At 38.6% G+C, this 116,892-nt stretch overlaps 3 protein-coding genes and 1 non-coding gene across 8 annotated transcripts in view; 2 read left to right on the top strand and 2 right to left on the bottom strand.

Moving 5' to 3' along the window:
- Positions 1-24,072: 24,072 nt before the first annotated feature.
- On the top strand, positions 24,073-24,176 carry LOC118017454. Its single transcript, XR_004681157.1, has one exon. It is a non-coding gene; the product is annotated as a U6 spliceosomal RNA (small nuclear RNA).
- A 933-nt stretch (positions 24,177-25,109) lies between these two features.
- LNP1 (leukemia NUP98 fusion partner 1) lies at positions 25,110-52,299 on the bottom strand. Of its 2 annotated transcripts, XM_035015236.1 has the most exons (5): positions 51,967-52,297; positions 48,604-48,842; positions 32,443-32,637; positions 29,889-30,119; positions 25,110-25,614 (listed from the first exon to the last, which is right to left on the bottom strand). In XM_035015236.1, exons 3-5 carry the CDS (start codon positions 32,602-32,604, stop codon positions 25,465-25,467), a joined length of 543 nt encoding a protein of 180 aa, XP_034871127.1. In that variant the 5' UTR covers positions 32,605-32,637; positions 48,604-48,842; positions 51,967-52,297; the 3' UTR covers positions 25,110-25,464. The 2 variants fall into 2 exon arrangements, with proteins under 2 accessions (XP_034871127.1, XP_034871129.1); XM_035015238.1 differs by lacking the exon at positions 48,604-48,842 and having other exon boundaries at positions 51,967-52,299.
- Positions 52,300-52,477: 178 nt separating this feature from the next.
- On the top strand, positions 52,478-90,616 carry TOMM70 (translocase of outer mitochondrial membrane 70). The gene is made up of 12 exons (XM_035015235.1): positions 52,478-52,977; positions 67,520-67,693; positions 69,929-70,055; positions 71,641-71,750; positions 75,228-75,376; positions 77,061-77,268; positions 79,847-79,981; positions 81,396-81,503; positions 82,366-82,482; positions 85,503-85,600; positions 86,165-86,287; positions 88,515-90,616. Exons 1-12 carry the CDS (start codon positions 52,651-52,653, stop codon positions 88,666-88,668), a joined length of 1,830 nt encoding a protein of 609 aa, XP_034871126.1. The 5' UTR covers positions 52,478-52,650; the 3' UTR covers positions 88,669-90,616.
- A 21,259-nt stretch (positions 90,617-111,875) lies between these two features.
- The window catches only part of NIT2 (nitrilase family member 2), a 17,425-nt gene continuing 12,408 nt past the window's right edge, over positions 111,876-116,892 (bottom strand). For 2 of the 4 annotated variants that reach the window (XM_035015232.1, XM_035015231.1), the window contains 3 exons: positions 115,860-115,958; positions 113,730-113,785; positions 111,876-113,359 (listed from right to left, as the gene is read on the bottom strand). In XM_035015232.1, the coding sequence (XP_034871123.1) occupies positions 113,268-113,359; positions 113,730-113,785; positions 115,860-115,958 (247 nt within the window). In that variant the 3' untranslated portion in view covers positions 111,876-113,267. The other 2 variants (XM_035015234.1, XM_035015233.1) reach the window with 2 other exon arrangements.

The following is a 116,892-nucleotide window of genomic DNA, read 5'->3' as shown; positions in this document are numbered from 1 at the left end:
CCGTTGGGCTGGTTTGTTTAAACACGATGATTGCAGTCTGTTCTTGGGATGAAATTAAGGCACGCCAGAGTTGGCTTAAAGCCCCCGCATTTCCGAGGGGAAGAGACTGGGGCCCCGGGATGCCCACGCCCCCAAAAGGCGTTCAGGCCACGCCTGAGGACTTCACTCTTGCCGCTTTCTCTGGGGAGCAAATAATAAAAATCAAGATCCTGTTTCTCGGGGACAGTATTCTTTTGCTGGGGGAAAAAATTAATGAATCCTTTATTGAAGTCATTATTAACCGGGGAGGTGGCTGTTTCTGCGGAGAAGCCCAGTGTTGGTTACAGGAGTGCTTTGGAAGACTTGGTGGGCTTAGAATTTTTTGATGGGTGTTGGTAGTTGTAGAAAAATGGGAAATATTGCTTTATTCTGTGAGAATTTAGACAGAACTGCACCAAACGAGACTTTGATCCTGGGGAAATCATTGAGGGGTTGACTGGTTGGTTGATTAGCTGGGGTGGGAAGGAGTGGTCTGCAAATCGATTGCAATTATAATGTAACGATATGGTAGAAATGTGACTTCACTAAAATATTAAGATGCCATGAGCAACACTCATTTGGGCCACACACCATGAAATATTCCAGGTCTTGTACTAAATAAACCGTTTTACCCACATTATTATATAATTCTTACAACCATCTTATGAAGTCGATATTATAATTATCTCCATTTTCAGATGAGGCTACCAAGATGGAGAGAAGCCTATTCTGGCATGCTACCAAGGTCTCCAAATTACATTTGTGGTACCTCATCATGGGTACTTACCATCATGATCTTACCTGCCATTTGCCAGGAGGGGATGGGTCAGAATTTATTGAGTGCATGCCTTTACCTTCTGATGTCCAAAGCTTTCACTACACAGATGATGTCCTCATGGTTATTGTATTTGTTACCTATTGCTACATAACAGATTACCACAAATTTAGTAGCCTGAAATACCACACATTTATTATTGCACAGTTTCTAAGGGTCAGGAGCTCAGGCATGGTTTTAATTGGATCTTCTGCTTAGAGTCCCACAAGGTTGCAATCAAGATGTCTGACAGGCTGCATTTTCATCTGAAGGTTCAACTGGAAAAGAATCTGCTTCTGAGCTCCCTTAGGCTGTTAGCAGCATTCATTTCTTTGCAGTTATAGGGCTGAGTTCCCAGTTTCTTTCTGGATGTCAGCTAGCAGCTGCAGTTCCTAAAAGCCAGGAGGTGAAGGTCATGGGGGGCCACCTTAGAGTCTGTCTGATACAGTGGCTATCAGACACCTTAGTCAAGGTAGCCCTGATTACAATGTAATCACACCTCCACAGATCATCCAAAAATTTAGGATCCTGTTCACCAAGTAAAAAAAATATGTGAGTAGATTATCAATATTCAATCCTTCTGGGAGTCATGGAAGCCCACAAAGGAGAGGTGGCCAATGTAATTAATCATGAGTTTGGCTTTCTGGAGCATTTGTAATCTGATGATGGTGCACCTTTTATCTAAAAAGCTACTCAACAGTGGGCTGATGGTCAAGGTATATATGATCAACCTTCCACACTCATTACCACTGACGAGCATCTGATATTATTAACCACTGGAACAGTTTCCTCAAAAATCTACTAAAAAAAAAAAAAAGATTCCTGGGGAATTCTACTTGTAAGAAAGTGGAGTAGACATAATTTTCCCTATTTCCCCTGCTAGTACAACTAAAAATCCTGACTTAATATCAGGAATACTCTGTTTTATTGTGCTTTGCTTTGCTGTGCTTCTCAGATATTGTATTTTTTTCCAATTGAAGTTGTGGCAACCCTGTGTGGAACAAGTCTAGTGGTGCCATTTTTTTCCAAACAGCATTTGCTCACTCTGTGTCTCCATGTCACATTTTGGTCATTCTCACAATATTTCAAACTTTTTTGTTATTATTATATTTGCTATGGTGATCTGTGATCAGTGATTATGACTTGCTGAAAGCTCAGATGATAGCATTTTTTAGCAACAAAGAACTTTTTAATTAAGGTATGTACATCATTTTTTAGACATAATGTTATTGCACACTTAATAGACTATAGTACAGTGTAAATATAACTTTTATGTGCACTGGGAAACCAAAAAATTCATTTGACTCACTTCATTGCAATATTCACTTTATTGCAGTGGTCTGGAACCGAACCAGAAATATCTCCAAGGTATGCTTGTATATATAAGCATAGGAAGACTGTGAAATGTTGCAAGAAGAAGGTAGACGAGCTAATAATCTAGGGACCCAAGGAATGACATGATGGTGAGTTCCTTGGGTTTTCTTTTTGTCTCATTGGCCCAGACTTGGAAAACAACAGACAAATTTCCCTCATAAACATAGTTACAAAAATCTTTAACAAAATATTAGCAAATAGAATGCAACAATATATAAAAATAACTAATTGTACACCATGACCAAGTGGGCTTTTTCCCAAGGATGGAAGGTTTGTTTAATATTCAATCAGGGTAATCCATAATATTAACAGCCTAAAGAAGAAAAATCACACAGACTATCAGTCAATACAGAACAAACATGTCACAAAATTCAGTACCATAAAAATGTTCAGAAAAAGAGAAATAGAGGGGAATGTCCACAATTTGTCCCACAAAAAACCTATAGCTAATACTACACTTAATGTAAAAGACTAGATGTTTTTCACATATATGTTGTGACTTTATTTCTATAACATCCTCTGCAATGACAAAATTATAGAAAGGGGGAACAGCTTCATGACTGCCAGGGGTTAACCTTCATGATTGGGAGGTTGGGGTGGGAAGGGAAATGAGCATGACTATTAAAAGGCAACCTGAGGGATCCTGCAGTGATGGGTATGTTCTGTAACCTGACTGTATCCATGGCATATTGTGCTATAATTTTGCAAAATGTTACCATTGAGGAAAACTGCAAATGGTATGTGAAATTTCTCTGTATTTCTTACAACTGTGTGTGCATCTACAATTATCAAAAAATAAAAAGCTTAATTAAAAAAATATTTTTGACTTTATCTCCCTCACCTCTTCCTGGTCAACCTAGTAAAGCAGTTTGGTCACTGAGCAAAAATGCAGCTCTCTCCAGAAAGGGATAATATCCTCTGGGCCAATTCCTGGGTCATGTTCTGGATGGAAGGGGTGGAAGGAGACACGGAAGTCTTTTGAAAATTCAGAAGTCTGCCCTGGCCATTCTTGGGCATGATGTTTCATTCTTTCCCCTAATGGCAATACTAGGCCATCTAGGTTAGTACACCTTCCAGGTGCAGGCTGGCCAAAAGAGGGCCTAGAGGATTCAAATTTCATTCTGGTTCAGCCGCCTGCCTTCTCTTGTTGGATTGATATGGTCCTAGATCATAAGGATAATGAACACTTGGTTGAGTACATTGCTCACTGAGCCTCCCATGCAGGCCCAACTGGAGGACATAAGGGATCTCTCTGTAAGTTTTATTAAGATGTGTTTGTCCTTCGTGCACCTGACCCTCAGACAAAAGATGTGGGAGTGAAGAGGGTATGATTAGGAAAGAGGTGAGGTTATAGCTGCTGGAAGGGACACACTGATTTTGTAGAGACAAAGGGACAGCAAACCTAAGGAAGGACACCATAAACCCTGGGACATAGGGAGGAGTGCATGGGAACATCAATCATACATTATCTTTCAGAACTGCCCCTGGGAGCTTTCTCCGCAAGGAAAATGCCATGATGCAACTCTCCCAAACTGTTGCAAGCATCTTAGATGACACAGTGGGTATGTCATTCCCTGTCAGACAGCTCTGACCACAGTTTAATAGCCGTTCCCCTTAACTTTACTATAAAGTCTATTGAAACAAGGGGTGACTCCAGGTCCTATACATTCCCTGACAACACCTGTCAACACTTCTGAATATTTTCTTCACTCCCATTCTCAGTCCTCCCATAAGCTAGTGACATAGACAAACAGGACAGATTGGATGATTACCCTCAGGTAGTCTTTCCAAAAACAGAGACTAGCTTCAACTATCCCTAAGGCTTACCACCTAGCCAGGAGGCCACATTGGAGGCACTGTCAGTCTATACCCCCTATCCCACACTGATGCATACTCACCTGAGTTGATACTTCCCAGCAATTATCAACAACTCTGGTCTTTCCAGGGACATCACGTGCATCCCCAACAGTGTATTTCTTGAAGTGAAGGCCAGGCACTAACTTACCTCCCTCCCCAAAACACAGTGCGTTGCACCTTAGCAATTGTCACAAGAGACCTATAAGTGTTTAAACAAACCACCAGCAGATCATGTAACTCTCAGACCAAAGAGAAGATCTCTCAAAACTGAGACTATCCTGGGGCGCCTGGGTGGCTCAGTCGTTAGGCGTCTGCCTTCGGCTCAAGTCATGGTCCCAGGGTCCTGGGATCGAGCCCTGCATTGGGCTCCCTGCTCCACGGGAAGCCTGCTTCTCCCTCTCCCACTTCCCCTGTTTGTGTTCCCTCTCTTGCACTGTGTCTCTCTCTGTCAAATAAATAAATAAAATCTTTAAAAATAAAAAAACTGAGACTATCCTTAGTTACTTGAAGACGCTTCCCAGAGGGGTAAAAGACATTACTTATGTGGAACTTGCTGGAATCTTCTACTACAATGGGAGTCATCCAATTAGAAAAAAACAGTCCAAAATTTACCTAGCTGAAGTGATCTTGTTCATCAAAGGCATTCAGGTCAGGATGATAGACTATCTCTATGGGCCAAGGCAGTCCATACAATCATAAATATATCCTTGGAGTCTCACTTCTTGGTCAGGGCTCTGGTTTTAGCACAGGAGACATATCAAGGCTACTTATTCAGTTTCTTTTGCAGGTCTGCTCAGTTTTCTACCAAATCTTGGGCTTGATTTTCATCACCGTATATTGATCCCTGCAAGTGATGCCGGTCTTTTCGAGTACTGCCTTTGAGGCCTCCCTGCTTTTACAGCCTAGATCACATTTATAGTCGGTTTAACTGAACCTGTCATTCTCTTCTTTGAGGCTTTCGAGGCAACTAACAAGAGCCTGTCAACTCCATAATTCATATAATCTAATCTCATACTGTTCAAGTGCTGACCCTATGGTATAATCTGGTGTTTCCTCTTCCATTTATACTTCATCCCAATGCATGGAAAGTAAGAATCTGAGTAACTGTGAGCTAGACCAGGCCAGAGGTTATCCCTGCCCCTTCTCCACAGCAATGGGATGCTCACTGTCACCTCACCAGTAAGTGATCCAGTTCTAGAGACCCATCCTAATTATCAGGGTGCCAGTACTATTTCCAGTAACATGTCTTAGTTTGGGTCTCCCCCCCCCAAAAAAAAATCAGAACCTGGGATAAGAATTTGGATGCAGGTAGGTTACTTGCTATGTGATCTCAGGAAGCAGGAGCAAGGGAGAAGAGAGAACAGGACAAAGAAGGAGGAAGAGCCATTAATAGGGTTTGTTATCAAGGTCACTACTGTGGCTAATAGAGATTAGCGCAAGAACCACCTGAGAATCCTACAGAATGCTTCTCCTAATTGTCCTCCTGAAGGATAGGAGCCTGGAGCATTTATTCACCAGTTCCTGTTCTCCACTGGTTGAGGGTTAACCCTGAAGGTATTAATTCTTCTGCTTTTCCAGACAGTACTTGCTCTCTTCTGTCCTCAGATAAGTCTGAGACCAAAAGCGAAAAGATCCACATTCAGTGCTTGATGTGAGATGTTCACCTGAGGTAGGATTGTGCTCACAAGGAATTACCTGCTACAATTGCCTCAGAAATCTGAAGTGGCCTCAAGGGATGTGACTTGAGGCACCGGAGGCATCAGCTAGGACTACCAAGTTAATAGAACAGGGAAATGGAAGAGTAGAAAATACTAAATTTTTTAACAGTCAGTAAAGAAAAGAGGGCATAGAACAGGTGGGATGGATAGAAAGCACATAGCAATATGGTAGGTTTCCATTAAGTATGGAATATATCAGTAATTACATTGCATGTAAATAAACCAAACAAAATACGTATTGTCAGAGTAGACAACACACACACACACACCACACACACACAACTATGTGCTATTTACCAAAAAAAGTATCTAAAATAAATGTGGACACTAACCAAAAGAAAGCTAGTACAATTATATTAATAACCAAACAAGATAGACTTTACTGTCAAAAACATTAAAAATAATAGAGATATTTCATAATGATAAAAGATTCAATGCACCAGGAAGATATAACCATTCTATCATATACACCCAATAACACAGCTTCAAACTACACAAAGGAAAAATTGGCAGAACTATAGACTAGATGGACAAATCCACAATCATATGGGATATTTTAATAACTTCTCTCTGTGACTTATAAAACAAATAGACAAAACAAAATTCTAAAAGTGCATAAATTTTAAACATACAATTAACAATTTGACATTTATAGAATACATCGAACCATATCAAACATCTGCATAATACATATTATTTTCAAACACACATGAATCATTTATGAACGTTGATTGCAACCTAGTCCGTGAAATAAGAATCAACAAATTACAAAGATATTGAAATCATACAAGTTACATTTTCTGACCACAATGAAATAAATCTAGAAATCAGTAGCTAAAAGTAAATATAATATATCCATGATTTGGAAAATTTGAAAAATATACTTCAGCTGAAAATGCAATCACAATGGGAACAAGAAAATGTTTCAGCTGAATGATAGCATATCAAAACTTTTGGAATGTAGGGAAGTTGAAAATTGAGAGTATTAAATACATATTGGAAAATATTAGAATGGCTGGAAAATCAATGATTGAAGCATCTACCTCAAGAATATAGCAAAAGGGGGCACCTGGGTGGCTCAGTTGGTTAAGCGACTGCCTTCGGCTCAGGTCATGATCCTGGAGTCCCGGGATCGAGTCCCGCATCGGGCTCCCTGCTCGGCAGGGAGTCTGCTTCGTCCTCTGACCCTATCCCCTCTCATGTGTTCTCTCTCTCAAATAAAATCTTTAAAAAAAAAAAAAAAAAAGAATATAGCAAAAGAAGAACAAATTAAACCCAAAGAAAGTAGGAAAAGGGAAACAATAAAAGCAGAAATATAGAGATTAAACAATGAACAGGGAGTCTGCTTGAAAATTCTCTCCCTCTACCCCTCCCCGCCCTCTTTCTCTAAAATAAATAAATAAGTCTTTAAAAAGAAAAATGAAATAAATGCCAAAAGTTCAGAAATAGCGAAAGTAAAACCAATGAATCACTGAAGTAGTAATTAGTAAAAGCTTATTGTGCACACACCAAAAAGATAATTTGCAAAACAGGACAGTCAACCTAAAACATGGAATGAAGCTCAGGGGCATGCATATTGTTAATACGGCAGCTTATATAGTGAGAAAGCAGTGACTGCTTATTCTTCATAGTGATTGGCTACCTTACAATTTTCCTATCTGATAGGGAATTGGTCAATGGTTGCCTCATACCAACCTTCGGAAACAGTTTAAGTTTTGCATGTTTTCAGAGGCGTAAGCAAGAAATGACTCCGGTAAAGTTGGTCTTACAGAAGAAGCTAAATTAATCTTTGTATGACTAAACTGGTTTTGTCTGCTCAGGGGATTTTCAAGGCTGGTCTCTGTTTGTTTTTGATTTTAACAATGTATATATAATGATATGAAAAGATGTTCACAATACATTGTTAAATAAGAAAAACAGTAGAATATCAGTTAAGTGTGTTTATAAATGTATAAAAATGTTATGTCAGGAGATTGGTACTAGGTATGACTTTTACTCTCTACTGTATGTAATGTTGTTTAGATTTATTTTTACAGTGACTATTCTTATATTATGTATTTTCAACTTTTAATTTTTAAATAATTTCAAAATTACAGAAAGATATCAAGATCAGTACAAAGAACTCCTGTACATCCTTTATGCAGATTCTCCAATTATTAACATTTTACTACCAAATTTGAGCTCACTCACTGTCTCTATCTCATATATATGAACATAAATATATATATTTTTTTCCTGAACCATTTGAGTAAGCTGACATAATGTTCCATTACCCATTGATACTTCAATGTATATTTCCTTAAAACAAAGTCACTCTCCTGTGTAATCTCAGTACAACCATCGAAATCAGAAAATTAACACAAATACAACGTTACCATCTAATCCAAATATTCAAGTTTCAACAACTCTTCCAATAATGGATCCTATAGGTCAGGATCCAATACAAGATTTTGTGTGCATTTGTCACATTTCTTTGTTCTCCTTCCATCTTAAACAGTCCTTCGGTGTTTCCTTGTCTTTTATTACCTAGGTTTTTTTTTTTTTTTGAAGAGTATAGGTCAGTTACTTTGTAGGATCTCTTCCATTTGGAATTTGCCTGATGTCTCCTTATGATTTATGCATTTTCAGCAGCAATACCACAGAAGTATTATGCCTTTTCTCAGTTCATCAAATGAGGAGGCACACGATGTTGATTTGTCTTATTACTGGTGATGTTAATTTTATCCCTTGGTAAGATGATGTCTGCCAGGTTTTCTACTATAAAGTTAATTATACATACATATTTATATACTATATAAATATATAGTATATATATAGTACTTATATACTTATATATATATATAAGTACTTATATAGTACTTAATACATATATAGTACTTCTTATGTAAGTAATAAGTACTTTGGGGGAAAATACTTTGAAGCTATGTCTACATTTATTAGTCAGCATTCTACTATAAAATAAGCTTTTCCTTCTTTTCCATTTGTTTGCCTATTTATTTAATCTGTATCGGTATATAATGGGTAATATTGTAATTTTTTTTTTATTTTGAGTCTTAAATTGGCCCAGACTTGGCAAGTAAAAGTCCCTTCAGTGTGACTCATGTGTTCTTCTGACACGTACTCATCAGTGTTTGTGCATTTCTTCACTTTCTGATACATGATGTTCCCAGATCAACTGGTATTTTTGTCTTTTTTAACTCTGGAGTCAACTATTTCTCTAAGTATCTCTGGTTCCCTGTAGTGGAAAATGGTATTTAGAAACAAAGAAAGGAGCTAGATGTGCTCACAGCTATTGTGTCATTGCTTCTAGGCCCTCTTAGTGGAGTATGTATGTGTGTGGACATCTGTGTAAAAATATCATCATTATATATGGTAATATTTTCTATTATCATATTTATGGTATTATTTAATCAATGTTAATTTCCTGATTTTAACGGTTATGCTATGATTATGTAGAGGAATGTTATCCTTTTTTATTTTTTAATTTTTTTAAGATTTTTTTTATTTATTTGAGAGAGAGAGAGAGAACACACAGGGAGAGTGAGAGGGAGAAGCAGGCTCCCCACAGAACAGAGAGCCTGATGCGGAGCTCGATCCCAGGACCCGGGATCATGACCTGAGCCGAAGGCAGACGCTTAACCGACTGAGCCACCCAGGCGCTCCAATGTTATCCTTTTTTTAAAATACACATTGAATTATCCAGAGGTAATAGGTCATCATGTCTGTCATTGCTCTCAAATGGTTCCAAAAATAATAGCAACATGTGAATTATATATAGAGAGAAATTTATGTATATATATATGTGTGTGTACATATATGCATTTATCCATATATATATGCACATGTATATACACACAGAGAGACATACATACCTATTTGTTTCAGTTTCAGTCCAACACCACAGGGCTTATTTAACACCCTCTCCCACTTTCCATATTTGAACCTCATTCCTCTGACAGTGAGACAGCTGGTTCTCATGAACCTCAATATTACTCATTGACTCAATCCTCCTGAATGTAACTAATCTTCCAGCTGCACCAGCAGAGTCCTTAGTCCTAAGACATGCCAAGCAGTACACATACACGCCCTACACACACCTATTCATGGACGTGAGCCAAGTACCATAGGTCTAACCCTTAGCCCTGAGGAAGGGAGAAAGAAAGAGGAGAAAGGGGAGAGGAGGAGGAGAAGACTACCAAACAGCCTTTTGACTAAATTATTTACCTGTTATGGAAGGAGAAGAAAAAGGAGGGAAGGGAGGGAAGGAAGGAAGGAAGGAAGGAAGGGAGGGGAAAAGGGAGGAAGGGAGGAAGGAAGAAATAGAACCACTTGTTATATAATTTCATAAAAATTTTAAGGTTTCTTCCTAACATAAACATGAAAAAAAAATGCCTGGAAAAGACTGGAAAATGTTGCTAAAATATTAATCACACTTATGTCTAGGTAGTTGGGTTTTGAGTCATTTTATCTGCTTGTTTGTCTTCCAGTTTTTCAATAATCAACATGTAGTATATTATACTTTTAAAAGTATTTTTAAAGATATACTTTTTAAAGATATACTTTTAAGTATTTTTAAAGATTTTATCCATTTATTTGACACAGAGAGACACAGCGAGAGAGGGAACACAAGCTGGGGGAGTGGGAGAGGGAGAAGCAGGCCTCCCGCGGAGCAGGGAGCCCAATGCGGCTCGATCCCAGGACCCTGGGATTATGACCTGAGCTGAAGGCAGATGCTCAATGACTGAGCCACCCAGACACCCCAAAATTGGTGTTTTAAAATAAAATAATGGAATAGATCAATGGAACAAAACAGAAAGCCAGGAACTAGTTTCATATGTATATGCTTAACTGATGTTTGACAAAGATGCAAAGAAAATTCAATGGAGAAAGGATAGAGTTTTTTCAACAAATCATTGGAACAATGGGTATTCATGTGCAAAAAAAGAAAAATTTTTCCAAAACCTATTTCTGTCCATACTTTGCAGTATGTACAAAAATTAACTCAAAACTGATTGTAAATTAAATGTAAAACCTAAAACTATATAACTTCTAGAATTCATAGGAGAAAATCTTTTGTGATTTACCTTGGGTTAGGTAAAGATCTCTTAAATATACTAAAAGCACAACCCATATAAAAAAATTAAGAATTTGGACTATGTTAAAATTAAGAACTTCTCTTTGAAAACACTATTAAAAGAATGAAAAGACAAGCCATCTATTGGGAGAAGATATTTGCAAATCACATATTTGCAAATCATATCCAGAATATGTAAGAAACACTTAAAACTCAAAACAATTTTTTAAACCACCCAGATTTTTTAATGGGCAAGATATCTGAGCAGAATTTATATTAAAAAAAATTCTGATGGCAAATAAGCACCTGAAAAGATGTTCAATATCATTCATTAGTCATTTGAGAAATAGAAAACTAGCACCACAGTGACATACCATTACATACCTGTTAGTATAAGAGCATTCCAACTGGTCTTGAGGGTTAACCTGCTTCAAGCTTATGCACTCTTTTGCTTGCTGACCCAAACCCCAGGGTTTGTAGCAGAACTAACCTACTTCCCTTGACATCTTGCAGACTGCTGGCCTTAGGAACAAAGGACCAGACTTTCTGGAAGGTAAGGCCTGACCGCACTCAAAGACTGCCACCACTGACCATGATATCCTCAATAAGAGATTCTGGGTTCGGGGTGGGGGAGTCCAGACTGCCTTGCCAGGGCATGGCTTGTTGGACTACAGGGATAGCCTTTATTGAGAGACACCTGGGAGTTTTGGTTACTGGCAGAGGGGAGGAATCTGAAAGGACAAATCATCAACTGCTCAGCACCAGCTTCTCCTGCATGTAGCCCTGTCCGCATTTCCCATGCTTCCCTCCTTGAGAAGTCTCCTGCTCCACCTACACAGAGGAGATGGTCTTTGGGATGTTAGTCCACCACCTTCCTAGGTTGCCAGCTCCCTGATTAAAGCAACCTTCCCTTTCTCACCAACATTCATCTCTCCAGTGTTGCCTTTCAAGTAGCGAGCAGCAGAACCTGACTTCAGAACATGAGTTCAGAAGGGGTCCTCTACCCGGTAACATTAGAATGGCTAAAATGAAGAAGATTGGCCCCATCAGGTATTGGTAAGGATGTGGAGCAACTAGAATTCCCATGTACAGCTAGGGGGGATGTAAAATAGTCCAACCACTTTGGAAAACAGTTTGACAGGTTCTTAAGAAGTTAAACTACACTTACCCTGTGGCCCAGTAATTCCACCCCTAAAAAAATGAAAGCATATGTCCACAGAAAGACTGGTACACAAATATATAACAAACTTATTTGTAATAGTAAAAAATTAGATACAACCCAAATGTCCATCAACACGCTAAATGGATAGGGGCACCTGGGTGGCTCAGTCGGTTAAGCACCCAAGTCTTGGTATTGGCTCATGTCATGATCTCAGGGCTGTGAGATGGAACCCTGCCTCGGGCTCATGCTCAGCATGGAGTCTGCTTGGTCTTCTCTCTCTCCCTCTCCCTGTGCCCCTCCATTCTCTCTCTCTCTAAAATAAAATAAATGAATCTTTAAAAAAAAGTAAACGGATAAACAGATTGTGGTACCTCCATATAATGAAATACTACTCAGCAATAATCAACTTGGATGAATCTCAGAATAATTGGGCAGAGTGAAAGAAGTCAGACAAAAAACTTCATTCTGTATAATTCCACTTATATAAATTTCTAGAAAATGCAAGTTAATCTTTAGTGACAGAAAGTAAATAGATATGGGGCAAGGTGGGAGGGTTATGGGGGAAAAAAAAGGGAGAACTTACAAAAGGGCACAAGTGTGTACATGTGTCAATATTTATCAAATTGGTAAATTTTATGTATATTTAACAATAAAAAAGAGAAAAGTATTAAATTGTACAGTTTAAATAAAAACAGTTTACTGTATGCCAGTTATACCTTGATAAGGCTATCTTAAAATGGTATTTTTAAATAAAATAATTCTGTACAAAATATCATTATGCAAAATTATTTTATCCCACAATTATTATTTTTTAAGAATAAATTCTTATAAGGAAATTTAGTAGGGTCAAATAGTAATGATATTTTTAATGTTCTTGAGACACAAATTACTTTCAGGAAAGGTTAAACAGTTGTTACTTTTAATATCACATCTTGGGCACCTGGGTGGCTCACTTGGTTAAAGCGACTGCCTGCGGCTCAGGTCATGATCCTGGAGTCCCGGGATCGAGTCCCGCATCGGGCTCCCTGCTCGGCAGAGAGCCTGCTTCTCAACTCTGATCCTCCCCCCCTCATGTGCTCTCTCTCTCTCATTCTCTCTTTCAAATAAATAAATAAAATCTTTAAATAATAACAATAATAATATCACATCTCACCCTCCCCAAGCTCTGAGAATTAACTTTTTAAAACATTTGCAAATTTGATAGTTAAATGACCTCTTGTTTTCATTTACATTTTTATTACTATGGATGCCACATTTTAAACAGAAAATTGACAAACTAGAGAGGTTCAAGAGAAGGCACTCAGGATGAGGGGGCTGTGGAAGTCAGGTTTTCTGTGAGGGATGATGTGTGGCACAGGAATGTTTACCCGAGGGAACCCCAAAGGACCAGAGGGGCAAAGAAAGGCATGAGCTCCCCTCCGTCTCAGACCTGTAGTGGTAGCTTTCAGGAAAAGAACTAGACCCATGATGGAGGGTACTAGAGGAAAAGAAAAAGATCAAGTCCTGTGTGGCCAGAGCTCTTCCCAAAGGGAGATTGTAGGTTGGGATGAGAAAGAACTTTTTCTTTTTCTTTTCCTTTTTTTTTTTTTTGTGGGGAGAAGACGGTGGCTGGTAACAACAATGGAACTCTGTGAGCTTTAACACAAAGAAACAGGCTGCCTTCCCAGCTCTGGCAGTCATGGAGAAAATCCTGGAACACACCTGGCAGGCCCATTGCAACGGGGGTTCTTGACTCAAGTAGGAACTTGGATGAGACAGATCAGACGATCTTTATTTTTTCTCCGCTTTTACTGAGATGTAAGCAGCATACGTCACTGGATAAGTTTCAGATGTACAGCATAAAGGTTTGACTTGCATATATTGCAAAATGATTACCACAAAAAGTTTAGGAAATATCCACTGTCTCATGTAGATACAATTAAAAAGAAATGGGAAAAAAATTTTTTTTCTCCTTGTAAGGAGTACTTTTAGGATTTACTCCCTTAGCAGCTTTCATATATATCATGCAGCAGTGGTAACTATAATCATCATGTTGTGCATTACATCCCTAGTACTTATTTGTCATCTGATCTTTAAAAGTCCTCTGATTTTGTTTCTCTCATTCCTCCTCCTCTGTTTTGTTTTGTTTTTTCCTATTTGCTTCTGCACTTCCCTGGAAATAGTGACTTGTCATTATCTTACTATGTTTGCAAATTGAGGGATGAGAAATAAAGCCACTTGTTTATAAGAACATAGTGAGAAGGCTTTAAATACATATGAACTCATCACAGGTGATGGATGTATTTCAGTGATGAGAAGAGAGATTCCTGAGAAAGTATTTGGCTGGTTCCATAATCATATTAAAATGGCTCAGGACCAGCACAACATTATTACCTCTTAATGAATGGCTAACCAGTGCCCATCCCAAACAGAAAATCCAAACAAATAGACACAATAGTCATTATGAAGACTTCATTAGTTTGCACTTATCCCTCCACCAAAACACTCGAAGGCAATTTACACAATAGCAATGAAAATATGTGCTGAGAAGTTAGATGTATCATGCACTGAGGAAGGAGGAAGTGGGAGGGAAGGAGATAAGAGTTTGAGACAATGCCTTCTTCATTAAAGTCTGAAAGCAGCTGGATGGGGGTTTGATACCATGCTAAAAGGTTTTGATTTAATTCTGTAAACAATGAGGAGCCTGCCAAGGTCTTCGAGCTAGAGACTGACAAGATCATCTGTTTTTTTGAGAGTTATCTCTGAGGAAGTGATGTGTTGATTTTTGTTTACTATCTGTCTTCCTCACTGGAATGTGAGCTCCTGTAAAACAGGGTGTTCTATGTTTTGCTCACTGGTGTATCCCCAGCACAGCACCCGCAGTCAAAATTTTTTTTGTTGAATGAACAAATGAATCCTGGCAATTAGTAGGCAAGGGAGAGACTCAGAGATCATGAGCCAGGGCAAGGTGCGATTACGCTTTTGGGGTTTAAGCCACTCAAGAGCGGCCGGACAAAATGCATGCATAAGCTGGGGGACAGAGGCCGGGTAAAATAGAGGGGTTTCACAGTTTTCTACAGCTTTTTGTTTGGTTGGGTGTTTATTGAAATACAGTTGACTTATAACATTATGTTAGTTTCAAGTGTGCATCATAATGATTCAGTATCTGTATATATTGGGAAATGATCACCATAATGTCTCATTAACATCCATCACCATACATAGTTACAATTTTTTTTCTTATGATGAGAACTTTTAAGATCTATTCTTTAGCAACTTCCAAATATGCAATACAATATTGCTGACTATAGTCACTATGCTATATCTTATATGCCCACTTATTTATTTTATAATTGGCAGTTTGTACCTTTTGACTACCCTCACCCATTTTGCCCCTCCCACCCCCCACCTCTAGCAACTACCAATCTGGTCTTTGTATGATGAGTTCAGGGGCTTTGGGGGAGTTTTTTTGTTTTTTAAGATTCCATATATAAATGAGATCATATGGTTTTTGTCTTTCTCTGTCTGACTTATTTCATTTAGCATAACCCCTCAAGACCCACTCATGTTGTCACAAATGGCAAGATTTCCCTCTTTTTATGGCTAAATAATACTCCATTGTAGCTAGCTAGCTAGCTAGATATCTAGATATCACATCTGTTTTATCCATTCATTCATCCATTGGTGGACGCGGGTTGCTTCTACGTCTTGGCTGTTGCAAAATAATGTTTCAATAAACATGGGGGAGGAGACATCTTTTCAAGTTAGTGTTTTCATTTCCTTCGGATAAATACCCAGAAGTGGGACTGCTGGGTCATATAGTAGTCCTGTTTTTCATTTTTTAAGTCATCTCCATACTGTTTTCCATAGTGGCTGCACCAATTTGCATTTCCATCAGCAATGCACAAGGGTTCCCATTCACTATTGTTTTTTGCCTCACACCCCATATGTGCAGATGGGGCAGAACTGTGCTCAACCAATTAATGTGGTAACTGGCTGCAAAGCTATAGCGGAAATTCAGCTCAAACAGAAATATATAATCCAAGGTTAAAGTAGGATGTTTAAAACTCCAAAGACAGAGAAAATTAGAATTTACAGTCGCCCCCCCCTTTACCAGTTTAAAAGTTCCCATTGTACCAAATGCAAATCACCTGCACAGTATCTTAAGCCCTCTTTTTCCTTTTGTGCCCCATAGATATAACCAATGTGTCACCTTCCTTCATGTACATGTACCTTTAGATATATTCTAAATCATAAAAATTACCCACTATTTATTTTGGCTAGTCTAACCTCCAAGAGTTTTGATAAGAAATGCTACAGTTCTCTCTATTTGAAAGTAAGGGTCGTGGTTTTGTCATCAGTCAGACACAGGCTTCTCCGTGTCTCGCATCACTTGTCCAAATGTCAGCTCAAGTCTGCCCCCTAGAGCAGAGTAGACCAGAGTGCCCTGACAGTGATGCTGAACGGTATTAAGTTCCCAGTTCTGACCCTAGGCTTTCCCAGAGTACGGCCATTTTCTATTTTATATGCTTCTGCACTATTTGAAAGCATGTCAGATATTACTTTTATAAGTAAAAAAAAGTTTCCATTTTAGGGAGGAAATATGAGCCCCAAGAGAGTAATATATGACAGTGTCTTGCCTAAAATGAGCAGAAGTCATTCAAGTTTTCGGGCCCTGGTTGTTTAAAATCACACCCTCAAACTGTATACATGTATAGCTGCTACTATGTTATAGGCACCTGCTGGATTTTGGGAACGCAAAGAAGATGGAGACATGGGTCCTGTCACTAAGAGACTAAGAGTTTACAGTGTAATGGAAGGACAGACATGGAATGAAGCCATTACATTGTATGATAAAACCTACCTGAATTATACTCTACACAGAGGAGAATATGAATGGACAGAAGCATTTTTATTTGGAAAGGGTAGAAGGAAAGAAGGAAGGAAAGAAGGGAGAAAGGAAGGAAGGAGAGAGAGATATAATAAACTTTGAAATGTTGTAACTAGTATTAGGCCAGTTAACCCAAAATCACACTGTGGATTAATTGAATGTTAATATTTCCTCAACTGAGGGGCGCCTGGGTGGCTCAGTCGTTAAGCGTCTGCCTTCGGCTCAGGTCATGATCCCAGGGTCCTGGGATCGAGCCCCACATCGGGCTCCCTGCTCTGCGGGAAGCCTGCTTCTCCCTCTCCCACTCCCCCTGCTTGTTTTCCCCTCTCTCTCTGTGTGTCTCTCTCTGTCAAATAAATAAAGTAAAATCTTTAAAAAAAAAATTTCATGGGGCGCCTGGGTGGCTCAGTTGGTTAAAAAAAAAAATTTCCTCAACCGAGTAGAACTTAAAAGCAAAGTTCAAGTAATACAAAAGGAAGCTTGAGAGTTAGTCTGAGTATAGGTCAGTAGAAATATGAGACATATAATATATGTAAGTTTAAATTTCCCAGTAGCCACATTAAAAACAGGAAAAACCAGATGAAGCTAATTTTAATAATATATTTTATTTAACCAAATAGATCCAAAATATTATCATTTTTGTTGGAATGAAGATGAGTTAGAAAGGGCCCGAAATAGGGTAGTGGCAATGAGAATGAAGAGAATTGGGTAAAGCCAAGTGATATTTAGGGGCAAAATACGGAGAAGTTGATGATTATTTGGTTGGAGAAGGAGAAGTGCAACATGGCTTCAAACCCAGCCGGGTTCTCAAGTGACAACTGGTAAATGATGCTACCGTTCACCGACCCAGAGAACACAGGAGGAGGGGCAGATTGCGGGCAGACAGTGCAGGAAATCGTAGTTTACTTTTAAAAAGATGACTTTGAGATGCCTGTGAAATTTGCAACTACTTCTAAGTCCAAGAGCCAGCTGTATACGTGAGCGTGGTGATCTGGGGAGAGGTCTGCGCCACAGGATAGATTTGGGGATCTTCCACTTGTACGTAGTTGATGCCATGGGAATGTTTGAAATTCCCATGGCAGGAGGGGAATAAGGAGTGAGAGAAGTGCCCAGGTAGAGCACAGAGGAAAATCATCATTCAAAGGATAAGGATCCCTCACCAAAGACCAACCAAGAGTGATCAGAGGTCCCAGGAAATGCAAAAGAATATAGGTCACAAGAACCAAAGAAAAAGTTTCAAAAGGGACAGAGTGGACAGTGGTGTCAGATGCTGCCAGAAAGTAAGCAAATAAGTCAGCAGAGGGTTATCTTCATAGAAGTTGACAGTAGGGAGGTCATGGGTGACTTTCATGAAAACATTTTCTATAGAGGGTAGACTGCCTCTATCTACCCTGTGCCACAGCCTGAAGACTGAGAAGGAAACGTAGGCAACTCCACAAGTTTTCGATGAAAGGGAAGATAGCTAAAATGGTAACTATTGGATATCAAGAAGGATACCTATTGGTATATTATGAGAGAAGGTTTTTAAGACAGAAGGAACTTCAGCATGTTTAAAAGCTGTTGGAAAGAAACAATTAAAATTATGCACTCGACTTACTGATTTGAAAAGATGTTAATGTTATATTGGTAACTGAAATGAGCTCATGTCTGAAAAAAAGTTTTCTATGTATGTGTGTGTGTGTACACACAGATAATACTCTAGACAGAAAAACGCCAAAGTATTAACCATATTTATCACTGAGCAGGTAGAATAAAAGGTTTTAATTTTTGGGATGCCTGGGTGGCTCAGTCATTAAGCGTCTGCCTTCAGCTCAGGTCATGATCTCAGGGTCCTGGGATCGAGTTCCGCATCGGGCTCCCTGCTCAGCAGGGAGCCTGCTTCTCCTTCTGCCCCTCCCCCTGCTCATGCTCTCTCCCTCTCTTACTCTTTCTCTCTCAAATAAATAAATAAAATCTTTTAATAAAAAGGTTTTAATTTTTATTATTTTCCTTTATCTGTATTTTTTATTATAGGAAGTGTCTTTTTAGGATATAAAAAAAGGCAATAAGCTGACAACTTCCTTTTCAGAGTGCCCCCTTTTCCACGTGCTATGGTCCTGAAAATGTGCTGAAAATAGACTTCCTTCCAGTTTGATGAAATATACTATAAAATCACCTATCATGTTTTTTACAAGTATTGCTATCCTTGAGTCTAGGGAGGGGAAGAACCTTGCCAGGCAACCTGGGTCAGCCAGCCAGCCACTCCATCCAGGTGTCTCCTCTTCCCATGGATGGGCCACCTCTCCCCAGACCTTTCTATATTCTATGAGCAGACCATCCCCAAATCTGAAACTTGGTTGTCAAGACTGAAAAGTATATGAAGCAAGGATAGGGAAACAACTGTTTTCTTCATAACTACAACAGAATGCAGACCTTGATGGCAGGTCAGGCCCCTCCTCCCCCTCAGTGGTGGCAAATAACAGTCAAACAGCACCAGGTAATAGCTTGACATCATCTTTTACACATGTGAAAAAGGATCATACTGCATTCAAAGACCACATGAATGTGCCAATCCAAAATGGATCAAGGTACAAGTTGTATGAAAATTGAGAATTGTCACTCAACATCACTCACTATCAGGGAAATGCAAATCAAAACCACAATGAAAGTGGTCCACTTTCTTACATCATACACAGAAATAAATTCAAAAGGGATGAAAGACCTAAATGTGAGACAGGAAACCATCAAAATTCTAGAAGGGAACACAGACAGGAACCTCTTTGACATTAGTTATAGCAACTTCTTACTAGACACTTCTCTGGAGGCAAGGGAAACAAAAGCAAAAATAAACTATTGGGACTTCATCAAGATAAAAGCTTCTGCATGGTGAAGGAAACAATCAACAACACTAAAAGGCAAACTTCAGAATGGGAGAAGATATTTGGAAATGACATATCTGATAAAGGGTCAGTATCAAAAATCTTTATAGAACTTATCAAACTCAACACCCAAAAAACAAATAATCCAGTTAAGAAATGTGCAGAAGACACAAAGAGACATTTTTCCAAAGAAGACATACAGACGGCTAACAGACACATGGAAAGATGCTCAACATCACTCATCATCAGGGAAATACAAATCAAAACTACAATGAGATATTACCTCACACCTGTCAGAATGGCTAAAATTAACAACACAGGAAACAACAGGTGTTGGCGAAGATGCAGAGAAAGGGGCACCCTCCTACACTGTTGGTGGAAATGCAAACTGATGCAGCCACTCTGGAAAACAGTATGGAAGTTCCTCATAATGTTAAAAATAGAACTACCCCGTGACCCAGCAATTGCACTACTAGGTATTTACCCAAAAGACACAAAAATACTGATTCAAAGAAACACATGCACCCCGATGTTTATAGCAGCATTATCAACAATAGCCAATTATGGGAAGAGCCCATGCCCATTGACTGACAAATGGACACAGAAGATATGGCAAATTATATATATATATATATGAATATTACTCGGCCATCAAAAAAATGAAATCTGCCATTTGCAATGATGTGGATGGAGCCAGAGTGTATTATGCTAAGCAAAATAAGTCAGTCAGACAAAGACAAATACCATATGATTTCACTCATATGTGGAATTTAAGAAACAAAATAGATGAACATAGGGGGGATAAAAAAGGAGAGAGGCAAATCATAAAACAGATTCTTAACTATAGAGAACAAACTGAGGGTTGCTGGTGGGAAGGTGGGCAGGGGAATGGGTTAAATAGGTGATGGATATTAAGGAGGGCACTTGTGATGAGCACTGGCTGTCATATGTAAGTGATGAATCACTAAGTTCTACTTCTGAAACTAATATTATACCATATGTTAACTGGAATTTAAATAAAATCTTTAAACAAAAAATAAAGCCACAATGAGATGCTCACACCTGTCACCATGGCTAAAATCAAAAACAAAAGAAGCAAATGTTGGTGAGTATGTGGAGAAAAAGAAACCCTCATGCACTGTTGGTGGGACTGCAAACTGGTGCAGCCACTGTGGAAAAGAGTATGAGTGATGGGGGGGTGGGAGGTATGGGGTGGCTGGGTGATAGACATTGGGGAGGGTATGTGCTATGGTGAGCTCTGGGAATTGTGTAAGACTATTGAATCACAGACCTGTACCTCTGAAACAAATAATACATTATATGTTAAAAAAAAAAAAAAAAGAAGAAGAAGATAACATGAAGGGAAGAATGAAGGGGGGGAAATTGGAGGGGGAGATGAACCATGAGAGACTATGGACTCTGAAAAACAAACTGAGGGTTCCAGAGGGGAGGGGGGTGGAGGGATGGGTTAGCCTGGTGATGGGTATTAAAGAGGGCACGTACTGCATGGAGCACTGGGTGTTATACGCAAACAATGAATCATGGAACACTACATCAAGAACTAATGATGTAATGCATGGTGATTAACATAACATAATAAAAAAAAAGGAAAAAAAATTAAAAGTAAAACTACCATATGATCCAGTAATTGCACTACTGGGTATTTACCAAAGAATATGAAAACGCTAATTCAAAAGGGTATATGCACCTCTATGTTTATTGCAGGATCACTTACAATAGCCAAAGTATGGAAACAGCTCAACAGTCCATTGATAGATGAATGGATAAAGAAGATGTGGTATATATATACAATTTCTATACAGCCATAGAAAAGAATGAAATCTTGCCATTTGCAACAACATGGTTGGAGCTAGAGAGTATAATGCTAAGCAAAATAAGCCAGTCAGAGAAAGACAAAGACCATATGATTTCACTCATATGTGGAATTTAAGAAACAAAACAAAGGGAAAAAAAAGAAAAACTAAAAAATAGACTCTTAACTGAAGAGAATAGATGATTACCAGGGGGACAGAGGGGAATGGGTGAAATAGGGGAAGGGGATTAAAGTGAACACTTATCTTGATGAACACTGAGTAATGTACAGAATTGTTGAATCACTATATTGTACACCTGAAACTAATTTAACACTGTATATTAACTATACTGGAATTAAGATAAAATTTTTAAAAAGAAAATTGAAAAAATACAAACCAAAGATAATTGCTACTTTACTTTTCTGTTTTCCTCTTCTTTTTTTTTTCTTTTTCCTTTTCCTTCTTTTTATTGTCTATGACAAAGTTACTTTGTGCCTTACATAAGCAACCAGTTGTAGTATTATGACTAGTTTGGGGAGATATTCTTTACAAAATGGAGACCCTGGCTGCCCTTGGGTATTTGAAGAGCCAAGACAGAGACAAAGAATAAATAGAGAAAATGGGCAGGGGACCTGAATAGACATTTTTCCAAAGAAGACATGCAGATAGCCAACAGACACATGAAAATATATTCAACGTCACTAATCATCAGGGAAATAGAAATCAGACCACAATGAGATACCACCTCGTACCTGTCAGAATGGCTATTATCAAAAAGACAAAAAATGACAAGTGTTGGTGAGGATGTGGAGAAAAGAGAACAATTGTGCACTGTTGGTGGGAATGTAAATTGGTACAGCCACTATAGAAAACAGTGTGGCAGTTCCTCAAAGAATTAAAAACAGAACTACCATATGATCCAGCTGGGCATCTATATGAAGAAAACAGAAACACCAATTCAAAAAAAAATACATACCCCTGTGTTCATCACAGCATTATTTACAATAGTCAAGATACAGAACAAACTAAGTGTTCACCAATGGATAAATGTGTAAAGATGTGGTGTATATATACAACGGAATGTTAGTCAGCCACAAAAATATGAAATCTTGCCACTTGCAACAATATGAATGGATCTTGAGGGCATTATGCTAAGTGAATAATAAGTGAAACAGAGAAAAACAAATACTGTATGATTTCACTTATATGTAAACTCTAAAAAACAAAACAAATGAACAAATAGAACAAAACTCGTAGATACAAGGAACAGATTGGTTGTTGCCTGAGAGGAGGGGGGATAAAGGAGTGAGTGAAATGAGTGAAGGGGATCAAGAGGTACAAACTCCTAGTCATAAAATAAAAATTCATAGGAATGTCATGTATAGCATGGTGACTATCGTCACATATTGTGTTTCATATTTGAAAGTTGCTAAAAGAGTAGATCTTAAAAGTTCTCATCATATGTGTCTGCGAGAAAAACTTTCTCAAACATACTAATTTTGTCTTAAGCTAATTTCAAAAAAGGATCCATACTGGGGTGCATGGGTGGCTCTGTCAGTTAAGTGTCCGACTCTCAATCTCAGCTCAGGTCTTGAGCTCAGGTCTTGATCTCAGGGTCGTGAGTTCAAGCCCCACATTGGGCTCCATGCTGGGCATAGAGTCTACTTAAAAAAAAATTTGAAAAGGATCCATACTAAGAAGGGAGGACTTGTATGAATTGTGGAAGTAGTTAAGAAATGCCATGCTTCAGAGCATTCAGGGGAGTAAAGAAGAACTGATAGTTGGTGGTGATGGTTCCATGGGTGTATACATATGTCCAGACTCATCAAATTGTGTACATTAAATCTGTGTAGTTTTGGGATATCAATGATACCACAATAAAGCTGGTATGGGGTTGGGGGTTTTTTTGTTTGTTTTTTATTTTATTTTATTTATTTATTTGAGAGAGAGAGTGAGCGAGAGAGAAAGAGAGCACAAGCCAGGGGAGAGGCAGAGGGAGAGGAAGAAGCAGGCTCCCCACTGAGCAGGGAGCTCGACGTGGGGCTCGATCCCAGGACCCCGAGATCATGACCTGAGCCGGAGGCAGATGCTTAACGACTGAGCCACCCAGGCACGCCCAAAGCTGGGTTTTTTAAAGGAAAAAAAATGTTCTCATCATAAGAAAAAAAGATGTTATAACTATGTATGATGATGGATGTTAATGAGACTTACTGTGGTGATCATTTCACAAAGTATACAAAAATCAAATCATTATGTTGTACACCTGAAACTAATAGAATATTAAATGTCAATTATACTTCAATATAAAAAAATATAGGGGGAGTTGTAGTATCTTTTCTTCTAGGGAAGAAAAACAGTGATAGCATATGGCTTCAATGTGTTAATTAACCCAATTGTGGTAATCATTTTACAGAACATACATATGTCAAATCATCATGTTTGTACAATTTAAAACATATAATTTTATTTGTCAATTATATCTCAATAAAGCTGAAAATTAAGAAAAAAAAGAAGTACTCACTTCAGCAACACATACACTAAAATTGGAAGGATACAGAGATTAGCATGGCCTCTGCATAAGGATGACACATGAATTCATGAACCATTCCACATTTTTTAAATAAGTCATGGGATATAAGGTAAGCATGGTGACTATAGCTAGTAATAGTGTATATTTGCAGGTTGCTAAGAGAGTAGATTTTAAAAGTTCTTATCACAAGAAAAAAATTTTGTGACTATGTGTGACAATGGATGCTAACTAGACTTATTGTGGTGATAATATCACAATATATTAAAAATATCAAATCATTGGGCGCCTGGGTGGCTCAGTTGGTTAAGCGACTGCCTTCGGCTCAGGTCATGATCCTGGAGTCCCGGGATCGAGTCCCGCATCGGGCTCCCTGCTCAGCAGGGAGTCTGCTTCTCCCTCTCCCGCTCCCCCCTCTTGTGCTCTCTATCTCATTCTCTCAAATAAATAAATAAAATCTTAAAAAAAAAATCAAATCATTATGTTGTACACCTGAGACTAATATGACGTTATATGTCAGTTATGTCTCAATACAAAATAAAAATAAACAAGTAAGAATATGGTCTCATAAAGTTAAAACCCAGAGCATAAAGCTGACATCAGAAAAATCAGTCTCCACCCGTGTAAAAGTCATTATTATAAGCTCCTCCCAGCTCCTGCTTTTCTCATTCACATCCACTCATTCCATGCACATCACACACACAAACACCAACTTAGGAGCCAGAGCTAAAGAGAAATGAAGGTCCTGCCTCAGGTTAGGACCATGAGTCAGAATGAACTGGGCTCTGGCCCTAACTCTGCCACCTCACCGATGAGTTCCCGGACGTGCCTAAATTTCCATTTCCTCAGCTAGCAAGTGAAAAGAATAGGTCCCACCTTAGAGTAGTGAGGATTATTTTGGGTAAGGCATTGAAGAACTCAGCATAGTACCTGGCATGTTAATTACCAGTTCTCATTAAATGACGGCCGTTAGACATACTTACATAATTAGTTCTGAAAAAGAAGTAAACTTAGAGTCACATCAATGACTTTTATTTAAAATTATTTGCAAGGTTGATGCGGAAGAAGAGTTAGCGAAGATGGGTGGGTGGCTCTTTAAATACCTTTCTTTACATTTTTAAGAACAACTTATTCTATTAAAATACCTTTCATTCTCCTTAGTCCCATAAAAGGACAACAGAGCAGATCACACTCTCAACTAAGACATCAGAAGCAGTCAGAGTCGGGTATGAGTCATGTGGGGGAGCAGCGGCCCTGACCGCCCCCTGCAGTCACTCAGCCTCTGCGGGCACTCCTTCACAGCTACCACCACCTGGCCTGGCGTACTGGGGCCCGAAAACCACAGTGGCATCCGGAGACATGATGTGGAAACAAAATACTATTTGGGATCTTTTTCAAGCAAGGGGGGCATGTATGCTTCTCCATGTTCTTCCTTCTTAGGGTTCCTTCTTTCCTCCACTTTCTTTCGAGATTTCATCTCCATCCTCAGGCATTCCCTTTTGCTTCTCTCCTTTCTGCTCTCAGGTCCCTGAAAGAGAAAGTTCAGAAAAAGGGTAGAAATGTGCTGACAGCTGACAACGAGCCACATTTCTCCTAACTCTTGGAAATGAACAAAGCCCTGGTCATTTAGTAGACTTCCACATCTTAGCTTCTCATAATAAATTAGCAGAAGCCCAAGGGTGTTGCTAAAGGTTTCAGTCATAAATAAAAGGAATGGGGCTTCGGTGTCAGCTGATGATCTATGGAGGAAACTCAACCTGTACACAACTCTGAGCTATAGAGGGATGTGTTTCACATTACAATATAATTAACAGTCTCCTGGTGCTTTCCGAAAAGGAATACGGCAGGTGAATCATACACGGAATGATTCTAACCTCCCAGTGTCTACTTCTTTAAATTACATTAACAGTAGGGTTTGTGTTAAGTTCTAATGTGAGGACTATGTAGAGAATGAAGTGTTAAGGATATGACATCCAGGCACATTAACATTCCCCAGCTGGTTGCCCAGGAGTCCACCCACATTCACTGATTTATTGAACACATACTACTGTTCTAAGATCAGGAGATACAGCACTAACTAAAGAAACCCTACTTCTTCGATATTACCCCTAGGTACAGCATGACAATCAATAAGCCTAAAAAGAAACAAGAAGATCACAGATAGTGATAATTGCAATGATAATGAGCAAACAGGGTGACATGATAAGGAAGTATGGGGTGGGAAGGGGGAAGGCTTCTTCGTTTCCATGGTCAAGGAGCGTCTTTCGAAGGAATTACTGACTAAAGAATGGCATTGATAAATGTGGCGATGGCATCTACCTATACTTCTATTTTTAAAAATAAATAACATCATGACTCTCCCCCTCCTCCACGTGAACTGGAAACGCTGGGGAACACCCAAAGGTCTATCAAGTGAATATGCACTGTGATGAGTACCAATCAGATGAGCAAGATCATGACTCAACCCTGCAGGCTGAGTTATGAGGGTGTCTGATTACTGCGGTGATGTCAGCTACTCTTCAATGCTAAATAGTTTTTATACCTAGATTATTTCATTTCTATCTATATTGGTCCAGTGGCCAAAGTCACAAAGCGAAACAAATGATGAAGTTGAGATATAGGTTAAGAGAAACTTAAAAATTGTACTAGTTCTGTAAATGTGCCCCCAGATTATTTTCATTAGACCTAGCAGTTGTATTAGATCCATCAGCCTGATCAAAGTTCATATATAGCAGTCATGAATATCTCCAGTACTTATAAGAGCAGTATAAAAAAGAGAAAATACAGTGATGATTATTTTTAAAATAAAGCAATGGCTTTTCCCTTATTGAGAATAAAGACTATCTGAGAAATGCTTGTAAATAATGAGCTGAAATCTTTTTTCTTGTATCATTATTTAGAAACAAAATGTAAAAATTATCAAAATAAGACAATTGAGGTTTTCAATACCAAAATGAAAGAATTTAATATTGTTGGTTGTGATCAGGTCACAAAATTAGTTTCCTGATCTCTTTTTTTTAAGATTTTTATTTATTTATTTATTTATTTATTTATTTATTTATTTATTTATTTGACAGAGAGAGAGGGAACACAAGCGGGGGGTGGGGGCGGTGGGAGAGGGAGAAGCAGGCCCCCCCCACTGAGCAGGACCTTGGGATCATAACCCAACCTTGGGATCATGACCCAAGCTGAAGGCAGACACCTAACGACTGAGCCACCAGGTGCCCCAATTTCTTGATCTTTTTGATGCTGAAGGACATAAAATTTTAATCTACACATTACTCTACATTTGGCCCCCAGCCAAAATATAAATCAGTTTTAGATTTGCTGATAAACTACACTTTTTAGTGTAGTTTGCTTTAGAAAAGTATGTCAATTGTTAAATAAGAACACGTTTTAAACTATATGTATGTTCTAAATTTTTAATTTTACGTAAGGATAAACTTTATAAAATACTCTTTAAAATTGATACAAAATAAAATATTTAATAAAAGTATTTATCCTATATGTTTATATATGTAATATGAAAAAAAATTAAATGATTTTGTAAATTCCTAGCAGGTTTCTAGGTATTATATGGAACTGTGAAAAGAGTTCTTGGGTCAAAAAGTTGAAAATGTTGTCTTAATTGCCTTGGTACTCAAAAGGAAGAGCTTGGGAAATGAAATATTAGCTAACATGTGATATTTTAGGGATAATGTGATAAGTATCTCTTTAAATAAGAGAACTGATTTCATGTTTACACACTGTTAGGGCTTATAATATTAGCGAATGGTATCGTGTAAGCAGTTACATAAGATGTGTTGCTATATATATACTTTTTTTCTGAGGACATCAGAATCACCAAAGAATAGTTCAGATTAAAATGTTTTTGAAAATACACTTATACTGTAACTCGCTCTAGAAAAAACTTAAGGCAGATATGTCTCCTGAATTAATATAATTAATGACTTAAACATGTAATTCTAAAACAGGAATTCTGGCACTCCTGTTATATTCCTGCTGAAAGCTCAGAGTCTAAATCTAGTCATGAGGAAATATCAGATAAACCTAAACTAGGCATCACTCTAAAAGATAGCTGGCCTGTATTCTTCAGATGTCAGTGTCATGAAAGACAAGGAAAGACTAAGGAACTGTTCCAGAATAAAATCAATCAGAGGGATGTGAAAATTGGTTGCAACACATGATCTGGAATTTCACAATAGAGAATATTTTTGAGACAACTGGCAAAATATGAACAAGATCAATAAATTAGATATAAAAGTATTGTATTAGTTTTAATTTCCTGAGTTTAATTATTATACTGTGTCTCTGTAACAGAATGTTCTCCTGTCCTTGTTTGGGGGCTTGGAAGCGAGAGAGGACATGAGTAAATATAACACATTAACTTTTGGAGGGAATCTAAATGAAGAATGGATTTTTTTGTACTACTCTTGCAATACCGTTTTAAGTCTGAAACCATTTTTTTAAAACAATATAAAGAAAAGACAAAACAGGAACTCTTAATAAGATTTAGATATGGTAACATATCGTACGTCACTAGTTTTTGATGTAGTGTTCAACAATTCATCAGTTGCGTATAACACCCAGTGCCCTATTCCTCTTATGATCAGGTGGAGAGAGCAGCCTGCTGAAGGGGAATCATACACAGGGTCTCTCTCTGATAAAAGTGAGGTGTCACCTACGAGGCAAAGATGCATGATGACAGCACCAACAGCCATCACTGCTAAGCAGAAAGCACTGTTCAGACGGACAAAGAGGTAGGAAGCAGCCACACATCTTCCTCTCTACATTCACAGAGCGTAGCTCAAGAACCAGGTGGCAACACTCCTGGTCACTTATTTGTTCTGCCTACTACATGGCAGAGACATATCAGTATTCCTGTTTTGCAAAATAAAACCAAAACCAAAAAAAAAAAAAAAAAAAGTTACTTTGCTCAAGGCCACTCAATGAACATGTTGCAGAGTTCAAAAACTATCCCCAAATTAATTGATCCTCTAGTGTATGACTTTAGGTATCAAGTTTGGCATCACCAATGGAGTTTCTATTCTTCACCCATTTCATGTCTATCTCTCCTTTGTGCTTTATTTAGACTCCCACAGGTCACTGGGAATGCCTGGACAGCTCCTACTCCTGGAATCTTACTAGTGTTTAGAGAATTCCTTCTGCATACTTTTTAGAAGTATAGGCGAGGGTGCCTGGGTGGCTCAGTCAGTTAAGCGTTCTGCCTTCAGCTCAGGTCATGATCCCAGGGTCCTGGGATGGATCCCTGCATCAGGCTCCCTGCTCAACGGGAAGCCTGCTTCTCCCTCTCCCTTTGCGCCTCCCTGGCTTGTGCTCTCTCTTGCTCACTCTCTCTCTCTCAAATAAATAAATAAAATCTTAAAAAAAAAAAATAGAAGTACAGGGAAACACACCACCATCATACACTGTTTGCTACTGGATTAAATATGAAAGGACAGGAACAGTTGGGGTAGTTTTTCCATTCTTTAAAGAGTGAAAGAAGAACAAGTCACAATTATTTATAAGATTGACAAAAAGAGTCTCAAAGAACCAGAGGACCTTGGTAACAAAAACATTCCACCTATGGTCCTCCAGGAATTCTTCCTATACCAGGTGTCTCCAGTAAAAATAATAAAAAAAAATATACATCTGGGCTATCTAAAACTGTCATTTTTCAAAGACCTCATCATTAGGCTGTAAATGAAGAAATTAGATTTGTTCTCCTCAAACTTGGGGAGAACGAACCCTTTGGGTTTCCTTTTCTAAAGTGGTTAAATATTCAATAACTCTGTTACATACCAAAGAGACAGAGCATTTGGTTCTAAAGCACAGTTGCTGTTCAAAGGACTCTGAAAATGCTTGAATTTTGGAATGGGAGCTTCCTTTTGATTCCAGTGGCTCCTTGAATGACTCACCCACTGAGCATTTTCTGAAATCCAGCATGTGGGTATGGCATCGAAATCCTTGGTCCTCATGAGAATGCCTTCTGGGATGGCTGACAGACGATGTGATTCTGGGAAGCACAGGAAACTGGGAATACAGAATAAAAATTTTTGCAGGCGCCTGGGCGGCTCAGTTGTTACACGTCTGCCTTCGGCTCAGGTCATGGTCCCAGGGTCTTGGGATCGAGCCCCGCATCGGGCTCCCTGCTCCGCAGGGAGCCTGCTTCTCCCTCTCCCACTCCCCCTGCTTATGTTCCCTCTCTCGCTGTGTCTCTCTCTGTCAAATAAATAAATAAAATCTTTAAAAAACAAACAAACCAGAAACCACATTCAAATGGGAAAGGAAGGGAAAGCTCTTCTCTTCCTAAGCATGTAATATGGACGGATATAGGTTATTAATAGGTTATGAGAGGGAAGAGCCTTAGATAGGAGCAGTGGGGAGAGAGAAAAAGAGACAAGGCTAAGAGTAAGCTTTTCTTTTTAAGTTATTGATTGAGCTCAAAGCAAAACACACACACACAAAATGAAAACCTAATTGTTCTCTGATCTCTAAAGTAAGAAAAATCTGAGCACATTTTAGAGTTAGAAAAGTTAACTATCCAACACAAGCTCTTGTCATAAATATATGGCGTTCTGTGACTGGAACTGGACATTCAGACCCCTGACTATTTCCCAGGATCTGCCCACGTCACCCTGGGTCCCCTGCTCTGTGTTCTGCCCTTGCACTCTCTACCCTATTTGGTCAGGTGCTCATTTTTATTCCATGCTTTGTCTCCTTAAATAAACACATACTTTCTGTATATAGTCTGATAATTTTGGAATTCACTGTTGACTTAGAGAATCTAAACAGGTTAATTCAGGCAAATGTCTGAAGCTAGTATGAGCAGGAAGAGATATACGGACGCTGTTTACAAATGCCCCATATAACAAATTCTGCTTAGTCCTAATAGTTTCAGGCAAACAACATTGCAACCTAAAACTGGATTCCCTAGTGGATTATCTCAGTTTTAAAGGTCTAATAGATGCTAAAATTTATTCAACAAAACTGTATTTTGTAAGTCATTTGTTTTTATTTCATATTTTGTTTTCATATTTTCAACAGTACTAAAGGGCCGTTGAGATAAATAGCAAATCACAGTTTTTCTCTTTGTTTCTTCTTGGTTCTAGCTATCTGGAAACTGGAAACTAATTGTACTTCGGGTTCACACATTGTGAATACCTCACTTGAAGTGGAACATAAGAGATTAAAATGAGAGTGTGATAAACAGGTGTTTATTTGTAACAGAATCATGGACAGTTAGAGCTAGAAGAGTTCCCAGAGATCATCCTGTCCAGCCTCTCTTCTTTTTTACATAAGGAACCTGAAGCTCAAAGAGCTGTTGAAACTTGCCCTTTGTCCCTGAGTATGCATTTGGTAAGAAATCTACTTTCAAATATTTGTGTCTTAAAGAGGTCTTATTCCTCAAATTTGCTGGTCATGGGGAGTAAAAGAGATTGCCATACCCACCGTAATATCCCTCATAGGCATTATGCATCTGGGAACTCTGAGGCTAAAACTGAAATAAAATAACATTGCCCCAAAACGTACATGATTCTGGGGTTGACAGAAGCAAGTTGGGGAGGTATTCTCTATAGCTAGAATCCTAAGTGACCTGCAAAAAAGAAAAGCTATATTCTTGCTGTGTAACTGTGAAGCAGAGGATGCAGGTCTCTGCTGCAGAGTCTTCTAGCCGTGCAGTTGAGTGGAGAGAACCACTGCCTGCACCTGCCACTGAGTCCTCACCCGGTCAGGCCCACCCGTTCTGCTATCAGGAGCTTTCTCCTGCTTTCATCTTGCTCCCTAGACACTGGGTGCTCTGCTGCCCTACGGAAAAGTAGTGCTGAGGGCAGAAAAATTTGGGTTCCCTCTCCCCTTGGGAAACCAAAGGGGAACCAGAAGAAAACGTGTATCAAATTTATCAAAGGTAGTGATTTATGATGTGGAATCCCCAATTCTTTAGAGGTCATCAAATCACGGAGCTATTTTCAGTATTTCAAAAAGAGTAGTGGAAATCACACATTGATCCATGCCTGATGCTACACAGACTAATTTATAACATCAAGTTTCTTTCCTTTGGCTGGAATCATATTAACCCTCAGGAGGATTGTCTCAGGTTTATCAGGAGCTCTGAATAGTAGTTAAAGATATCTTAGGCTACTAAAAATGAAGAAATCTTCACCTAATAAACGAAAATCAGGTCCCCTAGAGGACAAGATAAAATAATAAAAGGGACTTTTGTGGGTATAAAAGGTTTAGAAGTACTGATTTTTAACCAGAGAAGATTTTATACCAAAGGCCTCTTCAAAAATTATCTAATAGAAATTCCCCTCCCCTAGTCCAGCTCTCCCCTGGTTCTCTGATCATAACTCACTGGGCAGAGCAGGGAGGTTTTCCTGTAAGTGGCATCTTGTGATCCGTGGCGGTCCCGGAGTCCTCTCTCATTCTCTTCTGTCCAGCTGTGACCCCAGAAGCTGCTCATCCATTTGGCGAAAGACACATCATCATCATCATCATCATCATCTTTGTGCTCCATGCGTAGGTGATTCAAATTCTCGAAGGCCTGTCCCTAAATTTGAGAGAGAGAAATATCATCCAACAGGGCTGACCTGATGAAACCCAGGATCTCCCCCAAAAGACAAAATGAAACTGGTATTTTCAAATGCTCTCCGATAATGGGATCCTTAAGGGAGAAAGATTTACTAAACAACCATGTCATCATCAGGCAGCCTCGGGGAGTGTCTATTTATAAATTGTGCAGCCCACATTCCCTCCCCTCCCCCTGTCTTTTTAAAATTGAGGCTTTTTAATCCTTCCATTGCTGGGGCTTGTGTCTCCAAGCCTAAGGGTGGGAAGCACAGTCCACTGCCTGGTTTTCCCTGTGCTCTGCTGCTGATACATGAGATGGCAATTCCAGCTGTCAATGAGGATGGAGCATGACCCTTATAATATGCCTGTCAGCTCCAGGCTAGCTCTGAAATGGGGCCACTTACAAGGACAGACTGACTACAGCCTGCAAGATGGCCAGCTATTGGCATGCTATATCTACTGCCAGATACACTCCTAATAAATAAAATTGATACTGATACAAAAATCCAGCTCCTGGGTTTAAGGGAACAGGTTTTGTTATTGATGTATTATTTATATCTGTATAAATCATACATGTATATTGTACAAACCTTAAGTGTATAGTTTGATGAATTTTTACATACATGTACCCGCACATAACCACACCATAAAACATTTTCAGCACCCCAGCTGGCTCCCTTTTTCCTTCTTCCAATCCATCCTCCCATCCACTATCGCTACAGATTAATTTTGCCTGTTTTTGAACTTTCTTTCAATGGAATTATACAGAATGTATTATTTTGTGTCATTCAACATTATGTTGGTAAGATTTATCCATATTTTTGTGCTAATGGTAGTTCATGCTTTATAGTAGTACACTGTATGAATATCCCACATTTAAAAAAATCCCTCTCTCGCTGTCTCTCTCTCTGTTGGAAAATAAATGAAATCTTAAAATAAATAAATAAATAAATAAGATAAATTCAGTCTACTACTGGTGGTCATTTGGGACTATCATTTGCTCTGTTTCCAGGTGAGGTGTTATAAATAGAACTTCTGTGAACATGATAGTCCTTGTTTTTTAGTAGGCCTTTTTTTTTGAGATAACAGGACTAATAAATTTATTAAGCCCCTCCTTTGTGCCAGCTATGAAGTCAAATATTTTACGTATGCTATTTTCATTATAACAACACTGTGACTGGGAGATTTGTCTCACATTTTATAGATAAGGACATTGAGATTCAAAAGATCATCACTTGCCTGAGGTGAAATTACTACTAAGCAGCACAGCCAAGTCTGAAGCAAGGAGTAGAATAATGAAGTCCAGACTCTTCCACCATTCCACCAGTATTCCAAGAAACCTTTGATAAAGCTTGCATTCTTAGAGTTATTCCTGACTGTTTTCTATATGAAAACTCTTCCTTGAGCTACAAAAAGACAGGCTTAATAATTGTGACCAGTGTTCCTAGAGCATGGCACCACAATTTCTAAGTTACTAAGGAAAAGTAACCAAAGCATAAAATAGCTTGCAACATTTTTATTTCTTGTTTTAAATAGTGAGAGATGCAGGCTTGTTACTTTGTAATACTTTTATTACAGAATGCAGAAAGCCTGCTTCTCAATGACCCAGATGAGAAAGGAAAAGTTATAACTATAACCATATGCCACCACTATTGATTGTCTCTGTTATTAAAGAAAGAAAGGTAACCTCTCTTGGGGAAGCAGGACCAGGTATGTCCACAAAACTTAACTACAGATAAACCTCTTCTTTTCTATTCCTCTTAAAACAGAAATGTCTTTTCTTCCAATTTCAGAAACAAAAATAAATAAATCTATGATCAGGGGATGGAAAAACCAGAACAGGTCATACCTAATTATTGCTTAGAAGTATTTTGAAGAAAAGAAATACGACTTTATTTTAAAACTTCTTTGAGGGGCGCCTGGGTGGCTCAGTCATTAAGCGTCTGCCTTCAGCTCAGGTCATGATCCCAGGGTCCTGGGATTGAGCCCCGCATCGGACTCTCTGCTCAGTGGGGATCCTGCTTCTCCCTCTTCCACTCCCCCTTCCTGTGTTCCCTCTCTCTCTGTCTCTCTCTATCAAATAAATAAATAAAATCTTTAAAAAAATTTAAAAATTAAAAAAATAAAACCTCTTTGAGTGACACCTATCTCTTGAAATTCTGAACCCTTCTTTTAAGGCCTTATAGACAGAAGCAATTTAAATACTGGAAAATGTGTATATATAAATATGGATATTTATTATGAGGAATTGGCTCATGTAATTATAGAGACTGATAAACTTCACAATCTGCCATCTGCAAGCTAGAGACCCAGAAAAGCCAGTGGTGTAATTTAGTCCAAGTGTAAAGGCCTGATAACCAGGGGAGCCAATGGTGTAAATCCCAGTCCAAGGGCAGAAAAAGTTGAGATGAGATATTCCAGCTTATGAAGTGAGGAGAAAAAAAGAGCAAATTCCTCCTTCTGTCTTTTGTTCTATTTAGACCCTCAACTGATTGGATGAGGCCTGCCACACTGGGGAAGACAATCTACTTTATTGAGTCCATAATTTCAAATGCTAATTTCATCTAGAAGACACATCCAGAAATAGTGTTTAATCTGGGCACTCCATAAAACTGACATGTAAAAATTAACCATCACAGGCACTAATCCCATTCATGAAGGCTCCACCCTCTCATCTCTTTACCACCCAAAGTTTCTACCTCCAAACCATCATATTGGGGATTAGGCTTCAACATATGAATTTTGTAGAATCACAACATCCAGTCCATAGCAAGGTACCACATAAACAGCACCCAGTAAAAACCGGAGGCACTAAGTCTCTAATGAGCATGCAGACAACATTTCACACATGTTGCCAAAACTCATTACTGGAAGAATTAAGCACATCCTATAAGACTTCAATGGGCAAAGAAAAAATAACAAAAGGAACCTTTTGGAAGCTTGTGCCTGGCTTTCTTCAGACTTTACCCAATATGCCTTTCCCCTTTTTGGATTTTGCTCTGTATCCTTTCAGTGTAATAAATCTTATCCATAACTATAACTATATGATGTGGATTCTTTTAGCAAATCCTTAAACTGGGGGTGACAGTTGGTGTCGGAAGTGGGATTTATTAACAACAACCCTGACTCATTGAAATATAGCTAAAACAGGGCTTGGAGAAAGGAAGTATGAAGGGGATATAATTATGAACCTTCACATCCCATGGCTACCTAGTCATCTGTGGTATGAAACAGCAGCTGAGATGATGTCTGTTTTGGAAGGTGAAGGTTACCTATGGAATTTGAAAATGCTAGGTCCAACCCTGGAAGAATTGGATCCATTGGTCACTTTTGGCCGTGGTAGCTAAGGTGAAGGAATTAAAAAGTACAGTCTGGGTGATGTCTTTAGGTTTTGTTCTCCCCCTCAGGTGGGAAGAGAAAGGGTCCAAACACTCCCAAAAAACATTTCAGGTGAGCCAAAATGTTGTATGTTTGTATTGCTCACTCCTCCAAGTGGGAGGAAATAAGATTAAGTCAATTCCAAGGCTGGCACAAACTTTAGACAAATCAGAAAAAAAGAAGGGGGGAAAAAACACTCTACCGATTGGTGCAGCAGCCTGCTGCATTCCAGCTGGGATCTCTCAATAGTGCTAATTTTAATCCTGGAAGTGTTGAATTTACTGCTAAGGTTTGAGTAAACTTGCAAAAAAAAAAAAAAAAAGTGAGAGAGAGAGGGAGAGACTTTCTAAAATGGCTTTTTATTTTGTAGCTATTGCTTCTGAGTATATGATTTTAAAAAACAGTGTAAAGTATCATATGTCTGTAATTTCATAAATGCTAAAGGGATTATTCCAATCTGGGAAAGCTGCCCAATAAAAGGTGTTAGTAGAACAGGACTTCTTCCTTGGATGGATTAAAATTTAAAATCTTTGAACATCTGAGTATTGAAATCTTCATAACTGATTATTGTTCCCATGATTTTTGCCTGTTGGAGCCTATGAGAAAAGGCAGACAACATAAAAGGAGAAATAATCTTTTTGAGTTTTAAAAAGCAGTTTTTAGTTTGGTAATAAGTTTCTGTAAAATCAGATGTCTGACTCTTAGAGGCTGATGATTTTCTAGACTAATTGTGCATATATTTGAGCAGGTCAATTTGGATTCTAAGACTGACAAGATGAGAAGGGCTTAGAAGAACTTGGAACTCCACTGTCTGACCCTGTAGTCTTTCATCTTTGCTGCTGCCAAAGAAGAAAAGTCACTGGCTTTTTTGGAATCCTGAATTCAGAGAACCTAATTGCCTGGATCTGATGGTAGGCTGAAACCTAATAACATCTGTAACAGACTATTTCAATCTTGGACAACAGACATAGACTCAATGAACAGAACTGAGACGCTGGGACTACTACAGACTTAAGACACCCTTCCGTGGGGCCATAAGCTATAAAAACATCATGGATGCTGGCTGGACCACATGGCTCACCTGCGGACGCCCACAGAAAAGGGCTCATTCTCTGATGAGACCATCTGAAACCAAGCTGCAGGTGGCTGTATATTTCTAATGAGGGACTAACTGCATTTGAGATGAATGATCACAAGGAACCTAACCTGTGATTCCTGTTGCAAGCTGTAAGATGGAAGAGAGCACAGCATGGAGAGTAGGACCTCTCCACCCACTCCCAACAGAGGGGACTCTCAACTCCTGCTCAGGAATGTCTCACTGCTATTGACTTATGTCTGACTTTCAACATTATTTGAAATTTGCAATAATAGACTGATAGCCTGATTCAGCTTTACTCATCTTTCTCCTAAGTTAGGCAGTTTGATTATTAAATATAGCTATTCCCAAAGACAGAGTGTTCTTTTTCAGGCTTCCTACTGAATAAATGATCAGGGTGAAAAGGATGGGGGGTTATGTAAACATGTTCTGAAAACTTTTGAAAATTCAGGATTTTGTCCTAACCAGTTCCTGATCATGCTGTGTCTTTCTGGTTAAGTTACAGTAACAGTGTTTTTCTATGTAAATTCTTCTGTCCCTCTGTTACAAATTTCTTAAATCATCACTGATTAAGTGGAGCACAGGATGTCAGATAGTGAACTGTGGCTCAACAACAGATACAAGAAGAACTAAAATAGAGAAGTTTATTACTTACAAGTCCTGGAGGAAGTGCCTGGCACACCTTGAGGGGCCACGTGGGGAGGTCAAGGCAGAGTGCAGAGAGAGGCAGACGCTGGGGCACGTTTTTATTAGAGTCTGCAGGTGGAGTGCTTTGGGGTTCCCAGGGCTAAGGTTAGATTGGTCAATTGAAACCAAAAGGGCAGGGTTTGATAAGCCACAGTGGAGTCTTATCTAAGGAGCCGCATGGGGAGAATGCAGTGGGGGCAGGGGAGATGGTTGATCACAAGAGCTGTTGGGGAAGTGATAGCAGGAACTTACATGTGCTTGTGACTCTGCGGACTGCTATCTAGGGCATGTGCTTAGGTGAGGGGACTAGTGTCAGTTTCAGGGCATTGTTTAGCCAAACAAAATGAGGTCAAGGCAGCAATACCATGCAGTAACTTAGCTAAATTCTCGACACCCTCTTTGCACCCAACCCCTTTTGATGGAAGATGAGAATAAAAAATGATTGGGGAAAAAATGTAAAGTAATGATCATTAAATGAGACACACTGATTTTGTAATAACATAGAAAAAAACAAAAAACAGAAGCTCAGCACCTGGGAGATGCAGGGAAAGATGCGTTAATGATCTCTGTTTCTCATAACTGCTCTGTTTTTCAGAACTGCTCCTGAATGCCAATGTTGGCTTCCCAGGATGCTGTGAGGTCTTGAATTCGAACCAACTACTGAGCCTATGATCACACCTGACAGCACTGACCGTGGGACAGCAATGGTAGGCCCAGTTCCCATGTTCCTATGAAGAACTCTAGATGTTGTCCACATTCATGAGGCAAATGAACTGATGCCAAAGACAAGCAAAATTGCTGAAACAGTCTTCTGGAAGTCCCTCTAAAACTAAGGGCTCAACTGGACAGAGAACCCTAGGGCAGAAGGACCCACAGTGGGAAGGCACACTGGGGGCCCTGTTAACCTCTAATGCCTAACTAATGTACGTTTTCATTGGGTGACCTGCCATTTGCAAGCTTTTTGTTTCCAAGGGTACTCTCTGGGATTATGCTTCTTGAATGTGTACCTTGACTTTCATGGCTTGCTTCAGTCCTGAAAGGCATGCACGTCAGCTTCAACTTACTAGCCAGAGTCCCACTGTGCTTGAATGGATGGTTCAGGCCAGGTAAAAAGGTTAATGCAAAAACTTCGGAAGAAAGCCACCAGGTTTTCTAAGATTGACCTTTCATGTTGACGGAATTTGTTTTAATTGGCTAAATCCAAGACCCTAGAGGGCATAAGGGAGGCAGTCCTGGCAAGACGTTTTCACCCTGCCACAGGGGGTCCTACTGACAATAATTTTGTCTAAAAAAGCCTTGGCCAAATGGGGTGGACTTTGTAGAAAGGAGTTAACATAGCAGCCTGAGATGACATAGCCTGAGAAAAGCTTTCTTGCTTGACCCTTAGCTGGCATCTGGGAACTTGACTGGTAAACAGTTCCTACAGTAATATAAAACTTACCCTAACTGATGAGTGGCCTAAACTGCTTATACAACCAATGGTTTATGCTGAACAACTGCATTTTTTTCTGGAAGTCCAGAATTTTTTGTACAGGCTAGGCAGTGTGTGCCTGCATGACCAGCTTCCAATAAAAGCCTTGGGCTCTGAGTCCCCAGTGAATTTCCCTGGTAAATAACATTTCTCATCACTGGACGAGTTAAGGATGTTTTATGTGGCTCCATTGGGAAAGGACTCTTGGAAGCTTGAGACAGTTTTCACTTTGCTGATTTTAATTTGTGTCCTTTCAATACAATAAATCTTAGCTATGAGTATAACTACATGCTGAGCCCCGTGAGTCCTGTGAGTCACTGAACCTAGGGCTGGTCTTTGGGACCCCCAATACAGGAAGGAAAGGGAACTCTTCATATCTTTGGCCAAAAATTCTCCCAAAACAACAAGATATAAAGGTACCCCCAAAAGAAAAAGAATTTGGTCTACAGTATATAAAATCAATCCACCTCCATTTTTCTCCTAGTTAAGCCCATTTCCTTCAATGTATGGGAAAGATGGCTCCCTGCTTTGCCTGGACTAAGGTTCTTACAGCAAACCTGGAGCAGCAAAGCAGCAGCTGCAGGTACCAGCTCTTGGCAACTGGAGGAAAACTCTCTTCCAGCCTGTTTTGGGAGCCCTCGCACAAGAGGAGGCCATAAGCCCCCCACCCCCACCCCCGGGAGCCTGGCCGCAGCTCTCCCTGGCAGGTGTTTGGACACCTGCCCTGAGGAGATGCTGCAGGGCGCGGGACCAAAGGGAGCTGCCCTTTTGACCCTGCTCTAATGCTCTGCCTTGCCAAGCCCATGCTGTGTACTCCAAAGTGTCAAGTGGCTGAGACAGCTGTAGTTTTCTAGAGAGCTTGTGTGTGCATTTTCTTACCATGCTCAATGTGAAAGAAATTACCTTCTCTTAGATGGTAGGAAGCTTGTGGTGCGCGTGTTCTCATAAAGCAGTCAGACATCATGGGTGCCCAGGTAATCAGTGAAAATAATCCTTGGGCTGTGTACCAATGAAGTGGCTTTTCAATGTCCTAGTTCACATTTGCTGCTTCAGAAGACTGTGATCATGGGGGGGTGGGGGGGTGGAAATGATTTTCTCTTTATTTCATTCTCTCTTTCATTTAATTAACTCCCTTTATTTGTTTCAATGCATTCCTTTTACTTAGTTCATTCTCCATAGCCCCTATTTCCACAATAATTTATTTTTTTTAGTTCATTAATTTTTCTTGCCAGTTAAAGGGAAGAATTATTCCCCACACTATTTTCGAGCTTGCCTGAGCCACTCTCATTTCAGAAAAGAAATGCTATGTACAGGAGAACTAAACTGCTACATCTTTAAATATTTATATAGAGTCAAAATACATCAGTGGTTTTTACACAGTTTTTACCTGCCAGAAAGCAGTGCTTGAATACTTGAAACTGTGTACTGTTACATTTAATGTCCTGATTGTCAGAATGTTCTTTTACAGGTAATATGCTAAAACCCAGTCATCCATTTCCATGATTGTTACCAAGTTACACTGTAAAGTTTGCCATTCTGTTGCTTGGTGATTAACCAAGTATCTGAAAGTATGTATTACTTGAGGGTACTTCATCATCATTTCTTATTCTAAAAAGTTATGCAGCTTATATTATGAAAACTATTTTTTAAATATACTATGTTGATGTAAAAAATATCTGAGGGGGTAAAAACGTGTGTTTTCAGAGGTCTGCCTACAAGAATATTGGTTATATAAATATCTAGTTACTTTGGCAGTAAGCATCAACAAGTTCTGCAGGATTTGGGCTAATGGAGGCTTTACAATAGTCAAAGTTGTTAGATGTTGGAATAGGTTTTTGTAAGACAATATATCATCTCTTCCACAAGAGACCTCGAAGCACAGTATTGATTCTCATCTACCAGAGATGGAATCTGTGCAGCTTTGCCTCCAGTAGTGCTATTAATTGCATGGCCTCTCAAGGTCTTGTTGATCCCTGGGCAGCTATTATTCCAAAACAGACTGAACACGCTATTTGTTAAAACTTACTGCTCTGTAAAAAAAACTTTGCCAGTTTAGCTCATTAGTGTGTTAGATTTCAGAAAAGGCTTCTTCCCAGCTATTAACTACAATTTCAGAGAATCTAAGGGTAATGTCTCAGCACTTTTTTTTTAGTCTGAGTCTACAAGCCTCCCCATAGAAGTGCCCCAGAAAAGAACTGAGGGAATTAAAGAATCCCATGAGTCTCACTTCTAAGAGGGGCAAAATTTTGCAATGTAGAATAACAGAGTGGATCACCAAACATTTAAAGGAAACTGTGACAAAATATTTGTGACATTTAGAAAAAGAAATTGGAAAGGTTAAAGTTTGAGTCAATAAACAATGAGTAGGGATGCCTGGGTGGCTTAGTTGGTTGAGCGTCAGACTCTTGATTTCAGCTCAGCTCATGATCTCAGGGTTGTGAGATAACCACCCCGTGCCCCACGTGCCCCACCCCAGGTCCAGCTCTGCACTCAGCAGGGAGTCTGCTTGAGATGCTTTCTCTCCCTCTCCCTCAACCCCTTTCCCCTCCCCTCTCTCTCTCAAACAAATAAATCTTTAAAAAAAATAAACAATGGGTAATCTTCAGGATATTATAAATAAAAACTTTAACAAAGCTCCAGAACAATCTTTTCTGAGGATCAAATGCCATATACTCTTAGTATGAATATGGTCTTTCTGGAAAGAAATACAGCAAGATGAATTAAGAAGATTTGTTTTAAATATTCACGTTCTTTGACCCAGAAATTTCTCTTCTTAGTATTATAAGTATATAATCAGAGGTATGCAGGGTTATTTGTTCATCATAACATTGTTAAAAATAGCAAAAATGTGGGGTGCCTGGGTGGCTCAGTTAGGTGTCCCACTCTTTTTTTTTTTTTAAGATTTTTTATTTTTTATTAGAGAGAGAGAGTACAAGCAGGGTGAGTGGCAGGTAGAGGGAGAGGGAGAAGCAGGCTCCCCGCGGAGCAGGGAGCCCGACGTGGGGCTCGATCCAGGACCCTGGAATCATGACCTGGGCCGAAGGCAGCCGCTTAACCAACTGAGCCACCCAGGCGCCTCTAGGTGTCCCACTCTTGATTTCAGCTCAGGTCATGATCTCGGGGCTGTGGTATTAAGTCCCCCATCAGGCTCTATGCTCAGCATGGAGTCTGGAGTCGGCTTCTCCCTCTCCCTCTCTCTCTGCTCCTCCCCCCACATGCACACACTCTCTCCCAAATAAATAAATAAATAAAATCTTTTAATAAAATAAAATAGCAAAAATGTGGAAACATCTTAAAGGCACAATTGGAGACCATGCTAATAAATTATGGCATATTCATACAACAGTATTCTATGCAATCATAGAAAACCAAGGGATTTAATGACACAGGGAACTTCTCAAAATAAAATATTTGGTGACAAAATCAAAATATAATAAATTGTGATAGTTAATTTTATTTGTCAAATTGACTGGGCTATGGTGCCTAGCTATTTGGTCAAACACTATTCTGAATTTCCATGAGAGTGTTTTTGGATGAGATTTACATTTTTATATGCAAACAATGAATCATGGAACATTACATCAAAAACTATGATATACTGTATGGTGACTAATATAATAAAAAAAGATTTACATTTTTTAAAAGTATAAATGGTTATTTATTTATTTATGGCAAATAAAATTTAAAATTTTTTTTTAATTTGAGTATAGTTGACTCACAATGGTACATTAGTTTCTGGCATACAACATAGTGATTTAACGTCTCTATATGTTATGCAATGCTCACCACAAGTGTAGCTACCATCTGTCACCATACAATGCTATTACAATACCATTGACTATATTCCCTATATTATACCTCTTATTCCCATGACTTGTTCATTCCATAACTGGAAGCCTGTATCTCCCACTCCCCATCATCAATTTTGCCCATCCCTTTGGCAACCATCAGTCTGGTCTCTTTTCTTATAGGTCTGAGTCTGCTTTTTGTTTGTTTATTCATTTAGTTGGTAGATTCCACATATAAGTGAAATCATGTGGTATTTGTCTTTCTCAGTCTGACTTATTTCACTTAGCATAATACCCTCTAGGTCCATTCATGTTATCACAAATGACAAGATCTCTGGATGAGATTTATATTTCAATTAGTGGATTTTGAGTAAAGCAGATTGTACTCCATAATGTGGGTGGGCCTCATTTAACCAAATAGCCTGAATAGAAAATAAGATTGACCTACCCCAAGCAAGAGGGAATTCTAACAATAGACTGCCTTTGGACTTCCAAGTGTAATATTGCTTCCCCTGGGTCTCCAGCCTGCTGGCCCACCCTGCAGATTTTGGACTTATCAGCCTCCATAATCATGTGAGCCAATTGCTTAAAATAAATCTCCCCCTCTCTCTCACTACATGACACACACCTACATACACACAAACACACACACACACCCCCTTCTGGTTTTGTTTCTCTGGAGAACCCTAATAGATACAGTTTATTAGTATGATCTCAAATGTCAACTACGAATCATGGGATTTCAGATAATTTTGTTTTGTTCTTTATGCTTTTTTTCTATATTCTGTAAGTGATCATGTATCACTTTTGTAATCATGAAAAGATGTTATTTTAAAATGACTCCTGTATGACATGCTTAATGGTGAAAGGCTGAAAGTTTTCCCCCTGAGATCAGGAAAAAGGCAAGAATGCCCACTCTCACCACCTTGATTCAACACAGTGCTAGAAGTTCTAGCCAGTGCAATAAGGGAAGAAAATTAGAGGGGGGTGAGGGAAGGCATACAAATTTTAAAGAAAGAAATAAGATTGTCTGTATTTGCAGATAATGATTATCTCTATATAAAACCCCAAGGGATTTACAAAAACACTCTGAGAACCTCTAAGTGAGTTTCAGCAATGTCCCAAGATACGGGCTCAATACAAAGAAAAATTAATTGCATTTCTACATACTAAAAATGAACATGTGGAAATCAAAATTAAAATCACAATATCATTTATAATTGCCCCCCCAAAGAAAGTGAAATCTAAGAAAACATGTACAGAATCTGTATTCTGAAAATGACAAAAACCTGATGAAAGAAATCAAAGAAGACTAAAGAAATGGAAAGGCTTACTCATGAATTAAAAGATTCCATAGAGTAAAGATGTCAATTCTCCCCCTACTGACCTCTAGGTTTAATACAAATTCCTATCCAGGTGTTTGTAGACATACAAACTTATTCTAAAGTTTATAGAAATTCTAAAGGACACGAAACAGTCAAAAACAATTCTGAAAATGAAGAGTAAAGTGGGAGAACCATGCTATTGAATGTTAAGGCTTACAGTATAGCTACAATAATAGAGACAGTGTGGTGTTGATAGAGATACACATAGACCATTGGACCAGAATAGAGAATCCAGGAACAGATACAGATATATATATCTGAACTAAATGTTGAAAAAGTGCAAAAACAATTCAATGGACTAAGGAAAAACCTATTCAACAAATGGTGCTGGAACAATTGGACATTCACAGTTTTAAAAATGAATCTTCTAGCAGCCATCCAGAGGGGTGTGTGCACCTGCATTCACCCTGTTTTTTAAAAAAAAGTTAAACATGAATCTTGACCTATGTCTCCCACCCTACACAAAAAAATTAACTCACAGTGGATCACAGACTTAAACATAAATTGTGAAGCTATAAAGCTTTTAGGGAAAAAATGAAGAAAATGTTTGAGATCAAGAACTAGGCAAAGAGGGGTGCCCGGCTGGCTCAGTTGGTGGAGACTGTGACTCTTGATCACAGGATTGTGAGTTCAAGCCCCATACTGGGTGTAGAGATTACTTAAAAATAAAATCTTAAAAATTTTTTTAAAAAGGAAACAAAGCAAAGAGTTCTTAGATTTCACACTAGATGTATAATGCATAAAAGGAAAAACTAATTAACTAGATCTCATCATTTTCAAATCTTTTGCTCTGTAAATGACCCTGTTAAGAAAATGAAAAGACAAGCTGAAGACTGGGAGAAAATATTTGCATTTGCAAACATATCCAACTAGTTTCTAGAATATATAAATAGCTTCCAAAATTTGACATTAAAAGAACAAACAATCCAATTAGGAAATGAGCAAAAGACATTAAAGACATTTCATTGAAAAAGATAGATAGCAAATAAGCACATCAAAAGATGTCAACATCATTACCCCTCAGGTCAATGAAAATTAAAACCAAAATCAGAGGGGCGCCTGGGTGGCTCAGTTGGTTAAGCGACTGCCTTCGGCTCAGGTCATGATCCTGGAGTCCCTGGATCGAGTCCCACATCGGGCTCCCTGCTCAGCAAGGAGCTTGCTTCTCCCTCTGACCCTCCCCCCTCTCATGTGCTCTCTCTCTCTCATTCTCTCTGTCTCAAATAAATAAATAAAATCTTTAAAAAAAAACCAAAAAACCAAAATCAGATATCACTATAAGTACCTATCAGAATGGATAAAACTTTAAAAAATAGTGTCAATACCAAATGCTGGAGAAGAAGCAGAGAAGTTAAATCCTTCTTATGGTGCTGATGGGACTTAAAAATGGTACAGTCACTTTGGAAAATAGTTTACCAGTTTGTTTTAAAACTAAAAATGCAACTACTATATGATCCAGCAATTGCACTCTTGGGTATTTACCCTAGAGAAATTAAAACCTATGTTCATGCAAAAACTGACACATGAATGTACAGATTTGATATACACAACAATTTAGATTGCCCTTAAGAGAATTATGCTGAGTGAAAAAGTTCAGTCTCGAGAGAATACATACTATATAATTTTTTTATATAGCATACTTGAAATAACACAGTCACAGAGAAGAAGAACAGATTAGTGATTGCCAAGGGTTAAGGATTTGGAGCAGGGGGGTTTTGGCTATAAAAGTTCAGCATGAGGGAGCCTTGTGCTGATGGAACAGTTCTATATTTTGATTGCAGTGGTAGTTACATGAAATGTGTTAAAACTGCCCAGAACTGTAACTCATACATACAAGGAGTGTGTGTATAGCTGGTGAAATCTGAATAAATTTTTTGGATTGTATCAATGTCAATTTTCTGGTTTTAATATTGTCCTATAGTTATGCAAGTTGTTAATATTGGAAAAAGTGGCATAAAAGGTACATGGGACCTCCATGTGCAACTTCCTGTGAAACCATAATTATGTCATAATAAAGGTAAAAAGAAAAATGCCTAGTAACAAGAAAAAGAAACTTCTCTAAATGAGTAGATACAAGATCAAAATGCTATTGAGCTAGAGGTATTCTGGGAAAATAATAATGAAGACAGCATAGCTTTTCAACCTCTCTGAATCCCCACATAAAAACCAATAGAGCAATTGGAAAGGAAAATATCCATGGCCAACCCTACAGCAAATACTGGTGACAAGATGTACTCCACTCCCAAGTGGACAGTGTGGGGTCAAACCACCAACAGCTAAGACCTGGGATAGTTGTCCATGAAGGAGGAAAAGAAAGCAACAAGGCAACTGCCAGACCTGAGAACAGGAGAACAACAAAATAGCCAATAGTTTGGAAAACATAAGGGACCAATTTGAGAACAGCATTAATCTTTTATCCAGCAACATTGCTAAATTATTAATTCTAGTAAATTATACTTTTTTTTGATTTTCTATGGAGACAACCATATTGTCTATAAATAATGAAAAGTTACTTCTTTCTTTCCAATCTCCTTTTATTTCCTTTTCTTGTCTTATTATTTTGGCTAATATTTTCAGTACCATGTAATAGAACCTGGAATCCCCAACTGGTTCTTGACTTCAAAGAGAAAAGTACTAACATTTCACTATGAGGTATGATCATTTATTTAGACTTCCAGGTGATCTTTATCAAGGTTCTATAATAAAAATGTTTTTCTATGTCACAGGCAAATATGGCAAGATTGTAACATTGGTTAAATCTTAGTGGAAGATGGTGGTAGATTTAAAAGAATTGCAACTTTTTTGCTACTTCTCCCATTGAGAGTTGGAGTCTAATTCACCTCCCCATGAATCTGTGCTGGCCTTAGTAACATGCCTGGTCCACAGAAGGTGGCAGAGTGATGTTTTAGAAAGTTATGCAGCTTCTGCCTAGGGCTCCTGGGACATTCTCTGTAAGAACCCTTAGCTGCCACATGCCATGCTGGAAAGGCCACAAGAAGGTGCCCCCCCCCCCCCACATAGTCTAAAATCACTCCAGTCTTCGAGCCATTTGCACCAAGGTGTGAGACACTGAGTGAAGCTGTCTTGAGCCCTCCAGACTAGTCCATCTGCCAGAAGAATAAACTCTTGACACCAAGAGAAGAGTCAATCAAGCCTTGCCCAAATTCCTGAGCAACAAAACTTTAAGATGTAATAAAATTGTTGTTTTAAGCCACTGCCACTTGGGATAGTTTGTTAAGCAGCAATAGATAACCAGAACCTAGGCACAGAAACTATTTTTTTATGGTTTTACATATTTTCATAATTTAACAAAATGAAGTCTCCTCCTCATTGTTGGATTTGAGGCTAGTTTTCACTGGTTTGGAAAAACAACAAAAGGTAAAGATAGGGAAGAAGAGCCGAGAGGACTTCAGGTTCAGTGCTAGATCAATGCTAAGATCAAGTCTGCATAACCAAGGCTACTAGTCTAATAGAAATGAATTTGACAATGGTACCCTTTATTGGTGGATACTCCACTGCAGGCCCATCACTTAGTGATGGACCAGTATCTTCATGCTATTCAGAAAATGGAGCACTTTTCTCCAGGCAGACACAGCTGGATACCAGACTGTGAGGAAAAAAGTGCAGGCCAGACCTCAGCCCCCACTTGCTCTAGCATCCTTGTGCAGGGCACAATTCACGTAATCTATATGTAATATCTTTAGAAGTATAAGCAAGGCAACATTTCTACATTTGCAAATGACACAAATTCTCGTGGGTGGTGATGAACTAAGTTGACGAGGATTGATGAGATAGATCTTACAAATCGGTGAGTGGGTGGAAAGGTGACAAATGAGTGCATAAAATACATGTATGCGCCATCAGTCACAGCTAAGGAGAGGGAGCTAGGGTGACTGTAGATTGTTCCCTGAAGATAAATGCAGAGGCTCCTTCTGACAGCAAAAAGAACAGCCACTTGATTGAATCATCAAGCGACATTCCCCCTGAGAAACAAAGAAGTATCACCCACTCAACTGATGCTTTGATGGAAGTTGAATAAGGCAGAAACCATCAGGAGAAAAACTGGGGAAAAATTAACAGCACGAGGGCTCAGAGGAAACTCAGACTTCTATAGATCATAAGTGGGGTATGAAGGACAAACCAATCAGATCCCAATGGAAGCAGCTACAGCAGTGCAGATGGTAACTGACGACAGCATGCTTGGGACTGGAAACCAGTAGACAGGATGATGGTGGTAATGGAAGCAGACTATTCCTGGTGATGGCAGCAGTGGCAGCAATTGAGTTGGTTTCTTAGCTGATACCAGTGGTTGGACAGCAATGGAGGCTCCAGATCATTCATGTTGGCAACAGTAATGGAAATGAAGCAGCAGTCAGGGAACTGTTCAACAAACACTTCATCAACTCTTTATTCAGCACTGACCACATTTCAGGTATTATGTCGCACGGATAAATAATTATTGTGTGCCCAGCCATGTAATAGATGCAGGAGCACAAAGACAACTAGAACATGATTCTCACCCCTCAAGGACTCAGAACTGAGTATGGGTGGCACACGAGAACAAATAATTGTGGCAATGTGGGAGTTGTGAGGAAAAAAATTATACTGTTGTATAGGTCCAATGCAAAAAGAAAAAACATAGTCCTTTGCTCTGACATATAGTTTTATTGGAGACACTATGTTAGGCACCATAAAAGATAAAAAGATAAGTATCAGACATAGCTTCTGATTTGGGATGCTTACAGTATAACAGATGAGGCAGGACAAGTATAATTCTATAAAACAAGGTAAAAAGGGCTATGTCTATTTAAATGAAAATGAAAAATTGAGTCACACTAGCTATATCTCCAAGTGCTCAGTAGCCATATGTGGCTATTAGACATCAATAGATACAAATCATATTGGATGTCACAGATATAAAACACTTCCAACATCACAGAAAGTTCTATTGGACAGCATTTATCTAGAAATTGGTCAGAGAGTAGAACCAGAAGAATTTAGTCTCCTGAAAGCCAGGGAAAACAACGTTTCAAGAAGGGAATAACCAATGGTATCATGTGCTTCAGTAAAAGCATAGAAACCAGATTATAAGAGATTTTGGGTGAAATGGATGATAAATAAATAGAGATAACAAGCATAAACAATTCTTTCCAGTCATTTTGCAGTGAAAAAAATAGAGAATGGAAACCTAAGGAAAAGTTGAGAGAGAATCCAAATGTGTATGTATGTGCTTAATATGTCTGTGGATTCACTGGAAGGCTTGAACACCAATCAAGCAGCTATCTACCAACTCTACCAATAAGAAAGCCTTTCATGTAGCAATAACAATTGAGGGGATATAATCATACAATTTTAAAGCTAGGAGGAGACTTAGAAATCATCTAATCCACTGGTCACATTGGTGCCCACAGTCACACACATAGCTCCTTAGTATTAGAATCTAGAATAACAACTCAGGTCTCAGGCGCCTGGGTGGCTCAGTAGTTAAGCATCGCCTTCAGCTCAGGTCATGATCCCAGGGTCCTGGGATCGAGCCCCGCATCGCATTGGGCTCCCTGCTCAGCAGGAAGCCTCCTTCTCCCTCTCCCACTCCCCCTGCTTGTGTTCCCTCTCTCACTGTCTCTGTCAAATAAATAAATAAAATCTTAAAAAAAAAAAAAAAAAGAACTCAGGTCTCCCGCATCCCAGTCCATTAGCTGTTCTACCTCATTTCAACTGACCAGATAGACCAGAGAAGAGGTGAAGAAATCTATTGAGTTCCATTAATCTAGCAGGAAAAAGAAAATCTCTATGTTCACATATACAAAATTTCAGTTTTCTTAGAGACAATTTTACTTCTCTCCTTTAAAATTCAGAAAAACAGAAAACTAAGCAGTGAATGTCTGCTATTTTGTAACAAACAATATACTAAAAAGAAATTAAATGTTATCTAATTAAATCTTTCACATATAGATGTGAGAGGTATGTTTTCACTATTTCAGAGCTCAGAAATTTATGCATCAGGTCAATAAAGTCATACAACTAATGACATTCTTACTCAGTTCTACACTATAATCAATTAGGAAATGATGGACAAAATGGGAGAAAAGAGATGAATAGGCTAGAGAATGAAAATGGTCTGTTCAACAAATAACAAAAGTAACAAGAACAAATTCATTTACTGATGCCGATCTTAAAAATAAAACCAATAAAAGCAGGCTTTTAGACAAATATTAATTAAACAAAGTGTTTCAAGAAATTCTAACACTGATCACCTTTGAAGAGGGGAACTGGGTGACTTTTCACAGTAACTCCTTCATAACTTTTGGATTGCAACCATAACAATGTTACCTATTCCAGTAATTAAGTTAAAAAAAAAACTTCAAAGGACTTAGTTCCTACCAATAGTAATTACTGGCATTCTACAATCCCCCGAGGCTGCAGAAAAATGGATATTTCAGTAAAGAAAAATCCTAACTCTGTTCTGAAATGGCAGGGGAGAAATTGGATTAAGGGCCAGAAGACTTTCCTCTGGGGGGAATCAGGAAGGAAGAAAAGATGATTGCCTGCAACAATAACTATTTGATCAACTCAATTCTATTGCTATTATTTTTAGCTCATCTTTTTAGTCTTTTGCTGAGGAACCCTATTACCTGAAAGCAATTTACTAATAGGAACCCACATGAAGCAGGAGAAAAGCAACGATCCTGAAATCTTTGAATTAGTCCATTCTAATTTAATCCGTCTATTTTTGTGCCACTTAATAAATTATCTTTCAATCTTTATGTAGCTCTACTGTGATGTTGAAAATTCTTTGTGCCCAAAAGCAAAATGACCCTTTGTAAATTTTTAATATAAGGGGCTGCAGACCAGTATACTTGAAATGGGAGCCACAGTTCTGGATTCATTCTCTATTAATACTTGTCTTTTCTTACTGAAAATACTATGAATTCCAGCAATTCCTTGCAAAGGACACTCTTGTATTTTAAAATGTCTGGTGCAGAGCATGGGGAAAGGAATTGACAAAGCTATTCAATATATGAAAGCTATGAATTGAAATTTCGGTTTGGGAATGAAGCAAGAAGGCTGAGACAGCTAGTGCAAAACTCCAAGGCAGTAGGCGGATCAGAGCACTGCGGAGGGCGCGGGTGCTCCAGGGATCGCGACGTGGGCTGGGATGTCAGGAGAAATCCAGCACAAGGCACGGATACGTATAGGAAAGCTGCAAGCAGGTGGGAACTCTGGGTCTTCCATTTCTACCCACTCAGTTAAAGAACTTCATTAACAACACACAGACGTCATCGCTTTCGTAACTGGTGCAGACGGTGAACCGCAGGGACTCCGTTCAAGCCGTTTTGGCGGAAGCCAATTTAGATTTGCCCGTTTCCACCCAGTCTGATTTCTGCTATCTGCTGTTGCCCCCAGTAATCTCAAATTCCTTCAAACTAAAATCCGGCCACGGTAGAAATAAGAGAGTTGGTGATACAACAGGCTAGCTCTAGCTTTGAGTTCTTCCTTCACACACCTTTAACAGTCCTTCTAATCCGTTGGTTTCCCGGACGTCCAAACGGATAACCAAACTACCGTCCCCAAAGGTCTAAGAAGCACCTACGTGGCGGTAATAGGAAAACGGAGCCCAAATTCCACCAATAAACCGGGCTACTCAGGCTACGCCCCGCCCACCACTCCTGCCAACCAATAACATTCACAACTCTTCCACCGCTCCCGCCCGTTCCTAGGACCACTGCAGAGCCTCCGCCGTTCGCCTGCGCAGCATAGATACGCTGTATAAGCGTCCCTCCTCCACTTCCCCAAATAAGAGGGCCCTCTGACGGCGGAGGGAACGACACTAGCTACCAAGGCCCTAGAAGCTAGTCTGACAAACAGCAGCGGCGCAAAACGATAGAGAAAGGGCCACTCACAACGCCCCCACTCCCGCCCTGTTCCCCCTGACCCGGAAGTAATTTCCCTTCTTTTCTCCGCCCCCTCCCTCCCCATGGTTGAGAAGGGAGGAAAAGGACGGCCGGGTCTGGCCCGGCATGCCTTAGGCTTCCGGTGACCTCTGGCCCTTTTCTGTCGTCCGCTCTCGCTTCCCAGCGTGCTCGCTCGCCCACTGCCTTCTTTCCCTCCCTCCGGTCTTCCTTCGCACGCTACCTGGTGACTGAAGCGCCCGCGACCAGCAGGGAGGCGGTGGCGGAGGACACTTGTCATGGCCGCCTCTAAGCCTGTGGAGGCGGCGGTGGTCGCGGCGGCTGCGCCCAGCTCCGGGAGTGGGGTGGGCGGCAGCGGCGCGACTGCGGGCCCCGGCACTGGGGGCCTACCGCGATGGCAGCTGGCGCTGGCAGTCGGGGCGCCCCTTCTGCTGGGCGCAGGTGCCATGTACCTGTGGAGCCGGCAGAGGCGGCGCCGGGAGGCTGGGGGCCGAGGCGACGCCGGCGGTTTAAAGCGCAACAGCGAACGGAAGACCCCAGAGGGCAGGGCCAGTCCGGCCCCGGGCAGCGGACATCCCGATGGCCCCGGTGCTCACCTGGAAATGGTGAGAAGCAGCCCTGGGCTATGAGGGTGGAACCCAGCGGGTGCAGCCTTTCCTTGACTAGCTGTGCGGGTCAGGGGGCTTCCCATCAGACGGAAGCTGCCTGGCAGCACATGGGTTTAGCACATTTCTGGCTGCCTTTGTAGGGATTGGAATAGCCCGAGGGCACAAGTTAGCGTCCTTCTTTGATAGTTTCCCCTTGGTTTCAGAAAAATACTTGCCTTTTTTTTCTCAGTGACACAGCATTTATCTCTGGCGTTTTGGGTACGGGGGACATTTGCAAATGTGAAGATTGTATTTAATTAGTGAAGGAAGCCAACTTGCATTTACGATTAGTACATTGTGGTTGACAGGAATTCTTGTGATTTCCAAGGCCTAGAACTTGATCCGTAATAACCTTTTAATAACGAGCCACCCCCGTTTTTTGAAGTCTCTTAGGGTAGGGGATAGGTAAATAGAGTGACGGTTGGCAGAGTGAAATGGTGTTAAGTAGCATTTGTTTTTTTATCTGTGGGAGTAAATTCTTAAACTTTTTTTTTTGGTAGAAGCGTCTTAAATTCATTTTTTAATTTTACCTGAAAATTTACATGATCAAGCCTGACATGCGTGATAAAGATTCTTTCATGTTAGGCCAAGTATCAGAGTATCTGGTGAACCGCTTTGCATGGTTTTGTTGAACCGACTGTTAAATCCTTTTGGTATCTGACAGCTGTGGGGAATAAGCCTGGCTGCATTTAACAATACTGGATGGGGTGGGGTGGAAGATTTTATTTGCCTCTTGGATTGTACAGTGGTAGTCCGACTAAATCAGAGTTCAGAGAAACCTTTGGTCAAATAACTCCCAGTCATTAAATACATTTGCAAGTCATTTCCACATTATATTATTCAGGTTAAAGACATGATTTTACTAAGTAGTCAAATTAGCTTTAAAGGAAATTTTGCTGTGGGAGTGAACTACCATAATTTAATGCCCACTATATGTCAGGCATTGTGCTAGGCTGTGAGAGAGCCAGATAGATAGTCTTTGTAATGGGAGAGTAAAACATAGCTTTTTTTTTTTTAATTTTTTTTTTTTAAGATTTTATTTATTTATTAGAGAGAATGAGAGAGAGCACGAGAGGGAGGAGGGCAGAGGGAGAAGCAAACCCCCTGCTGAGCAGGGAGCCCGATGTGGGACTCGATCCCGGGACTCCAGGATCATGACCTGAGCCGAAGGCAGTCGCTTAACCAACTGAGCCACCCAGGCGCCCAAAAACATAGCTTTTTTTTTTTTTTTTTAAATATAGAAAAGATGCAGTATGGTATGCTGGAAGAGCCCGTGGACTGTGAGAACTAGGAGATGTGTGTAGTGGACTCTCCAGCAAGTTACTTTGGGAAAGTCATTTTACCTCTCTGGTCTACTGTCATCCCCATACTATAAGTGGATTACAGTATTTTAGGTCTCTCATATCTTTTCCAGCCCTAAAAATTGTTGCCTCTGAGTGCTGCTAATGAGAGTGGTAATCGGAGAATTCTTTGAATTCGCACTTGTCTTATATCATTTTCATATGTCTGAAATTCTCTGGTCATTTCCTATTTCATTTTTTAGCTTAATTTTAATCAAAGAAGAATAATAGGGCGCCTGGGTGGCTCAGTTGGTTAAGCGACTGCCTTCGGCTCAGGTCATGATCCTGGAGTCCCTGGATCGAGTCCCGCATCGGGCTCCCTGCTCGGCAGGGAGTCTGCTTCTCCCTCTCCCACTCCCCCCTCTTGTGCTCTTTCTCTCTCTCACTCTCTCTCTCAAATAAATAAATAAAATCTTAAAAAAAAAAAAAGAATAATAAATGAATGAAAATACATAAAAGCTTTTAGTTCTATAATCACTAAAAATAAAAACAATTTTTATACATGAAACTTTTTGACTTTTTTTTTTGTTTTTTTTTGCAGTTTCAAATACTGCCCCATCTCAAATACCATTTGGTATTTGAATTTAGTATGCCATTGGTATAGAATTCAGCAAACTGTCTTTCAGATTTTAGATTTTCTTAAATCCCGTTTTTAGTTTTTCAGCATTGTCTGGGTCAAAAGTAATGATTTTTAAATTTGGGGGTGTTCTGTAGTTTTGTCAGAACAATTTTTTTAAGTTGCTGCTGTTAAAAATTAGACTTTATGATTGACTTGTATAACTTGAACTGCTTTAAAATGATTTATTGTTTTTGACCCAAAATAAAACTGAGCAAAAGACACTTAGGGTTGTTCACCTTCTAGAATTTGTGGGCCTATATTCTTGCTTTGAATTACCAAATTATTCTTCAGTAAAGCAACAGTTAAAAGTGTCTTTGCCATTTTTCTAAAGGAAATTTGTGTTTGATGGTGACTAATAAATACTGAAAGAATATATTTTTTTTAAAGGTTTTTTTATTTATTCATTCAAGACACAGAGATACAGAGAGAGAGAGAGAGAATATGAGCAGGGGGAGAAGCAGAGGGAAGGGGGAGAAGCAGAGGGAAGGGGGAGAAGCAGGCCCCCCGCTGAGCAGGAAGCCCGATGTGGGGCTCGATCCCAGGACCCTGGGATCATGACCTGAGCCGAAGGCAGACGCTTAACCAACTGAGCCACCCAGGCGCCCCCTGAAAGAATATTTTTCTGTCTTTTTTATAGTCTGGTCCTTAAAGTTATTATTAGACTATCTATATATAAGTGACCACCAGTTATTATTTATTTATTATCTGTGGTTGGAGAAATTGCTTTATATTTGAATAGCACCTTTAATTTGGCAACTTTAGTGGGTTTGGTAAATAAGAAAATCATTTGTTTCATTTGATGGAAAAACTGGCAGAATCCTGATGCCCTAACTGTTCTTTGCCCACCTGAGCAATAGCCGTAATTTTTAAGGGAATGAAGGAATGGACAAATAGTGTTTTTTCAGAGTTCAGTGAATAAAAGTCAGTGGTTTTTGTCTGTTGGCCGATGTTGCCTTATGTAAAATGAACCAATAAAATTATCTGGCCTGTGATTTTCGTGTGCAGTGTAGACTGTATCCATTTATCTTTTTTTCTGGCATAAACACTTGAAAGCAAAAGCAGAAATTCATATTTCTCTTTAAGTAATGGAGATTTTAGGATTTCACTAAAGAAAGGCATCAGATTGCAGTTGATAGCATCTGAGATTGAGGTACTTAAAGTATTAAATCATATTTCTTTTTCGCCCACTGAAAAACCTACCATGATGTGCCATTTTAACTTGAAGAATTACAGGTTTCCAAAGTTGGAAAGATTCTTTGAAGAGCACCTTATCCATAGGGCTTCTCAGTCTCTGGCCCTGAGTTATAGCAAGGGACTACCAAACCCACATACACACCAAGTAATGGTATTCTACACAGATAGATATCTTAGGCATTTCTTTTTTCAAACTTGGGATTTTTTGAAATGTGCATTTATTTAAAACTTCGTTGAGTATAGTAGCTTTTTATCCAGTTGTTTTTTAATCTGATGATAAAATATACAGTTAATTCTGGTATTCAAGTTTTTTTAAGGTTACACGGGAGTTATCCCACATGAAATGGTTAGAAACCACTAATCTAAGCACTCTAGAATGGGAAGGGAGAAATGTACTTAAACATTTTAATTAGGGGATCACAGACTGATTAACATGCTGTTTTCAGTCATTTTTGAAGTGAAGTAATTCTCTCCCCTTAAACGAGCTTCTAGTCATTTTTTAAAAATCGGGTTCACCAATGACATTCCTATATAACTAAGTCCAGTGAACACCTTTCAGTCTTTATCTCACTTGATCCTTGGCAATATTTCACATTGTCTTCTCTTAATTTCATCACTTTTCCTGTGGCTTCTGATATACTATATTCTGATTTTCTTTGCTTTTTAAAAATTTCTTTTTTTTTTTTTTAAGATTTTTTTTTTTTTTTTATTCATGAGAGACAGAGCGAGAGAGAAAGGCAGAGGGAGAAGCAAGCTCCCAAGGAGCAGGGAGCCTGATGCGGGACTTGATCCCAGGACCCTGAGATCATGACCTGAGCCGAAGGCAGACGCTTAACCATCTGAGCCACCCAGGCGCCCGCTTTTTAAAAATTTCTTGATACCTCCCTTGCTGATTGTTCTCGGTCTCCTTTCCAGGCTCTTTTCTCTGCCTCTTCCTTTTCATGATCTTCATGGTTCTATCATAAGCATTCTTATCTTCCACACCTTCACTAGATGCTTGCTTGCTCTACGGGAGTTTTATTTATCTCCTATACTGATAGCTCCCTAATTTCTTGTCTATAGCCTAGACCTCTCAAGAGGCCCAAATTTAAGGGGAATTTTTACTTCATTACTCCACAAATATTTCACATCCAGACTCCTGTTCTTCCTGAGAGTACCCCTTTTCTGTGTGCCTCATCTAACTAGTTTCCCAAGCCAGAGACTTGGCTGTCATCTTAACTTTCTGCCCGTTTTGTGTTTTCCACATCCAATCCAGGAAAACATCTAGAAAATTCTTAAGTCTGACTACTACTACATTCCCACTGCCATTACTTCTCAACTAAGTAACTGCTCTTCTCATTGTCTTCCTCTAATCCATTTTGTCACTGCTAGAATAAATCCTGACAGCCCCAGGCTTAAAATTCTTAAGTGGTGTTCAGTTCATTTCCTACAACATAAAGTTCAAACCCATCATCATTTAAGACCCTTAATGATCTTGATCCTGCTTACGTCTTCAGCTTTATGTCTTGACACTTCCTCATGTTTTTCGCCTTTGGCTATTCTGTGAACACTGCCCAATACTCCTACCTTCTCATCCTTCAAATCACAACATGTAGGTATTTTAACCTTTTCTGAAACCCTTTACCTGGGCATACCACTATGTGATTACATAACACCCTGAACTTTTCCCTTCCATAGCACTTACCACGTGGTACTAGAGTTACTTATTCATGTCTTTCCTACTATACTCTGGAATATGTGAAGGCTAGGACTGGCTCTGTCTTACTGTTGTATTCTCAGAACCTAATACAATGTTTGGTGCAAAGCAGAGGTTGAGTAAATGTGCCAGTGAAGCTTCATTCTTTGTAGATACATATATATATTTACATATATATGTGTGTGTGTGTATATACATATATATACATATATATAATGTGTGTGTGTATATATGTATATATACACATAATTCCACAAGTTGAATATTTTTTTCAGAATTCCAGCTTTCATTTTTATTCTACCAATCAATCCTAGAAGTTGGTATAACAGTCTTAAACCTTATTTAGGCATTCTTTTTCTTTTTCTTTTTTTTTTAAAGATTTTATTTATTATTTGACAGAGAGAGACAGCGAGAGAGGGAACACAAGCAGGGGGAGTGGGAGGGGGAGAAGCAGGCTTCCCGCAGAGCAGGGAGCCTGATGTGGGGCTCGATCCCAGGACCCTGGGATCATGACCTGAGCCGAAGGCAGATGCTTAACAACTGAGCCACCCAGGTGCCTCCTAGGCATTCTTTTTATAAATCACTTGATTTTGGATGAACTACAACCATAATCCTGCAGAAGCAGTGTTTGTACAAGTGGGTACTTAGGTAAAGAGTGCTCTGTACTACGATTGAGTTGGTGGGGTTGGTTGTAAATTTTTAAAATATAATACGGGAAAGGACTTTATTATTATTATCTCAGGTGTTTTCTTGTTATACTAGCTTTTATTCATATAAAAGTAACAATTGGTCGATAAAGTATTTTAAAAGATTGTTTCTCATGCTGTAAGTTTTCCACGGTTGATTGCTATTTTTAAGCTGAAATTCAAATTTTAAAATATGCTTTTGGAATTTGGTAAATTTAAGGGAATGAAACCATTGAGAAGAAACACTATCAAACTGCCTCACGTATATTTTAACTGGATATAAATGTGTAATTATGGGAATACTCATTTTATTTTCTTATACATAGATTCCAGTTCATTTCTTTTCACAGTGACTATATGTGATCCTCAGAATAATATTTTATAAATACTTGCTAAAAATTTACAGTGCGTTCTTATTGCCAAATGTAAATCATTGAAAGCTTTCTGTAATGTAGTCAATGTTACCATTGCAGGACTTGTTTTCAGAGGACTTTTTTTGGTCTCCTGAATTTCGTGTGTGTGTGTGTGTGTGTGTGTGTGTATGTTTTCAGAGGACTTTGGTCTCCTGAATTTCGTGTGTGTGTGTGTGTTTTCAGAGGACTTTTTTTGGTCTCCTGAATTTCGTGTGTGTGTGTGTGTGTGTGTGTGTGCCCTAAATAACCCTGTTGTTGTTTTTCCTTCTTGGAGTATTTTCCCAACTGTCCTTTGTCAGTCATTTTGTTCCACAGCAATCCCTGTAAGTAACCTTCACAGACTGTCAAACCTTGATTTTTTTTTTTTAACTTTGTATTCCACTAAATTTACTGGTATTATATTTCAGTATCTGTCGCTTTTGTCTTTAAATGTTAATTGTTTTCCAGAGTAGATATGTCTCTGCAAAGGTGTGGGGCAGATTCCTAGGTTTTGCCTCTTGTTTGACAAGTTCTAGCACAGTGTTTGTTGAAGAAAGGAGACATATATATTTACTTTTCTCATTGTTTCCTTTTAGATTTATTACCTGAGTTATTTGTTTTTAATTCTTGTGTCTTACCCAAATAGTTTTGGATGTGTGTATGTGTGTGTATGTATATATATATATGCAGTTGCTACTTTGGGCCTAATAATTTTCTGGTTATTTTACAATTTACTAATCACCTAATGTACATTTTCCTGATGTGAATTGGCGTTTCAGTTTTTTAAATCAGTAGTAATTCTGTAGAGAAGCTGCCAGTCTGTTTGTTTTTTACACTGCCCCTAGTATTCCTTCAGGATAAAGACTATCCTGTTGGTCGTTGTATAGTGGAGTTACATCAAATGTGCTTTTTAACTAGGGTGCCTGAGTGGCTCAGCTGGTTAAGCGTCTGCCTTCAGCTCAAGTTATGATCCCAGGGTTCTGCAGTTGAGCCCGCATCAGGCTCCCTGCTCAGTGAGAAGCCTGCTTCTCCTTCTCCCACTCCCCCTGCTTGTGTTCCTTCTCTCGCTGTGTCTCTCTCTGTCAAATAAATGGATAAAATCTTAAAAAAAAAAAAAAAAAAGAATTACTAAAAAAAATGCTTTTAACTAAAATGAATTCAGTTATAATTGCTTGGCTTAAAGAAAAAGATCTCATTGTGCTGATGATTGTCTTTTCATACAAAGACCTTTTGCTCTAGAGTCAGTACTGAGCAAGATATGATATCTGAATCTGTTTTCTTTGATTTAGTTCCAGAATGTGAATCTGAGTGTGATTCTAATGATATTCTTCATAAAACATGGATGATGATCCATGCAGTACAGAAGTATTGCTTGAATTTGAATCCTGCCTTAAGCAAATTAGTCTCTCTGGCCTTCAGTTGCTTTATATGTAAAATGAGGATAGTAGTAGCACCTACCCTGCGTCCCCAGTGGAGTACTCTGTTAAAGATTCTTCAAAAGTAATTTTGACAGTTGATTTTTGCTTAATGCATTAACTTCGGATTCCCTGTAACATTTGGCGCCAAATATTTGTTGAATTCATTTGCAGAATCACATCAAGTCATGGAGTTAACTCTCCTGGACAGTTATTATGAAGAGATGAAACTTAAAGTGTGGATGGAAAAAAACTAAGTTTTCTAGTAGACCATTTTAAATTATACTTTATGTGACATACTAGGCAGATGTAAATATCTTTTTCATAATTCATCTGTATTCTGACCAGTATTCACAGAGTTTGAATTTATGCCCATGTGTGGAAATTTAGTATATGGCTGAAGTAAAGTTTAGAGTCTTGTATGTAGGTAATAGTAGTGGAAAGTTATTGGAGGGTTTTGAGCAGGGAATGACATGATACAATTTACTTGTTAAAAAGAATTTTCAGATCAATTAGAAAATAATTTGTTGTAATAAATGCAGAGAGATGCATTTCCACAGAATTTTAGTGTAAAATATTACGGAATGTTCAGAACCTTAAAAAGACTATCCAAACCAAAAGTGATTTCCAGTAAGATAAATGGCTTTATAGTCTTTTAAATCTCCCTAGTAGCTTTTAGATATGCAAATAGACCATATGAAAGATACTAGCATTTCGAGATGTTCCCATTATGTTTTAGATCTGCAGATCTTCATTTCTCATTTATAAAATATGCTTTCAAAATTGTCTTTGGGCTTATTTTCTTTCTTTCTTTTTTTTTTTTTTTAAGATTTTTTACTTATTTATTTGAAAGAGAGAGTAAGAGAGAGCATGAGATGGGGGAGGGTCAGAGGGGGAAGCAGACTCTCCCCCGAGCAGGGAGCCCAATGCGGACTCGATGTGGGACTCAATCCCTGGACTTGAGGATCATGACCTGAGCTGAAGGCAGTCGCCCAACCAACTGAGCCACTCAGGCGCCCTGGGCTTATTTTCTAACTTCAATCTTTAATTCTGAAAGTTATTATTAAATAATAACTCGAGAATGTAGACTGGTGGTAGTGGGTGGGGAGTGACTGAAAAGTAGTACAAAGGATTCCTGTAGGATGGATTTAAAATCCCTCATAAAGAATTGTTAGTCGTGTGTTTTCTAATATAAACTTTTTTGTCCAGTGCATATATTTTCATTTCTGCCTGGTTTTCGCCTCAAAGCTTATGAAAATGGGTTTAGTTCCTGACACAGGAGAAGGTTGGCATTATGTTAGCCAGCTTTTTGTCCTAAATTTTATCAGTAGGCTGAAATAATTAGTTTTTCCGTACTGTCCTTGTTGTAATGCTATTCTTTCTCTGCATTTTTATTAATGAAGGGAAATAGTTGGACAGAAAGTAATGGGGCAGGCAGTGAGCTTAGGGTGATAGGGATGTTAACCAAGATTGTGCTCTCCGAAAATGTAGTTTGGTTGCTTTCTAGAGTGGCAGTGGAGGAGCACTGGAGGAAAATTGCGACTTGGTGATTTGCCTGTGTAATTTGGTCCTTTTCCACAGTGTCATTCAGACCATTGTGGGGGTTGGTTTTGGTTTTGTGGGGTTTTATTGTTTGGGGGCATGTTGTGGGGTTTTTTTGTTTGGTTATTTTTGTTTGTTTTTTACGGGAATAAGGAAAGGAAATTAATCAGACTCTGATTTTGGCCTTAGGAGTTAAAGAATTTTTTTTAAATTTTTTTTTTAAGTAATCTCTATACCCACTGTGAGGCTTGAAATCAGAACCCCAAGATCAGGAGTCGCACGCTCTAATAACTGAACCAGCTAAGCACCCAGGAGTAAAAGAATTTTTAATAATTTTAAAAGGAGCTATTATAAAACTTGACCAAGTGGAGGAAAATAGCTAATTGAAAGATTCACCTGATTGGTTTTAAGTTGATTTAGATTTTGCTGAATAAAAGTAAGAAGTGTCTATCCTAAGTAGAAGAAGGAGGCCTTGTGTACTCATTTCTCTGTTCTTTTAACTTGTCAGCCCTTGCTATGAATGCTTTTTCTGGTATTCTGTATGGTATTATTTAGCCTTAAACTTCTAGACAGGAAAGAGTTCACTGCTGTTTCTGCTAATGAAACAAGGTCAGTACCTCTGAAACAAATAATACATTATATGTTAAAAAAAAAAAAAAAAGAAAAGATAGTAAGAAGGGAAAAATGAAGGGGGGGGAAATAGGAGGGGGAGACGAACCATGAGAGACTATGGACTCTGAAACAAACTGAGGGTTCTAGAGGGGAGGGGGGTGGGGGGATGGGTTAGCCTGGTGATGGGTATTAAAGAGGGCAATTGAATGGAGCACTGGGTGTTATACACAAACAATGAATCATGGAACACTACATCAAGAACTAATGATGTAATGTATGGTGATTAACATAACATGATAAAATAAAATTAAAAAAACAAAAACAAGGTCATCACTCTATCCAGAAATGTTTTTTATGTAATCTGCAAATTTTCTTTAAAATACTAAATAAATCTTCAGTAAGTCTATAGTCAGATATACTTCTCACATGCTTTTAATATGCCACGTTGTTTTCTACATAAACAGTCCCTTGTGTTTAAGGATGTGTATTAGCCATGTTCTAAATGACTTAGAAACATTGTAAACTTTTTGCCAGAAATTGGAAGAATGTTTTTCTTGATATATAATGTCAGAAGTAACTGAGTTTCATTATTTTGAAGTTTTATTAGGCACATAAAGTGTGCCAAGTGTTCTTGGCAGATTGTTCCTTTTATCAGTATAACTGTCCTTCTGTGTTCCATCTGAGGCTTTTTAATGGTTATTTGTCTGATACTGCCTTCTTTTTCCTGGTATTTGCCTTCTGTAACTTTTTTTACATTCTTTTGACCTGTCACTTTGTTTTAGGTCATGCCTAATAGGCAGCATAGTTTTTTAATGTGGAGATTTAACCTTTTAACATTATTGTTATTAACATGTTTAATGATCCTGCTATATGTAAGCTGCTTTTTTGTTTCTTTATCCCCTCCTTCCTACTTGTATTGATCATTTGCCCCACTTTCGGGTTTATTTTTAGTGGTAAGGAAGTTGTACCACCTCTATTTCTGTTCTTGTGTTCAACCTTAAAAGCTAGTTTGGCTAGGTATAAGATTGTAAATTCAAGATAATCTTTCATCAGAACTTTAAGTTGTTACTTCATTGGTTTTTTTTAGTACCTCTTGTTTGTGACATCCTAACACCAGTTTGGTTCTTTTTCCTTTGTGGATCCTCTGTTTCTTCAGCCTAAAACCTTTCAGGATTTTTGTTGGGAGATTTCACTCTGATGTGTCTGAAAATGTGTCATTTCAGCTCCAGGAATTTTTCTAATATTTCCTTAAACACACCTTTCTGTGCCTCGCTTTCTAAACTCCAGATAGATACATGTTGGAACATCTGGATTTATACTCCATGTCATTTAACTTTTCCTCCAGACTTTTCACCTCCCTATCCTCTGTTTTCATTGCATTCTGGCAGATAGCCTTGGCTCTACCTTCTACTTGTTAATTTCCTCCTCAGTTATGCCCATTCTGATATGCAGTCCCGGGCCATCTATTGAGTTGATTCTAATAATCCTTTTTAACTTTCAAGATGTCTAATTGGTGCTCTGTAAAAGCAGACTCTTTTTTTATTTTATTTTTAGAGGGAGAGGGAGAAAGAGAGTCTTAAGCAGGCTCCACACCCAGCACAGAGCCCAACTTGGGGCTTGATCTCACTACCCTGAGATCATGACCTGAGCCAAAAACAAGAGTCAGACACTTAACTGACTGAGCCACCCAGGCACCTCAAAAGCAGCCTCTTTTTTAAATGCGATAGCCTCTTATTCCACTGATGTTAAAGTTTCTGTTCGCTTGGTTTATACTGCTTTTCTCAAATACTAGTTTCTATTTGAGTTGGGTGCCTCTCTCTCATGTTAGCAGTACTCGGCAGTGTGGTCTCTTGAAAGACAGACCAGGTATGCCTGTCACTTGTCTCTTGGGTTTAGTCGATCTTTACTCCTTCTGGATGACAGAGCCCTACTCCAGTGTGCCTTCTGCTTCTCTCAGTGGAGTGGGAGGACTCTTGAGGTTGCTTCAAATGCAGTTCTCCAGCAGTCAACTTGATAGTTGCCCTCCTATAGTCCACAACCACATAAGAGATTCCTGGTTGTCTACTATGGATGTTTTGTGCCAAGAATTTTCACTGTCAAAGCTTTCGGAAGATGATTAAGGCTTTGGACAAATGGTAGAATTTATATTCATCTTTTAATTTATTTGTGGTTTATTTGGTTCTTTTCATCCTCCTACATCCTAGTTTTAAAATACGTTCCTTATTGACACTAGCTGGCTTAAACTGTTTAATATTCTAAACTTAGGAGGTGCCTGGCTGGCTTAGTCTGTAGAGCATGTGGCTCTTGATCTCAGGGGTCATGAATTCAAGCCCCATATTGGGTGTGGAGCCTACTTTAAAAAAATGCATTAATATATCTGAACTTAGATAAATGCAGTTTCCAACAAATCTTTGCACACTATACTTTTTTTTTAATTTTTTTTTAATTTTTTATTTATTTATTTGAGACAGAGAATGAGAGACAGAGAGCATGAGAGGGAGGAGGGTCAGAGGGAGAAGCAGACTCCCTGCCGAGCAGGGAGCCCGATGCGGGACTCTATCCAGGGACTCCAGGATCATGACCTGAGCCGAAGGCAGTCGCTTAACCAACTGAGCCACCCAGGTGCCCCTGCACCCTATACTTTTAAAAAATAACTATAGGGGCGCCTGGGTGGCTCAGTCGTTAAGCGTCTGCCTTCGGCTTAGGTCATGATCCCGGGGTCCTGGGATCGAGCCCCGCATCGAGCTCCCTGCTCCGCGGGAAGCCTCCTTCTCCCTCTCCCACTCCCCCTGCTCGTGTTCCCTCTCTCGCTGTGTCTCCCTCTGTCAAATTAATAAAATCTTTAAAAAAAAAATAACTATAGTTGTACTCAGACTAAAGGAGAAGGGGAACAAAAGGTAGATAGGGGGGAAAAGCAGCAAAGAAAATGAAGCCAGAGTAAGGGATAAAAGAGCAGATAGAAAAAAAGGTTGCTATTTCATTTTCTGTTTGTGAATGAGATGCCCTAGGCCCTAAGTAACTTGGCTTTCACAGTTCCTATTAAGTTATTTATAAGGGCAGCTGCTTTTGCTTTTGCTTTGTCAGTGCTTACCTGTTGAAGACCTATAGATTCTTTCATAATCACATGTTTGTTAAAGCTGGATGATGCTGACAAAGTTTTGGGTAAAGACGTGCCACAAAGCTCTTGGACTTAGTAGCTAGAACCTGGATAACTGGAATTGTCTCCAGAATGCTTTCCAAATGTTGACTGAGGTATTCACAGCTGTCCTCGGTGGTAACCACCAACTCTTCCATATTGTACACATGAAGGATGTGCATTGAGTCCCCCAGGAAGATTCTGAGACAAAGATGGGAGTACAAAAAATGTACTGATGAACAAACAACAGATTTGGAATAATAATTACAATTAAAACACTAGCAAAGTGTTTCTAGTATCTGTTCTACACTGTTGACAAACAGCCTAAAAGAAAAATAGCAACACAATTGCTGGGTATTTACCCCGAAGATACAAATATAGTGATCCGAAGGGGCACATGCACCCCAATGTTTATAGCAGCAGTGTCCACAATAGCCAAACTGTGGAAAGAGCCTAGATGTCCATCAACAGATGAATGGATAAAGAAGATGTGGTATATATATACAGTGGAATATTATGCAGCCATCAAAAAATGAAATCTTGCTATTTGCAACAAAGTGGATGGACCTAGAGGGTATTACACTAAGCGAAATAAGTCAATCAGAGAAAGACAAGTATCCTAGGATCTCACTGATATGAGGAATTTCAGAAACAAGACAGAGGACCATAGGGGGAGGGAGGGAAAAATGAAACAAGACAAAACCAGAGGGGGAGACAAAACATAAGAGACTCAATCTCAGGAAACAAATTGAGGGTTGCTAGAGCGGTGGGGGGTGGGAGGGATGGGATGGCTGGGTGATGGACATTGGGGAGGGTAGGTACTATGGTGAGCACTGTGAATTGTGTAAGACTGATGAATCACAGACCTGTACCCCTGAAACAAATAATACATTATATGTTAATAAAAAAAATTTAAAAAGAAAAACAGCAACACACATGAATAAATCATTTTCAGAATAAGAAAGCTGTATGGTCAATAAACATGAAAAGATTTTCAGATTCATTAATAATGAGGAAAATGCAAATCAAAATAATACTGGAATATTACTTTAGATCATGGTTTTTCAATGAACTTGGACACTACTGACATTTTGGATCTGATAATTCTTTGTGTTGGGGGGCTGTCCTGTGCATTGCAGAATGTTTAGCAGCATCCCTGGTGTCTACCCACCAGGTTAACGATAGCAGCTACTCACCCCTGCCTCCTACGGTTGGATGATCAGAAATTGTGAAATGTGTCCTAACCAGTAAAATCACCCCTGATTGAGAACCCATTAGACTGGCAAAAATGAGCTATCACAACTCTTGCTGGCAGGAATGGCAGGAAAGTGGATCTTTACATTTAAAGTACTATAGCAATTTTTTTGAAATAAAAAATACATAAATTGTGGAATTTAAGAAAGAACACAGATGAACAAATGGAAAGGGGAAAAAGAAAAAAAAGGAGAGAGGGAAATAAGCCATAAGAGACTCTTAACGATAGAGAACAAACTGAGGGTTGATGGAGGGATGTTGAGGGGATGATAGGCTAAACGGGTGATGGGTATTAAGGAGGGCACTTGTGATGAGCACTGGGTATTGTATGTAAATGTTGAATCACTGAATTCTCGAAAAACCAGTTGCACTGTATGTTAACTGAAATAAAAACTTGTAATATGAAAAAAAATACATAAACCTTTGGCTTAGCAATCCTACTACTGAGACTTTATCCCATGAAGATACTTCTATGAAGCGACCTACATTATAAACAGCCACTCTACCTCCCCATTTTTCTTCTGTCAGTTTATCACTGTTTAATCACTGAATCTATTCCTGAGTATTGGTGTTATTTCCTGAGTATTGGTAAGTGTTATTTCCTCTCATTTTAGAACTCTCTTGATAGAGCCCAAGCAGCCAAGAACAAAGGCAACAAATACTTTAAAGCAGGAAAATATGAACAAGCTATTCAGTGCTATACTGAGGCGATCAGTTTGTGCCCTATAGAGAAGAACGCTGACCTTTCCACATTTTATCAAAACAGAGCTGCTGCCTTTGAACAGTTGGTATGTATCTTAGGTGTTTTTTTTTCTTCTTTTTGTTTTCTTTATTTGCATAGTGTTTCAGCTAATACCACCCAAATCTAATTAATTTTCTGAACAATTTCAATTATTTTGAAATTACAGACTTTTTGTTTTCACATCCTTTAATTACATAACTTTCTTAAGAACAGATTTTAGTTTTGCTGGTTACAAATATAACTATATATTAGATTTTATAAAATTAGATAATACAGGAAGCCACAGTTTCTGGTGAACCCATCCTTCTCAACAGTTTGAGGCTATTCAACCTTTTGTCTCCATATGTGGGGTGGTGGGGAGACCACATATTATTGTAACATATTCTTTCAGTTGCCACTGTATCTTGTGCAGTTTTTATTCACACATGCAAATTTGTCATTCTTTCTGAAATGCTATATATAGTAGTAGCTGTTGTATAGATGGATACTGAGAACAGCTTCCTATTGATGAACATTTGGATTGTTTCCTATTTTACCTATTGCATTCAATGTTTGAGTAAATATTTTCATAAGTATTTTTTTTGCATACTTTTGGGAGGATAAAATTCAAGAATAAAATTCTAGAAATGGAAATATAAAGAAATTGTATCAATACCTACTCCAAACAATAATATATGAATATGCTTGTTTTCTATCGTTCTCACTGACTTATATTATCAGTCTTAATAATATTTGCCATTTTGGTAGGAGAAAAATACTGTCTCTCATTGTTTTAATTTACACTTTTTAAGATGTTGCTAAAGTTGACCGTCCTTTTCTGTGGTTATTGGGCAATTTTATTCTCCGCATTTATTTGTTCAAATTTTATGGACCATCTCCTATATGGAAGGTTACTATAGTATGAGCTGGGTTTATAAAAGCAAACAGTTATGCATAGAGTTCAAGGATAGCTAAACAATGAACTACTAAATGACATCTTCATAAATGCTTTAAAGAATTAACCTGATCTATAACAGAGGAATGACTGGAGGTGGGGTTGGTACAAATAGTAGAGAAGACGGTGTTAAAAATAGAGGAAACCGTATGTGTAATTGATCTGAGGCAGGAAAAGAGTTCGGTGTGATTATAAAGGATCCTGGAGTATAGAGATTCAACTGGAGAGGTAGCAGAGGGCAGATGAGACAAAGCCTTGCAAAGGTAAAGAAATTGGATTTGATTCTGAGTGTAATGGGAAATACTTAAGGATATTAAGTAGGGCAGGAACATCCTCTAAAATTGCTTTCAATGTTCTGTCAAGAATATATTAAAGGGAGGCAAGAGTGGAGACAGGGAGACCAAATAAGGATGCTGTTGTAGTAGCCTAGGTAAAACATGAAAGAAAGCTGAGACCAACAACTTGCTGTTGTATTGGATGTGAAGGATAAAGAAAAGCAGGAATGTTAATAACGGTAGAATGGGCAAGGAGTGAGACAGCTAAGTAGAAGTTGAATTAGAAATGTCTCTATTTTAAGGAGAGTGGTTTGGGCTAAAGAGACCAATCTGAGAGCCATCTAATTTTAGATTTTATATAATGCCAGGACAATAGATGTAATCACCTAGGGAGAGAGAGTAGAGATGAGGCCAAGAGTGTTCCACTTGTAGGACTCAGGTGGAGGGGAAGAATTTAGCAAAGGAAACTGAGAAGGAGCCCACATTGAGGTAAACAGAAATCAAGTAGAGTGGCTGTTCTTTGGAGGTTTGGCAATAAAGAGGAGCTGAGAAATGGGGTAGTAGCTGCAGGGAATTATGGAATCAAAAGAGGATTTTTAAAAGTTGGAAAATACTAGAGTGAGTGTTTTTATGCTCATGGGAATGCTTCAGTAGAGATGGAGATTGATGCAGAGGAGAAATAGCTAACAGAGTGAAGTCCTTGAAGTGGGGGCAGTATGGATCCAGATCACAAGTAGAGGGGTAGCCTTTGATGAAGAGGGGCACTTCCTCACTTTTAACAGCAGGGAAGGAAATGATATGAACACAGAGATGCAGGTAGGTTTGTAGATTTTGTGGTAGAAAGATCACCTAAGTAGGTCCTTTGCCTGTTTTTGAAAATCAGGTTGCTTTTCTTTATTACAAGTATTTATATGAGCTGTTATAATATATTGTGGATATTAACTCTTTATGTATTGGGAATATTTTTGTGTGTTATGGGACTCTTAATACTCAGCCTGTTAAGTTTCCAAAACTGATTTCTCTTGAACAGTGCTTCCTTTAGTGTGACTTTTTTTAATACTTTCAATTACAGCAAAAATGGAAAGAGGTGGCACAAGATTGTACAAAGGCTGTTGAACTTAATCCCAAATATGTGAAAGCTCTCTTTAGACGTGCAAAAGCCCACGAGAAGCTAGACAATAAGAAGGAATGTTTAGAAGGTGAGGGTATTTTTGTGTTTACATATGAAAATTACTAAAGGCTTTATAGTCATTGGTAAATTTATATGAAACTCTGCTTGTGAGTAGAGAAATCACTTGTATTTAAAAGTTAGATTCTTCCCCACCTGAGAATTTGTTTCCTAGTTTAAATTGAGATTGCTGATACTTGAGTATTGTCTCTCTTCTCAGTTATGGAATTTAGTATTAAGATTTGAAGTTTACATCCCATACATTTTTAACTTGGCAATTAATGAGCCTCAGTGTAATTCCATGAATAAGAAATCAGAAAATAGGTTTTAGGTAAGTGATAGTGTTGCTAAGAATCTGCATGTTTTCAGTGATTTTCCTAAATAAATATGAAATAATTTTAAGATGAATCATTAAAGAAAACATTTGGTTTTTGCTCTTGACATTTTCAAACATGATTTTATACCTGATTGGAAATTATGTAGTTGGTACAAAGCATCAAGTGAATTTGCCGTTCTTAGTGAATACTGCAAATATTCTGCGGCCTCTAATTGGCCATATTTGCTTCCAAAACTTCAATTAGAATATATAGACCACTGGCTTTTAAAGTATGTTTTTGTAGGTGACATGGCGCTAAACCAAAGTGTGATTTAGACAAGCTAACTCTGCTAAAATCAATAATCAGATTTTGCCATAATTATTTTTTTAAGTAACATTATTTAAAAGGAAAAAGCCATTTTATTTTTAAAATTTGGATTACCAAGTGAGGATGGTTTAGAGAATGGTTTTTTGAAGTTTTGTGGTGTCGTGTACTTTGGTTGTGGGTGGAAGGACGGTTGCTTTGGAAAAGAGAATTCTGAGTTTTCAGCCAGCCCTGGAAGTTACTAACAGTTAATAATCGGTAGAAAGGAGGTTAAGTGGATTTTAGATAGGAGGAATGGGATGGGAAAAAGACATTGATATTGGCATTAGCCAGGTTATCAGAGGAACACACAGCCAATTGACTTGTTTGGAGGATTTGGTATTTTGAGAAACTGAATTCAGAAAGAGTGGGAACAGCTAGTGTTTGAGTATTCTGAAAGGTTGAGAGTTTAAGGAACCACTGATCTTTTAAATGTGAAACCACCTTATCTTGAGCTGTGGCATAACCAGATGAAAATGGTATTTTGCAGCAGATTTAATTGAGAACTCTTGGCCAGATGGCTTTGGACACAAGGAATAACTCTGAGGCCTATAAAAAGAATCAGACATGAGAGAGCCACATTTCACTGATTTGGCCTCTAGGTACTGGCCAGAAGAGAATCTTCCTGGATTCCTTGTTTATTTACTATGTAGAATGTGAGAGTGGTGAGAAGCATCACAAACCATGCAGTATAGTCCCTTGGATTTCACAGGTGAGGAAAGTGAATAACCAGAGAAGTGGAATTTCTGAGCTTTGAGTTCGGTTATAGAGTATATAAAACTAAATGTTGAACAGAATCAATTTATTGGAAATGAAATTGATAGCTACATCAGGCTATCAGTTTCGCTTGGCTTTCTGTGGTAACACTGTGCCCATTTGATGCTGCTGATCATCTTTGCAATAATTTTATACTTTTATTTTTTCCATCATTTCTAGATGTCACTGCTGTGTGTATACTAGAAGGGTTCCAAAATCAACAAAGCATGCTGTTAGCTGATAAGGTTCTTAAACTTCTTGGAAAAGAGAAAGCCAAAGAAAAATACAAGGTAAGTCTGAGTTGGTCAGTAGAGGGAATATACATTATGAAGGGTCATTTTTAATTTACACTGCTTAAACTTGGATGTGATAGTAATGGTAACTGAAATTAGATCTGGATTATAGTCTTTTCCTGTGATCTTAGGCTTTTGTGGCTTATCTTTTCAAAATAAGAATGTAGGCTATATCCAATATGGTATCTGGAGAATACTGAAAGAATTCATCTACATTAGGGGTCACCAAACAAGGCCTATGGGCCACATCCACTCTGCCATCTGTTTGTGTAAGTTATGTTTTACTGGAACACTGCCCTCAGACATTGTTTTTAAAAAGGCTGCTTTTTTTTTTTTTTTAAAGATTTTATTTATTTATTTGACAGAGACAGAGATAGCGAGAGCAGGAACACAAGCAGCGGGAGTGGGAGAGGGAGAAGCAGGCTTCCCGCAGAGCAGGGAGCCCGATGTGGGACTCGATCCCAGGACCCTGGGATCATGACCTGAGCCGAAGGCAGACGCTTAAAGACTGAGCCACCCAGGCGCCCTAAAAAGGCTGCTTTTTAAGCTAAAACAGCAGAGTGGAGTGGTTGTGACGGAGACTGTATGGCCTGCAAAGCCTAAAATACTTACTATCTGGTCTTTTACAGGAAAAATTTGCCAACTCCTATCTATATCATTAAAGTTTTTAAAGATATAAAATATAAATTGGCACTGGTTTTAGGCAGTCTGTAACAGATGACTTAATTCAAGAACATTTATTGAACAAAGCAATTTTAGAAGGGTGGGTAGATATGGTCCTTGCCCTTACAGAATTACAATTTAGTGAGAGAGACCATTAGTAAGTGTAAAAGGCATGATATGGTGAAGTGTCATGGAGGGATATAAGTAGGTGCCATGGGACTACCACAGGCATCACTAAATTTCACTGGAGATTTTTTGCTAAACTTCAGTAATGTCAAGTCAATTGTTCCTTTTTTCTTTAAGATTAACTTTTCTCTTAAATTGATTTTAATAAGCTGTGTGTTTTTTTAATTTTGCACTCCTGAATATTCACTGAGTTAAACAGTTAAAACGGGTTTCTTCACTGCAGGACTTTCATGTGCTAGGATATATTGTGAATCTCCAAGAGGAATGTAGCTGTAGTTGTTCTCAGTCTCTTTAAACTCTGGAACCCTTTTTTCCCTTGATCATTTCCTAGAACAGGGGTTCCGCAAAACACTGTAAGTACCATGTAATAGTCTCACAACCTCAAAGGAGCCTCGTTTCCTTGTGTATATTTATATAATGTTATTGTTGAGTGATTATACTGGTTGGACTTCCTGGGTGGTAAGAAAAATATAAGATAACCCACATTTACATAGGTTCCAAATCAGTTTCCATTTACATTTTCTTTTTTTTTTTAAGTTTTTATTTAAGTAATTTTTCCACCCAACATGGGGCTCGAACTCACAACCCCAATCAGGAGACACATGCTCTTCCAACTGAGCCAGCTACGTGCCCCTCCACTTATATTTTCTAATCTGTTTGTATGCCACCTTTGTGGCACAAAATCACAAAATACTTTTTTACATTATTTTTATTTTTTTAATTTATTTATTTATTATTATTATTTTTAAAGATTTTATTTATTTATTTGAGACAGATAGAATGAGATACAGAGAGCATGAGAGGGAGGAGGGTCAGAGGGAGAAGCAGACTCCCTGCCGAGCAGGGAGCCCGATGCAGGACTCGATCCAGGGACTCCAGGATCATGACCTGAGCCGAAGGCAGTCGCTTAACCAACTGAGCCACCCAGGCGCCTCACATTATTTTTATTTTTACAAGAACCCTGTAAGATAAATAAGGCAAGTATTTTTATTGCCATTTCGGAGATGAGAAAACTGAAAATGACGTGTACAAGGTCACATGGCTAATAAATGGCAGAGCTAGAATTTGTATCTTGTTCCTTTGATACTTAAGTCCATTACTTACATTGTTTTCATTTTAAATTTGTAATTCTCTGTGGAAGGCAGGGAGGTGCCTTTTCCAAGCTGAAATAGTAAACTAAAAGACATTAATGATTTACTTAGCCTTCAGTGACTGCTATTTAAAGTGGAAAATGATTGCCACTGTATATTCCTATGCAGAGTCTTTAGTGAAATACTGAAGTTAAGCAGACTTTTTACTTGATGGGTGACCATTTGATTTAAAATATTAACTTGTATAATCCTAAATTAAGACATTGAATCTCTTCCAAAAAAATATGGGTTTCCCCTTAGATTTCCTGTTGTTGTCTTCTTTCCCAATTTCATCTATCCTAGATTAGGTCATTTACTTACAAAGCCAAATTCCCTTTTTCTTTCCCCTCCTTCAAATACAAAGGCATTAAATCTACCAAAATAACAGAAATGGTATTTGTTACGCATACAATCTAAAATATCATATTTCAATTTAAAAATCTTTTGGTTAAATTTTTAAGCTAAAGGATCCAAAATATATGATAAGAGCCTTATGGCCATGTTATTCCCTCTACCCTCTTTAAAACTTCATCCTAATCAGACTAAAAGGAGAAATAAAATACTTCTATAATTATGAATCAGATTGCCATGTCAAAAGTGGTAATTTAAATAAGAAATGTGATTTCATTCAGACTTTCAGTGGCATTTACTATAATGGAGATCTTCAGATGCAATACAATTAGAGGACAGATGAAAGCCCGTGGTAGATGGACTTAACATTACAGCACCTGTGTAAGATGTGGTCTTGAATGGTTAATTAAGATGCTGATCTTCTAGGACAGAGACCAGAGGGAGATAATTTTATTTTTTTATTACATTTTTAAGATTTGATTTTTAAGTAATCTCTGCACCCAGTGTGGGACTCAAACTTATAACCCCAAGACCAAGAGTTACACTCTGTACTGACTGAGCCAGCCAGGCATACCAGGAGATAATTTTTAACTCATCAGCTATTTGCCTCCTGTGTTACACATTTCACCTTTTTAACTTTTAGTGAGTAGTAGGGGTTCTTGATCCTTTACATCTTTGGAGAGGGGAAGTGTCATTTAATATTTATTTATTTATTTATTTATTTAAGAGAGCTTGAGTGCACGTGTGTGTGTGTATGTGTCGGGGAGGGGGAGGGGCAGAGGGAGAAGGAAAGAGAGTCTTAAGCAGACTCTACACTCAGCTCAGAGTCCAATGTGGGGCTCGATCTCATGACCCTGCGATTATGACCTGAGCCAAAACCAAGAGTCAGATGCCTAGCCAACTGCACCACCCAGGAGTCCCAGGGAGGTGTCATTTAAAGCCTGCTTTGAACAGCTGGGATGGGTAACTCTACCTATTCCACTATCTCTTGTCCTGTCCTGTGGTTTGGAGCCTAATAATCTTCAGTTGTTTGAGAATGAGATTCCAGTTTTTACAGCAGTCATTCTCACTGTTGTACAAATGTACGTGCTTCTTTGGTCAGTGTTTTCTCATTTTGATATATTTAAACATGATTAAATTTCAGAATCGTGAACCTCTGATGCCATCTCCCCAGTTTATCAAATCTTACTTCAGTTCTTTCACGGATGATATAATTTCTCAGCCCATGCTTAAAGGAGAGAAGTCTGATGAAGATAAAGACAAAGAAGGAGAGGCTTCAGAAGTTAAAGAAAAGTAAGTGTATCAAGCATAATATCTATATAGTCCTACATGATATTCTCAAGAGGATTCCCAGTGAGTAGAGTGGTTGACTATATTGGAACAGGGGCACTAACTTGAAAAGTATCATGTAGCTCAACATCCAAATGTTTTAGTGCAGGGAGGTTTATAAACTATGAGGTGCTTAGGCGTGCCCTGAAGAGTGACTTTCTTCAGAGTTTTTTCTTTGTTTTCTGCTTGCCTACCCATTCTTTGGGCTTCTTGTGTTTGTTCCTATAGAGAATTGAAACCAAAGTACAAAATGCTATGTTTACAACTAGAGATCAAGTGATGTGATGTGGTATGTAAGTCATCTAGTCTGCTTATCCATTTATATTGTGTTTTGGTATTAAAACTAGCTCTCCTTTCTAAGAGAAGGTTCACTATTGCTACCAACATGCCATTTTTTAATGAGTTCTGGAAAAATGGGAGTATTGTTCCTGTAGCAAAGCATAGTTTTGCATCTGTAGCATATTGGAAAGTTTGAGGAAAGATTGCTTTTGATTTGTATCTCCTAATTTTTCAACCATTGTTGGCCACCTTTTAAGGGAAGATACTATGCATAATTGTACCAAGATACTCAAATTTTAGTTAGTTGATACACAGTCTTTTCAGAAAATGTAGTTGAGAAGTAGTAAATGTTTAAGATAATGCCAATAATTTCCTCTTCAGGTTAGGGAATAGTCCTTGCTAGAAAAACTACAATGAAGTTAAAATGCAGGGAATATTAGAATGTAATGATTAATTAAGATAAATTAAGAGAGTTCATAAGATTTTGACTGATACAGCCTAAGTTACTTGCCAGTTTTCTGTACTCAGGATATATAACAAATGAAATGAGAAAATATACTCTAACTTATTGAGCCTTATATTTGTAAGACCCCTTAGAGGTTAGCTAGTATAAATTTCCTTTTCAGGTCAAAAAAAATCCCTTCTACAGGCATCCTCAATAAAAGTTATCATCTTAGAAGAATAATGATGTTGTGGCCACTGTATTTTAAAAAGTAGGAAAGGGTGTGTTTTTGTAATGCCCCCCCCTTAATAGAAGAATCTTCCTTTAAATTTGCTTCTTTGATATTTCCACCTATTCATTCTAGGTCTGTTTATTTAGGTGAAACAACAGCTTCTGGATGAGAGCCCTTCAGATAATTCTCTGCCTCCAGTCTTGCTCTTCTGTAGTGTGTTTTCCACAACATAGAGTGTTCTTTACCAAGTACAGATTGGGTCATGTCTCTTCCCTTGGCTTCTGTCACCTAAACTTAATTATCTCTTCTCTTTTCTTTCTGTTGATCATAAAATAACTTGAGTGACATCAGTGTGCCATATGTATGAAGGTGAATAAGACCAGATCCTTGTCCATGTTGCAGATCAGTCAGTCATTAGCTCATTTTTTATCACATCTAAATGCCGAAGCCTGGGCAGTAACCCTAGGTTTCTGCTGTTGACTCTGTTAACCTTTTTCCAGGACATCAAGAAAAATCCCAGTCCACACCAGGAATCCTAATCTGTTATTTCTTTCCCCACTATCCCATTCCAGTCCTACACTGGAATGTTAAGGGGAAGTGGACAGTTGCTTAACTCTAGTAATACTAAGTGTGGCAAGTTTCAGCATTTGATCCTTTCATAGTAAATAATTTCCTATGTTCATTTTTATTTTCAGTTCTGGATATTTAAGGGCCAAACAGTATATGGAAGAAGAAAACTATGATAAAATAATAAGTGAATGCTCAAAAGAAATAGATGCTCAAGGCAAATACATGGCAGAAGCATTATTACTACGAGCCACCTTCTACCTGCTTATTGGCAACGCCACTGCGGCCAAACCAGATTTAGATAAGGTCATCAGTTTGAAAGACGCTAATGTGAAGGTACATTTTAAAATGTGTGTGTGTGTGAAAAGAATTAATTAAAAGAATGGGGCTTGTATTACAGGTTTTGCCAAGTTTTTCACATTGCAGTTACCATTTTCCAAAAGACTGTTTTTATTTTGGAAGCAACTACACCTAATGATGATTTGGTGCAGCGAAACTGAAACGTAAATATCAGTGATGTTTATCTTTAGCCAGAAAAGAAATTTTTGTCTTTTTTCTATGGCATCTGGTAACTTCAGCTTCCTTTTAAAGCCACTGCCTACTGTATTATACTATATTTAGATCAGGGGAAGGGTGATATAGTAATGCTATAGGTAGTACTGTAAATAACATACAATAGGTAGTACAAGATTATAAAATACATTTAATAAAATAAACACATTTAATAATTTGAAAGATTTTATGTTACATGAATTAAAAAACGGGTTCTAAAAATATGATATAGATATATACTGAAATATACCAAAAGTTTCTATAGTTGTGTGGTTGGAACAGCTTTTTAGGTGTACATAATTATTTTCATAATTAAGATTTAGGGGGATCTGAATATATGAGCCTTCTACTCAGTGTTTTAATAAGACAGAGCTTAGCTACCAATTAATTTACTAGTTAACATTGTGATTTTGGTTTTCGTTTCCCTATGGCTAATGATGCTGAACATCTTTTCATATTCTTACTGGCCATTTGTATATATTCTTCGGAGAAAGTCTATTCAGATCTTTGACATATTTTTAAATTGGGTTCTGTTGTTGAGTTCTGTATATATCCTGGATAAAAGCACCTTATCGGATACATGATTTGGATGCCTTACTAGTTAACATCTCTGTGGCCTGTTTCCTCACTGAATTAAGTGAATTCTCGCTTTTTTGCCCTCCAAATGAATCATTCATGTATTTTGTGGAAAAGTTGTTTTCAAGGCCTAAGTATTTGTTAATAAACTATCTTTTTTTTTTTTTTTTTAAGATTTTATTTATTTGAGAGAGAGAGAATGAGAGAGAGCACATGAGAGGGGGGAGGGTCAGAGGGAGAAGCAGACTCCCTGCCTAGCAGGGAGCCCGATGCGGGACTCGATCCAGGGACTCCAGGATCATGACCTGAGCCGAAGGCAGTCGCTTAACCAACTGAGCCACCCAGGCGCCCAATAAACTATCTTAACCTCTTGTGAACAAAAGGTGTTATGACTGTTAAAAGTTCCTTTCAAAATGAGGTTTTCAAATTGAAGATACGCCCGTAATACAATTTTTAATTTCCTACTGATTACAAATATGTTCTGTTTTTGTTATAATTGTGGGGGCATTCTTATTTGTTTCATTGAAAGAAAATTTACATGTACTTTTGCTCAAAAAATTTTTTTGGAGAAGAAACCTATTTCTTGCTTTCATGACCATGACTTTTTGTTTTAATGTCAAGTAATAATGATGGCTATCATATGCCCTGTACAAAAATTAACTCAAAATGGATGAGAAACCTAAATGTAAGAGTTCAAACTATAAAACTCTTGGAAGAAAACCTAGAAGGAAATCTTCTTTACCTTGGATTAGGCAGTGATTCTTTAGATATGGCAACAGTACGAAAATCATCAAAACTAAAAACGTTTGTAATTAAAAGGACACCATCAAGAAAGAGAAGCCACACGCCACAGAATGGGGGAAGATATTCACAAATCATGTATCCGATAAGGTGCTTTTATCCAGGATATATACAGAACTCAACAACAGAACCCAATTTAAAAATAGGTCAAAGATCTGAATAGACTTTCTCCGAAGAATATATACAAATGGCCAATAAGAATATGAAAAGATGTTCAGTATCATTAGCCATAGGGAAATGAAAACCAAAATCACAATGAGGTATCACTTTATACCCACCAAGATGGCTACAATCATAAAGATGGACAATTAAAAGTATTGGTGAGGATATGGAGAAATTGGAAGTCTCACATATTACTGGTAGAAATGTAAAATGATAAAGTCCCTTTGGAAATTAGTTTGGGAGTTCCTCAAAAAGTTAAATATATATATATCAACACAAAAACTTGTACATGAATGTTCATAGCAGTGTTATTCATAATAGCCAAAAAGTGGAAGCAACTCAGATGTTCCTCAACTGGCGAACAGATAAATTGTGGTATATCTGTACAATAGAATGATTATTCAGCCATAGAGAAGAAAGAAGTATTGACACATGGTATGACATAGATGAACCTTGAAAAGCTTATGTTAAATGAAGGAAGCTAGACACAAAAAGGCGACATCATGTCCGGTTCCATTTCTGTGAAAAGTTCAGAACATACAAATCTGTAGAAATAGAAAGTAGAGTGATGGTTTCCAGGGGCTGCGGATTAGGGAGGAAATGGGAAATGACTACTAATGTGTATGAGGTTTCTTTTGGGGGTGATGGAAGTGTTTGGAATTAGTGGTGATGGTTGCACAGTTCTGTGAATATATTAAAAACAACTTGTACACTTTTAAAGGATGAGCTTTTGGTGTGTGAATTAGATTTCAATAAAGCTGTTATTTTTTTAAAAAAACTGAATTCTAGTCATGACAGACCTTTTCTCATTTTGGTTCTGTAGCTTCGAGCAAATGCTCTCATCAAAAGAGGCAGCATGTACATGCAGCAGCAGCAGCCTCTGCTGTCTACTCAGGATTTTAACATGGCTGCTGACATTGACCCTCAGAATGCAGATGTTTATCACCACCGAGGACAGGTAAATTTATTTTCGTATCAAGAGTTCTGACCTTTGGATTGAGGAATATGGTACCATTTTTGAGAATGTTGTCACAGGTTTCCTTGTATCACTTCTGCTAGTTGTGAACAGGTATAGTTTTATAGTTTGGGTTGGCATTTATTCAGTCCCATCTTAAATATTTGTCCTTTGAGTTTTGGTATTTGCTGATAAAAAAAAAAAGAAGCCTACAAATGTTGGCTTGCCTGTTCAAGTTTGGTTTTCAGGTGTTTCTGGCTCCTAGATTTTCAGTGACATTGAAACATTTGTTGGACATTTTGAGTTAATGCTAGAATCAACAAGGTGATTTCTGTGGGCTTCTTGGTGTAAGGAAATTTTGTCCTGGACTATCCAAATAGTACCCAAAAAAATCTCTTCTGAATGGAGTTTTCTAATAAGCATATTTGATTTTTAGTAAAGATACGTAGTGACGAAAGCCATTCCCAGTTTCATCCTCATCTGGGGAACACATGGCTTTATTATCTGTTTAATATGGATGGCTTCTTGAAATGGATGAGGGTGGAATGTATAGGCTATCCATAGAATAACAGAAAAGCAGCTGCCTTTGGCTCAGGTCATGATCCCAGGGTCCTGGGATTGAGTCCCATATCGGGCTCCCTGCTCAGCAGGGAGTCTGCTTCTCCCTCTGCCCCTCCCCCCTACTCATGCTCCCTGTCTCTCTCAAATAAATAAAAAAATCTTTAAAAAAAAAAAAGAAAGAGGGCGCCTGGGTGCCTCAGTTGTTAAGCGTCTGCCTTCAGCTCGGGTCATGATCCCAGGGTCCTGGGATCGAGTCCCACATTGGGCTCCCTGCTCTGCAGGAAGCCTGCTTCTCCCTCTCCCACTCCCCCTGCTTGTGTTCCCTCTCTCGCTGTCTCTCTCTCTGTTGGAAAAAATAAATAAAAATATTTTAAAAAAAAGAAAGAAAGGTAATTACTGATGTCTGATCCGCTTTGAAATTTTAAAGTACAGAGATGTTCAGTTTTCTAGGAGAACAGGTTTCTTGCTTAAGAGTGACCAAAACTGCAGTACAAAAATGGTGGTTTCTAATGGTGTTTTTGTTTTTTGTGTTTTTTTGTTTTTGTTTTTTTGGTGGACAGCAAAGCAAGGTTTATTGAGCGATAGCAAAGTGATCCTACAAAGCTCCCAAGGAGGGAGGGGACCCAAGAGGGTTCCCCTCTAATAGTGCTTTAGAAAAAATTGGTTAATAGTTTTAGAATCTTTCCTTTAAATGATAGGATTTTCTAGTTCACTGTTTCTAGAAAGTAATTCTGTATTGAATACTACATGCATAGCATGATGCTGAACTGTGATAAGAGACACTGTACTCAACTGGTGCACCTGTTATTTTGAATTGTGTATATTTGTGTGTGTGTGTTTTTGTTTTTTTTCTTAGCTGAAAATACTGCTTGATCAAGTTGAAGAAGCAGTGGCAGATTTTGATGAATGTATTAGATTAAGACCTGAGTCAGCTCTGGCACAAGCTCAGAAATGTTTTGCATTGGTAGGTTCTACTTTATTTTTGTGTTTTCCTAAACATCATTTGTATTTCCCATTGTTAACAAAAATAAGTACCTCGTTGTCTACAAAACCATCATCTCTTTTTTCCCCCAAAGGATGACTACAAGGGAAAAATGTGTTTAGGGTAATAGAAGTGTATTTGCTAAATGAGGAATTGCTTCTGTATTCCTCTGGATGTTTTATTTGAGTTCATCTTGGTAGATGTTTCTCCCTGATTTCATGCTCCCCTAAACAGCACTGTTCTCCCTGCTTTTCTACCATAAGCTAGCACAAAAAAACAAAAGCATTTTGAGGAAATACTCTTCAATCATACCACATAACTGCTTTCTCATCTCACCTTATTAATATTCAGAAACACAAAGCTGAAAATCAGGTAAAATAAGTTCATTTTTAGTGAAATGAGGTACTTCCAGTTAACCCTATAGCCTGAGTCCTAAAAGACTTTTTAAAGAAATTGGTCATGAGCACATTTATATTATGGATGAAAAATGTTATTAGGTGAAGCTTAATAGTAACTTTGGTAAAGTGGTAATAAATTGTATTAGATTTAAAACTCCCCCATTTATATGCAAAGTTAACTTCTTACAAGTTAGTGTGCCTTCTTCTAGATTATTGAACATCTTGAAATTGTATAATGGCAATGAAGTCATAGTTGTACATAGCCTATGGATCCCTGCTCCGGAGGTATTTCCTTGGAACCCTTTTAGATGCAGCAAATTAGGTTAGCAAATCACCTGCTTTTCTGGAAATATTTATGTTATTTTGTGTGACTTTTGTAATATGTTAAATTCCATGAGTTTTTGAGTTCTTGATTTGACAGGCCTGTTTTGATTTTTTTAAAACAGTATCGCCAGGCATATACAGGAAACAATTCTTCACAAATCCAAGCAGCTATGAAAGGTTTTGAAGAGGTCATAAAGAAATTTCCAAGGTGTGCTGAAGGCTATGCACTATATGCTCAGGTAAATGTGATTTTTCCTATTTTTTTCAGTTGGCAGTCCTTTTTTTTTTAAGATTTTATTTTCTTTTTTAGAGGTGGGGGAGGAGCAGAGGGAGAGGGAGGAGAGAGAGAATCTCAAACAGGCTCTATGCCCAGGAGATCCCGATGCAGGGCTTGATCTCACAACCCTGAGATCATGACCTGAGCCAAAATCAAGAGTTGGATGCTTCACCGTCTGAGCCACACAGGTACCCCTTAAAGATTTATTTTGAAGTAATCTCTACACCCAACATGGGGCTCGAACTCACAACCCCAAGATCAAGAGTTGTGTGCTCCACTGAGTGAGCCAGCCAGGGCCCCAGTTTACAGTCCTTTTAAAGAACTGCATTTGTATGCTGAATTTCAGTATGGAAATTAGAAAACGGTGCTTCCCTGGGTGCAGATGCTATGAACACAAATGGCTTTGTTCCTGTTACGATTCCCCTGCCTCCAAAATGGTCTTTTGAATCACCTTAGGAGTGACTCCTATGTTAATACAGTTTGAAAACCCTGGCCCTAAACTCAACGTGGGGAAGCTAAAGTTGAGCATTTCCCTCAAGTGTTCATTTGGATTGGATTTACAGAAGTTAATTACCTTAGGAAAATTTACTCTGTGCAGTTGGTGGGAAGAATGTCATGGAAAGGTTTTTCTTCCTATTTAGATCACTGTCCTTTTGACAGCTCATTTTAATATCTCTGTGGTTTGCCAAATCCTGAACCTTTCCTTGCTTTAGGATTGAAGGTGTGGAAAGTAGAATGTACACTTAAAAATTATTTTCACTTTTTAATTGTAGTCTAAAGTCTTTGAAAACTTACTAATTTTAAGTCATCCATTTAAATGAAAATGGTTAGCTTCTTATAGCCACAGACTTTTTTCTGTAAGTAAATGATCTCAGAATGACTGTTTTCTTAGTCTTTAAGTTGAAAGTTGCTTTTGGTATATTTATAAACCAGGTATCTCAGTACGCTGTATAATATCTTCTCTTACTCTTTTTTATTCCAAAGAAATGTTTTCCCCCTACCCCAAACATCACAGAAATAAGAAACATTTAAAAATGACCATCTGGGGTGCCTGGGTGGCTCAGCCGTTAAGTGTCTGCCTTCGGCTCAGGTCCTGATCTCAGGGTCCTGGGATCAAGTTCCGTGTCAGGCTTCTTGCTCAGTGGGGAGCCTGCTTCTCCCTCTGCCTGCCACTCCCCCACTCCTACTCTCTTTCTCTCTGACAAATAAATAAAATCTTTAAAAAATAAAATAAAATAAAATGACTGTCTGGGGTAGACACCTACCTCCAAACCTTTCTGCAGGTTGTTTTGTTTTTAATTTCTTCCATGCATTCTTTGGTCAAGTTATAAGTACCACAGGGTATAACTTTTTTTTGAGAGGGATTATGATAAGATTGGTTTATGTTGGATCTGTTCTTTAGAAGTCCTAATATCAGGTCACCTGGGGGGCTCAGTCAGTTGAGCGTTTGAGTCTTGATTTTGGCTCAGGTCGTGAGATCAGGTCCTGTGTTGGGCTCCACACTCAGCATGGAGTTTGCTTGAGATTTTCTCTCTCCCTCTGCCCCTCCCCCTGCTCGTGCTTTCTCTTTCTCTCTAAAATAAAATCTTTTTTTCTTAAGAAGAAAAAAAGTCCTAATATCACTGCATTGTTAAGAATTGAGATTCTAGGGTATGAAGTACAACCCAGAAATTCTTTAAATTGAGTTTGAAATGATATATTTGTTTTAAAATTCTAGACAGAATGGTGATAATAAAAAAATGAAACACTGGTGGCTGACTACACACTATTGTGAAAGCATGTGTGATATAAAATTTTACAGAATGCATAGAAGTTAAGATAGGACAAACACACATTATAATTGTAGGACATTTTTATTGAATAAGTACATTTGGGTTTATGCATTATGTTTGATTAGGAACAAACCAGAAAATGACAGCACCATGCTCATCACTGAAATGAAATTCAGAAGGGTTTTTTTTGGGCACAGATTTCTATAAGCAGCTAAAAGAGCAAAGGCCACTGAATAGCTTTTAAAGAAACTAATACTAGGTACAACCTCTTGAGAGCTTTTCTAATTGCATTTTTCCCTGTCACTATGCTACCTTCAGAATAGCTATGGCTTACTTGAGCTATCATCTTATCAGCACTAACGTTACTAGTCTAAAATTTCTATCCTTTGACCCCTCTTTTGATTTTTACTTCATGAAATATCTATATGTTACTTTATATACACACTAATAGTTAGATATAGTGTAACTTTTTTTTTTTTTCTTTTAAGCTTTTATTTGAGAGAGAGAGAGAAAGCACAAGCAGAGGGAGCGGCAGGGAGAGGGAGAAGCAGGCTCCCCGCTGAGCAAGGAGCCCGATGGGGGACTCGATCCCAGGACCCTGGGATCATGACCTGAGTAGAAGGCAGATGCTTAACCGACTGAGCCACGCAGGCGTCCCAGGTGTAACTCTCAAGCTTGAGCTTAGATGCTGGCCAAGTCTCAGAGTTAGGTTCAGTGTGAACTGGTATCCATATAACCAAGTGTTCCATTTCTGCCATGGGATTTGCCCTAAAATAGTTGACTGTAGCTGCTTTTTTTTTTCTTCTATCAACATTTTTAAGGAATGACTCTGATAACAGTTAACACATAACTGAATGTATTCTTCCAAATGAGTATTGTCTTTAAAATAAGTCCCTTATGACATATTATGATAAATTATGAATAAGTGACGTGAGTGTACCTGTGAGAAACTGATATTAGAACTGGCACCAAGAGTGGGACTTTCTCTGGTCTACACTGTACCAGATCATCTGCTATTTTATGTAACCACTTGACAAAAAGAACAGTTAAGATTTCATATTTACAATAATGCTTTATAAAAAAAATAAGATGTAACATTTAAACTTGGTAATAATGGATAAGTTAAGTAAATTTTAATTAGTAAACAATATACTTTTAATTGCTTAGGTTGACAGTTACCTTAATATAACTGAAGTATCTCCTCACATAGGCATTAACAGATCAACAACAGTTTGGTAAAGCTGATGATATGTATGATAAATGTATTGATTTGGAACCAGATAATGCCACAACATATGTTCATAAAGGGTATGTATATTTATGGTTCTCTGTTTCTGTAAGAAACTGTATATCTTGCATGTAATAAGATGGATTTCTTCTGGTCATTAAGAAAGGAAGGGGGGACTGTAATAGAAAGTATCAGTGAGTTAAGTGACAAATTTCTTAATGCTGTAGATGCTTCATTGTTAATATTTAAAATTTTATGTTTCATTCTTATACAGCAGTTGGTAAATATACTGTTTTCACTCTTTTAAAGATTTCAGTTCTGAACATCCTTTCAAATGTTAGCTATATCAAAATTAGTTTTTCCAGTCCTTATGTACTTATCATTTAAAAAAAACTTTATACAAAGTAAAAAGCTTTGCAGGGTAAGTTAGTAATAGAGTCTAGACCTTTGGACACTTTTTTCATAATAAGGATTTTGGACTATAAAACCAATATACAATTGAAAAAAATAATGCGAATCTGATTATGTACTGTTTTAGATTGTTTTTCCTTGTAAATTCATTTAGGGCAGAAATTGAGTTGTGTGCTTATATTCCTATTGATACTATGCCATAGTTACATCTGACTGCCTTGTTGCATTTGCAGTTTACTTCAGCTTCAGTGGAAGCAAGATCTGGATAGAGGTTTGGAGCTCATCAGCAAGGCTATTGAAATTGACAATAAATGTGATTTTGCATATGAAACCATGGGAACTATTGAAGTGCAAAGGTAACTTCTGTAGTCTGTTCTAAGGAAATTTAAGGCAGCTCCATAGATACTTATCTTTTCATTCTTCTCATTACAGAATATGTTATTGTCAGTATCCACTAAGTTCTTAGTATGTCATGCCTTTTGAAGGAAGCTTCCCTCAAAACTATACAACTTTGATTTGCCTTGTTTCATTTTTTCCTTTTGCATTAGAAAGGAAAATTTGATCTTCTCTAATACCTCTTGTGTGTTCTTTCCTCTTTCCACCTATATTATTTCTTTTGGAGGAAAAAATACCTGCAGTGTGCTTAAGGCAGTGCACAGCATAAGGATTCCTGCCAGAATACAGGAGGATCTAGATCCTGCTACAAATAAGCAACCAGCCAAATACCTGGACACGTTGAAACATCCCTGAGCCCATGAGTTGTCTTAAAAATCAGGGAGCTAGATAAGATTTTTTGCAACTCTTACTGCTCATAACCTCTTGTTTTGTGAAAATATTTATCCGGAGTTGCACTTGGGAGCCACCATTAACAGGTGACTACTGTTTATGCCATAGAATTTAGTGTCGTATACCATCTTAATATTCGCATTGCTGTCCATTTGAGTACTCTAGGCCAGGTACTGAACCTTGGGTATTTTTCCAAATTTTGTTTCAAATGATCTTTACCCCAGTCCTTATAAAGGTAGGGATTATATGATCTTTAGTTTAACTGAAGAGTGTAGAAACTGATGCCCAAACTGGTTAGCAAAGTTACATGACAATCCAGTAGTAGGAATAGGATATTAGCCCCTATATTTCACTGTTGCCAAATTAACTGATCTTGTTAGGAATCAATAGGGATTGTCTTAACTCCCTGTCATTCAGCCCCTCCTGGGTCCTCTCTTTGCCCCATAGTGGGCAGAATATATATAGGCTGATGGAATTTGTGACAATTACATGTAAATATTATTTATTTACCAGTCTGTTAATGTGAATATTCTTGCACTAGGATAGGATGGGATTCTGGTTCTTAATCTTTTTTGAGGAAAGCTATAAAGTTATTTGTAGAGCCTGGGTTAAGAACGCTGATATGCATTTTGATGGGTTTTCTTGGTATATTAATTATACTTTAAGGAATCCATTCTAAATCCTGCCTTACAAATAAATGAATGAATGTAAATGAATAAGTGAAATTGCTCATTATCCTAGCATTTAGCCAATCTCCTGTCTACCTAATAACCAAACATGAACTCTTAAAAGTTTTTTTTAAAAAAACAAGTCTTTCATGTAGCCATATATTGTGGTAGGAAGTTAAGTACAGTCACTCCAGAGGTCTGTTGTATTTCTTAAGAGTTTAACTGCATACATATAGTAGAAACTTTATAAATATTTATTGTAAGATTACAGGCATGTATGCATATATACATGGGTAAGGCAACTTAAAACAGCTCTTGGTTCTTGGCAAGTATGTAAAGCCTAACCACACCTAGACTGTGAGAGGTAAATTATATTTTTTTTGACCAAGCATATTCATCTATTTACTCAAAAAACAGATACTAATTACCAGGTATTGTACTAGGATCTGGGAATGGAGAAGTGTCTATTAAGTAGTAAGAATATGAATATATATTCATCTGACTTGCACAGAATGACATTATGTCTGTGGGAAGACTGGGGACGGAAGGGGAAGATATTTTTCATGAGGATATTGTATTTGAACTGAGCCTTAGAACAGTGAGGGTTTGATTTAGAGTCAGGCAGATGCCATAAATCATCTGAGCATTATATGTAGGTAGGAGAGCCAGGGGCCCCAGGGAACCTGTGTAACTGGAGCGGAGGTGCATGGGGCGGGAGTATGGTGGTAAGAGATGAGGGGAAAGAAGAGGAGTTCACACAGATGTGAAGGTAAGGCCCCCGAATACCAGTAATGTTCTCTGAGGTTATGTCACTACTTTCTAAAGGAGCCTTATGATGTAGTATAGAAACACAGAATTTAGGAACCAGACAGGATTATAATTTTAAGTCATTTAATTTCTCTAGTCTCGCTGTTCTTATCTGTAAACAAAGACTACAAACGGTTTAAGTACATAGTATTTATAATAGTAGCTAATATTCATTGAGTGCTTCCTATGTGCTAGGCACAATTTTGTTTCTTATACAGTATAGAAGCATTTTTTTTGGAATCATAAAACTGGGTGGTCAGAAACTTCGTTGTATTCTGTGAAATGCTTGTTGGTTGTGAAACATTTAAAATTGTTCTTTTAGAGGAAACATGGAGAAAGCCATTGACATGTTCAACAAAGCTATTAACCTGGCCAAATCGGAAATGGAGATGGCTCATCTGTACTCACTCTGTGATGCTGCCCATGCCCAGACAGAAGTTGCAAAGAAATACGGATTAAAACCACCAACGTTATAAAATGGGGGTGGGGGGGCGGGGAGGAGAATGACCCTCTTTTTAGAAGTTTACTCCCTTTTCAACTGAACCCTAAAGACACTGTCATGAACTGTGTTGAATGGTGGAACTTAGTATTTCTGTTGTGCTGTTGTCATTCGTTACATGTTTCATGTTTAGGTGTTGCGGGAGTGGCTGTTGAAGGAAGTTTGCAGTGTTACAGCTTTTATTCCCTGTGCAACAAAAGCTTAGAACCTGTTAAAGGGATATTAAAGTTGCAGAGAGTACAGAAGATGATAATTGGCCATGCAAATAAAAACTTTGATTTGTTTATTTGACTTTTTTTTTTTGGAGGTTGGTGGGTTATATTCTGGATGATTTTGTGTGTGTGTGTGTGTGTGTGTAATGTATTTTACAGCATGTTGGTTTTTAAATTAACATAGTAAGTGCTGTAAAATAGGTTTCTTTTGGATTCAATTAATCCCTTTTAGTTTTTTTGGTTTTTTTTTTTAGAAAACAAAACTTAAATGGGGATTTTGTTTTAAAGGCAGCAAAACAGACCCTTTAAACCACTGTCAGCATGCACAATGCCTCTGATTCTGCAGAAGGTTAGATTCAGTGGCAGCTTAAGCCTCTTGACCCCATTCAACTCCAATGGATAATGTACATTGTTCTTAAAAGTCCACAGCAGCTGGCTTTCATCAAATTACACCGAAGCAAAATACTCTGGTATATATGCTGGAAAACTGAAAATTAATAGGAGAGTAACCAGGCAAGAGGTAAGATGAAATAGGAATGGGTTTGTAAATTGCCTGTGGCTATTTTCTCTATTAGGTACACTATTTAATAGTGTATTTTTGAAAGAAAATTCAGGTTGATTGTATGTATAAAGATGATGTGTGATGTGTGGGAATGTTTAATTAGCTTAAAATTTGTAGAGAAGAAAATGTGATTAAAGGTTCCAAAAGGATGTAAGTCTTGGAGCCAGAAGCATAGTATTTCCTGAGGTGGTTAAGTTTAGCGTTTTAACTATGGCTACATGTGCTTAAAGAATATTAAACCAGTATTTTCAGAGGTGTTGAGGAAATGTGGAATGCTTTTTAGTTTTGAGCTAACCTTGGTCTCTAGGGCCTGACTGCCCATGTCCAGGTCTTTACTTAGGAGTACTAACAGATTTTTTTTTCCCTTACTTAACTTTTTTACTTAGAAATCACTTTGGGTTTTGTTTTGTTTTTCCAGTTGTCACTTTTATAGACCATCTTTTTGTTTATATGCTGGATTTTTCTGGTGGGAGAGGGGTTGTGTTCTTAAGGTATCTCTTGTTTTGAGATATTTGGGGCTGGGAAAGGTTTATTTAAGTCTGAGTATAATAGAAGAGCAAGCAAGCCTTCAGTTACACTTCTGGAAATGAAATCTAAGTTTGCATTTTGGGGAGTAAAGGAGCATTGTACCCCTCTGTTAAGAGGGTGCTTTATCCTAGTGAAGTCAAAAAGGTTTTGTCTGCAAATGCTATCTTCTTAGAAACTATAAGAAATGACCCCTTCCAAAGTCAGAGTTTGGAAAATATTGAGGCGGCCTCTAGTGGGGACAATTTAAGATGGCTTGGATAACGGAAAAGTTTGAGAACTCTGCATTTTAGTTCTTAAATTATGTACCAACTATCATAACATACAGAAATGTTCTACATCTCTGAATAACCTCTGAGTTAAAGTTTTTATTTGCATGGCTGTATTGACATTAACACTGGTATTTTCTTCTACTGCTCTCCCTTCCTACCCTTTGGGGTTGGGTAGAAAAACACGAAGGAAACTGAAGCATGTGCCATTCAATACTACCATTCCAAATCCTCATGGACTATTGCTTGTTCTGAAAAATATTTGAAACTGCACTGAAAGCTGCATCTGTCTGTATCTTTTCTTTTGTAAATGACCTCACATGTAAATTCACCAAATAAATATCACATTCAAGCTTTTCTATCTGTTCTTTAAATAAAAAGATAGGTAGTTTATTCATTTATCATAGTACAGAGTAAAACCATAATCATTCTCTTGTGGGCTCAAACTAACTGAAAATAGGTCATGTTTAGTATATGAAGCAGAGTAAGTTTTTGGTGTGAATGGTGGAGCTCCCTGAGAACATTTGTCCTTCTTACTGGTGAAACAAAGCTCTAAGAAGAGCTAGCAGAGCCGGCTTCCTTTTTTCCTACCTATACTTGCCTTACCCATGCTTGCATGGCAGCCTAGAAATTTGCCAAGCAGACCTGAGCCTTGAGACAAACATGATCTTCAAACTGGTTTCACCAATGAGTTTTGATCACAGTTTGCAACCACTCTGTAGCGTTTCAGAAGGGATGCCTGAAGTTATCTACCCTTTATTAATTGAGGTATAAACAGGGAATACATCCCAAAACAACAAGCAGCAGCTTTGGTTTTAAAACAGTTCAGACAGAATTTCAGGCCTCTGGAAACTCAAATTGTAGTTTAAACTGTCCCGGTACATCTCAGCTAACTGTCATCATCTTAAGGCTGTTTACAAACAGGAGGACCGTATAGTTTAAAAAAACAAGGAAACTTTTGAGTATAAAAGTAATAGTTAATCAAGACTGTCCTGAGTACACTGGGTTCTTTGCTATATTTATAAGGAAATAACATAGAAGGGGGAGCAATTAATCCTACCCTCAGTCCTCTGTAAAACTGATTTGTGAATAAAGTGACAGAACTTTAATAACTATTTTCAAGCCTTAACATACTGTGATAGAATGATATTGGTCTCCTGAAAGATACCCACATCTTGATCCCTGGAACCTGTGAATGTTAATTTACATAGCAAAAATGAACTTTGCACATTTGATTCAATTAAGATCTTGACATGGGAAGATTATGCTGGATTATCTGAGTGAGCCCCAAATGTAATCCCAAGTGTGCTTGTAAGAGAGAAATCGCAGAAGAGGATGTGATCACTGGGAGAGATTGGAGTGATACGGCCACAAGCCAAGGAATGCTGGCAGCCACCAGAAAACATATGACAAAGTACAACATCCATTCATGACAAAAACTCTCAACAAAGTAGGTTTAGAGGGAACATACCTCAACATAGTAAAAGCAATTTATGAGAAAACCTACAGCTAACATATTCAATGATGAAGAACTCAGACCTTTTCCTCAAAGATCAAGAACAAGACAAGGATATCCACTCAATACTTCTGCATGTCCAGCACAGTACTGGAGCCCTAGCCACAGCAAAAAGAAACATCCAAATTGGAAAGAAGTAAAACTTCACCTTTTTGTGGATGGCACCATACTATATACAGAAAACCCTAAAGACTCCACTGAAAAACTACTAGAGCTGATAAATGAATTCAATAAAATTGCGGGATACAAGATCAACATGCAGAAATGTTGCATTTCTATACACTAATAATGAAGTAGCAGAAAGAGAAGTTAAGAAAACAGTCCCATTTACAATTGCATCAAAGAGAATAAAATAGCTAGGATTAACCTTAACCAAGTAGGTGAAAGACATGTACTCTGAAAACTATAAAACAATGATGAAACAAAATCCACAAATAGATACTCCATGCTCATGGAATGGAAGAACCAATCTTGTTTAAAATGTGCATACTACCCAGGGCAGTCTACAGATTAAATGCAATGCCTATCAAAATACCAGCATTTTTCACAGAAGTAGAACAAATAATTGTAAAATTTGTATGGAACCCAAAAAGACTGAATAGCCAGAGCAATCATAAGAACAAAACTGGAGGTGTATCACAAATCCCAGATTTCAAATTACACTACACAGCTGTAGTAATCAAAACAGGATGGTACTGGCACAAAAACAGTCACATAGATCAATGGAACAGAAAAGAACCCAGAAATAAATCCACCCTTATATGGCCAATTAATCTACCATGAAGGAGGCGAAAGCATACAACACAGAAAAAAATGGTCTCTTCAATAAATGGTGCTGAGGAAACTGGACAGCTACATGCAAAAGAATGAAACTGGACTACTTTCTTACACCATACACGAAACTCAAAGTGGATTAAAGATGAGACCTGAATGTGAGACCTGAAACTGTAAAACTCACAGAAGAAAACAAGCAGTAATTTCTTGGTCATCGGCAATCACATTTTTCTAGACCTGTCTCTTCAGTCAAGGGAAACAAAAGCAAAATTAAACTACTGGGACTACATCAAAATAAAGAGCTTTTGCATGGTGAAGGAAAACCATCCACAAAACAAAAAGGCAACCTACTAAGTAGGAGAAGAAATTCACAAATGATATATCCAATGGTTAAGTCCAAAAATAGACTTATACAACTCAACCCCTCAAAAACAAATAATCCACTTAAAATATGGGCAAAGGACCCGAACAGACATTTTTCCAACATACATACAGACAGCCAACAGACTCATGAAAAGATCTCAACATCACTAATCATCAGGGAAATGCAAATCAAAACCACAATGAGCTACCACCTCACACCTGTCAGAATGGCTAAAATCAAAATGAGGAAATCAAAAGTATTGCCAAGGATGTGGAGAAGGAGTCATCCTGCCCTGTTGGGAATGCAAACTGGTGTAGCCACTGTGAAAAACAGTATGGAGTTTTTCTCAAAAAATTAGAATTACCATATAATACAGTAACTCCACTACTGGGTATTTACCAAAGAATACAAAAACACTAATTTGAAAAGATATGTGCACCTCTATGCTTATTGAAGCATTATTTACAATAGCCAAATTATGGAAGCATAATTTATTCATTGATGAATGAATAAAGAAAATGTATATATATACAGTGGAATATTACTAAGCCATAAAAGAATGAAAGCATGCCATTTGCAACAACATGGATAGATCTAGAGGAACAACAAAGAAAAAAGAGACAAACCAAAAAGCAGACTCTTAATTAAAGAGAAATAGTTGCCAAGGGGAAGGTGGGATTTGGGGGGCAGAGGAGGGAAAAGATGGGTGAAATAGGTGAAGGGGATTAAGAGTATACTTATCATGATGAGCACTGAGTAATGTGAAGAATTGTTGAATCACTGTATTTTTACACCTGAAAGTAACGCTGTATGTTAACTATATTGGAATTAAAAAAAAAAAAAAGATGCAGTATATGTGTATGGATGTGTATATATGTAATTCCACACAATGGACTATTACTCAGCCATTAAAAAAAAATGAAATCTTGATATCTGCAACAGTATGGATAGACCTAGAGGATATAATGCTAAGTGAAATAAGAAACATAAATAGCATGATTTCTCATATGTGGAATTTAAGGAAAAAAGAAATAAATAAAAAACAACTATTTTTTTTAAAGATTTTATTTGACAGAGACACAGCGAGAGAGGGAACACAAGCAGGGGTAGGGTAGTGGGAGAAGGAGAAGCAGGCTTCCCGCGGAGCAGGGAGCCCGATGCAGGGCTCAATCCCAGGACTCTGGGATCATGACCCAAGCCAAAGGCGGACGCTTAATGACTGAGCCACCCAGGCACGCCCCCCCCCCAAAAAAAACCATTCTTAAATAGAGAAAACAAACTGATGATTTCCAGAGGGGAGCTGGGTAATGGGATGAGTGAAATAAAAGGGATTAAGACTACATTTAGCTCGATGAGGACTGAAGTGTATAAAACTGCTGAATCACTACATTGCCATCTGAAACAATATAACACTATGTTAGTAAAGAAAAAGTTGAGCTGCCTCTGCCAATAACATCAAAAGGAAGACACTATTTCCAAACATTTTTTTAAATTTTATTATTAATCACCATACATTACATCATTAGTTTTTGATGTAGCGTTCCATGATTCATTGTGTATAACACCCAGTGCTCCATTCAATACGTACCCTCTTTAATACCCATCACCAGGCTAACCCATCCCCCCCACCCTCCTCCCCTCTAGAACCCTCAGTTTGTTTCTCAGATAGTCTCTCATGGTTTGTCTCCCCCTCCGATTTCCCCCCCTTCATTTTTCCCTTCCTACTTTTTTAACATACAATGTATTATTTGTTTCAGAAGTACAGGTCTGTGATTCATCTGTCTTAACACAATTCACAGCGCTCACCATGGCACATACCCTCCCCAATGTCTACCACCCAGCCACCCCATCCCTCCCACCCCCCACTTCTGCAACCCTCAGTTTGTTTCCTGAGATTAAGAATTCCTCATATCAGTGAGATCATATGATATGTCTTTCTCTGATTGACTTATTTCGCTTACAAATATTGGGAAGATGTCAATGCTACCTAGAGCAATGTACACATTTAATGCAATCCCTATCAAAATACCATCCACTTTTTTCAAAGAAATGGAACAAATAATCCTAAAATTTGTATGGAACCAGAGAAGACCCCGAATAGCCAGAGGAATGTTGAAAGAAGCAAAGCTGGTGGCATCACAATTTCGGACTTCAAGCTCTATTACAAAGCTGTCATCATCAAGACAGTATGGTACTGGCACAAAAACACACACAGATCAGTGGAACAGAAGAGAGAGCCCAGAAATGGACCCTCAACTCTGGTCAACTAATCTTCGACAAAGCAGGGAAGAATGTCCAATGGAAAAAAAGACAGTCTCTTCAACAAATGGTGTTGGGAAAATTGGACAGCCACATGCAGAAGAAGGAAACTGGACCATTTCCTTACACCACACACAAAAATAGACTCAACATGGTTGAAAGACCTAAATGTGAGACAGGAGTCCATCAAAATCCTAGCAGAGAACACAGGCAGCAACCTCTTCAACCTCAGCCACAGCAACTTCTTCCTAGAAACATCACCAAAGGCAAGGGAAGCAAGGGCAAAAATGAACTATTGGGACTTCATCAAGATTAAAAGCTTTTGTACAGCAAAGGAAACAGTCAACAAAACCAAAAGACAACTGACAGAATGGGAGAAGATATTTGCAAATGACATATCAGGTAAAGGGGCTAGTATCCAAAATCTATAAAGAACTTATCAAACTCAACACCCAAAGAACAAATGATCCAATCAAGAAATGGGCAGAAGACATGAACAGATATTTCTGCAAAGAAGACATCCAAAAGGCCAACAGACACATGAAAAAGTGCTCAACACTGCTCGGCATCAGGGAAATCCAAATCAAAACCTCAGTGAGATACCACCTCACACCAGTCAGAATGGCTAAAATTAACAAGTCAGGAAACGACAGATGTTGGCAGGGATGCAGAGAAAGGGGAACCCTCCTACACTGTTGGTGGGAATGCAAGCTGGTGCAGCCACTCTGGAAAACAGTATGAAGGTTCTAAAAAAGTTGAAAATAGAGCTACCATATGATCCAGCAATTGCACTACTGGGTATTTACCCCAAAGATACAGATGTAGTGATCTGAAGGGGTACGTGCACCCCCCCCACCGATGTTTATAGCAGCAATGTCCACAATAGCCAAACTATGGAAACAGCCAAGATGTTCATCGACAGATGAATGGATAAAGAAGATGTGGTATATATATATACAATGGAATATTATGCAGCCATCAAAAAAAAAAAAAACCCACGAAATCTTGCCATTTGCAACGACGTGGATGGAACTAGAGGGTATTATGCTATTTCCAAACATTTTTAAAAGTGTTAAAATTAGGCAATATGAAAATAACTACACTCTGGTTTATATTAAGGTGACACTGCACAGATTCTATTGGGGGTTGAAAGCTAGTATTCTTAGACCATTCTAGATGGTCTTCATGCTAGAGTTTATTCAAGGTCCTGCTGATCACTGGGACAGAAACGGCTGTGTTGCCTGGCCCCAACCAAAGGAGGGGAGGGAGTTAAAAGTGGGAACAGGCTAAGGACCAACATGACAACTGCCTTTCAGAGCTCAGTCAGCTTAATTTCTCCAGTTCTTTTGTTGGCACTGGAAGAAAACAGGACTCTGCAAGCGTTGTCCTAGAGGCCATGGGAGGGCTCAACAGAGAAGGCTCACAGAGCAAATGTGGGGGAAGAAGACCACGACTAAAACAGACTCCTGGACATCATTTTAGAGGATGGAAGTTTAAAGTAAAGGGGACCAGAGAGAACAGGTGAGATTCTCTGCAGAGATGGCCCATCATCTAAATTATCAATGAACTGCTTTATTAAACCATTGTACCCAATTTTATCTCAGAATGTCTGCTTTATGTCAAGACCTGTGAAGGATTTAAGATTTTACCAGTCTTGTAAACTATTTGCCATTCTTATAAATTAGTTTCACAAATGATGGCAAAAGACTTAAGATCCTAGGTCAGAGACAATGGACCTAATTACTTAAGAATGGCAAGCAACATGAGCTTCATGTTTGCTTTGCTTCCCTTGTACCCCAAATACTATGGAGATGACCTGAAGTATCTAGGTGGATGCTGCACAGGCAGTGGGATTGTGTCACAGATGAAAAACTGAGCTTAAGAAACCAAATCTTAATGGGCTGACTGCAAGCAAACATGCCTGACTTTGGCATCAGAGGAAAACATTTTTATTATACTGGTTTGTGAACAAGCCCGTCCTATTCTCCAGAAAGAGACAGTCTCCATCTTCCCAAATCGTTCACTATACAAACTTTTCTGAAAGGACAGTCTGGAAGAAAAGGTATCAATGCCTCTGTTCCTAGGACAGGCATAAACTTAAGAGACTCACCAAGAAATGACTACCCATTTGTACATGTTTTTACCTTTTATTCATCTCAAGCTTAATCTTTCACCAATTACAATGTCTGTCTTGGACAATAGCATGGTGCAGGGAAAAGTATTACTGGCCTCAGCATGAAGTGACCTAAGTTTTAACTAACAGTGCTTTCCACTACCTGTGTGCTTTTAAGTAAATAATTGTCCTATCCAGCTCTAAATTATGTGAAGCTACACCATGTCCCAGATCTTACCCAATTAGAATCCCTTAGGGTAAAGAAAAGATTGAAGAAAATGTAGAAGTCATTTAGCCAGAAAACTTGTACATGTATTAGTGCAATCTGTAGGAATAAAGTTACTCCAATTCAGCATGTTTTTACTGAGCACCCATCACGGTGAGGACTAGCCACAAAAAGATGAACATAAAGGCTCCGAGGAGCTCCAAAACTAAGATGACAAATTGGTGCCATAAAGCTCTATATAATGTGGTATGGAAACACAACACGACAGTAATGAATTCTGCTAGTACTTGAGGGATAAATTGATTTAGGAAAGGAGCTTTCTAGAAAATGGGAAAAACCACCGGAATTTAAAAATAAAACCTAAGTAAAGACACATTATGAGTATGAGCTGAAAATAAGCCATCCAAGTTGAGTCCAGCAAGATGAAGCTGTTGTTTTTATTTTAACTGGTGAGAAGCTGCCAATAGTGTAGCTGCATGTTTGAGAACCATCAGCATATATTTAACACTGCATATAGATGAGGTTACTTCAGGAGAAAATAAAAAGGGCTAAAAATAAAACTTCGGGAAACATCAACATCTAAGCGACAAACAAAGGTAGCAATGAAAAGTTGTCAGACCACTAACCACAGTAAGACCAAGGTCACAATGATGGTGTTAGGTTTCAGAGAGGTCAAATGGACAGGCCTACAAATAGATTATCAGTAGTCTTTGCCAAAGAAGTGTCATTGGAATGGTGAGGGCAGACTCTGGCTACCAGGCTCTGAAAAGTAACTGAAAGACAAGAATGGACTAGTGAGCAGAAATGACTCCTTTAAGAAATGGGGTGAAAAAAGTTCTAAACTAGGTGAATCCAAGGAGGTCCATGACAAGACATAATTAAAATGGCAAAGGTTAGGGGCACGTGGATGGCTCAGTCGGTTAAGTATCTGCCTTCAGTCAGGTAACGATCCCAGGGTCCTGGGATTGAGCCCTGATTGGGCTCCTTGCTCAGCAGGGAGCCTGCTTCTTTCTCCCTCTCCCTCTGTTTGTCACTCCCCCTGTTTGTGCTCTCTCTGTCAAATAAATAAATCTTTAAAAAATAAAATGGCAAAGGTTAAAGATTAAAAAAATTTTAGAAGCAGTAAAAGAGAAGCAAAAGTTAGATATAAGGGAAACCCCATAAGGCTATCAACTGATTTTTCAGCAGAAACTTAGCAGACCAGAAGGGAGTAGTATGATATATTCAAAGAGCTAAAGGGGAAAACCTATAACCAAGAATACTCCGCTAGGCAAGGTTATTATTCAGTATTGAAGGAGAGAGAAAGAGTTTCCTAAGCAAAAGTAAAAGGAGTTCATCACTACTAAACTGGCCTTACAAGAAATGTTAAAGGGACTTAAGTTGGGGGGGGGGGAGGCCACGGATAGAAAAGAAAATTATGAATAAAAAGATGTAAAATATGACAGCATACACATAAAATGTGGAGGAGGGAGTAAAAAAGTATGTGTTCAAACTTAAATGACCAACTTAATATTAGTTCGTTATATACTTAGGATCCTATATATGAACATCATGGTAACCACTAACCCAAAACCTGTAATATGCACAAAAATAAAGAGAAAGAAAGCCAAGCCTAACAGTACAGAAAGTCATCAATCACAAGAGAGCAAGAAAAGAAACAAAGAACTACAAAAACAACCAGAAACAACAAAATGGCAACAAGTACATACCATCAATGAATACTTTTTTTTTTTTTAAAGATTTATTTATTTATTTATTTGAGAGAGAGAATGAGAGAGAGAGCAGGAGAGGGGGGAGGGTCAGAGGGAGAAACAGACTCCCTGCCGAGCAGGGAGCCCGATGCGGGACTTGATCCTGGGACTCCAGGATCATGACCTGAGCCGAAGGCAGTTGCTTAACCAACTGAGCCACCCAGGCGCCCATATCAATGAATACTTTAAATGTAAATGGTCTAAATGCTCCAATCAAAAGACACAGGGTGGGAGAATGGATGGAGAAAATAAAACCCATCTATATGCTGTCTACAAAAGACACTTCAGACCTAAAGACACATACAGACTGAAAATGAAAGGATAGAGGGGCGCCTGGGTGGCTCAGTTGGTTAAGCGACTGCCTTCGGCTCAGGTCATGATCCTGGAGTCCCGGGATCGAGTCCCGCATCGGGCTCCCTGCTCGGCGGGGAGTCTGCTTCTTCCTCTGACCCTCCTCCCTTTCATGCTCTCTGTCTCTTATCCTCTCTGTCTCAAATAAATAAATAAAATCTTTATAAAAAATAAATAAATAAATAAATAAAAAAAATGAAAGGATAGAAAAAGATATACCATGCAAATAGAAGTGAAAAAAAGAAAGCCAGGGTAGCAATAGTTAGACAAAATAGACTAAAAGACTATAACAAGAGAGGCACCTGGGTGGCTCAGCTGGTTAAGCATCTGCCTTTGGCTCAAATCATGATCCTAGGTCCTGTGATTGAGCCCCTTGTCGGGCTCCCTGCTTAGCAGGGAGCCTGCTTCTCCCTCTCCCTCTGTCCCCCTGCCCCGCCCCCTGCTTGTGCATGCACACTCTCTAAGAAATAAATAAAATCTTTAAAAAATAAAAATAAAGACTATAACAAGAGACAAAGAAGCCCACTACATAATGAAAAAGTGATCAATCCAACAAGAGGACATAACGATTGTAAATAATGTATGCACCCAACACTCACTGGAGTACCTAAATACATAAAGCAAATATTAAAAGATATAAAGGAAGAAAATGATAGTAATACAGTAACAATAGGGGACTTTAACACCCTACTTGCATCAATGGGTAGATCATCCAGGCAGAAAATCAATAAGGAAACTGTGTCTTTCAGTGACACATTAAACCAGATGGGCTTAACAGATACACACAGAACATCCCTCCCCAAAACAAAAGAATACACATTCTTTTCAAAGTGCACCTGGAACATTCTCCAGGACAGATCATGTTAGGCCACAAAACAAATCTCAATAAATTTAAGACTAAAGGCCTATCATACATCGTTTCCAAGCACAACAGTATGAAACCAGAAAACAATCACAAGAAAAAAGCAGAAAAAAATACAAACATGGAAGCCAAACAACATGCCACTAAACAGCCAATGGGTTACAAAGAAAGAGGAAATCAAAAAACTACATGTAGACAAATGAAAATGAACATACAGTAGTCCAAAATCTTTGGGATGTAGCAAAAGCAGTTCTAAGAAAGAAATTTATAGCAATACAGGCTTACCTCAAGGAATAAGAAAAATCTCAAATTAACAATCTAAATTTACACCTAAAAGAACTAGAAAAAGAAAATCAAAACCCAAGATTAGTAGAAGGAAGGAAATAATACAGATCAGAGCAGAAACAAATGAAATAGACTGGAAAAAAAAAAAGAAAAAATCCATAAAATCAAGTCAGTTCTTTGAAAAAATAAAACTGCTAAACCTTCAACCAGACTCAAAAAAAGAGAAGACAAAAATAAAATTGGAAATGAAAGAGAAGTAACAGTCAACACCACAGAAATATAAAGGACTACAATGTTACAAAATATTACATGCCCACAAACTGGACAACCTGGAAGAAATGGGTAAATTCCTAGAAACATAGTCTTCAAAAACTGAGTCAGAAAGAAACAGAAAATCTGAACAGACCAGTTACTAGTAATGAAACTGAACTGGTAATAAAACTCCTAACAAAGTCCAGGACCAGATGGATTCACATGTAAATGCTACCAAACATTTAAAGAAGAGATAATACCTATTCTCTTAGGACACCTGGGTGGCTCAGTCGGTTAAGCGTCTGCCTTCAGCTCAGGTCATGATCCCAGAGTTCTGGGATCAAGTCCCGCATCAGGATCCTTGCACAGCAGAGAGTCTGCTTCTCCCTCTGCCTGCCACTCCCCCTGCTTGTGTGCTCTCTCGTTCGCTCTCTGACAAATAAAATAAAATCTTAAAAAAAAAAAAAAACCTATTCTCTCAAACTATTCCAAAAAACAGAAGAAGAAGGAAAGCTTCCAAACATTCTACAAGGCCAACATTGCCTTGGTAACAAAACTAGACAAAGACACTACTAAGAAAGAAAATTACAGGCCAATATCTCTGATGAACATAGACGCAAAAGTCCTCAACAAAATATTAACAAACTGTATTCAACAATACATTAAAAGGATCATTCACTGCAATCAAGTGGGATTTGCTCCAGGGACGCAAGGATGGTTCCCTATTTGAAAATCAATCAACATGATAGGCCACATGAACAAAACGAAGGATAAGAATCATATGATCATATCAGATGCAGAAAAAGCATCTGACAAAATTAAACACCCATTCATAATACAAACTCTCAGCAAAGTGGGTTTTCAGGGAACATATCTCAACATAATAAAGGCCATTTGTGGGGAAAAAAAAAACAAAAAAAAACCCTACAGCTGACATCTTATTCAATGGTGAAAAACTGGACTTTTTCCTCTAAGATCAGGAACAAGACAAAGATATCCCATATTCTCACTGCTTTTATTCAACATAGTACTGGAAGTCCTAGCCACAGCAATCAGACAAGAAAAAGGAATAAAAGACATCCAAATTGGTAAGGAAGAAGTTAAAATGTCACTATTTGCAGATGACATACTATGCACTGGAAACCCTAAAGACTCCACCAAAAAAAACCCCATTAGAATAATGAATACAAAAGTTACACAGAAATCAGCTGCATTTCTATACAGTAATAATGAAGTAGCAGAAAGAGAAATTATGAAAACAATACCATTTACAATTGCATGAAAAAGAATAAAATACCTAGGAATAAATTTAACCAAGGAGGTGAAAGACGGGTACTCTGAAAACTGTAAAAACTGATGAAAGAAACTGAAAATGGCACAAATGCAAAGACATTCCATGCTCAAGATTGGAAGAACCAATCTTGTTAAAATGTCCATACTACCCAAAGCAATCTACAGATTCAGTGCAATCCCTATTAAAATACCAACAGCATTTTTCACAGAACTAGAATACTACAATTTGTATAGAACCACAAAAGACCTTGAATAGCCAAAGCAACCTTGAAAAAGAACAAAGCTGAAGGTATTACAATCCCATATCTCAAAATGTATTAAAAAGCTGTAATAATCAAAACAATTTGGTACTGGCACCATTGATCAATGGAACAGAATAAACATCCCAGAAATAAAACCATGCTTATACGGTCAATTAATCAATGACAGAAGAAGCAAGAACATACACTGAGGAAAAGATAGTCTCTTCAATAAATAAATGGTGCTGGGAAAACTGGACAGCTACATGCAAAAGAATGAAACTGGACCACTTTCTTACACCATATACAAAAATAAAACTCAAAATGGATTAAAGACCTAAATTTGAGACCTGAAACCATGAAGTCCTAGAAGAAAACACTGGCAGTAATTTCTGACATCAGCCATAGCAACATTTTCCTAGATCTGTCTCCTCAGTCAAGGGAAACAAAAGCAAAATTAAACTACTGAGACTACATCAAAATAAAAAGCTTTCGCACAGTGAAGGATACCACCAACAAAACAAAAAGGCAACCTACCGAATGGGAGAAGATATTCACAGATGATATATCTGATAAGGGGTAATATCCAAAATATATAAAGAACTTATACAACTCAACCCCCACAAAACAAATAACCCAATTAAAAAATGGGCAAAGGACCTGAAGAGACATTTTTTCAAAGACATACAGATAGCCAACATGAAAACATGTTCAAAATCACTAATCATCAGGAAAATGTAGACTGAAACCACAATGAGATATCATCTTATACCTGTCAGATTGGTAGAATCAAGAAGACAAGAAATAACAAGTGTTGGTGAAGATGTGGAAAAAAAGGGACACTTGTGTGCTATTGGTGGGAATGCAAATTAGTGTAGCCACTGTGAAAAATGGTATGGAGTTTCCTCAAAAAAATTAAAAATAGAAAGCCCTTATAATCCAGTAATTCCATTATTGGGTACTTACCCCCCACCCTGCAAAAATATCCCATGAAAACATGAATTCAAAGTTACATGCACCTCTTTGTTTATTGCAGCATTTACAATAACCAAAAAAATGGAAACAACCCAAGTGTTCATCCATAGACGACTGCATAAAGAAGATGTGAGCTATGTATACAAGGGAATATTAGTCAGCCATAAAATGGATGAGAGCTTACCATTTGTGACAACAATGGATGGACCTAGAGGGTATCATGCTAAATAAATCAGAGAAAGGTATTTGCCTTGATTTTACTTATATGTTGAGCCTAAAAAACAAATGAACAGATAAGAAAAAGCAGAAAGAAACCACAGAGAACTGATGGTTGTGGGGGTTTGGGAGAGCAAAATGGGTGAAAGCATAGGAGATACAGACTTCCACTTCTGGAATGAATAAGTCATGAGGATGAAAGGTACAGTGTAGGGAATATAGTCATTGATATTATATCAGCATCATATGGCGACAGATGATTGCCACACTTGTGAGCACAGCATAACATACAGACTTACTGAATCACTATGTTGTACACCTGAACTAATGTAATATTGAGATAGACAAATTAATAATAATAAAAAGAAATGTAAAAAAATAGGAACATTTTACAGGATGGTATGGTTTTAAGTGAGAAACTTTGAGAATCAAGCTACAGACACAAGAGTAATAACACGAGCACAAAGGAACACATTTGTAGGGTTTTAAATATTTCAGGAAGAGCTAGGAATCACAACATTTAGAATATTACTACACCTTGCCCACCATGCTCCATTCTTCCAGATTCTTGTTCACTTAGTGAATTATGAACCAGCTATGAAGTAATTACTGAACAAGAAGTAATATCCTCACCTGTTTGAGTTTTGGTTATTTGATGGTAGATCTGGAGCTTAAGTTGTTTGTTGTTGTTGTTTTAAGTAATCTCTACAGCCAAGGTGGGGCTTGAACCCCAAGATCAAGAGTCACACATTTCACTGAACAAGCCAGCCAGGCGACCCTAGAGCTTGACTTCTTAATTCTTGATTTTAACAAACCTCTTTATCCTAAAGTGCATTCTCTCTTCCAATAACTAGCTTTTATGTATTCTTCAATCTTCGCTCAAGAAGAAATAGAGCCGAATGAAGATAATAATTTAACAAGAAATATGTAACTACAACACAAAAGTGGTTATAAGGCATAACGGAGAAAAGCCCATATGAAACCTGCCGCACTGGCAGTATGTTTGGCCAGTGCATACATCACAGAACACACAGCTTTCCTGGCTTCATCAGACCCGTTCACCATCAAAACACACCCCACCGCGCTTAGGAGGTAGCATAAAAGACTTAAAACTACTGCTAGTAGAGCAGAACATTGATCCTGAAACCTAAACTCTTGTCTAAACCCTTTTTCACTTGGTAGACTTTGCGCAGACTTAACTTTTGGTGGCAGCAAGAAGTCCTTCCCTAAACATCCACTTGATGTCACAATCTAACAGTTTAAACCCTGTAATGTTAGTAATTTACTCATTTGCAACCAATGCAAAACCCACTATCTGTTAGCTCTCAACTTTAAATAGCTAGGCCAATGTTGAGTGACACTTTCATAACTACCTGCATATCCTGACTTATTTCAACAAAGGACATCATCACTGTAAGGGAGTCACTTCAATTAGTTAAACGTGCTGCCTTATTTGAACTGCAGGAGAAAGACTGCAACATGTTAACAGCCAACTTCAAAGTATTATGCAAAAAAGTATCACTGCCTAACTCAACAAAAAGTGAGGGATTACAGAGGAATGACCTTTGACCAAAACATTTTCATGGCCTTGAATGCAGTATTCTACTGTTTCAAGTGGACCAAATCCAGGGTTCATTTTGATCAGGTATCACTTTCTTAAAAGTGGAATCAGGGGGCATGTTACCACATACTGTAGGAGAATAAAATGTTACATACTAATGTAGATGCCTACTTCATTCATTCATTTTATAGTCTTCGAATGCACCAGAAGGCAAGCTCACCCAATACAACAGCAAAAGGACAAGACAACATGCATTTAATGAAATACAAAAACAAGTTCTAGCATCCATGTGCTTTATCTGTTATAGGAATGCCACATAAAGGTAAAGTATCTTTCCTTCTATAGCTAGGATGGCTTATCCACTAGTTTTTTTTTTTTTTTAAAGATTTTATTTATTTATTTATTAGAGAACAAGCGAGAGAGAATCAGCATGAGAGGCGGGGAGTGGGAGAGGGAGAAGCAGGCTCCCCGCCGAGCCGGGAGCCCGATGCGGAACTCGATTCCAGGACTCCGGGATCGTGACCTGAGCCGAAGGCAGTCGCTCAACCGACTGAGCCACCCAGGCGCCCCTTATCCACTAGTTTTCAAACTATTCTGAGCTGTTCTTTGAAGGAAATACCATAAAGTGTTGTCTGGGGACTAAGGGAATCCAAGGCAGAGGGCTCCTAGGCTCGCCACACCCACATCAGTCAGATCATTCAGATATAGGGTTTACTGCAAGATTATCTACCAAAAAATAGTTTCACACTAAAATTATGAAGTTTAAATATTTGTCTGTGGACCTCTTAGGATACAGAGCAATGATTCTCAAAATACAGTCCATGGTTACCTAAAAGTTCTTCCATCATTTAAAAGGATCTGTGAGGTTTAAAGTATTTTTATAAAATACTAAGAAGTTATTTGGGAACTTCTAGTTGTGGCCAAGATGGAGTTACAGGGATCAGATTTACCTTCCCATCTGAAATAACTGGAAGAAAAAAAAAGAAGAAAAAAAGACCACATACGAAACTATTTTTCAGATACCAGTCCTCAGGACAGTGATCCAAGAGAAGGTAAACAAAAGAGGTGAATCCTCTAATTGCTCTAGCTAGAGTTTCCAGTTTGCAGCACAGGGAGTGAAAACACAGCTGCAGGTGAACAGTCTCCCTGAATTGAGGAGGCTAAGTTAGAAACCCTGGGAAGCCAAGATGGTAGGAGTTCACGGGGCAGAGGTATGGGAGAGGAGAGAGTTGCATACAGAGGAAGCTCAAGAGATCTGCAAAGGGCTGTGCTCACATCTTCAGCTGAGTATTGATCAGCACATGGATATAAGGAAACTACCTAAAGCACTGTCAGGAACCACCTGACAGTGACAAAGAAAAGATAGCCACTGATATAGCAGAAAATGATAAAAAAAAAAAAAAAAACATACACCAAAACACAGAAACTAGCAAAAAGGAAATACACAGAAAATATACCAGGGCAGTGTGTAGGGGGGGGAGGACGAAAATAGTATCATTGTTGGGACAATTTCAAGCAACCTGATGTATATATAATTAGGGAAGGGTTCATAACACTTTAAGAAATCCTAGCTGATAATGTTCTAAATCTGATGAAAATTATAAAACCAAGGATGCACAAATCACAAAGAACTCGTAAGCACAAGACACATGGAAAAAAAAAAACTGCATTAAAGCACATCGTAATCAAGTTCTATAAAATTAATGATGAAGAGAAAAATCTTAAAAGCACAGAGGAGAAACAGACATTACAGAGAGGGACAAAGGATAATAATGACAGTACACTTTGCCTCTGGAATGCAAGCCAGAATACAGCGTAGCAGCATATCTAAAGTACTCAAAGGAAAGAAAAGGTGAATTCTATAATCAGTAAAAATATATTTTAAAAAATGAAAGCATAATAAAAACTTTTCAGATATACAAAAGCTGAAAGAATAAATCACCAGCAGACCTACGCTACCTAAAATGTTAAAGGAAGTGCTTCAAACAAAAACAAAGGATCTACTCTAATGAAGAGTACCAGAGATGGTAATATGTTGGCTACAAAAGATGTTTACTTGCTTTTTAAGTATCTTTAAACGATTACTGGGTGTTTAAAACAAAAATAGCAATATATTGTGGGGTTCATACATATGCTGAAGTACAGTGTATGACAATACAAAGAAAGGAATAAAATGAAGTATACTACTTTAAGACTCTTACATGTCAACTGACATAATACTTGAAGGTTGACTGTGACGTTAAGAATATATACTATAAACCATAAAGCAAAAAGTAAAATAACACAATAAAAAATTATGATTTATAATCCGACAAAGGAGATAAAGTATACCACAGAAGAGTATTTAATCCAAGAGAAAGAATAGGAAGAAAAAGGAAACAAAGAACAAATGGGATAAATACAAAATAAAAAGATGGTAGATTTAAATCCAGCCATATCAGTAATCACAATGACCGTAAATGGCCTAAACACCCCAATTAAGAAATTGTCAAACTAGATAAAAATGCATGACCAAGCTATATGCTGCTTAACAGAAACCCACTTTAAACATGAAGACACATGGGGCACCTCGGTGGCTCAGCTGGTTAAGCATCCGACTCTTTATTTCAGCTAAGGTCATAATCTCAGGGTCATGGGATCAAGCCCCGCATTGGGCTCTGTGCTGTGTGTGGAGCCTGCTTGAGATTCTCTCTCCCTCTCCCTCTGCCTCTCCCCCATCCCATTCGCTCTTTTTCTCTAAAATAAATAACAAACCAACCATCCTGAAGACACAAAGAGGTTAAAATTAAAAGGAAAAATGGAAAAAGATAAATCATGTTAATACTAATCAAAAGAAAGACTGGCATTATTAATATCAGACAAAGTCACTTTAGGGCAAAAAATAGATACTTGCTTCATAATGGAAAAAGGGTCTATTCAGCAAGATGATGTAACAGCCCTAAATATTGATGCACCTAATAAGAGAGCTTCAAAAAACATGAAGCAAAAACTGATAGCAGTATAATGATAAACAAATCCACAATTATAATCAGAGCTATCAACACCCCTGTTAATTGATCGGAAAATTAGAAAATCGATAGATATAAAAGACTAAAAACATTATCACCCAATGTGACCTAATTGACATTTATAGAATACCTAAACAGCAAAATATACATTCTTTCCACCTGCACATGGAACATTTACTAAGATAGAGCATACTCTGGCCCATAAACAGTCTCAATAAATTTAATACGACTCAAATTATAAAAGTATGTTATTTGGCCACAGTGGAATCAATTTAGAAATCAGTAACAGAAAGATTTGGAAAATCTCCAAATATTTAGAAACTAAATAACATAACGCTTGGATCACAGAAGATGACAAAGAGAAGTTAGGATTTTAAATTGAATGACAAGGAAAACACAACGTATCAAAGGTTGGGGATGCAATTAAAGCAATCCTGTGCCATTTATACCACTAAAGGCCTATACTGGAAAGAAGGAAAAGTTTCCAATCAAAGATATTCAGTACACACTTTAAGAAACTAGAAAAAATAAGAGCAAATGAAACACAAAGTAAGCAGAAGAAAATAAATAAGCAGAAATCAATGAAATCAAATCTAAAAAAGAGATTTAAAAAAAAACAATGGAATCAAAATATGGTTCTATGAAAAGTTCAATAAAATTGATAAACCTCCAACAAGAATAATCAAAATCAAGAGACAAGATGCAAATTACCACACAACTCTCTCAGACCACTGAAGAGAAGGAAATACTTTCCAAGTCATTTTTTTAAAATGTTCTAAAGATTTATTTATTTGAGAGAGAGTATGAGGGGAAGGGACAGAGGGAGAGGAGAAAGAGAGTCCCAAGCTTCTCCCTGCCACGTGCAGAGGCCCATATGCGGCCCGATCTGACCCTGAGATCACAACCTGAGCCAAAACCAAGAGTCAGATGCCCAACTGACTGCACTACCCAGGCACCTCACTTTCCAAGTCATTTTAGGAGGCAGCAGATCCTGGTACCTAAACCAGAAAGAGATATTACAAGAAAACTACAGACCAAACTCCCTTATGAACACAGATGCAAAAATTCAAATGTTAGCAAATCAAATCCAACAATAATTCATTATGGTCAAGTGAAGTTTATCCCAAGAATGAAAGGTTGGTTTTATAACTCCAAAATCAATCAATGTAATTCACAATATAAATAGCCTAAAGAAGAAAAAAAAGACATGTTTGTCTCAATAAAGACTGAAAAGGAATCTAAAAAAACCCAGCATCCTATCCTGATAAAAACTCTCACCAAACTAGGAATAAAAAGGAATTTCCCCAATGTAATAGAGGGCATCTATGAAAGGCTAAATTTTTTTCTCTAAGATCAGGACCAACACAACTTAAGTCCACTCACTACTTCTATTCAACACTGTTCTAGAACTTCTAGCCAATGCCACAGGCCAAAAATGAATGAATGAATGAATAAATGAACAAACAGGAACCAGATTGGAAAGGAAAAAGCGTATTTATTTTACAAAATGTCTTTATTTGCAGACATGATCATCTATGTAAAAAACCATATGGACTCTACCCCAAAAAAGCTGCTAGAGTAAGTGAGTTTAGTGAGGTTGCAAGATATAAGATCAAATACAGGAATAAATTTTATTTTTACTAGCAGTGAAAAATTGGAAATTAAAGTTTACAAAACAATACTACAGCATCAAAAAAATCTGTAGCCTCTACGGATAAATCTGACAAAAGATATGTATTACCTTTACAGAAGCAAACAAACATGCTAAGAGAAATTAAAGGCCTAAATAACTGAGGACATATCTCACGTTCACAGGTTTGATATTAAGATGTCAATTTTCCACCAAACTGCTCTATAGATTCAATGCAATCCTAATCAAGATCCCAGCAGGCTTTTTTTCTATAGAAATTTACAACCTGATTCTGGAATTTATGTGGAAATACAAAGGGCTTAGAATAACCAAAACAATTTTGAAAAAAGCTGGAGGACTAATACCACCAGACTTTAATATTATAAAGCTACAATAATCAACACAGTAAGTTACTCTGTAAAAACAGATGAATACAGTGATGAAAGAGAACACAGAGGTAGATCAAGATATATACAGCCACTTCATTTTTCATAAAGGTGCCAAGGCAATTCAATGGGAATAGGGTAAGCTTTTCAACAAATGTGCTGGAACAAACAGATAACCTTAGGCTAAAAAAAAAAAAAGAAAAGAATCTTGACTCATTTTTTTTAAGATTTTATTTATTTATTTTAGAAAGAGAGAGAGAGAGAGACAGCACCAGCGGGAGTTGCAGAGGGAGAGAATCTCAAGTAGACTCCATGCTGAGTGCAGAGCCTGACACGGGGCTCGATTCCAGGACCCTGAAATCATGACCTGAGCCGAAACCCAGAGTCAGATGCTCAACCAATGGTGCCACCCAGGTGCCCCAAAAAGCATCTTGACTCTTACCTCACACCATATATAGAAAATTGACCATTCAAAATGGATCCGAGACCTCAATATAAGAGCCAAAACTGTAAAACTTCCAAAAGAAAACACCGGATAAAGTTAGTGACATCAGGTTTGGCAATTTCTTAAACACAACATAAAAAAGACAAACTTTTAAAAGAAGAAAAAGCAATTAACTGGCCTTCATGGTAATTAAAAACTGCTTTAAACAATACTTTTTAAAAAATGAAAAGACATTTTTTTTTCTCAGACTTGGAGAATATATTTGCAAAACATAATATCTGACAGAGGATTTTTATCTTGAGTATAGAAAGAACTCTTACTAATCAATAGGAGGATAAACACCCAACAAAAATATGGGGAAAAGCTATGAAAAGACATTTCACCAAAAGGGATACTCAGATAGCAAAGCACATGAAAAGATGCTCAGCATTATTAGTCATTAGGGAAATACAAAGCAAAAAAACCACAATGAAATAACCTTACACACACATTAAAATGGCTAAACTTAAACAGTCATCATACCAAATATTGGTGAGGATGTGGAGCACCTGGGACACTGACAGACTGATGGTGATGAAGTAAAATGGCAGTCACTTTGGAGAACAGTTTGGCAGTGAAATACACATAGGACCCCACCATTCCACTCCTAGATAACTACTCAAGAAAACGAACAACTTGGGGGCGCCTGGGTGGCTCAGTTGGTTAAGCGACTGCCTTCGGCTCAGGTCATGATCCTGGAGTCCCGGGATCGAGTCCCGCATCGGGCTCCCTGCTGGGCGGGGAGTCTGCTTCTCCCTCTGACCCTCCCCCTTCTCATGTGCTCTCTCTCATTCTCTCTCTCAAATAAATAAAATCTTTAAAAAAAAAAAAAAAGAAAAGAAAAACGAACAACTTGTACAAAATGTTTTTAGCAGCTTTATTTCTAATAGCCAAAAACTGGAAACTCAAATGTCTATCAAATTATGGTATATCCATATAATGGTCTACCCCTCAGCAATAAAAAAGAAATGAGTGACACACACAGGGATGAGTCTCCAAATAATCATGATGAGTGAAAGAAGACAGAAAAGTATACACATTAGGTATGATTCCACTTTTAGGTAATTACAGAAAATTCAAACCTATCTACAGTGACAAAGATGATCAGTGACTGCCTGGGGGTGAGAAGGGTAGCTAGAGGGGATTATACAAGAACACAAGAAAATTGCAGGGAGGCGGGAGGCGAGGGTTGTTCATTACCTTGATTAGAGTGGTTTCATGGATGTATACATGTGTCCGATTTTACCAAATTGTATACTTAATTTTAAAATGTCATTTACTTTTTTCATTCTTGTATTCCTCTGAGTATACAATGCTGGTTTCCAAAGGTTAAATGACATGATGATGTCATCACTCTTATAGCTAATAAAATGTGTGCCCATGCATTCTTTTGTTTTAAAATTTTGTTTTATTTTCCAGGATGGTAAATATATATGTAAACAGTGGTGTGCTAGTGTGGGACCGCTCCAGCTCACGAGTGCTAACTGCGCGTATTTCCAACTCTGTTTAGAGATGTCATACTGACAGTCTGAGCCTTGGCCACAGTGCAAGTATTTACACCATGGAAACTGGCAAATGCTACTGCAAAATCAGGGTTTTGGGGACAGCTGCTTGTTAAACGTTTTACCAGCCCAACATATAACATACATAAAAATAAAGTTCATTGGAATTCTTAATTTTTAATGGTGCAAAAGGATTCTGAAAACCACTAGGCTAAAAATTTGCCTTTATCAAGCTAGAAAGTGTTACTAGGGAGAAAAACAAAAAGAAAAAGATTTTCAGACACTCACCCCATCAAGAAAATCTTTTGCAGAGACTCATCTTTGGGTGCCTTGACCAAATGCCACCAGTCATTCTCCCATAGGACTCACTGTTGACACAGCCTCTCCCCTAAGACCAGGAGGGTCTGGGCTTGATTCATGAGCTCCTCCTTGAATCTGAAGAACCTCCAGGCTGCTAGGAAGGACTGGGGCTGTCATCTCCTCTAGCAAACACCAAGCGTCCATCACCTTGCTTCCCATAGCTACTCACAGACTAAAAATGTAACTTTAACATCCTGCTCCAAAAAACTGTAGCACCAGACCGAGTTTCTACATAATGGGTTCCAACTCCAGCAATGAGATGAGAGGTGTGTGACACAAATGTATTTGTAGCAGGTGAATCAACCTAGATACCAAGGTCTGATACTTGTACCAACTACTATGAGGCAACTTAGTATGGGAGGTATATAGTCATCCCCTCTTCCTTCTGCTCTCAATGCCAACCTGAGTCCTTTTTAACTATTTAATATGGTGTGAAAAATACCATGTGCTGATGCTCCATCATCTCATTAGAAAGTTCCCAGGAAGGGGAAAAAGCTGAAATTAAAAAAAAAAAAAAGATCTCTTTAAAGAATTCAGCAGGGAATGGATTACGTTGCAGAAACATATCCTCCTGTTTCGTGACATGTTAGAAACATAAACCTTAGGGCTTTTTCGCCTCCACTGCATAGAGGTCTGATCGCTTCTGGCTAAAAATGGGGATTTGCTGGCGTATTTCAGCCAACTTCTTCAGGTCTGCAAAAACAGGAAAGTGTACCATTACTAAGACGTAACTCCTCACTAACCAATGAGGATTTCTTCCACAAACAGTATAAAACCCACCAGAATCTCAGCAAGTAACTCAGTAATATCAGCCTTGTCCGGAGGCCCAGGTGGCCTGGCACCGTCCCTGGGGTCATTTCAAACCAAACCAAGAAAACTCAAGCTGAGAGACAGCCCCCGGGGCTTGTTATCCTTAGGTCCCCTAAGGATAAACGAGAAGGGGGATAAACGAGAAGGGGGGCCCAAGGGAGCCCCTCCAGGGGACATTAGCTTCAGAGCTGCGGAATCACCCCAGACCGATGGGGACACCACGGACCTAAGCTGTGCCAACGACAAACCTTACCTATGTCTGAACACACGACCGTCTCCTCGGTGCCGGCTTTGGCAAGGACCTCCCCCCTGAAAGAGATTCCGGAGGGAGGGAGTGGGTACTAACATCCCTGCTCTCCTCCCACCTCAGGGCCCCAGGGAAAGGCATTGGGAGACTGAAGACAGGAAGGGAGGGGCATACATTCCTGCTCCACCACTTAAGTAGCTGTGTGGCCTTGTGGCGAGTCATCTGCAAGCTCATTCCCTAACCTATAAAGTGGAAACAAGAGCTCTGTGAAGACTGAGAAGACTATGCAGTAGGTTTTGTAAACTGCCAACTGCTAGGAAATGGTAGTTATTCCACGATTATAAACCTCCAGGAATAGAGCTCCCTGTAAAGATCGGGAAGCTCCGTCCTGTCACTTCATGAGTGCGATAGTAAGACCCTTTCGGGAGGGTGGGCTGGCTCTTTGCGCCTTCCAAGGCTGCGGACAGAGAGGCTGGGCCTGAACAGAGCCCAGCGCTGCCTAGGTCTCTGGTCTCATGCTTGTGGCCCCTGGTATCTTGTTATCGGGTTTCAGTTTTTTGAAGGAAAGAAGTGGTGGGGAAACCACACCCCAACGGGAGAGGAACCCCAGGCTTAGAAATAGCAACACTCCTCCTGCCTAAATCTGGGGAAAGGCTGATCTGGAAAACCTTCCAGTCCTGAGTTTCTTAGCCCAAAGCAGGACTTCAAAGACATCTATCGAAATGAAATTTCTCCAAAACACAAAATAATCTGACCCAACAAAAAATCTGACAAAGTAAATGGTTCCATTTCCCAGATGGCCACAGACAAATTCCTGGCACCAGTGAGCTACAAACATCATCATTAATGCCATTTAACCAAATTCTTCTCATTCTTTTCTATTTCCTCCCCATTTGCCCTGGCATTCAAAGATCTCTCTCTGGGGTAACCCCAGGCACCCATCCTGATGTCAATATAAGCCAGAAGGCCCCGCAAATCCTACAGACAGAATTTTGAAAAGGAACCAATAAAGATAAATCATGTACAACTACTTTGTCTCAGAAGCAGCCAGCTTGCTCAGTAACAAGGTTCATCGGGAGAACCAGCAGGGAGCAGAGCTGCCCAAGAGGCCAGGAAGCCTATCACCAACATCTGGACAGAGGAACTCGAACCAAGTTGGAGAAAATCTTCAAGCCAGTTAATCCTTCCACCCTGCCAATGCCTCCCAAATCTAATGTGCACGAGGCTCCCTGGTCATATCTTCCAAGGCCTTCCCCTATCACACACTTTAATCTTTGGGTCCTATAAAAACAGGAGAGAGAACTTCAGGGACCCACAGTGATCTATAACCCTTCTCAGCCTTGTTACTGGTCTATTTACCCTGAAATTATAGAAATACACATCAGTGTGTGTGTAATCATACAAATATGTGAGAAGTGGTATGGAATAAATCCAAGTTCTGAAGTCAAAAGTTCTGAATCTAAACACCAGCCCTAACCACTTTGTCCCATGAACTTCAGTTCTGCCATCTATAAACGGAGCCCAATTTAGGAAAAGTCTCTGAGTTCACATGGAGACCACGTGTGCAAAAGTGCTACGAAAACCGCACAACTACAGCCCAGGAGCTGCGTACGATAACAAATGACTGCGTGCTGGGTGGACTTTGGTGCCGGCCTCACTAGGACGAGGCTTGTCCCTGTCACAGAGGTCAAGGGCAGAGTTCCCCTTAATTGAACCCATCCTCCCCCATCCTCTATTCATTAGCCAGGGAGCAAAATCCTCCCCCTGTAACTAATTCCTGTTCTAGAACCAGTCACCCAGCTTAAATTTTAACCAAAAGCCAAGAGTCTGGGAGCCCTCTTTACTAAAATCATCAGTGTTGCCTGTTTCCCCCATGTGATCCAAGTCCGACTGACAACAAGAGCCACTCAGAAGAGGGCTAAGGCCAAATACTCAGTCAGGACAGCAGGGCCACTTCTTTCTCACACGGTTTTCAAGTGGAAGGGTCTCTCGCAGACGAGGCGCAGACCTGGCAGGCGTGTGAGGATATGGGGGTTTGAGGGAGCGGCAGGGCTGGTGGGGAATCAGAAAACCCACTCACCCAAGTGCCCCCTCTCTCAAGCTCCTGGGGAGCCTGTCCCTGCTTAGCCAACTCACCAAGGACTCACAATAGTGCTGTGTCCCCAGGCAACATATGAGGCTTGATCATCCCGGGCAGGAGATGCTGTGGCCACATATACCTGATTATCAACAGCCCTGTTGTCAACAGACAAAAAAGAGAGAATTCATACATTATAGATTGGCAACATTTTTCTATTCCAAATGTACAGATCCTTCTTTTAAAAACTAGGACAGGGTAGGCTGGCTCAGACATGGAAGGAAACACCCAAAGCCATGAAACCCTCTCTTCAAAAAGTATCTCAATGCATAAACCAGTTCTCAACTGGGGGTGATTTTGCCCAGTGGGGACATTTGCCAATGTCCAAAGACACTGACTTTGACTTTTTGACTTTGGTGATAGGAGGTTGCTACTGGTCCCTAGTAGATGGAGACCAGGGATGCTGCTAAACATCCTACCATGCACAGCACAGCCCCCACAGCAAAGAATGATCTAGTCCAAAATGTCAGCACCACCACAGTTGACACCCTGGCCTGAGCCAACCTGTTAACCTACAAAAGAGCAAGTCAAGGTGGCCAGAGAGAATGGACCAGCCTTGCTGGGGCCATACGCCTTGCAGGGCCGCACGGGACTTCCATGCCCCCAGTGGCTGAAGTCCCATCAGCTCAGATTAGATAAGAATTTCAGGTGGCAGCCTGGGTACATCAAGCCACCTCACCTGGGAGCTCTCCGGGCTCAATCAGCGGATCCATGCCAGGCCATTCCAATGTTTCTCAAGCTTTTCTGCTTTCTTCAAGACTGCATTCATTAACATACATGGTATCGGATGCCCCTACCCCATCTTCCACTAAGCAACCAGCCAAACACCTCTGCTGCCTCCTCTGATAAAAATCACCATCATTTTTAGAGGTGAGAATAGCGGCTACATCTGGGCAAACAAGGACAGGGTTGGTGGAAGGAACAAAAGGGAGCATTCTAGAGATTGCAAGTGTTCCGTGTTGACCTTGGTCACAGGTGAATACACGTGCAGAAAACTCACTGATCTACAGACTTAAAATTGGTGTACTTCTC

This window comes from Mirounga leonina, unplaced genomic scaffold, assembly GCF_011800145.1.
Source record: "Mirounga leonina isolate KUSES-001 unplaced genomic scaffold, KU_Mleo_1.0 Mir_169, whole genome shotgun sequence".
Taxonomy (NCBI): domain Eukaryota; kingdom Metazoa; phylum Chordata; class Mammalia; order Carnivora; family Phocidae; genus Mirounga; species Mirounga leonina.
The sequence above is the reverse complement of the archived record's forward strand: the minus strand, read 5'-3'. Positions and strand labels throughout refer to the sequence as shown.

Excerpts from the sequence above, each read along its gene's own strand:
- LNP1 (XM_035015238.1), bottom strand. The coding sequence starts at position 32,604 with ATGGAGCACAAAGATGATGATGATGATGATGATGATGTGTCTTTCGCC. Across the intron at positions 30,120-32,442 it reads AAACCTCCCTGCTCTGCCCA|TTTCCTGTGCTTCCCAGAAT; the intron begins GTGAGTTATGAT and ends CTGTATTCCCAG. Across the intron at positions 25,615-29,888 it reads CCAAATGCTCTGTCTCTTTG|GGACCTGAGAGCAGAAAGGA; the intron begins GTATGTAACAGA and ends TTTCTCTTTCAG.
- TOMM70 (XM_035015235.1), top strand. The coding sequence starts at position 52,651 with ATGGCCGCCTCTAAGCCTGTGGAGGCGGCGGTGGTCGCGGCGGCTGCG. Across the intron at positions 85,601-86,164 it reads ACAACATATGTTCATAAAGG|TTTACTTCAGCTTCAGTGGA; the intron begins GTATGTATATTT and ends TTGCATTTGCAG. Across the intron at positions 86,288-88,514 it reads GGAACTATTGAAGTGCAAAG|AGGAAACATGGAGAAAGCCA; the intron begins GTAACTTCTGTA and ends TTGTTCTTTTAG.